General features: G+C 43.7%; 1 protein-coding gene and 1 non-coding gene across 5 annotated transcripts; one reads left to right on the top strand and one right to left on the bottom strand.

Annotated features, from left to right (window-relative positions):
- Nucleotides 1-24,822: 24,822 nt before the first annotated feature.
- Nucleotides 24,823-24,930, bottom strand: LOC114693427. Its single transcript, XR_003734548.1, has one exon. It is a non-coding gene; the product is annotated as a U6 spliceosomal RNA (small nuclear RNA).
- A 13,196-nt stretch (nt 24,931-38,126) lies between these two features.
- Baz1a (bromodomain adjacent to zinc finger domain 1A) lies at nt 38,127-127,487 on the top strand. 4 transcript variants are annotated; one of them, XM_028869709.2, is made up of 27 exons: nt 38,127-38,325; nt 49,660-49,938; nt 66,835-66,978; nt 79,197-79,298; nt 84,851-84,938; nt 88,236-88,370; nt 90,286-90,385; nt 91,014-91,180; nt 91,628-91,723; nt 92,441-92,579; nt 93,752-93,898; nt 99,113-99,208; nt 99,341-99,565; nt 99,943-100,108; nt 100,292-100,399; nt 103,283-103,407; nt 104,726-105,325; nt 106,590-106,753; nt 107,914-108,065; nt 110,178-110,326; nt 114,099-114,188; nt 117,701-117,948; nt 118,028-118,260; nt 120,050-120,528; nt 122,961-123,103; nt 125,964-126,051; nt 126,552-127,487. In XM_028869709.2, the coding sequence occupies exons 1-27, from the start codon at nt 38,213-38,215 to the stop codon at nt 126,743-126,745; spliced, it is 4,770 nt and encodes a 1,589-aa protein (XP_028725542.1). In that variant the 5' UTR covers nt 38,127-38,212; the 3' UTR covers nt 126,746-127,487. The 4 variants fall into 4 exon arrangements, with proteins under 4 accessions (XP_028725542.1, XP_028725545.1, XP_028725544.1 ...); XM_028869711.2 differs by lacking the exon at nt 99,113-99,208 and having other exon boundaries at nt 38,143-38,325; XM_028869710.2 differs by lacking the exon at nt 114,099-114,188 and having other exon boundaries at nt 38,143-38,325.
- Nucleotides 127,488-144,179: the final 16,692 nt, after the last annotated feature.

The raw sequence follows: 144,179 nt of genomic DNA, 5'->3' as shown, positions 1-144,179 counted from the left end.
TCAAGCACTGTGCCATATCTGCAGCCCTCCAGCCGATCTTTTGAGAGCATACTTAACTCCTGGACTCTGATGTTCCCTCCTCCCTTACCTAGACCTTCTCTGCTTCTTGCTCTGATCCCACACTTGGCTTGCCGAGTCCCGCTTCAGGGACGAGTAGAGCTGTTGGAATTCTTGCCCACCAGTTTTCTGGAGCACCCTTCCACCTTACTGTGTTTCCCGACTTCCAGCCTCTTCTCATTTTCACAGTGACCACTCAGACACGCTCTGTTCCACTTCCTCAAATTCAGCTACTTCTGCAAACAGATGGGCAGAAACTTAGGACAGTTCAGCTTCAGAAGTTTCCGTGTATTATGGTGTAAAAGCAACTGGTATTTAGTAAAAATCGTACTTTGGATCTGAATTTCGGTCTTCTGAGGCTAGCCATGTGCAGGGTGAGACCCCCTTGGAATGCTGGGCGGCTGTCACAGCTCCTCGTGAACCATGAAATCACAAGGGAAAACAGCGGAAATGTTGATGGAGTTTTGTTTTTGTTTTTGTTTTTTTTTTTGGATACAAGAATAAGTTACATGAGACATTCAACACTTTATTATAAAATAGGCTTTGTGATAGGTAAGTGTGGCCAACTATAGGTTAATATAGTTATTCTGAATATGTTCAAAGTAGGCTAAGCTAAAAGCAATGATGTCTGGTAGATTAGGTGTATTATGTGTTTAAACCAAGTATTTTCAATTTATGGTGAGTGTATGTGTTGAAACTCCATCATAATTTAAAAAGCATTTGTATATAATTCTACTTTATTAGTGATTTTTCTCCTATCTGATAGTTATCTGTGTTCTAAAGCATATTTTCCTGCTCTTAATTTTTTAAATTGTTTTGTTTTTTCAGGACAGGGTTTCCCTGTGTAGCCCTGGCTGGCCTCAAACTCAGAGACCTGCCTGCTTCTGCTTTCAGAGTGCTGGGATTAAAGACTTGTACTTTCTCTTAATTTTTCTGTTATCAACTTTCTTCCAATATGTTTAATTACTTCTGTTAGTTTCAGAAATATCTTTTTTTTTTTGGTTTTTCGAGACAGAGTTTCTCTGTGTAGCTTTGTGCCTTTCCTGCTTTCCTGGGACTCACTTGGTAGCCCAGGCTGGCCTCGAACTCACAGAGGTCCGCCTGCCTCTGCCTCCCGAGTGCTGGGATTAAAGGCGTGCGCCACCACTGCCCGGCCTTTAATCCCAGCACTCAGGAGGCAGAGGCAGGCGGATCTCTGTGAGTTCGAGGCCAGCCTGGTCTGCAAAGCAAATTCCAAGAAAGGCACAAAGCTACGCAGAGAAACCATGTCTTGAAAAACCAAAAAAAAAAAAAAGAAAAAGAAAGAAAGAAAGTTGAGAACTACTGATTTAGAAGAACAGCCAGTGCTCTTAACCACTTCAGCCCCCAGAATTAGCTTATTTGATAGGCTTAAAAAAAAGGTCTCACTGTATAATCCTGGCTAGCCTAGAACTCTATATAAACAAGGCTGGCCTTGAACTCACAGAAATCTGCCTGCCTCTACCTCCAAAGTCCTGGGACTAAAGGCATGCACCACTATGCCCAGCTTGATAGACTTTTAGCTTGATAGACTTTTGAAGAGATTTACTTTATGTGTATGAATGTTTTGCTGTATGAATGTCTGTGCACTATATATGTACCTGGTACCCTTGGAGGCTAGAAGTCCTTAGATCCTCTGGAACTGGAGTTACAGGCGGCTCTGAGCTGCTCTGTGGGTGCTGGGAACTGAAACCAGAGCTTCTGCAAGAGCAGCAAATGTTTTTAACCACTGAGCCATCTCTTTAGCCCCCTAAGGAATAAATTTTATCTCATTTCAGCCTGTGAAAAGATTTTAAAATCTTAATTGTAAGATAAAATTGTGTACTGTCTTTTTTAGATAATCATCAGAATTAATATGTGGAGATTTTGACCCACTGTTAAATTTTATGTGTGTGCATTTTGACTGCATGTATAACTGAGTACCATGTGAGTGCTTAGTGTCTACAGAGGTCAAAAGAGGGCATTGGATCCTCTGAAACAGGAGCAACAAATGATTGTAAGACACTATGTAGATGCTAATAATTGATTCTGGGTCCTCTGGAAGTGCGGCCAGAGCTCTTAACTATTGAGCCATCTCTTCAACCCAATATTAAATTTTTAGTCAAGCCGGGCAGTAGTGGCGCACGCCTTTGATCCCAGCACTCAGGAGGCAGAGGCAGGCAGATTTCTGTGAGTTCAAGACCAGCCTGGACTACAGAGTGAGTTCCAGGAAAGGCGCAAAGCTACACAGAGAAACCCTGTCTCAAAAAAAAAAAAAATCAATAAATAATAATTTTTAGTCGATACAGACCAGAGTGTATTGTGAGCATTCTCCCTACAGCTCTTAAGTGTGGTCTGTAAATCAACCCTACTAATATGACCTAGGAGATTATTATAATTTGGTCATCTTAGTTCCCAACCTAGACTTACTGAGTAAGTCATAACCTGCACTTTAATAAGCCCCCCCACCGCCCCAGTTCATTGTACATATGTTAAAGTTGGGGAGCAGTATACAGCACGAACTTTCCCCAGAGAAGTAATTTCTGACTTTCACTTCACATTAAATTCACATGGGGGAGCTTTTGAAAACTTCTGGGGGCAGGACTGCTCCCTCCGAGACTGATTTAATTGACTGGAGCCCTTGGCGCTGGGATTTTTAAAGTCCCCTAATTGCATCGGGGTTGGGAGGGGGGACGCTACAATCACAGCTGCCATCGTTAGGGTTCTAGTTACTTCAAACGCAGGAAGAATGCGATTGTCTTCTGATGGGGTCCCTAGAAAACAAGAGATCGGAGAGCATTATGCGTGACAACTGTGTCCCCAGGACTTCATGCTGGTTATAACTGCCTGGTTTGACAAGAAGCCTCACTATTTCTTTGGTTTCCTTGATAAACACATTTCACCTCCTGATAATTCCTTCCTGTGCATCTTTCTGCTCTGACACCCCTCAAAAATGTTCCTGCCTTATGTCCTCGCTCTAAGACTCACAGATGTGCTTGTGTCTGGATGTCTGTCCTCGGCCTTAAATATTCTTGTCATGGGACTCAGTGTTTGAGAACACTTGTTGGTTGTGCAGAGGACCAGAGTTCAGTTTCCAGCACCCACACGGTGGCTCACAACCACTTGTGACTTCGGTTCCAGGTGATCTAACGCCCTCTTCTTGCCTCAGCTGGCTCTTGCCTGCACATGGCTACACACACACACACACACACACACACACACACACACACACATACACATAAAATAATTGTCCTTAAAAATTCTTGCCACCGACCTGATATACTCTGACTTCTCTTGAGCGATTTTCATTCCTTGTAAGGTTAGAACTGAATAGCCGTAAATGGTTCCTACTCTACTCAACAGCTCTGCTCACTGTTCAACCACACTGACAAGTGAAGGCAGTTGTTCCAGATTCTCTTTTCCTGCCCGGCAAATAACCTTAGCAAAAAGGGTGTGGGAGGATGACTGGAACATAGCTTAGTGACAGAGTGCTTGCCTAGCATGCTCAAGGCCCTGAGTTTCATGCCCAGCTTTTATTTTTTCATTTATTTTTGGTTTTTTGAGACAGGGTTTCTCTGTGTAGTTTTGGTGCCTGTCCTAGAGCTCGCTCTGTAGACCAGGCTGGCCTCGAACTCACAGAGATCCGCCAGCCTCTGCCTCCCCAAGTGCTGGGATCAAAGGCCTGCGCCACCACCGCCCAGTTTCATGCCCAACATTTAATAAATAAATAAATTTAAAAAAGGAATTCATTGTGAGTGGTACTCTGAGCAGCTGTGTTATTTTCTAATGGTCACTGAGCCTTTCTGTAAATGCCCACAAGCAAATATTTTTGGTTTTGTATGTGTATGGGAGTTTACCCGTACGTACATACACCACCACACCCAGCTTAGAGATCTCTTATATTAAAATAGATATTTAATATTTGGGTATTACATAAAAGTCAGTTTGGGGGCACATAAACTGTCAAAAACAGGCTTGGATTCAACAAATATTTATAAAACATAATACCTTAAAAGTTGCCTTTTAGCCGGGCGTTGGTGGCGCACGCCTTTAATCCCAGCACTCGGGAGGCAGAGCCAGGCGGATCTCTGTGAGTTCGAGGCCAGCCTGGGCTACCAAGTGAGCTCCAGGAAAGATGCAAAGCTACACAGAGAAACCCTGTCTCGAAAAACCAAAAAAAAAAAAAAAAAAAAAGTTGCCTTTTATTCCAGACATGGTGGTACACACCTTAACTCCAGCACTGAGGAGGTAGAAGCAGGTGGATCTCTGTAAATTCAAAGCTAGCCAGATCATCAAGAGGCAGAAAGAATGAACAATGTAAGTTATTTTTAAAATTTATTTATTGGTGTTTTATTCACATTGGTGTTTTACCTGAATGCATGTCTGTGTGAGGGTGTCTGATCCCCCAGAACAGGAGTTGCAGACAGTTGTGAGCTGCCATGTAGGTGCTGGGAATTGAACGGAGGTGCTTTGGAAGAGCAGCCAATGCTCTTAATCACTAAGCCATCCTCCAGCCCCTCGATGTAAGTTATTATACACTTTGTAGCTCTAAGTTTGAGAGGTAGGATTCAAACTAAAGCCTGACTTCAAGGATCACCCTGCAAATGCTCCTTTTCCCCTTACTGTCCTGTGATACTGTCCTCTGAGGTAAAGCTAGCTTTCCTCCCTTCAAACCAGCAGACTAGATCCTGACTTGAAAGGCTTAGAACCCATTAACTAAAGTCAGATGTGGTGGCCCATGCCTTTAATCCTAAATCCTAACACTCGAGAGGCAGAGGTAGGTAGGTGGATCTTTGAGGCCAACCTGGTCTGCAGAGTGAGTTCCAGAACAGCCAGGGGGCTACACAGAGAAACCCTGTCTGGAAAAACAAAAAACAAAAAACAAAAAACAAAAAAAAAAAAAAAAAAAAAAGGAAATCACTAAGTATCTTTATCTTTATCTCTCTATGTGTGGTGGTGTTTTTCCAAAACCTAGTGCTTACCTAGGTATTCTGGCTTACATCTGCAATCCTAGCATTTGGGAAGCTGAGGCAGGAGGATTGCCATGTGCTTTGAGGCCAGCCTGAGCTACATAGTGAGTTCTAGGTCAACCTAGTATACATATATGCAGACAAATGTGTGAGACATTGATTCAAAAACTCCCAAAGTAAACTGGGCGTGGTGGTGCAAGCCTTAAATCTCAGTACTGGAGAGGCAGAAGCAGGCAGAGCTCTGTGAGTTCTAGGCCAGCCTGGTCTACATACTGAGCTCCAGGACAGCCAGGGCTACAGAGAGAGACTTGGTCTCAAAAAACAAAAGCAAAAAGTAAAAGCAACCAACCAAACAAGACCTGCTGCTTCCCTTCAGTGAGAGGGGACCGTAGTAGCAGCAGCAGCAAACGGCGCTCTCTGCCAGGCTCTGCTCTGCTGAGGCACTGCTGGGCTCTGGAGCACCCACCAGACTGTCTGTGTGACTCCTTGCTCTCCAGTCCCAGCGTCCTGCTTGAAACAAACAGAAACACGGACATGTGATGTCCCAAAGGCCTCAGTCTTATATGACATTTTCCTGTTTGGAACTCAGCACCCATGAGAGTCCATTTATCAGACTGTGTACCAAGAATAACAGGAAAAAGAGCTGCTTTTTCCCCCCCGATAATCTACTTCAGTGTCCGTCAGTCTCTCGTCTGGTAAGAGGCTAAGCTCGGATACCTTTGCTTCACTATACGTGACAGCAAGCGGCCCTTTCCACAGCAATGGGGGCCCGGCTGCTCCTTCTGATTAATCTTAATAGAATGTTGAGCTTGCTCTGCTTTAGGTTACTGGTTTTTAACTGCTGGAAGGAAAAGACCAGTAAATAGAACACATTCCCAGCCATTTGACAGTCAGCCTGTAACTTTCCAACGCCCAAGAAAAGGTAATTACTGACACATTTCTTAGGGGTTTCAAGCTTTTGTTACCTGAAATGGCACGTGGTGTGTAGGATCTACCACATTTGAAGAGTTACCGTTCACAAGGCTCGCTCTGCTCTCTCCCCTGACTGGGAGGCAAGCCAGGGGAGCAGCCGAGCAGCCAGGGATGGAGAAAGAAGGGGAGTGTGATTTCAACAGCAGCTGGGAAGGCAGATGGGCGTCTGCAATGCGAGCAGGTTAGAGGGAAGAGAGGTGACCCCAGACAAGCGACACCTTCTTACTGGTGGCATCTGGTGGCCAAATGCGCACCTGATCCTCATTACCTGGCGCTCAAGAGGTACTTTCCTTTCTCTCCAAGATCAAAGATAATTATTTCCTCAGGCTTAGTGGCTTAGTCAGGATTACCATTGCTGTGATGAAATACTGAGACCAAAGCAACTTGGGGAGGAAAGGGTTCATTTGGCTTACATTTCCACATCAGCCATCATCATTGAAGGAAGTCAGGGCAGGGACTCAAGCAGGGCAGGAACCTCTCAGCCCGCTTTCTTATAGATAACCTAGGACCATCAGCCTAGGGATAGCATCATCCACAATAGGCTAGGCCCGCCCCCATTAGTCGCTGATTAAGAAAATGCTTACAGGCTTGCCTACAGCCTGATCTTCCGGAGACGTTTTTTTCTCAGTTGAGGCTCCCTCCTCTCTGATGACTCTAGTTTGTGTCAGGTTGACATAAAACTAGCCAGGGGGCTGGAGAGATGGCTCCGCGGCCAAGAGCGCTGGCCGCTCTTCCAGAGGACCCGGGTTCAATTCCCAGCAACAATATGACAGTGCACACCTGTCTGTAATTCCAGTTCTAAAGGATCTGACACCCTCCCATAGACACACATGCAAGCAAAACACCAATGCACATAAAATAAGTAAACCTAAAAAAAAAAAAAACAAAAAAAAAAGCTAGCTAGGACACCGTCTTTCGTGCTCCAGGTTAGGCTCAGAGTCACCACGCCGACAGGAATAAACTTCAACCACTGCTGCTCCCGTCTCCATATCATAAATGCTGGCATCACAGTGCAGAGCCACCAAGCCATTGGTGGGGATCAAACCCAGGACTTTGGGTGAGCTAGACAAGCACTCTTCGGACTGAGCCACACCCCCAGTCTTCAGCCTGCTTGTGTCATTGAGAAGCTTGTAGTTTCTGTTACTCAATAGACAGGCTAGCGGGGGTTTCGGGAACAGCTGCCCCAAGGCCCTCCAGCTGATCCCCAAGCTCAGGGTAATTGATTTTGCCTGGTAGTTGTGAAAGAACTTTGGAAGACAGAGTCACCTCATGTCACATAGGGACGTAATATCGTAATATAGTGACTGCGTAATGTATGGCTTCATTACTGCTTGGAATCAGCTGCATCTGTGGAATATACTCCCTGAAATGGTCTGAAATGGGTAAGGTTTTTTCCTCCACGAATCCTTTCTCTTTTCCTGACGTACCTTTCTGCATTCTCCATTTTCAGACACTTGGCTTTCTTGTCCCGCCTCCCAAACTGCCTATTGCCCTGTTCCAACTCAATTAGCCTGCCAATTGTCCTTTCCTCTCTCTCCCTACTGGGCACCAATGTTTTATTTCTTAGGAGACTCATACAAATAGGCGACTGATAAACTAATTTAAACTAACGTATTAATGACTGACACCACCTAGGGAATTAGCGGAAGAGGTTTGGGGAAGGTCTGTTCCCTGTGGCTTCCCAATTCCACCTGAGCAGCAACTTAATTAGTTTACCTCCAAGAATATCGCTGTTCAACTGAATTGACAAGCAGTCTACGTGTGCTTTAAATGTAAAATAGTGCTTTGTTAGCCGGGTGGTGGTGGCGCAGGCCTTTAATCCCAGCACTCGGGAGGCAGAGCCAGGCGGATCTCTGTGAGTTTGAGGCCAGCCTGGGCTACAGAGTGAGTTCCAAGAATATTTGGGGAACTAATCAATAATTCCAATAGTAAAACCTAACAAAAAACTTCCTAAAATGTAGTTAAGGTCAGTTAACAAGAAGTATATTTTACTAGAAATGATTAATGTAATTAGAAAAATCTCAGTGATTCCTGGGGCCGGAGATATGGCTCAGTAGTTAAGATCACTGGCTGTGCTTTCAGAGGACCTGAGTTCAATTCCCAGCACTCACACCGTGGCTCAGAACTGTCTGTGACTCCAGTTCCCCGAGATCCCATACCTTCCTCTGGCCTCTATGGACATCAGGTAGTTGTGCATCGTGTTACATAGACATACATGCAGGAAAACACACACACACATACACACACACACACACACACACACACACACACTAATAATGAAAAGATTTTTGAAACATCTGATTTCTGATTTTGCTGTGAGCTGGCTTCTCAGAACATTTTAAATTCATGCCTACATAGGTCATGGCTTCACTGTTGATGATGACACATTACTCTTCATGTCTTTCATCCCAGCTTGGTAAAAGCCTTCACAGGTACTCAGGTTCACCACCTCTGAGTAATAGTTTGTGGGTAATTAACTGCTGTGATCTGCCCACTTGGCATGTGAATCAGTTTCCTGTTAATACACTCTCTTACATATTTAAGACAAAAATAAGAAAATTTAAATAACAATAATGCCGTAAGCCGCAGAAAAACACAAAAGAATTGAAAATAACCATGACAACTCCTAAATTAAGATAGAATTCCTTAGAAATGTATGGAGCCCTGCTAGAGAGATGCTCAGCCATTAAGAGATCTTGCTCTGCAGAGGGTAAGAGTTTGGTCCCTACCACCCACACTAGGTGACTTACAAGCACCTGCAACTCCAGCACCAGGGCATCCAACACCCTCTCCTGAGGGCACCTGTACACGTGTGCACATACATATGAATACATGCTAAAAAAAGTGTGCAGCTTTACTGGTGGACATGTTTAGAGTAGACCTAGAATATTAAGAATATTCACTCCTCAAACAGTATTTGTGGGGCCAGGGAGATGGTTCAGCAGGTAAAGGTGCTCGCTGCCTAACCCCGAGAGCCTGGGTTTGATCCCTGGGACCGTGGAAGGGAGAACTGACTCTCACAAGTTTTCCTCTGACCTCCACAGGTGCACTGTGGCACTTGCCTCCCTCACAATGAATTAATTAAAGTGCAAATAAAGATTAGCATGCATCTAGGGAGGCTCACTGCTTGTCACACATTTGTCCTAAGGATCTAGCTGTGGAGTAAGAGAAACCAGTCAGGAAACCATCACAACAATGTGATCTGACAGGGGCCGCAAGAGACATTTACAGAGCATCGCCCAATGCGTGTGTGCATGAAGACGATGGTGTGTGCAAAGACGAACAGAGCCTACTAAAATTCATTCTCATCACTCCAAAGACTATGTTAGGGACACGAAACTTCCTAAAGCACAGGGCACATTTCTGAGCTGTGAAACAGCCGTTTCTCTGACAGGCTTCTCATTTAAACCTTGCTTTATAGATGCCTTAACCCAGTACTGAGAAAGCAGGGGTGTAGCCGGAAGTTTCTCCGGTCATGCTCGCCCCTGTGGTCGGGATGACTCTCTCCCACCCACATTCCGCAGCCTCTTGGTCCCAAGTAAACACACAGAGGCTTATATTACTTACAAACTGCATGGCCTATGGGTCAGGCTTCTTGCTAGCTAGCTCTTATAACTCAACTCATTTCTATTAATCTATATGTTGCCACGTGGCCGTGATGTTACCAGTCTGTGAGCATCTTGTTGATCCTTGGGCAGCAGGCTGGTGTCTCCCCGCATCCACCCTTATTCTTCTTGTTTTTCAGTTTGAATGTACCACTTAACCTTATCCTGCCCTGCCATAGGCCAATGCAGCTTTATTAATCAACCAATCAGAGCAACACATATTCACAAAGTACAGAAAGACATCCCACAGCACAGGGGTCCCCCAGAAGTTTAATGAGTAACAGCCATAGCGGACTAAATGCCGGGCTCCTGTTTGTACTCACGTAGCTCCACCAGGAGTGCGTGTTACTCCATGATTCAGGACAGGAGAGGCCCAATTTCATAATCCTCTGAATTCTTACAAAGGAAATGCAAAACAAACAAACAAAAACCAGCATCCACATTTTCCCAAGCATCCCTTCATACCAGGTGTGCTGGTGTAGGCCTGTAATCCCAGCACTCTGGAGGTAAGAACAGGATCACTTCAAGTTCGAGACCAGCCTGGTTGTCTTAGAGTTAGTTACTATCACTGTGATGAAACACCCTGACCAAAAACAATGTGGAGAGGAAAGGGTTTATTTGACTTAATATCCTAGTTATTTTTTTCCTCTTAGGGCCCTCAACCCAGCTCACAAATAAATACACAGAGACTTATTCTTACTTATGAATGCCTGGCTTAGCTTGGCTTGTTTCTATCCAGCTTTTCTAACTTAAATTATCCCGTTTCTCTTTAACTATGTTTTGCCTTCGGGCTTTTTTCCTTTCTTTATTCTATATATCTTTCTTTCCTTCTTACTCCGTGGCTGGCTGGGTGGCTGGGTGGCTGTGTGCCGGGTGGCTGTGTGCTGAGTGGCTGTGTGGCTGTGTGGCTGTGTGCTAGGTGGCTGTGTGATATGTGGCTGTGTGATATGTGGCTGTGTGCTGAGTGGCTGTGTGCTGGGTGGCTGTGTGCTGGGTGGCTGTGTGCTGAGTGGCTGTGTACTGGGTGGCTGTGTGCTGGGTGGCTGTGTGCTGAGTGGCTGTGTGCTGGGTGGCTGTGTGCTGGGTGGCTGTGTGCTGGGTGGCTGTGTGCTGGGTGGCTGTGTGCTGAGTGGCTGTGTGCTGAGTGGCTGTGTGCTGGGTGGCTGTGTGCTAGGTGGCTGTGTGCTGGGTGGCTGTGTGCTGGGTTGATGGCCCCTGGGCCCTGGCATCCTCCTCTCTCTTCTTGCTCCTCCCTCTTTACTTTTCTCTCGAGCCTAGATTTCTCCTTTTCTTTATTCTCTCTGCCCACCAGTCCCACCTGTCCCTCTCCTGCCTAGCTACTGGTCATTCAGCTTTTTAGTAGGTGTTTAAGGCAAGCAAAGTAACACAGCTTTACAGAGTTAAACAAATGCAACATATCTTTGCATCATTAAATAAATATCCCACAGCATAAACAAGCATAACACATCTTTAACATTCCATAACAATATTTTTTCATTTATTTATTTTTATTTTATGAGCACATTTGTCTATGTGAGGGTGTCAGATCACCTGGAACTAGAGAGCTTCCATGTAGGTGCTGGGAACTGAACCAGGGTCCTCTGGAAGAGTAGCCAGTGTTCTTAACTACTGAGACATCTGTCTAGCACCCCTTGGCCTGAACTTTGTAGGGTTATGACCAAGTTAATTTACTGGAACAATAATTTTCCCTTTATTTCTTCCTTCCTTCCTTCCTTCCTTCCTTCCTTCCTTCCTTCCTTCCTTCCTTCCTTCCTTCCTTCCTCTCTTTCCTCTTTTTTTTTCCCCTGGAGCTCACTAAGTAGACTAGGCTACCCTCAAACTCACAGAGATCCATCTGCCTCTGCCTCCTCCTAACTGCTGAGATTAAAGGTATGCACCACCCAGCCTGACACAGAACATAATTTGTCAAATGTGCAGTCTTGCAGTTGTATGTGAAATTGCTAGTGTCATCCATAGAACTATAAAGGAAAAAGCAAGATGATGCCCACTTGTGTTTGTGTGACCTCGAGTAGAGTGGAGGGGACATGACTGCTGGAATGTTACGGGGGACTCTGTGGTGGTTGGAATGAGGATGGCCCCCACAGGTTCATATGTTTGAATGCTTGGTACCCAGTTGGTGGAACTGTTTGGGAAGGATTAAGAGGTGTGACCTTGTTGGAAAAGATGTGTCACTGGGGGGTGGTCTCTAGGGATTCAAAAGCTCAGGCCATTCCCAGTGTCTCTCTCAGCCTCCTACTTCCTGATCAGATGTGAGCTCTCAGCTGCTGCTCCAGCACCATGCCTGCCTGCCTGCTGCCATGCTCCCCACCATGATGGTCAGAGACTCCAACCCTCTGGAACCATGAGCCCCAAATTAATTTAGCAATGATGTTTTGTCATAGCAATAGAAAAAGTAACTAAGGCAGTCACCCAGATGAGGTGTTTTGTTGTTGTTTGGTCGGTTGGTTCGGTTTTTTGAAACAAGGTTTTCTTTGTAAGCTCTGGCTGTCCTTGAACTCATTTTGTAGACCAGGCTGGCCTCGAACTCATCTGCCTCTGCCTGCCTCTGCCTCCTGAGTGCTGGAATTAAAGGTGTGTGCCACAACCACCCAGCTGGATGCAGTTTTTTCCCCTCACTTTGTTTTTGAGACCGACTCTCACTGTGTGTCCCTGACTGGCCTTGAACTCACAGAGATCCACTTGCCTCTGCCTCCCAAGTGCTGAGGTTAAAGCCTGTGGCGCAACATCTGGCAATTACATTGCTTTGTTACTCTTTTTGCTTGAACTGTATACACACACAGACACACACACACACACACATACACACACACACATAAAAAAATACCATTTTTAAAGTGGAGCAGTGGTGGTGTGCACCTTTAGTCCCAGCACTTGGGAGGCAGAGACAGGCAGATTTCTGAGTTCGAGGCCAGAGGCTAGCCTGGTCTACAGAGGGAGTTCCAGGACAGCCAGGACAGACAGAGAGAAACTGTCTCCAAAAAAATTTAAAGAGAAAAAGAAAAGATTATTTTGATTCTTATTTCTGTGTCTATGTATGAGTATACCACATGTGTGCAGGTGCCTACAGGGACCAGGAAAAAGTGCTGAACCCCTTGGAGCAGGTGTTACAGATGGCTGTGAGCCACCTGATGTTGGTTCTAAGAGCCAGACTTGAGTCCTCTGGAAGAGCAGCAAGCAGTCTTCACCACTGAGCCATTTCCCCCCAAAAATGTTTTGATTTTTTTTTTCTTGTTTCTCGAGACAGGGTTTCTCTGTGTAGCTTTGGAGCCTGTCCGGGAACTCACTCTGTAGCCCAGGCTGGCCTCGAACTCACAGAGATCCACCTGCCTCTGCCTCCCGAGTGCTGGGATTAAAGGCGTGCGCCACCACCGCCGGGCTTGATTTTATTTTTATTTTAGATGTGTGAGTGCTTTGGCTGTATGTATGTATATGCATCATGTGCATGCCCGGTGCCTGGAGAGGTCAGCAGCTGGATTCCTGGAGCTGGGTTTATAAAAGGTTGTGAGCCATATGTAGCTGCAGGGAATTGAACCCAGGTCCTCTGCAGGAGCAGCCAGAGCTCTTCACCACGGAGCCATGGCTCCATCCAAAAAAAAAAGTTTTTAAAGCTAAGTAACAAGGAGTAAGTTGAAGGCCTGAGCTTCATGAGATTCCCATTACAAAAAGACACATTTTCCAGACTCTCTACTTATATCTAGCATTCTATTCCTATCCATTATATCACACTTAGGCACCAACAATGCCTAAGACAGTGGTTCTCAACCTTCCTAATGCTGCACCCCTTTAATACAGTGCTTCATGATGTGGTGAACCCCCCCAACCATAAATTATTTTCATTGCTACTTCATAATTGTAGTTTTGCTACTGGTATGAATCATAATGTAAATATCTGTGTTTTCCAGTGTGAAAGGGACGTGACCCACAGGTCGAGAACCACTGCACTAAATGTGTTCTAGAATACACATTTTCTCCTAATAATAATTCTTAAAAATCTTTTTCTATTTGGACTTAAGTGCCCAGGCTGGTCTCAAGCCATGGTTCTCAGCCTGTCTCCTGTGTGCTAGGATCATAGGCACGTGCCATCATGCCTGACCCAGGACTAGACTTTTGAGTCACAGTAATAAACCTTATGCAGTTTTATTTATAATGCAACATAATGCCATGTGAAACTTCTATGGAACTAAGACAGATGCAGAGATGTAAATGATTTTCCGACAATAGTTTTCCCGGTGGCATGGTGAGTGAGTCACGGTCCCTGTCTGCTCCACAACGCTGCCGCTTTGGTTCTTAATCCCAGTGTCATTTCTGGTCCTTCCCTGTCACGCCCGAGTCATCTATTTCCTCTTCTCTCTCCTCCTCCTCCTTAAGGGAAACAGAGTTTATTCACTTGTTGGGTAAAAACATGAGCTAGGCTCTGCCTCAGACTTCAGCTCACTAATTCATTGGCGAGGAGGGCGGGGTGTTCAAGACGGTTTGCTGCTTGAGAATTGACAGCTTTCGGCCCAGTGTGATGACACATGCTTGGAATGCTAGCACTTGGGAAGCTTCAGAGGGAGGAGCGTGAGTCTGAGGCCACACTGGCCTTTATATAGAGTTGTGGGTCATCCTAAGTAGTGGGACCTGTTGCTGGTTGTTTTTTACTCTTTTGGTTCTTTTACTCCTTTGGGGGGGCCTGCTGCCTAGCTCCACGGCTGGCTGTGTGGCTGTGTGGTTGTGTGGCTGGTCCAGGCTTTTCTTGCTCCTTGATCTCCTCCTAGATTTCTCATCCTCTTTATTCTCTCTGCCGGCCAGCCCTGCCCATCCTTTTTCCCACCTTGCTGTTGGCCATTCAGCTCTTTATTAGACCATCAGGTGTTTTAGGCAGGCAAAGCAACACAGCTTCACAGAGTTAGACAAATGTATCATGAAAGAATGCAACACATCTTTGCATCATTAAACAAATGTTCCACAGCATAAACAAATGTAACACATCTTAAAATAACATTATACAATATTTCTAAATAAAAATGAAAGGTTTTAACTTTAACAAGGCAAAACTACATACAACAAAAATAATTATCAAGTAAGAATTACACTTACAATATTCAGTCTATTTGTGTTTAGCAAATTCAGAGAAAATACTCCATTATCTATCTTATCTTAGTGATTCCAAAGTTTTATACCTAATTTACTTTCTATCATAACTAAGGAAAACTATAACTCTAATTATTTACTCTTTAACTCCATCAAAGACCAAAAAGGATGTAATTTTTTTCATTTTTATTTATTTATTTTTCTATTATCAGCTTGATACAGTATAAATTCTTATCCTAATAGTGAAATGTTTCATTGAGGCTTTCCCAGTAATTGAGTAAAACCAAAACAACATAGACTTATTATAAGCCACAGTCATCCTAGGGTCCCCCCTGCTATATAGCCTCCCTCGTTCTGTGGGTTGCAGTCTGATTATCCTTTGCTTTATATCTAGTATCCACTTATGAGTGAGTACATACCATGTTTGTCCTTCTGGATTTGGGTTACCTCACTCAGGATGATATTTTCTAGTTCCATCCATTTGCCTGCAAATTGCATGCTGTCATTGTTTTTCTCTGCTGAGTAGTACTCCATTGTGTATATGTACCACATTTCTTAATCCGTTCCTCAGTTGACGGGCATCTAGGTTGTTTCCAGGTTCTGGCTATTACAAATAGTGCTGCTATGAACACACTTGAGCATGTATCTTTGTGGTATGATTGAGCATTCCTTGGGTATCTGCCCAAGAGTGGTATGGCTGGGTCTTGAGGTAGATTGATTCCCAGTTTTCTGAGAAACTGCCATACTGATTTCCACAGTGGTTGTACAAGCTTGCATTCCCACCAACAGTGGAGGAGTGTTCCCTTTGTTCCACATCCTCTCCGACATAGACTGTCATTAGTGTTTTTGATCTTAGCCATTCTGACAGGTGTAACGTGATATCTCAGAGTCATTTTGATTTGCATTTCCCTGATGATTAAGGATGTTGAGCATTTCTTTAAATGTCTTTCAGCCATTTCAGATTCTTCTTTTGAGAATTCTCTGTTTAGCTCTTTAACCCATTTTTTAATTGGATTGTTCAGTATTTTGATGTCTAGTTTCTTGAGTTCTTTATATACTTTGGAGATCAGTCCTCTGTCAGATGTGGGGTTGGTGAAGGTCTTTTCCCATTCTGCAGGCTGTCTTTTTGTCTTATTGACCATGTCTTTTGCCCTACAAGAGCTTCTCAGTTTCGAGAGGTCCCATTTATTAATTGTTGTGCTCAGGGTCTGTGCTGTTAGTGTTTTATTTAGGAAATGGTCTCCTGTGCCAATTCATTCAAGAGTACTTCCTACTTTCTCTTCTATTAAGTTTAGTGTAACTGCATTTATGTTGAGGTCTTTGATCCACTTGGACTTGAGTTTTGTGCATGGTGACAGATATGGATCTATTTGTAATCTTTTACATATTGACATCCAGTTATGCCAACACCATTTGTTGAAGATACTTTCTTTATTCCACTGTATAGTTTTGGCTTCTTTGTAAAAAATCAGGTGTTCATATGTGTGCGGATTAATGTCAGGGTCTTCAATTTGATTCCATTCGGCTGTATGTCAGTTTTTATGCCAGTACCAAGATGCTTTGTAGCTCTATAGTAAAGCTTGAGGTCAGGAGGTTGCTTTATTATACAGGATTCTTTTAGCTATCCTGGGTCTTTTGTTTTTCCATATGAAGTTGAGTATTGTTCTTTCCAAGTCTGTGAAGAATTGTATTGGGATTTTGATGGGGATTGAATTGAATCTGTAGATTGCTTTTGGTAAGAGGTAAGATTGCCATTTTTACTGTTAATCCTACCTATCCATGAGCATGGGAGATCCTTCCATTTTCTAATATCTTCTTTAATTTCTTTCTTTAGAGATTTAAAGTTCTTTTTGTTGTTGTTGTTTTTTTTTTTTCAAGACAGGGTTTCTCTGTGTAGCTTTGCGCCTTTCCTTGAACTCACTCTGTAGTCCAGGCTGGCCTTGAACTCAGAGATCTGCCTGCCTTTGCCTCCCTAGTGCTGGGATTAAAGGCGTATGCCACCACTGGCTGGCTGAGATTTAAAGTTCTTATCAAACAGGTCAGATGGATGTCATATTACCTATCAATTGAGACATCTCGCTGCCTGCATAGTCACCCAAAGTTCCTCTGCAATGTTGGGGTATCCATATTCAGCCTACAGGCCTAGAGTATCTGGCAAACTTTTCAGTGAAGCAGGAAACTTGGACTGTCTTTTGTATTGACAAAGTTTGTCAGTCACTTTCCTCTGTTTCCTGCAGAATGTCTGGCAGACTCTTCCATGAAGTAGGAACCCTGAAGGATTGTTCTGCCTTGTTTTGGCAAAGTTCAGCAGTCACTTTCCTGTGTGTCCTGTATGTCCAGTTTATATATCACACTGTCAAGGCAAAAGCAGTTTCTTGCCTTAATGGCTAATCTTGCCACAATGAAAGCAAACTCCCTATGAAGTTTCTCTGATGCCTATCATCCTTTTATGAAGTAAATTGGTGCTGTCATGAGCAGATGTGCCTCATCGCCATGAAACATATTAGTTAACAAAACATTTTAAATGCCATATTCTATAGGTCTTTGAAGTGTTTGAAGACCATTTATCTATCTAAAGCAAACCTGTTTAACCTTGAAAACATACCTAATGTGGCTACAAGTTTGATTATTATAGATTTGCTACTAACCTCATTCTTAATTATACATTGCATTTTTAAATAAGCTGCATATACACAATACCCCCAAACAAGAGTAGAAACATACATCCAATATAACAAAAATAACTTTAAATTTGTATCAATAGACCAAAACCCATGCTAATGCAAAATATCTAAGATTAATAGTTGTCTTTTTATCCTATATTCTTATCTTCTCCTAAATGATAACAAACATCCATAACCCACCAAACAACCAAAGACTACTCACACCCTCCAACTCTTGGGAATATGGGCATTGTTTTCTCTAGACTGCTTTCTGTTGTCTGTGTGCAAAGACATCTTTATGGGTCCCTGAGAAAAACTGAGATAATGGCCACATCCTGGGTAGACCAGTTGTAACCTTTGTTGGTAGATATCACCTGTCAAGTTTCATGAGGTCTCCCTTAGTCAAACCTGATCCATATTAACCTGAAAAGAATCCACAGCCTCTTGTTTTCTGTGGAAACAAAAGCAAAACCTCTTCCCCAAAGCATTTTTTACTTCAATTTGACAAATACTTTTTTTTTATTTTTTTACTTCTTTTTGAAAGTTAAGACAGCCCTAAAGTGTAGGCTGGTCTAATTTTGCAGTTCTGTTCTGTTCACAATCCCATGTCTCCTAGCAGTGGTTTTTTGCTTATCAGCATCCAAATACTTCAAAATCAACACAATACTACACAGGATCCGGACTTCCTATGTATTTCCTATCTTATGTGGCCTTTTTTTTTAATATGACTTTTACTGTTTCTTTAAAGACTTTACTATCTCTAAACTATTTGTTTCTCTCTACAACTGTCCATACCCCTTTCCTTTCTTTCTTAAGCCTATGCACATTGTAAAAAACACTGAAACTTGTTTAGAAGTTTTTCCGTCTGGACCTCTTTTACTGCCTATCTTTTAGCCTTTTTTAAAAAAAAAAACCACATGAGCAAACTTTAGACTGCTCAACTACACCTGGATCCTCGATGTGGTGACCCTTTTGGTTGGCTTTGCCTGCTTCTCTGGTCCTGAAAGTCAATCCTAAAGTTCGTGGACAGGTTGGTGGAATGCGACCAAAAACTGCATTCAACCTTCCTAGCTATGGAGACCTGTACCTGAGCTGCCAGCTGAACAGCACTGCCTCTTAAAGGAACCATGTCCATTTCTCTCTCTCTCTCTCTCTCTCTCTCTCTCTCTCTCTCTCTCTCTCTCTCTCTCTCCCCCCCCCCCTCTCTTCAGCTTCCTCAGGCCCTACATGGAAATTCAGGGCCATGTTGGTATGCCAAAATGTTGTTGGTTGTTTTTTACTCTTTTGACTCTTTTACTGTTTTGGGGGGCCTGCCCACCCAGTTCCCAAATAAATCACACATGGAGGCCTATTATTTCTTATAATTGCCCAGCCTTAGCTTGGCTTATTTCTATCCAGCTTTTCTTAACTTAAATTATCCCATCTACCTTTCGCCTCTGGGCCTTTTCCTTTTCTTACTTCTGTAATCTCACTTCCACTCTTACTCTGTGGCTGGCCCTGTCTTTTCTTGCTCCTTGATCTCCTCCTAGATTTCTCATCCTCTTTATTCTCTTTGCCATCCAGCCCCGCCCATCCTTTCTCCTGCCTTGCTATCGGCGGTTGAGCTCTTTATTAGACCAGTCAGGTGTCTTAGACAGGCAAAGTAACACAGCTTCACAGGGTTAAACAAATGCAACATAAAAGAATGCAACACATCTTTGCATCATTAAACAAATGTGCCACAGCATAAACAAGTGTAACACATCTTAAAACAACATTCCACAACAGGGACCTTAAAAGGGGGCGGCGCTGGGGAGGCGGAGGGAGCAGAGAGACGTCTCAGAAGGTAAAGGCTCTTGCTGTCAAGTCTAACAGTTTGAGTTCAAACCTCAGGGCCCCACATGAGGGGAGGAGAGAACTGACTCTTGCAAACTGTCCTCTGACTACCACATGTGTGTGTTGGCATGAGCATACATGCACACAAATACATGTAATAAAAATTACAAAGATAAAAATTCAAAGCTTTCATCCCAGATAGGACAGTGAATCTACTGTCTGCCCGTAATTTGTTTGCTTTCCTTGTTTTCTCTACTGTTCTTTGGAAAGAACACCAAGAGGGTCCAATAAAGACCCACTGCAGTTGGGGCTCTCAAAGGGTCTTGCCTGATTTTTTGAGACTCAAGTAGTCCAGGGTCTCATGTATTCCTCAAACTTTCTATGTAGCCTAGGATGATCCTGAACTCCTGATCCTCCTGCCTTAAGCTCTCAAGGGATGTGAATTCAGGTGTGCACAAACCCTACCCTGTGTCAGCTAAGCTCTTTGTTTTAGCTTCTACAACATATATTTAAACTTGGTTGTGATCACGTTAGGGTCAAACCAGAGCCTCACATGCTCTGGGCAAGAACTCTGAAACTAAGCCACGTCCCTGGCCCTACTGTAATTTTTTTTTTATTTTGAAATGACTGTAGATGTTAACTGTGCAGAGCAGATCTATGTACCCTTCACCCAGGCACCCCCAATGATAACAAGCTGTGTGATTATGATATAATATAAAAGCCAGGACATAGATGTAAATACTCTCCACACAATCTATGCAGCTTTTAAAAGTGTGTGTTGTGTGCATAAAATTCTACACAGCTGGGCTGGAGAGATGGCTCAGAGGTTAAGAGCACTGGTTGCTCTTCCAGAGGACCTGGGTTCAATTCCCAGCACTTTACATGGCAGCTAACAACTGTCTGTAACTCCAGGTCCAGGGGATCTGGCACCCTCACACATACATGTAGGCAAAACACCAATGCACATCAAATAAAAATAATAAATAATTTTAAGAATTGCCCAGCTCTACCACAGACGTGCATACAAGCACCACAGGCTTGCACTCGCCTCTCTGCCTCCCAACAAACTCCTGGCAACCCCCAAACTGCTCTTCATCTCCTTAGTTTTGATATTTTTTTAAGATTTTTATATGAATAAGATCACACAGTATGCAAACTTTTGAAGGGTTTTCTTAACTTATGTTAAGAACACTTGAGCCAGGCGGTTGTGGCGCACACCTTTAATCCCAGCATTCGGGAGGCAGAGCCAGGTGGATCTCTGTGAGTTCGAGGCCAGCCTGGGCTACCAAGTGAGTCCCAGGAAAGGCGCAAAGCTACACAGAGAAACCCTGTCTCGAAAAACCAAAACCAAAACCAAAACCAAACAAAACAAAAAAAGAACACTTGAGGTTCATCCAAGTTGTTGTATAGATAAGTTTGTTCTTTTTTATTGCTACATATTATTTCATGACACACACGCACCAGTCAGTTTGACCTCTGAACATATGAATTATTTCTCTTTTGGGCACTTATTCTAGTTTGCCTTTCTGTTGGGAAGGAAAGGGTTTATTTGCCCTGTGCTTCCAGGTTACAATCCATCCCTGAGAGAAGTTAGGGCTTCTCCCCTCCCCCTTTTTTTCCTCTGTCTCTGCCAGCTTTCTTGTGCAGCCCAGGCCCACCTGCCTGGGTATGGTACCGCCCACAGTGGGCTGAGCCCTTCTGCATCAATTAGCAACCAAGAAGATGCCTGACCAGCAGGCCCACGGGCCAGTCTGATGGAGGCAATTCCCTCAACTGGGGCTCGCCCAGATAACTCTCAGCTGTGTCAAGTTGAAGCCGGCCAGGAGAGGGGGTCATTGAGAACAAAGCTAGGAATACTTATAACGTGCGTGTTTGCACAGAATTAGATTTTTTTTAATCCGTTATAAGCTCCCAGAAGTAAAATTGCTAGAGCACATTTTTAATTTTATAAAAAACCACCCTGAGGATACAGCTCAATTGGTAGAATGCTTTGCCTAGCATACAGGAAGCCATGGGTCGGCTCTCCTGCACCTATAAACTGGGTGGGGTGACACAGGCCAGGAGGATCGGGAGTTCAAGGTCATCCTCCTCTGTACGGGGAGTCTGAAGTCAGCCTGAGCTAGAGAGCCTGCACAAAACAAACAGCTAACGAAAAACGCCCAGTCCAGAACACCTTACAGTCTCATCAGCAAGCAGTGTTTGAGTTCATAGGAAGTGACGTTCATGCTTGCGTCGGGTGTCATCTTTGTTTGCTACTTTATTTTGATAGGTGTGTCATGGTATCCCATGGTGGGGTGTGTTTCTTAGGTCTTTGTAGGTTTCGTAGGAATACTTTTCCAGCCTGCCCTGGAACTCTGTGCTACTGATTGAAAAGTGCCTCCCCTGGCACTTTACTCCTGGAGCTCAGGAGGCAGAGGCAGAGGCAGGTGGATCTCTGTGAGTTTCCGGGACAGCCGGTGCTACACAGTGAGACCCTGTCTCAATAAATAAAAACAAGACAAAGGAAAAGAAATGTGTCACCGCAAACCCCAAAATCCCTTTTCTGAAAGAACTTGCTTCCTGTTCCTGCAACAAGGCAGCTTGGGTATCGGGTGTCTCAACTATGACACCCGGACCTGGGTTCCTCAGTTCCCCCTTCATCTTCTTGTGCCACGGTGCTCTAGGTTTGGGGGGATCTTTTTAGTTATTTGGTGGGAAAGGGAGAGGGGAGTGGAGACGTGTTTGGGGATTTTCTCTAGCAGAGGCACCACCACCGTCTCCCACAGTCCACCGGGCTGCAATCACCCACAAGTATCTGCCAGGGAAGTCAGGAAATGCGGCCTGTGTCCCCGGGGGAGGAAAAGGAGCACTCACAAAGGCGGGGAATGCCGCGCAGCTCTGCGTCATCATCGTCATCATCGCGGGGCGAGACTAGGTGGCAATCCTCAGAAAAGAGGAAATGAGACGGAAGGGTCCAGGCAGCAGATGCCCACGGGGTTCAGGGGCAGGTGTACCCAGCAGACGAAAGAGACGCGCAAACCCCGGATCTGGGCTCATTTTGAAGCCCTCATTTTTTCCTCTTGGCTTTCCAAATGGTGGTGACTGCTCCTATACATGTAATGCAACCTTTTTGAACCTCCATTAATAACCGTAATACATTTCTTAGTTGACTGTTGGTGTTCCAGCTAGATGATTAGATCACGTACACCTAAGGAAAAACGCCCCCTCCTGGGACTGGGGAGGTGGCTCAGTGGGTAAGGAGTTTGCCATGCAAATGTGAGGCTGTGAGTCCTCAGTGTTCACCTAAAGGCAGGCAGGTAGCACTCACCAGTAATTCCACTGTTTCTATGGTGAGATGAGAGGTGGAGACCGGAGAATCGCCAGAAGCTTGAAGGCTCGCTAGCCTGGCTTATGCAGCAGTGAACAAGAGACCTCTCAAAAAAGGTGGAAGGTGAAGACCAGTGAGGTTGTCTTCTGATCTCCCCATGTGACCTCTGTCCTAACTCACACATACATTTTATGCACACGCAGGAAAGTTTCTCCTCCTCCTCCTCCTCCTCCTCCTCCTCCTCCTCCTTCCTGTGTGCATGAGTGAACAGAGGCAGAGGTTGGGCTTTGGCCATTTTGCTCAGGCTAGCCTTGAACTTGGAGACTTGTTGCTTCGGACATCCAAGCAGGTGGATTACAGGTGTGTGTCACTGTACCTTACCCAACTTCTTGGTCTATTTGTAGTGTCTATACCTCTTATCTTTGAGTTGCTTGCTAGCTACATCTTGAGCAGTCGTGGATAATAGCAGCAATAGTGGAGACCAGATGGAGTAAAATGTAGCTGAAGTTTTATGCTTTATTATGTCTTTATCGTTTCCTTTTTTCTTACAAACCAGAAATGACCCTGGACTTTTACCCCCCCCACTCCCCCTCTTTTGAGGTAGGGTTTCAACGTAGGCTAGGTAGCCTAGGCTAGCCTTGAATTTTGTGATCCTCTTGTCTCAGTCCCCAAAAACTGGAGTTACAGGCACAGACTACTATGGATTGGCTCAGGTTTTCACTTTTTTTTTTCTTTCCCCGATATGGCTCTCTCTATGTAACCTGGCTCAGGCGCTTGTGTTATAGACTTATTCCAGGCTTTCCTCAAACTCAGAGATCCACCTGCCTCAGCCTCAGCCTCCAGAGTGCTGGGATTAAATGCCTGCGCCACCTGCCTGGCTCGGGTTTTCACTTTTGATCTGCTAGTGTGATGAATTTTATTTTTTGCTCTTCTTCTTCTTCTTCTTCTTCTTCTTCTTCTTCCTTCTTCTTCTTCTTCTTCTTCTTCCTCCTCCTCCTCCTCCTCCTCCTTCTTCTTCTTCTTCTTCTTCAAATAAGCCCTCTCCTGTTACACCACACAACTCAATTAATATGCCACTGGATCATAATGCCAAAGTTTATTGAGGGCTTTTCACACATGTTTGAATACATTTAATTTATTTCACTTTAACCATGTTTTTTTTTACAATAAAGTTTTATTAGAATTAATGTGTAAACACTTATGAAATCTAGGTGTAGGAGGCTGAGGCGGGAGGATAGCTGAAAGTTTGAAGTCAGCCTCATTTACACAGCCAATTCTTGTAGCAGGAATCTTAAAAGTTCTTATCAATAAAATCAAACCCGAGACGAGTTATTGGGGTCCATGCTGGTAGATCAGAGAGACAGAACAAGCCACAACTATCTCACCTCGCCGGATCCTCAGCTGGTCTTGTCTCCTCAGACTGGAGGCCTCTGAGTCCTCATCCGGAATGGGTCTCAGCTGAATTACTGCTCAAAAGCCTGAATGCTTAACCAGCCAAATGCTTCTAGCCAAATGCCTAAACAGCCAAATGCTTCTAGTTTCTGGTCCTCACGCCTTATATATCTTTCAGTTTTCTACCACCACTCCCTGGGATTAAAGGCTGGCTTTCTGGGATTAAAGGCGTGTCACCATGCTTGGCTGTTTCCAATGTGGCCTTGAACTCACAGAGATCCAGAGGGATTTCTATCTCTGGAATGCTAGGATTAAAGGTGTGAGTGCCACCATTTTCTAGCCTTTGTATCTAGTGGCTGTCTGTTCTCTGACCCCAGATAAATTTATTAGAATACACAATATTTTGGGGGACACAATACCCCCACAAATTCTAGTCCAGCCACTGTCTCAAAAAAACAAAACATGGCCGGGCGGTGGTGGCGCACGCCTTTAATCCCAGCACTCTGGAGGCAGAGGCAGACGGATCTCTGTGAGTTCGAGGCCAGCCTGGGCTACCAAGTGAGTTCCAGGAAAGGCGCAAAGCTACGCAGAGAAACCCTGTCTCGAAAAAACAAAAAACAAACAAACAAACATGAGTCTGGAATCCGTCTCCGCTCCATGGGTGACGGACTTTAGTCCCCTACGCTAACGGAAACCTAGACCCAACCCTAGAGTCCAGGTGTCTGAGTTTTTGCAGTAGCCTGTGGCTCCTCCAGCATGGTAAACCATCCTTAACTACTACAGAGATCTCTGGGAAGTGCAGGAGGCTCCTCTTATTTGATAAAACGGAACTTACCCAGAGCGCAGAGGGGAAATGAAACTCTTCTCTATTTTTGAATTTCTCAGATATGACCACCTGATGGTTAGCAGTCTCCGCCTTCCAGCTCCCACTACACTCCTTTAAATTTTTTTTTTAAATGGGATGCTTCTTGAATTTTCGTGTCCCCCTTGCACAAGGGGCCACACTGGTCTTCTCTCTGTTGTTTCAGTTTCAGGAAATGTGCTGCCCAAGCGAGCACTTCCACTACACTCTTTACGGCCCCCCCTGCCCCCCACAGTGATAGGGAGTGAACCCAGAGCCTCCCACATGCTAAGCGAGTGTTCTGTTGCAGAGGTATGTATACCTCAGCTCCACAACGCTCGCTGGTGGCCTCCGGGGAGGAATCCGTTAGCCTACAACTTTTCTAGACAGTGTTCTTTCCGGCTATGGCGCACCCTGCTGCTACCAGAACTCCAAAAGGCAGCTCTTCGCGGTTGTAACCCCCTTTTCCTTGGAGCCAAAGAGGATGGTTCTTCTGGCTGGAGCTCTCCTGGGGAAGAAAATCTTGTGATTTCTTGATGGACCCCAGGTTCCTACAATTGTGTGTGCCGTACCAAAGCCTTCAGAAACAGTGATTGAGTGAACAGACTTTGCCATGATCTAATTTGAAACTCAGCTTTTCTTCATACATGCTGTGGGACCTTGGACAGTTTTTCTTTCCATTTGTTTATTTATTATATTATTTGTTGAAATGGTCTCTTGGAGGCCCAGGCTGGCCTCAAATTCACTATATAGCTGAAGCTGGATTTGAACTAAAAAAGTTTGTTTGGTTTGGTTTTTCAAGACAGGGTTTCTCTGTATCAGCCCTGTCTCTCTGTCCTGGAACTAACTCTGTAGACCAGGCTGGCCTCAAATTTACAGAGATCTGCCTGCCTCTGTCTCCCGAGTGCTGAGATCATAGGGATGTGTCAACAGGCCTGGTGCATACAGTGCTGAGACCCAAACCCCAAGGCTTTGGGTATGCGAGGTAAACATTCTACCAATAGAACCACATTCCACAGCCCAATTTACTTTACTCCTATTTTCTACAAAATGAGAATATAGTACAAGATGTTCAAATACCTTTCATTTGAGTCATTATGACTTCATTGATCTTAAGTTAATGTTGGCCAAGTGCTGAGTGATTTTTACATTTAATTTTTGTACTTTTTTTTTTTTTTTTTTTTGTAGTGCCAGGGGTTAAACTTGGGGCCCTCAGTATGTTAGGCATGTTCTCTGTACTGAATCTCATTCCAAAAGCTTTTTATTTTGATTAAGAAATTATTGTATGCCAGTCAGTGGTGACACTTGCCTTTAATCCCAGCACTCAGGAGGCAGAGGCAGGTGGATCTGTAGGATCCTGTAGGAGCTTTCCTGTCCCACACCTGCTCTCAAATAAACACAGAGGCTTATATTAATTATAACTGCTTGGCCAATAACTCAATCTTATTACTAACTAGCGTTTATATTTTAAGTTAGCCCATATTCCTTATTTATGCTCTGCCACATGGCGGTACCTTTATTAGCATGGCATGTTCATTGCCTGCTCCCGCTGCATCTGGCTGGCAACTCTAGACTCCTCCCTTCTTCCTCCCGGCATTCTCCTTAACCTTATTCCGTTCGGCTATTGGCCAGTCAGCTTCTTTATTAAGCCAATCACAGCAACATATATTCACACAGTGTAAAGGAATATTCTGCAGCACAGATCCCTGAGTTTGAGGCCAGGCTGGTGGACAGAGCAAGTTCCAGGACAGCCAGGGCTATACAGAGAAATCCTGTCTCAAAAATAAATAATAAATAAATAAATAAATAAAATAAAAATAAATTATTGTGCTATTAATAATATTATTGTGTGTGGGTACCACAGTATAATGTGCAGGTCCAAGGACAACTTTAGGGAGTCCATTCTCTTCTTCCAACCTTATGTGGGCTCCAGGCATTGAATCAGGTCACCAGGCTTGCATAGCAAACACCTTTACCTACTGAGCCACCTCATGGGCCCGGCCCTTGGTTGAGGCAGAGTCTTATTTTGTAGGCTAGGTTAGCCTCAAATTCATGATCCCCCTGCCCAGCTTCCCCAAGTGGCAAAAATGCACTGCTATGCTTGGTCGTATTTTGTGGGGTTTGTTGTCGGTGGTGGTGGGTTTTGTTTTTTTGTTTTGTGACAGGGTCTTACAATGTAGCTCTAGGTGGCCTGGAAATCACTATGTAGAGCAGGCTGAGCCAAATTTTGTTTTTATGAAATCATTTTTTTTAAACTTTTCTTAGAAATTTTTAGTTTGTCTTAAATATTTGATTAATTAGTTCTTCAAGCCAAATGCTAAAAGTCATTTACTATGCAGGTTCTCTAACTTCAATGATTAGGCTTGATGGCTCACACCTTTGATCCCAGCACTTGGGATCACTAGGAGGCATCCTAGGGAGGTCTCTGTGAATTCAAGGCTAGCCTGGTCTACATAGTGAGTGCCAATCTAACCAAGGCTATCTATAATGAGACCATGTCTCAAAACAAACAAAAAACAATAGGGAGGCAGTTAGTTATTGTGGGGTGGGAGTAAAGGGTTACTTTTTTATAATACAAGGAGAGAGGTAAGTGTATGTACTGAGCAGAAGCCAACACTTCCTCTCTACCAGAAAGTTCTAGAACACAAAGTAGATATATTTATGGAGGAAAACTGAATTTAAATAATGAGGAAAGAAGTGTTTTCAGGACACAGTCCACATTTCCACCCTGACTGCCAATTTCTCAAACTAACATCTATGCCTGTTGCTGTAAGGATTGCCCTTGATTACAGCCTTAAGTGACTATAATTACTGTTGCAGACATCAGGAACATCCCAACTTTTATCTGGGCATGGTGGCACAAGCCTATGGATCCCAGCACTGGGAAATAGAAACAGGAGGATCAGGAGTTCAAGGCCAGCCCAGGCCACAGGAGACTATGTCTCAAAAACAACAACAAACAAACAAACAAACAAACAAAAAAACCCAAACAAACAAAAAAACTTAAAAAATGTAAGAAAAATCCTGGCTTGTAACTAAGAGATAATCACCACGTAACAACTCTAAGTGCATTTACATTTACAATTTTAACCCCTTAATCACCACCTGACAACTCCAAGTGCATTCACATTTACAATTTTAACTCCTTGGAAACAGATGACGGCAAAGCAGCATTATATTATTATTTGTTCGTTTGTAAATGTTTTTATTTACATTTATCAAATGACTTATGACCTATAGAAATAATCATTTTGGAGACTGACATAAATATATAGAACAAACTGTTATGGTGGTACACCCCTGTAACTCATCTCCTTTGGAGACTGGGGCAGGAGGATCACAGGTTGGGAGGCCAATCTGGGCAACTAAATATGATCCTGTGCAAAATAAGATATAACAAAATAAAAGGAACTTGGAATATTGTTCAGGGATAATGCTTGGCATTTTTGAAGCCTTGGTTCAACCATTAGCACCAAAATAAATACATAAATTAATTACTTAATTAAAAACTCACAGCACACACACACACACCTTCTCCCTTTACATAAATTAAATGTGTATGTGCCTGATACTAACACAAAACATAGCAAGAATTCAAACCAAGACTTGAGGAACTTACCAAGTTTAGAATACTTAGTAACAAGAAAGGAGTAAAGACGCAGGCTGCCAAGCTGACATCCTAAACCCAGTTCCCAGGACCCATCTAGTGGAAGGAGAGAAGAGACACCTACAAGCTGTCCTCTGGCCGCGTACATGCTGGAATAAGACACCAAAAAGGATTATGATTAGATTCCTCTGAAGGAATCCCAGTGAAGGGCAAAAAGTGTGTAAGGAGAAGGGAGGCTTAGATATGTTCATAGAGCAAAGGAAAACAGTAAGAAGGGGAGAGGAATCAGAGGAAAAGACATCCAGGCATAACAGGTCTGGGGTAGACAACACAGTCTAACACATGTGCCGGCGAGCCGGCTGTTGCTGTGAGAAATGCCATGGCCAAAAGCTACTTAGCAGCTCGCTTCCCTTGAGTTGCTCGGTTGCTTTCCTTACGAAGCCGAGGCCCACCTGCCGGGGTTGGTACTGCCCACGGTGGGATGGACCCTCTTCCATCAATTTGCAATCAAGGAAATGCTCTACAGACACGCCCATAGGTCAGTCCAATGGAGGGGTCCCTCAACTGAGCTCCCCTCTTCCCAGACGTGTCGGGTTGACAGCTGAAGCTAACTGTGAAAGCACTATAAAATTCTCGGGAAGGAGAGAAACGGGGAATTTGCGTGGAAAACAGAGGTCATACAGCAAGGCCCAGGCTCTGTAAATAAAGCAGGAAGCAGGTGATTGTTGAGAGCAAAGGTTAGAGCTAAAAGTGGAAGAACTCTGGTCAGAGCCTTTAGAAAAGGGCAAGAGTTTGTCTAGAAAGCCTGTTGTAGGGCATTAACAGAGTGAGTGTGGGGCGCTTTCAGAGACAAGCACAGGCTCAGGGAAGACCCCTGACTAGACAGTCGCTTTTTGGTAATATATAGAAGAGATCACGAAGTTGAGGCTTTCCATCGCTCTGCTGAACGCCATGAGTTGATGGGCACTTGATGGGGGCGGGGGTTACTTGGAGAAAGGGAAAAGCAGAAACAGATTTGATTAGTGGGCAGATATCACGTGAATCTATCAACTTCGGGGCATTCTGATTTCCCATTTCTGGAAACAATTTCCTAATCTATAGTCTCGATTTTAATTTCTACTTGTAACATCAGAGTCCAGTTTTCCAACAGTCTATAAAGCATCTCTGCTTTAATGCATCATATGTTTTTAATTATTAAAAATCAATTCATTTTATTACATTGATCTAGTGTATACACACACACACACACACACACACACACACACACACACACACACACACACACGGTACACATGGACACGGTACTCATGTGGAGATCAAGGCGCACTCCGTGGTTTACAAATCCTTCTGCCATGTGAGCCCCAGGGGTTGAACTCGAGTGCCTCGACTCACAGAGCCGTCTCACTGGTGTGCTTCCTGTCTTTAAAAACAAATGATCTTATTACTATCTTCTAAGTGTTTTAGAGGAAGTCTTACTCGGTAGCCTAGCCTGGCCTTGAAATTCCCAAGACCCACCCGCCTCGCCTCGGAGGGCTAGGGCTGTAGGCGGGAGCCGCGCAGTCACAGAGGGAGCAGTCTTTCCTTTCCTTTCCCTCCCTGTTCTCTTCCTGACTGCCCCATTTCTGCTCATGCCGTTAGGGAGTCCAGACTCCCAGGCCTGAAACCTTGGCATCCTCTCTAACTTTTCCTCTTCCTTCCTTAGCGAACCATCACCTCCACAGACGTACTAGGATAAAGTTTAATTTACAAATAAGGCGCAATAACAGATAAACAATAATACTTACGGTAATCCGCCAGAATAAAGGCCACGCAGTCTCGCAGTCTCTCTCCGGGTCAGACTATTGCTAGTGTTTCAGCTGACAGCAGGTAACCGAAGCCTTCGGGGTGAGAGCACACACGGGGGGCTGCAGTGGGGTCATTTTGTGACTATACGTCCCGTCCGCTGCCACTTTCCCGGCTAGTTCCCCTGCCTAAAGGCTCTGCCCGATCCTGCACCGACTCGCAGGCTCGTCTCGATAATGTCCTAAGTCTTCAGGAAGCTGTACCAGGGTCCCAGAGAAAACAAGAATGGGGACAACTATTGCCCTCAGGACAGGGCAGGGTGGGGGCGGTGTGGATTTGGTGATGGCTGACAAGGGAAGCGACAGCAAACACCAGGCTGATAACAGGCAGGCTCAGAACCTTTCAGGGGAAGGACTGGACCACTGAGATCAAGGCAGACATCTTCCCTAGGCAGAGTGTACTGGATTTGCAGGTTATGGGTCAGGATCAAGAGCAGTTTCAGGAGCAAATAGGAAATACAGAGACTAGGTAAGGAAGTCACAAACAAAGAGAAGCAGGGAAGGATCATAGATCTCCTTCTGAAGATATTGGTTGAGAAGGGGAGGAGGAGGGTAAAAAGGCCACACGTCTAGTCCTCCGCTCCCTTGTGACATAGACCCACACTAGTTAGAGCCTTGGGGCATAGATCCCTGGGGTGCAGAAGCTGCTATTTAGAGAAAGATGATTGATGGGAGCAGGGTCCCCAAGGGGGGCTGAGGAGATGGAATCTAATCAGGAAAATGTCTTTGTCTGTTTATAATCACCCTATTACTGTATACATGCCAATTTGCATATGTGTATGATTGTACAGGCTGAATATCCATAAACTGAGAAGCTTCCAAGTCTAAAACGAGTATGGATGTGACCGTGCAAGTGAAAAAACAGATCCCACACCTGATTTTGTGAGATGGGTGACAGCCAAAGGCGTATATAAAAAAAACAAAACACCAAATACGTGAAAGGGCATTGTGACTCTGTGTGCAAACAGAAATGGCAATGGGAATCAGCTGGATATTAAGAATCCTTTCAGGCTGTAAACTGGCTGCTTTAACATTGTATAGCTGCTCTAACAGACTTCCATAAGCTTCGTTGTCAGGAGTCCAAATGGGCCTCAGCAGGTTAAAACAAAGGTGTAGCAGGGCCGTGACCTTTGGACCCTTCTAGGGGATACCCTCGCCCCTTCCAGCTTCTAGAGACAAGGGCTGGGGATGCAGCCTGGTTGTGGAAACCTTGACTGGAGATAACCACATTCCTTGGCTTGTGACCCAGTTTCTTCATCCAAAGCCAGCAATGCCTCATGCCCCCTGACTTTTGCGCAAACATCCTCGACTCTTTCTAACCAGAGTCAGGGACGGAGTGCTGACCTAGCATGTGCGGCTCTGGGTTCCCCCTAGTAGTGAGGAGAGAGAGAGAGAGAGAGAGAGAGAGAGAGAGAGAGAGAGAGAGAGAGAGAAAAGAAAAAAGATTAAGCATACTTGGGAAATGTCAATTATTATTATTTTTTTCCTGAGACAGGGTTTCTCTGTGTAACAATCCTGGAACTCACTTTGTAGACCAGGCTGGCCTCGAACTCACAGAGATTCATCTGTCTCTGCCTCCTGGGTGCTGGGATTAAAGGTGTGTGCCATCATGGCCCGGCCTAATGTTGTCTACCTTTTTGTTTTTGTTTTTCGAGACAGGGTTTCTCTGTGTAGCTTTGGCGCCTTTCCTGGAATTCGATCTGTAGCCCAGGCTGACCTCAAACTCACAGAGATACGCTTGGCTCTGCCTCCCGAGTGCTGGGATTAAAGGCGTGCGCCACCCCCCACCCCACTCCCACTCCCACCCTCCCTCACCCCCATCCCCCACCTCCACCCTCCCTCACCCCCCGCCAGGCATGATGTCTACTTTTAAGAACTCTTGTAATTAGGTTACCTTTCCATTTTAAGATCCTTAACCTTAGACAGGTGTAGTGGCGAATGCCTTTAATCCCAGCATTTGGGAGGCAGAGGCAGGTAGATGTCTGAGTTTGAGGCCAGTTTGGTCTACAAAGTAAGTTCCAGGACAGCTATGGCTGTTACACAGAGAAACCCTGCCTCGAAAAACCAAAAAAAAAAAAAAAAAAAAAGAAAGAAAGAAAGAAAAAGGAAAGCAGAGTAGTGTCCCAACTTCCAGGTTCTAGAAGGATACTGGTAACCAACACAAAAGGGAGAAAAGCCTAAAGGAGTACATTTCACAAGGGCTTGTGGGATTGGCGAACTTCATAGGGAATTCTTAGGGTAGAATTTACAAAAATACACTCAGGACTAGTGTCCTGATTTGTGTGTCCCCTTTGTTACCATGGAGTCTCTGGATATGTGCATTACCATGAGTGCACTCTCTGTAAAGCTTGGTGGCCAGATCTTGGTGTCAAAATAGAGAAGAAAATTGGTAAGAAATACTATTTGAGGGGCTGGCAAGATGGCTCAGTGGTTAAGAGCAGTGGCTGCTCTTCCAGAGGACCTGGGTTCAATTCCCAGCAACCACATGGCAGTTCATAACTGTCTGTAACTCCAGTTCCAGGGAATCTGACACCTTCATACATACATACATGCAAGCAAAACACCAATGCACATAAAATAAGAATGAATAAATCTTTTAAAAAAGGGGAATACTATTCTAACTCTACTTTCAGAAATGTGCCAGACCACAGTATTCTTCCAGTGTGTACCTACTATGTTCCAGGCACTGTGTTGAATATTTTCTATTGAAAATTTTTAAAAATTAAAAAAAATAGTAAGAGTTTAAATGGTCCCTGCCAGTAGCCTGAACACAAAGGGGAAAACAAAAGAGGAACAGATACATCCTAATATTTTCTACTCCAGTAACAAATTAGTCAGCAAATGACATGTCAGGTATTAGTGTCACTTTAAAAAGCTAGTTTTGCTGCTGATAGATGGGAACCTGTAATTCATATTTTAAAGCCACCTAGTTATTCTGTGCATGTCTGGTTCTTTAAAAGAACAATAGATCTATTTGGCTGAATGTAACAAGCTAGAATCAGCACAAGCAGTCTGGGTGGGTTGTGGCTCTAAATTCTATTTCCACATTGAGATGAAGGCAGTTGTTCCTCGGACTCTATCTGTACCACTGTAGTGAAATTAAAGTTCTGTTTTGTCCATCTCTCTATCTAACCACTGACCCAACCAACAAACGATTCTCAAACTCTTGGCACAGAGAGGTACTATGCAAGGGCTCTGGGCAATGCACATAACACAGAAATTTTTACTTTTTATTGTTCCAAATTTTTTTTTTTTTTGTTATTTCGAGACAGGGTTTCTCCGTGTAGTTTTGGTGCCTGTCCTGGATCTCACTCTGTAGACCAGGCTGGCCTGGAGATCAGCCAGGCTCTGCCTCCTGAGTGCTGGGATTAAAGGCGTGTATTTAATTATTTCCTATTGTATAGTGAAATACTGTCTTGTCTTCCACTTATCCACATATTCATCTTTCTCCATCTCCATCTTTCTACGTGTACTCATGTGTCTACAGTGAAGAGGCTACCTTTCGTCTCTATCTGCTAGTCACCTTTTGCCTTCCCAGAGGCAACCAGTGTGCTTTCTTAAATATCCTTCCAGATGTTTTACTTTTTTTTTTCAGATTTATTTTGTGTGTATGAGTGTTTTGCCTGAATGTGTGTGTGTATATATCCCGCGAGTGCCCATGAAGGCCAGAAGGCATCAGATCCCCTGGAGCTATCTCAGTACAACATGGGTACTGAGACTTGAACCCGAGTCCTCTACAAGGGCATCTCTCTAGCCCTTAGATGTATTTTACTACCAAGCAAACACGTAAGGATACTAAGCCACTCCACATACATTTTTATGTACCTTTTGTTTTTTGACTTCCTCATTTTTCTAACGTCTGAATACTAGCCACTGTCCAGCTGTGGCACAATGCATGCAGCCGCTGACATTTCCACTGGTTTTAATATGCTCTTCCTAGCATTACCCAAGGAAATATTCATATTGAGATGCCTGTGGGGTATCTTCCTACACACAGGATTTCTGGCGCGTTTGTAATCTTCTGTAGATGTTTTTGTCTATCCTCCCTCTGTAGAAGTTGCCCCCCAGACTCATCAACATGATGGTGAGCTTTGCTCACAGGGAACATGAAGACCGCTTTCTCGGTGCAGTCGGGACCTGCATTTCTCTTACTGTGAACAGATTGGGAGTGTTTAAAAAGTCAGTTGGACCTATCTCTGTTCTCTTGGGCAATTGTGATTATAAAAATTCTTCGTCTATTAGAGAAATTAGCTCTTTGTTCACAAACATTTTTTTTTCCCCGAATTTGACTTTAGTGTTTCAATTTTGTGGTAGCTGTTATCATGCAGAACTTTTAATTTTTACTTTATTGAATCATTTATTGTGAATTCTGTGCTTTTGTTTTTGTTTTGGTTGGTTGGTTTTTGGTTTCTGAAGACAGGGTTTCTCTTTGTATCCCTGGCTGTCCTGGATCTCGCTCTGAAGACTAGGCTGGCCTTGAACTCACAGAGATCCACCTGCCTCTGCCTCCTGAGTGCTGGGATTAAAGGCGTGAGTCACCACCCCTGGGCTGAATAGTAAATCTTAAGCATACAATAGGAGTAGGGAGCATGGTTTGGGAATTAAGAACAGGATCATGGCTTTATCCTTCCAGATTCAGATGCTGCTGTCCTTCTTATACGATCTCTCTGTGCCTCATGGCTTCATCTGTAAAATCAAAAAGACAAACTGTACTTAGTCTAACATGAAAATAATATAATTCATTTAAAGCCTACAGCGCAGCCATTCACTAAATGAAAACTATTACTATGTTAATGAGGATGGCCATAGACAAGTCTACTTTTACTAACATCCCACACTTCCCAGTTCTAATCAGAAGGAACAGGATAACAACATGTATCAGTATTTCTCAAACACCTCCCAGGTGATCCTGGCAGGCAGCGGAGGTCGAGAACCACTGTTCTCACATCAGACCAAGGGCTTCAGATGTGAAGAAAAGAACCATGTGGAGCATAGGAATGTTCTATGGGTCACATGCTATCAATTTGTCGGAAAGGCTTTAAAGTGAGGATGGGGAGCGTTGAGAGATGCCAGAGATGAAGAGGAAATCAGTTACAAAGGTGAATGTGTTTCTTTTATTTATTTATTTTATTTTATTTTTTGGTTTTTTCGAGACAGGGTTTCTCTGTGTAGCTTTGTGCCTTTCCTGGAACTCACTTGGGAGCCCAGGCTGGCCGCGAACTCACAGAGATCTGCCTGCCTCTGCCTCCCGAGTGCTGGGATTAAAGGCGTGCGCCACCACTGCCCAGCGAATGTGTTTCTTTTATATGTTTATGAGGAGGCATCCTTCTCTGAAGAGCTTAGGGAGCCCACACCCATACACACCCATACAGCCTTGCTAAGATAAAGGACATGCGTACTTGGATTTGTCAGGTATGTTGATGGAATGTGGAGACAGGACCTAGGTTAGCTGTTCAAGATTATTATCCCACATTGCCTTCCTTGATCATTCATCCTCATACCCCCATCTCGGTCTGTCTTTTTCTGTGTGTGTACTGGGGAAATTGAAATCCTCAATAACTCTCAAAATAAATTATTATTTCTGATACTCAGCAAGACAGGTCTATACATTATTGTAGTTTAGGAATTTTTGAAGTTAGGAAGATTTATAACAGTAGTTTAAAAGCAGAGCTGGGTGGTGGTGATCCATATCTTTAATTCCAGTACTCAGGAGGTAGAGGCAGGCAGAGCTCTATGAGTTCAAGGCCAGCCTAGACTACAGAGTGAGTTCCAGGAAAGGCACAAAGCTACACAGAGAAACCCTGTCTCGAAAAACCAAAAAAAAAAAAAAAAAAAAAAGTAGTCAATATTTGTATTTATAATAAAAATAAAATAAGTACTTGCTCTTCAAAGTTGGTTTTTGTTTGTTTGTTTGTTTTTCTCCTGAGACAGGGTTTCTCCGTGTAGTTTGGGTGCCTGTCCTGGCTCTCACTCTGTAGACCAGGCTGGCCTTGAACTCAGAGAGATCCCCCTGGTTCTACCTCCCAAGTGCTGAGATTAAAGGATCACCCTGCCTTATTAATGGTTTTCAAGTGCCCAAAGAATACTGTCTTTCACCAACTTTTGTTTTGCTAGCTTTATAATCAGCTAAAAGTAGTTTAAGAGAAGTTTAAAACTGGTAAAGAGCCCGGCAGCGGCACAGGCCTTTGATCCCAGCACTTGGGAGGCAGAGGCAGGTGGATCTCTGTGAGTTCGAGGCCAGCCTGGTCTACAGAGTGAGATCCAGGACAGCCAGGGATACACAGAGAAACCCTGTCTCGAAAAACAAAACAAAACAAAAAAACCCTGGTAAGTAGACTTAAACAGATTATTTTTTCCTAGAGTACAAATAGTTATAGAAGATCCCAGTGCTTTAAATCATTTAATAGTAATTAAGAAAAAAAAGTCACATTTTATTGGATAACTATTCTTCAGGATTATTTTTGGACTCATTACCACATGTTAATTTGCAAATAAGCAAATAGAGAGGCAGCAAAAAGACTATGAAAACAAAGCTGGTGAACATTTTGAATGGTTTCTAATTTAGAATACACTTTTCAGTTCAAAAGCCCTAAGTCTCATAAACATTAATATTTTTGCATAAGTGAAAATTACTGATATGGGAAAATTGTTTTAATGAAACATTATCAGTAGTAAATTCAACATCGTTAAGATTCGAATTGAACTAAACATTGATCTTAAATTACTTAGAGAGGTGTATATATTACTTTTTAAAGTGTGTGTTTAGTTTTAAATATGTGGGGGGATCCCGTAAGCGTGATGGCTTTTCAAACTTCTGTCTTTTCCTGAGCTATCTAAATCTTTGAATTGTTTTAACTATTAAGACGGACTGGTGTCAAGAAAGGTATTTTCTTCAAGATGGATGCTTACGCATGCAAAATACTTTTAAGAGTTTTAGCGATTTCGTTTCTTAATTCTTCCCCTCTTTCAAAATGCAATCTAAATCGGAATCGGAGTCCCCCTTAAAACAGCCGAGCGCGGGTGGCACCCTGGCAAAGGCGAAGGCTTTACTTTGTCAGCCATGTGTTCCAGGGACGCCGGCGCTTCTCCCTAGATCCTCTGGCTGATAATCTCAAACATGGAGGATGCTTCTGATTCTTCACGAGGGGTTGCTCCATTAATTAATAATGTAGCTCTCCCAGGCTCTCCGCCGTCTCTTCCTGTATCAGTGACAGGCTGTAAAAGTCATCCAGTAGCCAATAAAAAGGTAGAAGCGAGAAGCGAAAAAGCTCCTCCCCACTGCTCTTCCTCCTTCAGAGCCGAAAGTAGCTCAGAAACTTCCCAGGAGCGCGGAGAGGCGGGGAAGTGCCGGCGGGACGCCGATCCCCGCGCGGAGCCGGGCCAGTGGCAGTGCGAGCGGCGGCGGCGGCGGCGGGGCGAGAGTCCGGAGCGGGCCGGGCCGGGGGCCCTCGCGGGCGGCGTTCCTCGTGGGAAGGTGCGGCGGCGGCGGCTGCGGCGGCGGCGGCGGGGCCAGCGCTTCGCTCGCAGGTGAGGGGCTCGCCGAAAGCCCGGGGTGTCCCGGGGAACCGACCGGGAACAAAGCGCGGCGGGCGCCCCGGAGGATCCGCCGGCCGCCCGAGCTCCGAGATGCCGCCGGCTCGGCTCGGCTCGGCTCGGCGCGGCGCGGCGTCGAGCACATTGCGAGTCCCGGTGCGGCGGCGGCGGCGGCCGGGAGCGGCGCTGGGCGGGGGGGAGGGAGGGAGGGAGGGGCGGCCGCCCCATTGTGAGGCCCCCCGCGCGGGGTTGCGCCCGGGGCCCGCGGCCGCCCCGACCGGACTCCGGGGGGTGCGGGCAGCAGCACCGGCCGACGTCGGCGGGGAGAGGAGGAGGAGGAGGACCGGGCGCGTCGGTCACACACACAAAAGGCAGCTCGGTCGTCGGCCCGGCGCTTCCCCCCCCTCCCCACCTTACCTAGGCTTTTCCTTTCCCTCCAATTTGCTAGGGACGCGGCGGGGGCGGACGCGCGCGGCCCGGGGAGAGAGAGAGAGAGACCGAGGGAGAGAGAGAGAGAGATGCCGCTGCTCCACCGAAAGCCGTTCGTGAGGCAGAAGCCGCCGGGGGACCTGCGGCCGGACGAGGAAGTTTTCTACTGTAAAGTCACCAACGAGATCTTCCGCCACTACGAGTAAGGCCGGGCGCGGGCGCGGACGGGCGCGGGCGGGCGGGGGCGCCGGGGTTAGTTAGCGGTGTGTGGGGGGGGACGGCCGCCCCCGCGCCCTTTTGTCTGTCTGTCTGTCTGTCTGCTCTTTTTTATCTTCCCCCCCGGTCCCCCGTCCCCGCCTCTCCCGGGCTGGTTGGTGGCCGGGGTGGCCGGGCCGCCCCTCCCCCGCGCGCCGGGACCGCGTGCGTGCGTGGGGCGGCGGGGCCGGCGGAGGCAGGCCGGGAGGGGGGGACCCGCTCCGAGTCGCTCGCCGCGCCGCGTTCGCCCTGCCGGGCCGGGCCGGGCTGGGTTGAGCTGGGCTGGGCTGGGCTGAGCTGGGCGGGCGAGCGAGCGAGCGGAAACTCCCCTGCCTCGCCCGCCCCTCCCCGCCGCCGCGGCCGCACGCGCTCGGCCGCCGGTTCCGGGATCCCCCGCCGGGGCAGCCGCCGCCGCCGCCGCGGTCCCGCAGCCCGGGGAGAGAAGGGAGTCCCTGACCTCCCCGCCACCCCCGGAGGCCAGGAAACGGCCGGCCCGGGACTGGCCAGTCGCGGTCGCGCGTGGCTTCTGATGTTTTTGTTTTTTTGGTTTCTTTTTTGGGTTGGGTGTGTGTGTGTGCCGGTGCCAGGGCTGAGCTAAGGTGGGGACCACCGGGGCGGGAGTGGAGGCGGCTCGCCCCGCAGAGGGGCCGGGGACACACGGGTGTCCCGAGCGGCGGCGGCCTCGGCGTCCCCGCGCCGCCTAGGCCTGGGAGTGTGCGCCGCGCGCCGCGCTCTGTCACCGCCTCTTCTTGGTGACTAACTCCCGTCCCCGGGGGAACTCGGCGTCTCTGCACCGCCTCCCTCTCCCCCCCACCCCCTCCTCCTCCGGGAGACCGGCGAGGGAAGAAGTCGGGTCCGCCGAGCGTGGGGAGACGAGGAGTGGGAGACAGCGGGGTCCCGGACGCCCCTCGTGTTGCTCGGGTTGTAGGCGAGAGCGCGGGCGGCGTTGGCGGCGGCGGCGGGAGTTGGACAAGTTCAACTCCGGCTTCAGTCTGTCGCCTCTTTATTCCCCCCCCCCACCCGGCATGTGGGCCGCCTGACATGTGCCACTGCTTTTATTTTGATAAGAACCCGAAGCTGCTGCCGCTGCTGCTGCTGCTGCTGCTGCTGCTGCTGTTGCTCCCGCTGCAGCTGCTGCAGAGGTGGCTCCAGCTCCCAAATCTTCAGTTCATTGCTTGGTTGAGCCAAGAGCTCCCGGCTGGCTGGCTTGCGCAGTGACACGAAGCGGTGCAGAAGTGTTTCAGCGATCCGTGTTGAAACAGGGACTCTTCGGTAACAGTCACAGGAACAGCCTGGTGTCCGTCCCCCCCCTTCTCCTTTCTCCTCCACGCAGACTCTCTTTGTGGCTTAGAAACCGTGTGTTAATAGCAACCAAATACGTTGTGTGTAGGAGGATTTCAAAAGTGTGGGGGGCTGGGGGGAAAGGCTTGATCCAGGGAGTCTTTAGGCAAGCAGCGGCTGTCTGAGAAAGGGGTAGTGCGATTAGAAAGGTCAGTTCCAAGTAACACCCCCCACCTCCAGCTCCCTAGGAGGGGTTACAGGTAAACGTACTGTATCTAGAGAAATAGATAGTACTTTCCATCCAACAGTAGTACCTTGAAGCAGGAGTGCACATCTCGCAGGGCTCCTGTACAGACTTGTTTTATTACTTTGAGTGCACTCTTGTAACTTCTTAAGTGGATTTGAGTTGGGTAACTGTACAAGGATGATGTCTTCATATTTTCTTCCAAAGTTTAAGCAGCAGTCCTTAGTGACATTTCTGATTCTTTTTGAACTAAAGAGAGTACCAGAAAAATAGTTAACGGGTTTCTTTCCTCTGATGTAAACAATATTTTGTGAAAAGGCTCTTTACACAGCACTCAGGAGACTGAGTTTGCAAGTCCGAGGCTAGCTTGGGCCGCAGAGTGAGTTCTGGGCCAGTCTGGGTTTCAAAGTAAGACCCTGACTTAAAAACCAAATAATGCCTCCAACCCAAACAACAAAAGAGGCTGCCCTCACTGTAGAGGGCGAGGTAGATTTGACTTTTATTTACCCCCTGTAAATTAAACACTCTTGGTGTACTTTGGTTCCTTCGATGAATTATTCTAATCATGGAGAAATCTGAAATGTTGAAATTGTAAGCTTTGTAGTCTGAGGATATTAAAACATTTAAAGATAGCTTAAAACAAAATGTGTTTTCTCTCCAGTGCTGACATGTTTGAGGCTTTGGGAGTTGCAGTTATTAATTTGGAAGCAGAGATATTTGATCATTTGCCCTAAAACAAAATTGCATTATCTCCTTGGATATTTAATTCTTATAATTTTTGAATTGGCTGTGAAATAGAAGAAAGACTTGCCAGAAGAAAGACTTGCCATTTAGTTGTTAAATTTTCTGGCCAGTGTGGTGAGGCACACCTTTAATTCTAGCAGTGGCAGGTGGACCTCTGTGAATTTGAGGCCAGCCTGGTCTACAGATCGAGTTCAAGGACCACCAGGGTTGTTATACAGAGAAACCTAGTCTCAAAAAACAAAAACAACAAAAAAAAAAATTTTAAGTTCTCTTCCCATACCTTTAAATGGTAAAGAAAAAAAAATCATCTTTCCAAAAATGCTTTTAGGGAGGATGGTATATGGTCTGGGTAGATTGAAGGAAACCTGTTTTAGCTCTTAAATTAGTTTGTGTGAATTTGAAGATTATCTTTTATATTTTGAAAAAAAAAAAAAACTTGTATTTGCCTGAATATTTATTATCTATGCTCACCCAGTTCATGTCTTGATGTAAATTTCTGCCGTACTTAGAGGTTTTTTACAGCTTCCAGCCTTGCTCACTTTCCAACAAACGTCTAGCTTACTGGTTAGTAGTTGGTCCGAAATCTTTTCATTGCTAAATAGTGTTCCGGCTTTGGGTCGTTACTGTCCACTTCCTCTTTCCTTCCCAAGCAGCCATGGTCCTCACCTCCTTCTGTGTGCTGTGTGTCCCTGTTGTTTTCTCTAAGACAGACCCTGACCAGGATGGATTGTCAGTGATAAGACAGTATCAATTCCTCTGTTGAAATGGTTTGAACTACCTGTTTCTGAACTAATTGCTAACTCTTGTTTGACCTGCTTTCTGAAAACCTGTTACAAATAGCACATTAACTGTAGGCAAATAGACATGTTAAAGTGCATAATTTAGTTCCAAGTCAGGTAAAGATTTATACTGTAATTTTGATTGGCCCATAAGTTTTATTTTTGGTTGTGAATTGTTAAAAATAGACAGTTGGCTGTGAATACTAGAAATTATACATCTTTAATATAATTTCCTAATGACTTGTTTTATTAGCTTAATGATTTTGATTTTTTTTTTTTGATGTTTAGAATTGAAATTTTACCTCTTTGAATCTTTGTAAAGTTTAAGAATCTTTTCCACCTCAGACTAGTAGGCAGTCCAGCTTGGGTCCACCTGGCTTTCCATGAAAAAGGTTTGACTAGCTTATAATACATGGTCGCTTCTGTTCATCAGTTCTTCCTTGTTAATTCAGCCCTTGGGTAGATGAGGAAGGTGTCATTAGCTCCAGGATTTCGATTGTAATCACACTTTCAGCAACTGATGGCACTAGAGTTTTAGTTCCTATTTCTAAGGCCCTCGACATTGTGCTTTTTGGTGTTGACTGTCACGTGGTGGTGATAGGAAGAATTCTTCCTGTTGTCAAAGGTTGTGGAAATAAGCACCAAGGAACTAGAATTACAAGCTATTCGAGTTACCTCGCTAGGTTTTTGTAGATGGCACTACTCTGTTGTCAGCTCAGCAATGACCTTACTACGCCCCTCCGTGATTAAGTAGACAAATCAGAATGCTGTCTGTCTGTTTATGAATGACAAGGTTTTGCTGTGTAGCCCAAGCTGGCCAGGAACTTGAGATCCTCTTGAGTGCTGAGGTTACAGGCATGTGCCACCACACCTGGTGCCATCAGTTTACCATGGGGTGAAATGCTTTTCATACCAGCCCGTTCCCACACTGATGACTGCATGTCGGAAGTCTAGTCACAGTCAAAGGCTGTTTGGTGAGCATGTACTTTCAAGAGAATGTGGATAATCTTTCAAGCTAGTGTCTTTGAATTAGGTGTATTTAGCTTTTTCTTTTAGGAATAAGTTGGCCACATGTCCCTGATTGTTGAGCCCTCAAATGCTTTTTTCGTAGGTAGAGCAGATTCGTAAATGCTTTATCTTTTTTATTCCTCCCTAGGGTAGGGCAGAGATTCCTAAATGTTTTATCTTTTTTTTTTTTTTTCTTCCTCCTGTTTTTGTTTTTTTGAGACAGGGTTTCTCTGTGTAGCAGACTTGGCTGTCCCGGAGCTCTTTAGACCTGTCTTGCCTCCTCAGACTCACTGAGATCTTCCTGCCTCTGCCTCTGGAGTGCTGGCATTAAAGGTGTGCCCCACTACTCCTGGCCTTCAGCTTGCTTTCTTATGCTTAGTAAGCAATGTCTTTGTTATGTTAATACGTAGCTTTCTTTATTCAAAATGTGTGTCAGTGGTTGTAGTGTCGTGGTCTACCCCAGAGCTTCATGGATAGAGATAATAGTCCATCTTGTGGTTTCTCTGCTGTGTAGATTCTCAGCATGCTACTGCTGGTCTCGTGGGCTCATCCACTTAACTGTGTCCAGTTGGAGGCAAAGCTGATCTTGACTAGAGATGAGCTCTGACACATGTGAGCTCTGAAGGGATGACTTTTCTCACCTTGAAGGGCTATTCCAAGGTGCTCCAGAACAGGGGAGGCGGAAAGGGAGGGGAGAAGAAGAGCACTGAGGTCTCAGTTTCATCTCTGTCATATTGATGAAAACAATGGCCACCCTAGATTCAAGGGACGATAAACTTCGACTCCATGTCTAAGAAAATCAGCAGTCAGTGTTGGCTGGAGAGCTATATTAGCAGTTAAAGAATGTTTGTTGTCTGGCCCGGGGGTGGCGGCGCACGCCTTTAATCCCAGCACTCGGGAGGCAGAGCCAGGTGGATTACTGTGAGTTCGAGGCCAGCCTGGGCTACCAAGTGAGTTCCAGGAAAAGGTGCAAAGCTACACAGAAAAACCCTGTCTCAAAAAAACAAAAACAAACAAACAAAATGTTGTCTGTTCTTCCAGAAGACCTGGGTTTAATTCCCAGCATTCAGGGCAGCTTATAACGGTCTATAACTTTAGATCCAGGGCATCCAGTGTCCTCTTCTGACCTCCCTGGGCACCAGGCACACACACACAGTGCATAAGACATACATGTAAGCAAAATATCCACACACATCCTAATAAATAAATAAGTGAATGAATAAATAAATAAATAAATAGAGTCATATTCAAAGACATCTGAACACCTTTAGCTTTCTTTGTCCACAAATTGGGTTTTAGGGTATTTATTATAATCTGATGCTAATAATCAAAATACAGTGAAAATTGGGCCATCGCGTTAGCTCAGCACTTGAATGCCAACCAGAGGGCCTGAGTTTAATTTGATCCCAGAACCCACAGTAGGAGGAGAGAACTGACCTCGACTCACACTGGCTGTGGCTCTCACTGTGTGCTTATACTCTCACACACGAGACACACACACACACACACACACACACACACTCTCTCTCTCTCTCTCTCTCTCTCTCTAAATACAGAACATACTTTATTGCTTGCCCTTGTCCTATCTAGAGTGATTTAAGCTCTGTTTCTTTTAAAAATTTCTGTTGTCCCCTTGCTTGCCCTCAAGGAGTTGCCAGGAAGAAATTCCTCAGATTTTTAGGCTAGTTAAGTCCTCCTCTTCCCAGTGCTGAACTTTCGCTGTATGTGGTCCTGACATTGTCTCTTTGCTGTCCTGGCGATCCTCTTAGGACAGTGGTTCAGAACCTGGGGGTGGTGACGTGACCCAGTTGGGGGTCGAACAACCCTTTCCCGGGGATTGCCTAAGACCATGGGAAAACACAGATTTACATAACGGTTCATAACGGTAGCAAAATTATAGTTAAGAAGTAGCAAGGAAAATGATTTCATGGTTGGGGGTCACCACACCATGAACTGTATTAAAGGGTCACCGCGTCAGGAAGGTTGAGAACCTCTGATTTAGGATCTTCTTTGCACGTAAGATCTTTGAACAATAAAAAAATTGGTACATGTTTTGAGTGCACACATCCTATGGGCATTTGTTAAATTTTCTCATTTAATTTCTACATAAACTGTTTATGAAATATACCCCCATTTTATAGAAGAGGAAGCAGGTTCAGAGAGATTGTGTAACTTTACCCAAAGAAAAGTGGTAATGCTAGGTTCAGACATTTCCTCTCTGCCTCTCACTTAGGCCCTTTTTCTGCCTAAATGCACATAAAAATGAATGTGGACCATCCATGGAGAGAGTGTCTACTCTGCATTTTTCTTTGGAAAGACTTTGAAGATGCTGAGATAATGGGTCTTCCTAGGGAGAAGTGTCTAAGTCACATACAGCAGAGTGGAAGATCCAAGAGGAAGCTGGTAGCTGTGTGGTGGAGCTGGGGAAGCCCTCATCAAGTAGGAGACTATCTAATTCATCCTGAGGGATGAAGCTCACAGGACATGAAGTGGAGCAGAAAGACATTCTAGGTAGATGTTGTAGGGGAACTATATTAAAAACCAACACTTTGAGTTTCACTTAAAATTGGTCTTTTTGGACTGGGCAGTGGTGTCGCACATCTTCGATCCCAGCACTTGGGAGGCAGAGCCAGGCGGATCTCTGAGTTTGAGGCCAGCCTGGGCTACAGAGCAAGATCCAGGACAGGCACCAAAACTACACAGATAAACCCTGTCTTTAAAAAAAAAAAAAAATTTGGTCTTTTTTGGTTTTTGAGATAGGATTGATAGGATTTCTCTGTGTAGTTCTGGCTATCCTGGAACTCGATTTGTAGACCACGCTGTCCTTGAACTTAGATCTGCCTGCCTCTGCCTCCAGAGTGCTGGGATTAAAGGTGTGTGCCTCCCTTCCACTGGTCTTCTTCACATCCGTTATTGTTAAGAAGGACTTTCCCATCCAGCACCAGTGCATGTGATCTCTGATTTCTCAGCTTTATACTACCTGCAGATTGCAGGAACCTGTCCTTTATGTCATCTCTATCAAAGGCAGCTTTAAGTAAGATGCAAAATAAAATTTCAGTAGAGTGGTTTTGAAAAATTAGACCCTGGGTTTTTATTAGTTAAAAAATTTCCTGGCTGTTTATAAATGAATATGAAAATACAATTTTCATATTGCTGGAATCTTTATAAGACGTTAATTCTGCCATGCCCACAGTCCAGTCTGCTCTTATGACCTTCTCAGGGAAGAAAATTATAGAGAACTTTATGCTGTCTTAAGTAATGGCCACCTTTTAAAAGTTAATAAGCCATACTTTTCATCCTTTGCATATCAGGGACTATTTTGGGTTAGGAATTCTATTTTTTAGCATATGGATAATTATTTTTGTGTGTGCAGGGCAGTGGTTTAGATCTTTGAACTGTCCTAGAGCACACAACATTTTGTATCTGACTAGTAGAGTCTCAGCCCTTAAGTAAAGTTGCACTTTGTTCATCTGAATTGCATGTGATGTTCCTTAATTCTTTTTTTTTTTTTTGAGACAAGGTTTCTCTGTGTAATTTTGGTGCCTGTCCTGGATCTCACTCTGTAGACCAGGCTAGCCTCGAACTCACAGAGGATCTGCCTGGCTCTGCCTCCTGGGTGCTGGGATCAAAGGCATGCGCCACCGCCTCCCTCCCTGTGATGTTCCTTAATTCTTAAATCCACTAGGCTTTCAGTTTGCCTAATCCCTAACAAATTAACAGCCTGTTGCACTTTGTTTCTTAGCTAATTCACTGGAATTGGTAGACTTTAGAATATGTCTTTCGAAACGATTTTTACCTTGTAGCTCAGAATTTTTCCTTATGAAACAATGATAAAGAGGAAAGGCCATCATATGTTTTTGTGTGAAGGACCTGATAATGAATATTTTAGACCTTGTTGGTCACAGTGTCTCCCACACTCTATACCAATGAAGTAAGAAAGCAAGAGAGTAGGTGGAAGTGAGGATGTGATTGTGTGCCAGTGAAATTAAACCCAGAGAAGGCTGCATTGGGCTGCCAGGCAGTAATACCCCTATCCTAAAGAGGATTATTGAAGAGTACAGTCCCAAACCAGATGTAATTTATGTTAGCTTTAGTTATTCATATTAAATAAGTGTTGGCATTTTCTTTTCGCTCACAGTAGTAAAATGGACTTGTGATGTAGATGTTGAAGAGACAGTGTAACCCACCTCCTTGAATTTGGCTTTAATAAACTTCATAGTTGAGCGTCAAGCCAGTTCAGCATGACAAAGTGGGCGAGGGTGAAGGTGTACCATAGATGGCTCTGTGCTGTTGGGGTGGTGGACTCCCCTCCTTTGTGACAGCTTAGTCACGTGGTGGAGTATACCCAGCCTCCTCCCTCCTGAGGGCTGGATCTTGGTGTACAAGGCTATAATGTAAGAACATGAAGGTTTGCAGGAGACCTCGGGAGGAGCAGGGCAGCTTGCATTCCTGGGTTCCCATCCTGTTTTGTCTCTTTATTGTTGTGTGTGCACACGAGCTTAGGTACCAGTGAGTTGACTCCCTCTGTACCATGTGGGTTCTAGGGATCAGGTTGTCAGGCTTGGTGACAACTTGCCGAGCTGTCCCACTGGCACTCTGTACCCTATTTTTCTACCTGGCAGCACGCTTAATGAATGGCTGCTTATAGAAAGAACTTGTATCAGTGCTCACTTTGGAGATTTTAGACAGTGTTAAGTCTAGTGTCTGTGGAAACCTGATTTATACTTACCTGTCACCCTGCAGTGATTTCACATGCCCTGTGGCCCCCAAATACCCTAGGCACTTGGCTGAAACAGCTAAAGCTATGATGCTCTCTGATACAGAAGCTGTTGCCTGGCCTTGTGGACCATTAAGCTGTTGAAATGGTTTGATGTGGATAGTAAGATTTTACAAAAGAAGATTTAATACAAAAATGTAAATGATTTTAATGTAATTTATATTGTTATTTGTATCCATTTTATTCTGTATGCTTGAAAGAATAACTATATCTTTGCCTGTTAGTTAATAAATTATTATGACACAAACTTTCTTATTAGAAAGAGGTCCTACCACCCCCACTATCCCTACGGGTATTCTTTAACTTTATGCTTTCTTTAAGAACTAACCCTTAATACCACTTAAAAAATGTCCTAATATTTCCTGACCTGTTTTGCCTTCCTTTAAAGTCTCTTGTTAGTGTATCTGTTTGTCTTTTTTAAAAAATAACCACTTATTATTGTGCCAAAACATACTTCAAAAAAGGCTCTTCATGTAGAATCAGGGTCATTGTGACTTGCCATATGTATCTTCTTTCTTTCTTTTTAAAAGATTTTTATTTTTGATTTTTTGAAATAGGTTTTCTCTGTATAGCCTGGGCTGTCCTGGAACTTGCTATGTAGATCAGGGTGGCCTCAAACTTAGATATCCACCGCCTCTGCCTGCTGAGTGCTGGGTGTAAAGGAATGCACCACCATGCCTGGCTTTAAGACTTTTATTTTTAGTTGTGTGTGTGTACACATGCGTGTGTGCATGCGTGCAGGTGAGTGCAGGTACCTGAGGAGGCCAGAGGCCTCTGATTGCTGGGAGCTGGAGTTACAGACAGTTGTGAGCTGCTGACACGGTCCTGTCATCATCATATTGTTATTGTTGTCTCATTTCATTGTACTGTGATGGGTTTCTCTTGATTTTCATAGATTTCCTTTTTCTTTTTTAAATTTTTTGTTGCTGTCTTGATCCATGTGCAAATGAAACAATCCTAATAGACATGCCCCAAATGATCTTTGAAGATCTGATTGTTTATAGGGATAATCTGTAGTAAGATAGATACACTAGCCAAGAAGTGTACACAGAATATTTTAAGTGCTTTGAGAATGATGGGAGAAGAAGAGTTCAGGAAGATGGAAGTTAAAAGAATGACTTGCTCATACTATTCACAAAATTATTGAAAAGTAGACCAGAGTATATGTTTTTACTCTACGTAGATAGGACAGAAGTTTACTGTAGCCTCCAGTTGGGTATCTGTTATTAACTTTTTGCACATTTCTAACGTTTTATACTTAGCAAAGCCTTCTTGTAAAATGATGCATGAGTACATGACTGAATAAAAATTCAAACAATGGAAATGTTTTAGAATCATCCACTCAAGTTTTCCTTTTCTTCCCAGTCTTGCTTTCTCCATAGGAACATCTGTTTATAGTATGTCTATAAAGACACATTTTTGTGGTTATGATGTATGTGTGTGGGCTTTTGTGTATGTAGTCAGTGAGTTTTTTCTACCCAATCTCTCTGAAGTTTTTCTATTTTATAGGTTTCTTGCACTGAAACCAGGTAGACTTTGGAAAATATATTAAGAAATTACTGTAGTTCCTGAAGGCACTGCACATAGAATGAATGGTGTTTTACCCCTGTCCCCGGCTGTTACCCTGGGCTGTTTGTGTTTTCTGGAGAGGACCTCAGGTAGTGTAGGCTAGCCTTGATCCTCCCAGTGTCACATTCCCAGGCCCACGCTGGCACTCCTGGCACACAGCTCTATTTTTTGAGAAGGTTTTAAACTGTGGCTTAGGCTGAACTGGGACTCACTGGAGGCCCTGAAATTGCTGGGAATCTCCTTAGCCTCCTCAGTGCTGGCATTACTCATGACCGGGCCACCAGGCCCAGATACTAGCCTGATTTTGTTTAACATTCCAACAATGTCTGCTTTGCAAGTTCCCCTCCTCGCCCTCTCGCCACCTCCCCTTCCTCTTTCTGTGTTGTCGCTTCTTTCCTTTTTCTGGTCTGTCTGTCTGCAAGGTCAAGTCGTTACATACTGTAAAAAAAATAAAGGAAGGCTGGAACTTGAAATAAGGTTGTTTGCCCTTGTTATATTAGGAATTCTTACACTGCTTACTGACTGACTTTCCATCAGTAATTCTCCTATTATTAGATGCCTAGATTTATTATTTATTATTTCTACTATTAAGGGCTATTAAAACGTCATGGTCAATTGATGTTAGTGTTGTAAGTTCTTTTCAACAGAAAAGCTTACAAATTCAAAGGAAAATGAAAAGCTTGATTTGCTTTCACTTTGGTTCCAAATTTCAGAGCTGGTACAGCTTTGTTCAACTTACCTGATAGCACATTTAAGTTGCACATTAAAGACCTTTCTCAAGTTGTGTATTAAGTTGATGAGGTGGCATGGGGGGAAAGGTCATAATGTAAAGTTTATGAAATGATAGGTAATGGGATTTTGCTTTTGTTTCTTCATCAGTGACTTTTTTGAACGAACCATTCTGTGCAACAGCCTTGTGTGGAGCTGTGCTGTGACGGGTAGACCTGGACTGACGTATCAGGAAGCACTTGAATCCGAAGAAAAAGCAAGACAGAATCTGCAGAGTTTCCCAGAACCACTAATTATTCCAGTTTTATACTTGACCAACCTTACCCATCGTTCACGCTTACATGAAATTTGTGATGATATCTATGCATATGTCAAGGACCGATATTTTGTTGATGAAACTGTGGAAGTCATTAGGAACAATGGTACAAGGTAAAGTACTTTTAATTTTTTCTTTTGATAAGCATAAATTGCTCAAAAGTCAAAATATTGCCAGGTGTAGTGCTCCATGCCTAGAATATTCTATCAGGATTTGGAAAGCTAAGGCAGGAATATTGTGAATTCTGGGTTAGCCTGGGCAATATAACGAGACTGTCTGAAAACAACCCAACCCCAAAGGTGAAATACGGAAAGCATGGTCTGAGATTTTTCCTTTTGTGTTTTTCTAGCTACCCTGTTATTCCATAGATGTCCTGTGGTAGCTGTAGCTACTTTTTATATATCTTTTCATGTATGTGCCACCAAAGATTTGTACATGCATGTGTCTATGTATCTGTGCAAACATACTTGACATAGTCTTTTTTTTTTTAGTATGCTAGGTAATATGCTGTATAACTCTTTTCACTTAAAATATCTTTGAGATCCTATTGCTGTATAAACCAACTTCTTTTTAATTTACTATAATGTAAACCCCATTACATGGACACTCCATATTTAAAAAGCCTAAAATAATATCTACCATATCCTCATAGTAAATAATAGTTTAAATATACTTGCTTTGATGGCTTTCAATATTTTTGTTTGTTTTGTTGTTTGAGACAGAGTTTCTCTGTTGCTTTGGAGCCTGTCCTGAATCTCGCTCTGTAGACCAGGCTGGCCTCGAACTCACAGAGATCCGCCTGCCTCTGCCTCCCCAGTGCTGGGATTAAAGGTGTGTGCCACTACTGCCAGTCGGCTTTCAGTATTTTATTTAACAAAACTAGTATGTTATACATACTCTGCCTATTTAAATATGCTTACTTGTGTGTTGATGGCTTTCAGTATTTAAGAAAAATAGAACTATTGTATTGTACTCCACCTCTTTGTATGTTTTCAATGCCTTTATTGAGAACCTAGCATGCACAAAGCCCTTGGTCTGATCCCCAGCACTCAATAAACTATGTGTGGTGATGCGAGCCTGTGATCTCAGCACTTCTGTGTCCTGTAAAGTAAAGGCAGGAGGATTAGAAGTTTGAGATTGGGACCGGAGAGATGGATGCCTCAGAGGTTCAGAGCACTGACTGCACTTCCAGAAGTCCTGAGTTCAATTCCCAGCAACCACATGATGGCTCACAACCGTCTATAATGAGATCTGTGCCCTCTTCTGGCCCGAAGTGCGAACATGCAGACAGAACACTGTACATAATTTGAAGGAGAAAAAAAAGTTGTTGAAGGCCAGCTATCTCAATATCTCAATAGAGTAGAGGCAGAGGCAGGTGCATCTCTGAGTTTGAGGCTAGCCAGGTCTACAAAGAATTCCAGGATATCCAGGGCTGTTACACATGGCTGTTATACCACCACCACCACCCCCAAAATGACCCACCAGAGTGATAGATAGCTCGTTGGTAATGTGCTTGCCTTAGGAGCATGAGGACCTGAGAATCCACGGTTGCACGGCTTTAAAATCCCAGCAAGAAAGGAGTGGGTACCAAGCAGATTCCTGACTTGTTGGCCAACTAGTGTAGCCTACTGGACAAGTACCAGGCCAGTGAGAGACCCTGTCTCACAGAAACCAGGTGTAACGTGGGTATGTCAGAGGTGCAGCAGCTGTCCTTGCCTCCTCTCTCTCTCTCTCTCTCTCTCTCTCTCTCTCTCTCTCTCTCTCTCTCACACACACACACACACACACACACACACACACACACACACACACACACACACGAGGTAGATAAGGAAGGGCTCGTGCCTGTCGCCGCAGTGCATGGAAAATTAAGGTGAGAATTGCTGTGAACTTGAGGCCAGCCTGGGCTACGTTGTGGGTTCCAGGTCAGCTTAAACTACAGACTAAAACTGCTTCAAAAAAATTAAAAAATATGGAGTTTATTTAATGGTTCATACTTAAGGTGATACCCCAAGAAAGTAGATTGTGTTTTGATCTGTATCACCATAAGAATAAAGGAACCTCACGGCTACTTATTTGTAGTAGGACAAATATGCCCTACAGTTTATAAATTATTGTACAACATGAACTTTTTAAAATATACCTTACATACAAATATGTAATAAATTTTATATATCTTTTGTTATTTTATGGGATATACATGTATACATATATACACACATGTATATATGTATACTCATATTTGCTTGCAACAGTAGTGAGTTGGGATCCTTTGTAGAAGGGGGAAATTTGGGAATAAACATTTCATTGAAACTCATTAGGAAGCATGCCTGTTCTTGTTGAACAGTCTTTGTGAAATACAAGAAATTGTTTTTTTAGGGGGTTGGAGAGATGGCTTAGTGTTAAGAGCTTATTATAGATGTAACCAACCGTCTTATTAAATAAGAAACACAGAAACAATGCAAAAGAGAAAGCCGAGAGGTCAGAGCTCAGAGCTAAAAATCTCACCCTTCCGCCTGCGGTGTCCCAGCTTCCCGAAAGAGAGCTCTATTTCCTGTCTGTTCGTCTATTTAAAGTATTTTGTTCTGCCTTCTCATTGGTTGTAAACCCAAACACGTGACTGCCTCGTCACTGTCTGAATGTACAGCCCCCTAGGTCTTAAAGGCATATGTCTCCAATGCTGACTATATTCCTGAACACACAGATATCTATGGGATTAAAGGCATGTACCACCACCGCCACACTCTTGCTATGGCTCTAATAGCTCTGACCCCCGGGCAACTTTATTTATTAACATACAATCAAAATCACATTTCAGTACAATTAGATTACCACCACAGCTTATACTGTTCTTCCAGAGAACCTAAATTCAGTTCCCAGCATCCATATCTGGAGGCTCACAATCTGCTGTAACAGCAGCTCCAGGGTGCCTAGCTTCCCTGGGCACCTGCACACTTGTGGCATACACTTACACAGAAACATAAATAAAAAGACATCTGTACAAAATGAAATTGTCTTTCTGAACAATAACAAATCTTAAGCATCCTTATATATTGGCCATACTATAGCCTAGTCTGGCCTTGAACTCAATACAGTCCTGCCTCAGTTTCTCACACTTACTGGCCCTTCCTTCCTGGAAATAGGTCTCACTGTGTACCTCTCTGGCTGTGATAGAACTCACTGTATAGAATAGTCTGGTCTCAAATTCAGAGAGATTGCCTGCCTCCCAAGTGCTGGGATTAAAGGTGGCAGTTTTATTTTTATTTTTATTTTATTTTACAATACTATTCAGTTCTACATAATAGCCACAGATTCCCTTGTTCTCTCCCTTCCTGCCCCCCTCCCCTTCCCCCCAGTCCATCCCCCATTCCCACCTCCTCCAGATCAAGGTCTCCCCCGAGGACTGGGATCGACCTTTTAGACTCAGTCCAGGCAGGTCCAGTCCCTTCCTCCCAGACTGAGCCAAGTGTCCCTGTATAAGTCCCAGGTTTCAAACAGCTAACTCATGCAACGAGCCCAGGAACTGGTACCACTGCCTAGATGCCTCCCAAACAGATCAAGCCAATCAACTGTCTCACCTATTCAGAGGGCCTGATCCAGTTGGGGGCCCCTCAGCCTTTGGTTCATAGTTCATGTGTTTCCATTTATTTGGTTATTTGTCCCTGTGCTTTATCCAACCTTGGTTTCAACAATTCTCACTCATATAAACCCTCCTCTTTCTCACTAATTAGACTCCCAGCGCTCCACCAGGGGCCTAGCCGTGGATGTCTGCATCCAGATTCCAGTTTTTTTTTTTTTTTAATCAAAGTATTTCTAAGCTTTTTTTTGAAGTCAGTTTACTATGCAGTGTTGGCTGGACTTGGAATTGAGTATGTAGCCCAGGCTGACCTTGAACTCACACAGATCCATGTGCTATTGCTTCCCATGGACCACCATGCCCAGCTTTTTAAAACATTAAGTTTTTTTATCCCATTTATTGACTTACTCCGTTTTGTGTGGGGGTGTATGCCATGGCACACATGTGTTGGTGAGAAGGGTCGGTCATTTTCTCCACCATGTGGGTCCTGGGTGTCAAACTGGTTGTCGGGCTTGGCAGACTAGCTCTTCACTCATTGAGCCAGCTCACTAGCCCCTATACTGGCCTTTTACGGTTTATTTATATTATATACATGAGTGCCTTGCCTGCACACATGTACCTGCACTGTATGCATGCCTAGTGATCACAGCCGTCAAAAGAGGCTCCGGTTCCCTTGCCATCACAGATGGTTGTTAGCGACCATGTGGTGCTAACACCCAGACCTGCGTCCTCTTAAGGGCTCTTTTTTTTGGGGGGGGGGGGGCGGTTTCGAGACAGGGTTTCTCTGTGTAGCTTTGCCCTTTCCTAGAGCTCACTTGGTAGCCTTGAACTCACAGAGATCCGCCTGGCTCTGCCTCCCGAGTGTTGGGATTAAAGGTGTGCGCCACCACCACCCAGCTCTCTTATGGGCTCTTAACCAACCACTTAGTTATCTCTCCAGCCTCCTTTTTTAGTTTATCTGAGGTGGTGTCTTGTATATTTCAGGCTGGCCTTGAACTTGTTATGTAGGCAAATATGACCTTCACTCCTGGTCTTGTCTCTGCTTCCCAGTGCTGGGTTTGGCCATTCTTGAGAGGACACCTAAAGTTTGCTCTGCTGAGGTCCAGACTGTTGCTGTCCACTGTACTTCACCACATCCTCAGGGTTTGCTTCTTAGCAGATTCTGGTTGCAATAAGAGAAAAGTGACTAATTCACAAATAGCAAAGGAGGCTAGTTGGCGAATTGATGGAAGTCTTCTTTTAAAGAGGCATGGGTGAGGGTTAAGCAGAGAAAGGGAGTCTTAAGAAGCCAGCGGTAGGTTGTTTATATATTGTGTGTGTATACACGTACGTACCAGGTCGAAAGGCGGTCTTTGGTGTTGGTTCTCTCCTTTCACTAGAATACATGCCTCGAGGATTCAACTCCGGTCCTCAGGCTTGGCAGCAGGTGCCGTTAGCCGCTGAACCGTCTCCCTGGCTCTCTGCTTTTCCTTTTCTAAAAATCAAGCATAGCTCTCTATGAGGTGCGAAGTAACTAGTCTACTTTATATGCGTGTCCTGCTTCCATGTAAGACGTCAGAAATAGCGGGCTCTTTCTCTGTGCCACATGTTGACTTGGGCTATTGATGTAGCGTGTGCAGTCCCCCGTTCACCACGCAAACGTGTATGCTGCCTCTCAAAGTGCCAGACGTGGTCCCTGCCTCGGGGCCTTTGTGCTCTTCCAACCTGAAAATTTCCCTGTGTGTCCAAATGGAGAACTCCATGCTTTCCCTCACAGTCACTCGCCTACTGGAGCCTTTTCTCTTCCCATCTGAGATCCAGCATTTCTCTGTCCCAACACTTTAAGCTGTTTTTAATTTATAGATGATGATGATGTGAGAAAATAAAAATGGTGACTTTCTACCTGTATAGTGGACGGTAGGATTTAGAAGCCTTGGGAAGTGGTATATACCATCAGAGCCTGTCATCTGTGCTGTACGGCAGGCCCAGCTCCTGCTGCCCTGTTTAAACCATGGACATGTTGCTTCTGTTGTTCATGATATGAGGGAGATTAAGATGCTCTGTGGGAATCCAGGAGAGAGAGAGAGAGAGAGAGAGAGAGAGAGAGAGAGAGAAAGAGAGAGAGAAATTAGAGGCTTGCCAGTTTTAGCTTATGAAGGGAGGAGTAAGTTCAGTGGCAGAGAGGCAGATCTGCCTCTCCACACTCCACTGAACGCTGACAGCTTTGGTCTTTCGAATGCTTGCCAAGCTTGGTAGCTCAGCATTTAACCATTGTTTAGATGCTCTGTCCTCCTCTCTTTCTCCTCCTCCTCCTCCTCCTCCTCCTCCTCCTTGTTAATACTAGTACAGATGTGCTTGTTCCAGGTTTTTGTTCATTATTAAATGATCAGTAAACATCGAATGAACTTTTAGAACAGTGGACAGAGGGGTGGAGAGAGTTCAGCTGTTAAGAGCATTGGCTGTCCCTTTAGAACCCCCCCTCCGGTTCAGTCCCCAGCACCCACATATCAGCTCACAACCACCTGTAACTCCAGTTCCACACCCTGTACATTAACATAGATATGGGCAAAACACCCAGACATAAAAACTTAAAATAGTATAAAATATAAAATAGTATAAAGAGTAATAATTTAATTAAGGAATAGATGCTGAGGATATAGCTCCATGATAGTCTGCTTGCTCAGCATGTACAAGGTCCTATGTGTGAAAATGTAAACATCCATGTGTTTGTTTGTTTTTTGTTTGTTTTTCAAGACAGGACTTCTCTGTGTAGCTTTAGAGCCTGTCCTGGATCTTGCTCTGTAGACCAGGTTGGCCTCGAACTCACTGAGATCTGCCTGGCTCTGCCTCCCAAGTGCTGGGATTAAAGGTGTGCGCCACCAGGCCCGGAGGATTTAACTTTAAAAAAAAAATATTTAGTAAAAAAAAAAAAAGTAGAAGTTGTTTACTTCAATATTGTTTTTCTAACTACCTTGGAAATTAAATATTGTAGAAGCCCTTTAAGCTGATGAGTATATCAATTTTAGCATCAAATGGTGACCTACAGGCTGGAAATGGTGGTCTTGACTATAATCTCAGACCTTGAGAGCCAGAGGTGGGAGGGTCACTGCAAAGTAAGACCAGCATGGTCTACGTTGTGAGTTCAGGCCTGCTTGGGCTATATATACACAATATGGCTTTGTGTCAGAGAAGGAGGCCAAGGGTCAACCTTGGGAGTCCTTCCTGAGGTGCCATCCATCATGTTGTTTGAGATGGTCTCTAACTGGTCTGGAGCTCACCTTGTATGTAGGCCAGGCTGGCTGGACAGTGGACCCTGTGGGTTCCCGTTTCTGCCTCACCAAGCTGGGCTTATGAGCACATACCTCCTTGCCCAGTTTTTCCCCTTCTGGGTGCAGTGAACTTTATTGATATATTTGAGAAACCAGGGCTCCTTGATCCCCTCCTTTTCTTGTGTGGGCCTAGTGTGGAAGCTGTAGGGGGAGATACTCAGTGTTGGGGGCTGAGTTTGAACAGGGAGGCAGTCGAGGGTGGTCCAGTGCTTCTTACCTTGGTTGGAGGCCATGTGGACCATGAGGTCTACCACCCTGTTGCTATGGCCAGATTTGTTGTCATACCAGGAGTGAGTTTGATAAAGTGGTCATTGGGGGCAATGCCAGCACCAGCATCAAAGATGGAAGCATGGGCGTTACGGTTAAAGTCACAGGAGACAGTCTGGTTCTCAGAATAGTCCAGGATGCCCTTTAGTGGGCCCTCTGATGCCTGCTTCACCACTGTCTTGATGCCACTGTGCCTGGCAGCCTTCCCCATGGCTGCAGGTCAGATCCCTGACGATATATTGGGGATAGGGACACACGGCCATAGCAGTGAGCGTCTCATTCAGTTCTGAGATGACCTTCCCCCACAGCCTTGGCGGTTCCTGTAGATGCATCGCTGATGTTCAGGGCTGCCTGTGACCATCATGCCGCAGTTTTTCATAGGGGCCACCCACAGTCTTCAGGGCAGTGTTGATGCCGTGGATGACCTTGGTCAGGGTCACTGAGCAGCTGGTAGTGCAGGGGGCATTGCTGACAACTTTGAGTGCGTTGTCTGTCACACACACGGAGGGACAGCAGAAAGAAGGTAGAGAGGGGATGGATGACACTTTGGGCCCTGATCTCCATGGTGGTGAAGACTCCAGTAGACTTCAGCATATTTGGTACCAGCATCACCCCATTTGATGGTGGTAGAGTCTTCTCTCTGGAAGATGGAGATGCTTTCCCATTGATAAGTTTCCCTTTCTCGGCTTTGACTGTGCCGTGGAATTGATGTGGGTGAAATCCTACTGGAACATGCAATGTAGACCATGTAGTGAGGTCAGTGAAGGGGGTCATTGATGATGGCAGCAGCAGTATCCACTTGGCCAGAATTGAAGAGCAGGCACACAGTACTGCCAACTAGTTCACCTTGACTTTCTTTCATCTTTGTGTGTCAGGGACAAGGCTGGCTCCGGAACTGGAAGGGACAGAGAACCAAGTCTCTGTCTCTCTTTCTCTAATACTGGTTCTGGGGATCAAGCTAGGATTCTTGAGTTTGTTCAGTAAGTACTTTGCCAGCCTGAGCTGCTGCTTATATTTCTATCTTCAGTGCAGCTTATGAGTTGTCGTTAAAATGTATTCACATTGAGAACAAATGGGCAAATAGAGTTATTTTGATTTAAACACTTACATGTTTAATGCCTGTGACTGTAACTAGAAAGAAAGGAGTGTTTGTCTCAAGTAACCCAGGCTGGCTTCACATTTGTTACATAGCTAAGGATGTTCTTGAACTTTTTATCGTCCTGCCTAGGATTACAGATGTGTTACTATTCTTGGTGTTTGGCTAGAAATTCAAAGGTGAAAATTTTATTCACCATGTGGGTGCTCGTAACTGAACCCAGAAGCAACAGTACTCTTACCCTTAATCTCTGCAGCACTCACCCCCCAGACAGGGTCTCTCTGCGTAGCTTTGCACCTTTCCTGGAACTCACGCTGTAGCCAGGCTGGCCTTGAACTCATAGAGATCCGCCTGGCTCTGCTCCCCTGCTCCCCGAGTGCTGGGATTAAAGGCGTGTGCCACCACGGCCTTTTTAAAAAAACTTCTTTTTTAAGGCTTTCATTTAGTTAACATATACTACTGGTCTTTTGAGGTCTGTGTGTTTTTTGTAAGGTGTGTATGTGTGTGGGTGTGTGTTTTAGACAAAGTTCTTCTATGTAGGTCTTGATGTCCTGGAACTCCCTATGTAGAGTTGGGCTGGCCCCCAACTCAAAAGCTTCCTCTGCTCTGCCTCTGAGTGCTGGGATTAAAGGCATGCCTAGCTTGAGAAGGAAGTCTTACTTGTGGGATTACCCAGATCATACTGGTTTGCAGGCAGGTCTGTTGTGGATTGTCTTGATTGTTAGTTGATATAGGAAGACCCAGGCCACTGTGGGCTGCACCATTCTGTAGGCTGGATTCCTGAACAAAAAGAGCAAGGAAGGATGGTTTTCTTTTCTTTAGCTGGTGACTGTGGGTCTAATGTGACTAGCTGCCTGAGTTCCTGTTGGCTTCTCTGAAACAGTGAACATAACTTTAGAATTGTAGTTAAATAAGCCCCTTTCTCTCCCATCAGTTGTTTCTTGATCAGAGTATAATAAATGAAACTATAATAAAACCAAATTTACTAGCTCCTGGTCAAGTATCATTCCACAGGGCCCAAGGTGGCTTTGCCATGTCCGGCGTGGGATATCAGGGAAAAAAAAAATCTACGTACACTATGTTCTTATGTCTGTTAACTTTATTCCTCTAAGACAAAATTACATCAATTCAGCTATAGTTCCACCAGGCATTCAAAACAGGAATAACTTTAGACATACCAAGCTCTAGATCCCTCTACTTTACTTCTCTGGGATGAAATCCTTTCTCCATAACCGCAGTTCCGTCCAGTTCCCCAGCTCATAGTCCAGCTAATGACTTGATTCCTATGCTTTCAGCCTCATCTTCGTCCTCTGTATCCTCTTTCTCCATCTCTGCTACTCTCTACTCCTGGCACTCAGAAAGCTCTACTCGAGATCTGCTTACCCTCTATGGAACCTCTGTCATCCTCTCTTCTCTCTCACCACGCTGTCACTGTCTGCAGAAAATGCCTGCCCTTCCTTTCCTTGAGCAGTAGGTTCCCTGCCTCCACAGGAATGTTGTTTTATCTCTCACCTTGATATGTAAAAGCCTCTTTTGTTTTCAGTCAAAATACTATGGAGAATCATTAGGCCTCCTTAAGGCAAGGGGATGGTCTGAGCTTCATTAGCACAGGAAACAAAGCTTATCTCCTAAACTCAGCAGGGCAGTTAGTAACTTAGTAGGTTCAGCAGGTCTGGGAAGCTGAACTGTTTACCATTTGGTCTGGGCATACAAGGATTTCATAGAGGAAGACAGCTGGAATATTAAAGGCTGGATAACACCAAATATTCATAATGGCCAGTCAAAGTTTAGCTTTACTACACAGCTGAATCTCTATGATATATTTTTGTGGCCCACAAGAGCCAAGAAATGTCCTAAACAACATCCTAAGACTTTCCATTCCTTGTATCTAAGATGATAGATTTTGTTGGTCTGCTTGATTTGTTTGCTGGGTTAGACTTGAACTCACGGTCTTACTACTCCTTCAGCTGAGATTAGAGGCATGTAACAGTGCCTGATAAAATATATTTTTAATTAAAACAGTTACTCAGGACAGTTTTTATTTTTTACATCTATGTACTTGGTGGGGGAGGGGCTGCCACATGGAAATCAAAGGAGTTGGTTCTGGGCATCCACCTCATGTCGTCAGACTTGGTGGCAGGTGCCTTTACTGCCTGAGCCATCCTACTATATATATTAGCTTTTTTTTTTTTTTTTTTGAGATGGATTCTTGTTGTAGTACTGAGGCTGCCCTCAGCTCACTCACTGTGATGCAGGCTGGCCTTGACTTTGGGGTTATCCTGAAAGTAACACAATATCCATTATTTTTATTCCTTTCTCCTATATGGAGTAAATACTTCTAATCAGAGTTAATATTTCTTAGGTTTATCATTAGCATCTCTAAAGTTGCTGTTTTGAGAGAATTACTGCTTCATATACAGTTGTAAAACAATAAAGTTTTTCCCACTGATAATATCTCAGCAACACAATCAGGGTATTGACATTGATATAGTTTGGCTGCAGAACATTTCTGTCGTGGCAAGCACCCCCACACTATTCTTGTACAATTACATCAGACTCTCTTGTCCCTAGAGTGAGCGAGCGGTATCTCTCCCTGAGGTGCTGGGGATTGCCACTTTTTAGGTCATGATTGTTAAGCTAGTTTTCCATTTTCTGAAACATACATATGACTTGAAGTCTATACTGCCAATGATAATTATTTCATGATTCTCTTTTTTGTTTGTTTGTTTTCAAGATAAGGTTTCAATATATATAGCCCTGGCTGTCCTGGAACTTGCTCTATAGACCAGGCTGACCTCAAACTCACAGAGATCCAAGTGCTGGGATTAAAGGCGTGCGCCACCACCTCCTGCCCCTCTTAACTTTTTTTGTACCTCAATAGTCTTTGGACTCTCTGGAACCAAGAAATAGTAGCAAGCGGATTTGAAGGACAGAAGCTAACATCTGTGGAATCTATTAGATACTGACGTGGCATTTTGAGTAATGGGTGTTGAGGCCTAGCCATGATTAGCTTGGGAAAGAGTGGGACCAGTGGCTTGGGTGTGACACATAGCTAATAGCAGTATTGACAATAGCTAATGCAACTGGTATATTAATGTATTGCATTCTAGACAGTGTCGATTCTGTACAGGTTTCCTTCCCCCATTTCCTCTGTTAGGGAATTACTATTCTTTCTGTTGGTTTTAAGTAGATCAGCCCCTCAAATTCTTGCAGCTCCACAGGTCCTGTTGTGGACTGTAAGATTGTTTTTAGACCCTGCACCGAGTGGACCTTGGTGCTAAGTGGACTTGGCTTCTCCTCTCCTCTCCGTGACCATCAGTGTCAGTAATACCTGGGCTCTGCCGGGGAAGACTGGTACTGTCACAGTCCCCGGAAAGCTTCCTGCATTGCTTTAAAACTGGGTAATGTGATCCTGGAGGTGAGTTCTAAGTCTTCCAAAGTGAGTGCAATAGCCAGATCCTGTCAAGAAGAGAAAGAAAAGAAAAGGAAGAAAAAGCAAACCTCTTTGGTTACTTTGATGTCTCCAAATTCCAGAGTCTCATCACTACCTAGAAAGTTTTGATAGGACTCCTGCAGGTTTTCCTCTTTAGAAACTTAAATTTATTTGTCAGCCAGTGTGAAAATAGACCTGCAGATATTTAGATAGCATTTCGACTTGCTAACATATAGGTGTGTCCATTGAATTTCTCCCCAGACTTTTCTGTTAGGACAGTAACACAAGTTTCTTTTTTAATTGTTTGCGTAAAACAAATTTTCCATTTTAATCATTTTTGATTGTGAAATTCAGTGGCATTCACAGTGTTATATAATTATCACCATTTCCAGAACATTTTCCTCATTCCAAACAGAAACTCTGTACTCATTAGGCAATATAACTTCTTATTCTACCCTCCCCCAGCCCCTGGTAACCTTTATTCGACTTTCTTTCGTTATAAACTTGCTTACTTAGTCTGTGTGCTTCATATAGGCAGGTTCAAGTCTTTGTCCTTCTGTGTCTTATCATCACACTGAATGTTTTCAGGACCCATTCATATTGTAGAGGTTCATAGAATTCCATTCTTTTTATGTTGCAATGTTCTGTTGTTTATATAACCACGTTTTGTTTATCCATTATTGTGAGTGGACATGTTGGTTGATTCCATGTTTTGTCTATTGGAAACATTGGTGTTCAAGTATCTAAATACTTGTTTTTATTTTTACTTGTTGGTTTTTTGAGACAGGGTTTCTCTGTGTAAAAGCTCTGACTGTCCTGGAACTTGCTGTGTAGACCAGGCTGGCCTCAAATTCACTGAGATCCGCCTGCCTCCGCCTCTCAAGTACTGAATGGGATTAAAGGCATGCGCCACCACTGCCTGGCTTGTTTTTAATTTTTTTGTTAAAATTTTTAGAAGTACAGTTGATGGGTTTAATGATAATCTTGTGTTTGTCTTGGTGGGGAAATGGAAATACTGTCTTTCATAGCAGCTGGATCGGTCTTATTTCTCTACAGCCTTACCAATACTTGTTACCCTTTATGATAAATTTTGCTTTTAAGATAAATAAGTACCACCTTACTGGATATGTCTGTTACTTCCTGCAGTTTTGATCCTGTGTTTTACAGATGATACATGCATCTTTTTATGTATGCTCTTCACCATTTATATCTCCTTTGGATCCAAGTCTCTACTCAGACCTACTAGTTTTTTTTAAATATTATTTTTTTTCAATTGTAAGAATTCTTCATGTAGTGACTATATCTCAGGTTTATAGAATGAGTTAGGAAGTATTCTCTTCATTTTTAAAAAGGATTTATTAATTATTTTTATGTGTGATTGCCAGCATGCCTGCATAGGCACTACATTAGCATGCATTAGGTCCCCTGGAACTGGTGTCTAAGCTGCAGTGTGGGTGCTGGGAGCCGAACCCCAGTCCTGTAGGAGCAGCAACTGCTCTTAGTCATTGTCGTGACTCAGTGATGAAGATTTGGGATCTTTTTAAAGAACTGTGTGTGTGTATCGGTGTGTGGGTATGTGCAGATGCCTGAGGAGGCCAGAGGCGTTGGTTCTCTTTGGAGCTAGAGTTACTGGCACTGTAACTGTCTGTCTGCAAGAGCAGTAATGCTCTTAATTGTTGAGCCATCTCTCCAGCCCTTTAAAAAGATTATTTATTTATTTATTTATTTATTTATTTTTATTACTTTAAGTCATGCGTGTGCATGTGGGTTTGTGTACATGGATGTGGGTGTCTGCAGAGGCCAGAGGTATTGGATTCCACAGGCCCCTGTGAGCCATCTGATGTCAGTGCTGGGAAATGCAGTGTTCAATTTAACAGATGAGTCATTTCTCCCAATGCCTTTATTATATCTATCTATCTATCTATCTATCTATCTATCTATCTATCTATCTATCATTAGTGGGAGAGAGAGTGTGTGTGTGTTTGTGTATTACACCCATGGAGGTCCAAGGACAACGAAGTGGAGTCTTCTCCGACTACCTTTACATAGGTTAGGTTCCAGAGATCAGACCTGGGTCACCAAGAGTGCATGGCGAGCACCTGTATCCCTCTGCCATCTTGCCAGTCCCGTGTATTTATTTTAAAATTACATGTTGGGCGTGGGGCCTGAGCCCGTGGTGGGGAGGAGGTGAACAGCACTTGAGGTCAGAGGGGAACGGGAAGGGGGTTGAACGTCATGCTGTGGTCATCCTGCAGGTGCCTTTACCCCCTGAGCCATCTCACTGCTCTGTATTTAGTTCTGGAAGGGTCTCCTGTGTTTCCTAGACTGCTCAGGACCTTCTGAGCTGGCTACAGACATCATGCCACCAGGCCTGGTAGGCTTCCCCCATGGTATCTAATGTTTTTGGTTGTAAGTGAAAAAACAAAGAACAAAAACAAAAACCTCATTTTAAAAAGCCTAGGCCAGGGCTGGAGTGGTGGCTCCAGAAGACCTTTTCAGTTCCCAGCACCCACTGGGTGGCTCACAGCTGTCTGTAGGGGAGGGGAGATTGACGCCCTCTCCTGGCCTCCCCAGGTACTGCATGCAGATGGTGCACAGTTATATATGGAGGCAAGAACACCATACCTATAAAGTGAAAAGCTTAAGAGATCTTTCTCAGTTAACAAAAGCATGGGCAAAATGGGGAATTGCCAGTTTTTTGGATTGAAGGAAAGATTAAACAGCTAAGCTTAAGATGGGCAAGGAACAGTTAAGTCTGAAGAAGAACATAAATAAAAGGATTGATTGCTTCCAACCTTTGGTCACTCCTCCTTCCCTGCTATAGATGCTTCCGTCTCCCACTGCACACCGACTTCCTCCCTTTGGCAGGGACATGGCTGTCAACAGTACGAGACTTTCATGTCATTCTGTGATGAGCAAGGGAATGATTTCTGTGTTCTAGATTCCAAGATTAAAAATTTCTCAGAAGACCTGTCACCTCACAAAAAGGGGGCTTGCCCTGGCTCACCTGACTCTGGCTAGTGTTCTGAGAGAAATTGGCAAGTAGTCATGGCCAGGAGGCTACAGTATGGGGAAGTGACGTTCCTGGGAGTGGAGAGTCAAATGACAGTGTATGCTGACACACACCCACACGCACGTGCACACCATGCACACTGTGACTCAGTAAATGCCATACTCAAATGAGTAGCACAGTATCTCACATGGACCCAACATTTTCTCAGAGAACAAGGCAGTGTCCCTCAGAATCCTCTGTACGATGCATGCTGTTCTCAATCCAGAAGCCTCAACGTGCTTCCTCTCCATAACTGTTTCATTGCTAGGAATCCCTATGTTGGGGCGTTCTTAACAAGACCTTCCTGGATTGCCTGAGTCGTAGAAGGACAGCAGATGTAATCCCACCCCTGCTTGCTCCTGCTTCTTAAATTACTGTGTTCTGCAGGTCTGGTTTACCTGTTATTTTTTTCATTTATTTCTTTTACGTGTATGGGTGTTTTGTCTGCATTTCTGTCTGTGCACCATGTTATAGACGGTTGTGAGACGACCTGTGAGTGCTGGGAACTGAACCCACATCCTTGGGAAGAACAGTGAGTGCTCTAAACCACTACGCTTCTCCCCACTCCTTTCTTCTGTCTCTCCAGTGTGATTGTCCCGCCTAACCTTATTCTGCCTCACCATTGGCCAAACATTATTTATCAACCAATCAGAGCAACACATTCACAGCATACAGAAAGAGATCCCACAGCACTTACAGTAAATAGTCTTTTTGTTTTGTTTGTTTGTTTTTTTGATTAAGAGATAGCCAGAATTCAGGAATAGAAAAAATTTCCAGAGATCAGAAAACATTATTAGACTTATAGTAAGAATAAAATAAAAAAAAATACAATCAAAGAGACTCAGAATTTAAAATATTGGATCTTTGAAGAACTTAAGGCTCAAACTGTATGACATTATACCGATATTTGATTTTTCTGATCAGTTATTTTAGTTATGAGTATAATTACTGGCTGGGTTTGGTGGCACATTGCATGTGTTTTAGCACTCCAGAAGCTGAGACAGGAGAATCAAAAATTTGGGGCTAGCCTCATCTACATATCCAAATTGTCTCTAAAAATAAACCTACAAATACAATCCCTAAGAAAGACAATCTAGACTCACTAAGTTTAAAAAGATAGGCAACTGTATTAGTCACAGATCTCTAGATATAATAAATAGAATATATATTTGGGGGATGATGTGTGGAGAGGGTGGAAGAGATTTAGGAGAACTGGTTCTCTAGGTTCCGCAAGCAAAGTTCTCACAGTTGGCTGGCAAATGGATTACCAGAGATTGGCATCATAGGGTTGCCTGAGAACAGGGGACAGGTGCTGTAGGTAGAGAGGCTGGAAGATCTTGGAGTTCTCTTGCAAGGGAGAGTAGGTATCCCAGGAAGAAAGTGGATTTACCTTTCCTGCCTTTCTGTTGGGTATGATATGTGGAGAAACCACCGGGCTCTGCCTGCAACTTGGAGGACAAATCTCCCCACCAGTCCCACCGATTCACGCCTCAGCTCCTCTGGAAACACTCCCCAAAACACACCCAGAAATCATGCTTTTTTGTTGTTTTTATTTGTGGTTCTGGGGGGTTGAGTCCATGGGTTCATATATGCTGACAAGCACCATACCAGCTAGCCACATTACTAGCCCAGGAATCTAATCAATTGAATTTTAAAATTAATTAATGGCAAGTTCTCTTGTTAATTAAATTATTTAGTCAGCCATAGCCTTCAAAAAACAGGCCCTATTGTAGTTTATGAATGAAATTTGGGTTATATTACTAGTAAGATGTGTCTCTTGGGGGCTGGAGAGATGGCTCAGTGGTTGAGAGCACTGGCTGTTTTTCCAGAGGACCCAGATTCAATTCCCAGCACCCACATGACAGCTCACAACGGTCTGTAACTCCAGTTCCAGGGGATCTATCTGATAACCTCACACAGACAGATGTGCACATAAAATAAATTAAAATAAAAAACAAAAAACAGTGGTGCATGCGTTTATCCCAGCACTCGGGAGGCAGAGCCAGGCAGATCTCTGAGTTTGAGGCCAGCCTGGGCTACAGAGTGAGATCCAGGACAGGCACCAAAACTACACAGAAAAACCCTCTCTCAAAAAACAAAACGAAACGAAAACCTATGAAGAAAAAGATGTTTCTTTTAAACCTTATTACAGCATAGGCACATTACCCATCTGACATGAAATTAAATAAATAATGAGTTATTGAGAATAACAGACTTCTGAAATATTGAGTTATAAAATGTCAAATGACTTGCATCTTGTGATTGTTTTGTTTCAGGCTGCAATGTAGAATCTTGGAAGTCCTCCCTCCGTTACATCAAAATGGTTTTGCTAACGGACACATGGGCAGTGTTGATGGAGAGACTATTGTCATCAGTGACAGTGATGATTCAGAAACACAAAGCAGCTCTTTTCAACATGGGTGAGTAGTTTGTGACTTAGAGGTCAGGTTGGCAGCGATAGTCTATTGCAATGTTTTTCTTCTTTTATAGTCATACTGTGGTATACCATCCATTAATAACCCATTTCAACAACAGATGTTAGAATTTTCAAAATAAACCTGGTTAACTCTCTAATTACCTGCTTAAGCACAGTCCTCTTTGCTGGGTGTGACAGTGCACGCCTTTAATCCCAGCACTGGGAGGCAGAGGTAGGCCTTGAGTTTGAGGCCAGCCTGGACTACATGGTGAGTAGTCAGCCAAGATGGTGAGACCCCATCTTGAGAAACAAAAACAAAGCAGTTTGTTTCTTGTGCTGGGGATCGAACCTAGAGCCTCACAGGTGTAGGCAAGCACTTTATTGCCACCGTTCATGGCATATTACAGCAGATGGCAATTAACAATTCAGATATCAACCCACTAGGTGAATAACTCTGGAGGAACCTTGTCAAGCAAGGCTTACGGGGCCACAAACTCCGAAAACTGGTTGCTTCTGTCTGTAGTTTCACATGTGCAAAAACAGCTGCGGAATCTCCCCTTTTCCGTGTATTTTCATGTAATGTGTACATTTAATCTCATAATTACACCTCAATCTATGGGCATTTATTCGGTGGACTGTCTAAAGATGCTTTCTTCTTAAGCTGTATAATTTTGATGAATAGAAATAATACACTGGATATATTTCATAGCTCAGGTGGACATAGGAAAATAACAGTATTCTGAACTACAAAGACAGCTTTTTACACAATTAGCTGACTTAAGACCTCAGAGCAAATTCCGAGTAGACTAATTGCCCCTGAAAATGAATCGCACAGGGACAGATTCCCAGGTGTCTGGTTGTTGAACCAAGGTCAGGCATGAAGCAAATGTGGTATTAATTCCCCTGCTTGCTAAACTCTGGCTGATATCATTAAAGACCCAACTCCCTGCACAAATTCTCACTCTGTATGAACTCCTAATCTCAGCTTCATGATACAAGAAGGTTCAGTCAACTATATATTTAGGTCCTGGGACACTTTTAAGGTCACTGTCCCTGGAGAAAGTGTGGGGCACTTGTGAGTGCTGTGTGACCCACAAATGTAAGCTTTCTGTGGGGAATATATATAGCTGCATAAAGACAGGGAGGAAGATTTTGAGAGATTTCTCAAGATGAAGTAAAAAACTAAGTTACCATCAGAACGAGTGTGTCCCTTTCCTAATACCCCTCAGATAGAAAAGTTTAGATCTCGCTGACATGTGGATTTTTTTTTTTTTTTTTGCATACCCTGGGTGTGGTCTTGGAGCTGGATCTCTGAAGACTGCGGATACTTTACCTACACTATGGGTCTTCAGCAGCGGTGTTAATTAGGGTTCATTCTTCTGTGTTGCGTCTCACTGCTGTGTTCCTGCAACTCCTTATTGTTCCATACTTTCCAGAGTGCGGCCTTTCCAGACTGACTTCTTTCACACTGGAGCATATGCATTTAAGTTCTCACTAAATCTCTTTGATAAGAGTTTGATAGCTTGTTTCCTTTTTGCGTGGACTAACACTGCATTATCTTAAATTACTACATCTATTTTGTGTGTGTGTGTGTGTCTCAGATGCATGTGTGCCACAGCTTGCCCGTGATGGTCACAGGATACATGGGAGCCAGGTTTTTCTTCCACCATGTGGTTCTGGGCACGGAACTCGGGTTACTGGGTCCTTGGGCGTCAGGTGCCTTTACTGGAGTCAAGCACCGGCCTAAAATGTTCCAGTCTCTATACGCTACTTGTCACTTAACTACTGAAGGGCATTTTTGCTGCCTCTGTGTGTTGGCAATTTCGAATAAAGAATAATGTGAACATATATGGCAGGCTTTTTGCACATTTGGGTAAATATTAAGATGTATGAATGCTAGATCACTTAAGAATGTATTTAGGTTTTTGTTACTAATTTTTTAAAATTGTATTTTGTTAGGTACATATGGTACACATGTATGTGTGTGCAAATGTATGTTCACATAATGTTTATAGAGGCCAGAGGACAGCCTTAGGTCACATTCCTCCTCCTCCTCCTCCTCACAGGCCACCGGCCTTATTTTTGGAGACAGGTTCTCTCATCGGGACCTGGAGCTCACTCGGCTGGCCAGTCAGAGAGCCCTGCAGATTCGCCTTTCCAGCACTGATTACAAGTGCAGGCCACTGTATCCAGCTTTGTTACATGGAGGTCAGGGATCAATGCAGGTTGGTGCTTGTAAGCACTGTGCCCGCTGGGCAGGCTCCCGTCCTCTCTTTAGTTCAGCCATACTGCAGGGCAGCTACACCTTTTCATTTCCACCGCAGTGAAGGGGCCTGCTCCTCCTTGCTTGTCAGACCCCTCACTGAGCTCTGAGGTGGTGCCTGATGCTGCTTCTGTTTCCTCTCCTAGCCACAGTTGGTGTAGAACATCTTTTCACATCTTCCATCTATGTTTTCTTTGAGAGAGAGAGGTGTCTGGTCGAATCTTTTTTGCCCATATTTTAATTGAGTTGTCCATTTTCTTACTGTTGAATTTTGAAGTCTGTGTGGATTTCCGCTAACATACATGTCTTTTACAAATTTTTTCTTGTGATACAATATCTTTGCATATTGAGAAACATCGTCTCCGACGTAGCTCTGGCTGTTTGTCACTGCTCTGTGTTCTCACTTAGCAGTTGGCAGGTCTGATGTTGACACATCTTTGTCAGCCCTTAATATTTTCTCTTCTGGTTTTGATTTGAATTTCTAATGATTGAGAATGTGAATGTCCTCTCATGTGTTTACTGGTCACTTGGGCATCGTCTGTCTTTGGAGAAATGTCCATTTATAAATATAAAGGCCTTTGCCCTTTTTTCCACCTTTGCCGACTCTAAGGATTGGACCTAGGGCCTTACACATGCTGAGCATATCTGTGTCCCTGAGCTATACCTCCAGCCCTCTATTTTTAAACTGAATTGTTTTTCTTTTTATAGTTAAGTCTTAGGATTTTTAAAAGAGATTCTGATCATTGGGGTTTCAAAGTAGAATGTTAAATGTTTTGGGGGAGCATATTGATTGCCTTTTGCAAAACCCAGTACCACATCATTTTAAATTTGCATTCTAGGGCTGGAGAGATGGCTCAGCGCCTAAGAGCACTGTCTGCTCTTCCAGAGGTTCTGGGTTCAATTCCCAGCACCCTCATGGCAGCTCACACCTGTCTGTAGTGAGATTTGATATCCTCTTCTGGTGTGCAGATGTACGTGCAGACAAAGAAAACACCCATATTCATAAAATAAACAGATAAATCTTTATGAAATTGCATTCCTTCAGAACATATTGGGCATTGACAGGACTGATTCTCCAAATAGTATCTCCTTGTAGATCAGTTTTTTTTGGTTAACAGTGGTCAAAATTTTAAAGAATAGATCACTTAGTACTTCTAAGGATCTCTTTCTCTCTCTTTTACACACACACACACACACACACACACACACACACACACACACACACACACCCCTATGGAACTGACAGGTGTGACTGCCATGTGGATGCTGGTATTTGAACCCGGGTCCCCTGGAAACACAGCAAGTGTTCTTAACTCCTGACCTACCTTCCCAGCCCTGCACACACGCTTCTTAAACTACCTTTCTCAGAGATCATGTTAGTCCTTCCTGTCACAAGCACAGTTTGTGTATACTTCAGTTTTGACAGCTTCATATCCTTTTATTTCTGTTTGTTTGATTTTTAAGACAGGATCTCACTATGTAGCCCTGGCTGGCCAGGAACTCAGAGATCATCCTGTGTCTGATTCCCAAGTGCTGGAATTAAAAGAGTGTGCCTCTATATGCATGGTTTATTCCATGGTTCTTGAAGAACCTAATGCTCTTACAGAATGGCCAATATTTTTTGCCAGAATTGGACCTTTACACAGGACAAGTCATATTCTTGCTCAGCCTTTGACCTTTGACAGCATTTTTTTAAGACAGAATCTCATGAAATCCAGGGTGGTCTGAAATTCTTTATGTAGTCAAGGATGACCTTGAATTCTGGATCCTCCTGCCTCTATATCCCAAGTGCTGTAATTACAAGTATGCCCTCATGCCTCGCTCACAGCCTTTAATAGTCTTACCTAAGACTTTAGAATAAGACGGAGATAACACTAGCCATACACAAAAAGAAACACCGTGAGTTTACAATTATTTAACTCATCTTAAGATATCTGCAAAGCCTTTTTTTTTTTTTTTTATAAAAGCCGACTTCCTGGCTGGTATTTATAGTACTAGATAAACATTGAACTGTGTTTTAGAAGTACTGAGACCAGCGCATGTAATTCCTTGTTACGCAGTGGACCTCATGGTTCTGTCAGTAGGCAAATGCTGAAATTTATCTATATCTCTGAAAACTGAACTAAATTGATAGACAGTCTTGCCTAAAATATTCACAGCTAACAATCTGAGTAAGGTGTGGCAAGCATAGGTGAATTTATTCTGATGATTTCAAGATAGTTTAGTTAGGTTAGGTTTAGGTCATTTCTAATGTATTCTCCTATATGATAAAGCTGTCTAACTTTCTTTTTAAATTTTTATTTTATGTGTATGTGTTTTTGTTTACATGTCTGTCTGTGTGTGCAGTGTGTGTACCTGGTGCTCTTGAAAGCTGGAAGAAGGTGGTGGGTTCCCTGGAACTGGGGTTTACAGATGGTTGTGGGCGCGCGTGCGCGCGCGCCCGATCTGGGTCTGCTCCAGGAGCAGAAGTGCTCAGCTGCAGAAGTATCGCTCCAGCCCCTCAACTGTTGCCCGAATCAGTGGGGCCACCTCTAAACAGATAGCGTTTAAAGTTGAAATATGTTGAAAAAAATTGTTATCAGCCGGGCAGTGGTGGCGCACGCCTTTAATCCCAGCACTCGGGAGGCAGAGCCAGGCGGATCTCTGTGAGTTCGAGGCCAGCCTGGGCTACCAAGTGAGTCCCAGGAAAGGCGCAAAGCTACACAGAGAAACCCTGTCTCAAAAAACAAAACAAAACAAAAAATTATTATCCTGGTCAGACACGCTGTATAGAGTATATTTTGAGTAATATTTCCTGTGCTGGTAGCAATTGCAGGACTACAAGGAAAGATAATTATTTCAGAACCTCTGGATGAAAATATAATTCACACTTGTTAATATATAAATGTGTAAAAATATAATAATATTCTATACCAATAATATGTAATGTATGTGTATAATTTTCTTTTTTTGAGAGAGGATCTTGCTATGTTAGCCCAAGCTCCAAGCCATCCTCCTGCCTCTGCCTCCTGAATACTGGAGTTAAACACATGCTTCACCATGCCTAACTTCAAAATTTTACATTCATTGAATTCCTTTTATGTAATATAATCTGGCTGTCATGGTAACTGGACTGTTACAGTGATGAGGGTTTTATTGAGAGAGGGAGAAAGAGTGAGGTATGTGTGCGTGCGTGCGTGCGTACGTGCGTTGCTGGAAAACAGGACTGCTTTCATGAGTAGGTTCTTTCCTTCCCTGTGGGTCTTGGGGGCTGAAGCCAGGCTTGACAGCAAACCCCTTTATCTGTTAACCTATCTTAGAGAGGAAGAATGGATCCTAATTGTTTATTTGTAGTTTGATGTATGAAAGTTTAATATCTAAGTTGAGGTAAACACTAATATAATCCATACATGTGAGTCACCGTAAATAACTGTCTATACCGAAAGAGTATTCTATAGGTTCTCATTGCAGAAGAGTTGTAGTGAACGTAACTTGATCATTTCTTGTTTTGTGCCCCGGCCAGCGGGGTCTTTAATGGGGACCTAAAGGGAGGGCTGGCGAATGAGAGGGACAAGAGACACAAAGAATGAGAGCAAGACAGGACATCTGATCAAGCTCCAACATTTTATTTTACTTTTAAGGCATATATAGGTAGGCAAAGGGGGTTGAGAGCAGGAAGGGACTTAGTAATGGGGGTTGCAAGCAGGAAGGGACTTAATTATGGGCTGTTGGGCCAGCAGGAAATGTTGCTCTGAAGGTTATCTATCTACTCTTGTCTAACTGCCTAATTGCTTAACTGCAGCTCGTTCACCTGATATCTGAGAAGAGGTTCTGGTATCTGTGGGAAGAGGTTCTGGTGCTATGGAGACTTAAGCAAGGCCTAGATCAAAGAAAAGAGGAGAGAAACCTAAATATGGCAGCATGTGTGTCAAGGGTTGCTTAGGCTTATGGCTCCCGTCAGTTTTGGTCTTTGGAGACTGGGTTTCTTTGCGTAGCCCTGATTGTCTTGGAACTTGCTCTGTAGACCAGGCTGTTGAACTCACTTTCCTTTGTCTCCTGAGTGCTGGGATTAAAGGTGTGGGCCACCTTTATATTGAAAATACAGTAGATTTTTGGGAGGTTATTTCTAGTCTATTGGAATTTCATCCTTTATCAAATATAAATAAAATGCTCTGTGTTAGAATGTATGTGACAGAGAAGCATTTATACAACATATTTTGTTGTGAATTAATACAATAAGCTGTCCCCAGTATCCATGGAAGATTTCTTCTTCCAGGAACTCACTACCACCCTTCTCAAAGAAGTCTGCAGATGCTCACTCAAGCTCCCGATACAAAGTGCACAGTGTTTGCATATACATGGAATCATCTGTAGATTACTTACAGTTTCAGATGCAGTGCAAATGCTGTGTAAGTAGGCTTTACACTGTCCTGTTTAGAGAACAGTGGTAGAGAAAAACTTTCTTTCTGTATGCTTAGTACAGATGCCCCCCAAATACTTGGTTTTTTGAGACAGGGTCTCACTCTGCAGCCTAGATCTCCTTATGTTAGATCAAGCTGGCCTCAAACTCAGAGCTCCATCTGCCTCAGCCTCCCAAGTGCTGAGATTACAGGAGTGTGCCACCTCTCCTGGGCCCAAATACTTTTGAGTGGTTGATTGAATCCCCCGAAAGAGCAGGCTGAATCAGTGATTTAACACCACAACATATATAATGCCCAGATTTCGGGGACCCCCAAAAGACCACCACGGAGACCGAATCTTGCATGTAAAAGTAAAGAACCTTTATTTCAAGCTCCGGAGCTTGGTCCCTCTGTCTGTCTAACACAGCGGTGATAGCCGAGAGCCCTGAGCTCAGGTGGGGTCGGGTTTTCATCATAGCAGAGGTTGGGGTGAGGGGATTTCCAGAGATCAGGACCCTGATTGGCTGACACTTGTCTAGTGGTATCTGTAAAACAAAAATAGGTATGTGCTAGACTCAAGGACATCTGGCCACCTTATCTAATGGTTGGAATGTTTGGGATGTCAGGTACTTCCTCACCCCTGGGTGGATCCCTGGGTGGTACCAGCATAAGGCTTTTCCTGGATCTGGGTGTTGCCTGCCAGTAAGCAGAAGCTGTGTCTAGGCCCCTAAGCCTATCATGGCTGCTGTGTGGTCACGCTGCTTGGGGGCCCTCCACAAAGATCATTTTCCTTGCTGGTAGTGACGTGGTGGGCCGACAGCTACTATTGAGATATACTAATAAGCTTCTCCTCTGTGTAGACGCAGGCATGGAGTAGCACAAAGAGGAAGTATTTCAAATGGAAGTTGTGTATTCTTTTGGTAGGTTAGTCCATATAATAGGAAGCATTTCTGTTGCTCTCTGGTGATGATACTTCCTTAGAAAGAATGAAGTTCTCATTTTTGTCCCAAAGGAAGTTTTATGAAAGGGCTACGGCAGAGCTCCATTAACAATATTTATTATTCACCTCCTCTGACTAAATCTTCTTTCTCCTCATGATCCTGCATCTTGTGCTAAATATGCCCACTTTGACCTCAGGTTCTTCAGTATTCTTTCTTCCTCTAAACTCCTTCTTAGATTTACTCCAGGGTTGTCCCTCATTCCCTCGTCGTCATCACCACAAACACAGCTCTTTAACAAACACAGAACTTACTGGGGGGCCTACCTGGTCAGTTGACCAAGTATCACTGCCCATATAAGGCAGTGGCTTTTTTTTTTCTTCTTCTTCTTTTTCTTGCTTGTTTATATCTTGTATTTTATTTTATATCATTTTTGGTTTTTCAAGACAGAGTTTCCCTGGAACTTGCTCTATAGACCAAGCTGACCTTGAACTCCCAAGTGCTTGGATTAAAGTGCTTGGGTTAACTGACTTGTTATTATAATAGTATCTGGCATACTGTAGGCTTTCAGTTATTGAGTGAGTGGTAAATAATGAGTAGATACACCTTTAAAGCTTCGTGAGAAGTTAGTTGGAGTGAGGATTAACTGTACCATTTGCCATTTGTGTGCTTGAACTAGACAAGCATTCTACCACCGACCTATACTTCCATCCCCTTTTTATTTTTATTTTGAGACAGGATTTCACTAAATTGCCCAAGATGGCCTTGACTCAATTGTAGCCTTGATCTTATGCCTTAGCCTCCTGAGTAAATAGGTTTACAGGCCTAAACCACCATGCCCAGGCGTGCTCCTGTGAACAAAGTTAAAAGCAATTCTAAGAAACCTACGTTTTCTTTCTTTTTGAGATACCCAAGCTAGCTTGCAACTTTCAGTGTAGCTAAGGATGCTGCTGAATTTCTGATCCTCAGACCTTCTAATTCCCAAGTGCTGGGATTACATACAGCACAGCCTGCCACTCTGCTCACCTTCTCTTTATTTTTCTTCACTTTTTTCCCTCCAAATTTTTCTTTTTTTTTTTTTTTTTTTTTTTTGTGATATATATTTTTTATTTTACAATACCATTCAATTCTACATATCAGCCATGGGTTCCCCTATTCTCCCCCCTCCCACGCCCTCCCCTTACCCCCAGCCCACCCTCCATTCCCACCTCCTCCAGGACAAGTCCTCCCCCGAGGACTGTGATCAACTTGGTAGACTCAGTCCAGGGAGGTCCAGTCCCTTCCTCCCAGACTAAGCCAAGTGTCCCTGCATAAGTTCCTGGTTTCAAACAGCCAATTCATGCATTGAGCACAGGACTTGGTCCCACTGCCTAGATGCCTCCCAAACTGATCAAGCCAATCAACTGTCTCACCTATTCAGAGGGCCTGATCCAGCTGGGAGCCCCTCAGCCTTTGGTTCATAGTTCATGTGTTTCTATTCATTTGGCTATTTTTTTCAATAATTGAGTAAAGCTGAAATTTATTATAAGCCACAGTCGTCCTAGGGACCTCCATGCTATATATATATATAGCCTTTATGGTTCTATGGGTTGTGGTCTGATTGTTCATTTTATATCTAGAATCCACCAATGAGTGAGTACATACCATAACTGTCTTTCTGGGTTTGGGTTACCTCACTCAGGATGATTTTTTCTAGTTCCATCCATTTGCCTGCAAATTTCATGCTTTCATTGTTTTTCTCTGCTGAGTAGTACTCCATTGTGTATATGTACCACATTTTTTTCATCCATTCTTCCGTTGATGGGCATCTAGGCTGTTTCCAGGTTCTGGCTATTACAAATAGTGCTGCTATGAACATAGCTGAGCATGTATCTTTATGGTATGTATCAGCATTTGGGTATATGCCCAAGAGTGGTATGGCTGGGTCTTGAGGTAGTTCGATTCCTAATTTTCTGAGAAACCGCCATACTGATTTCCACAGTGGTTGTACAAGTTTACATTCCCACCAACAGTGGAGGAGTGTTCCCTTTGCTCCACATCCTCTCCAACATTGGTTGTCATTGGTGTTTTTGATCTTAGCCATTCTAACAGGTGTAAGGTGGTATCTCAGAGTCGTTTTGATTTGCATTTCTCTGATGATTAAGGATGTTGAGCATTTCTTTAAATGTCTTTCAGCCATTTGTAGTTCTTGTTTTGTGAATTCTCTGTTTAGCTCTTTAGCCCATTTTTTAATTGGACTGTTCAGTGCTTTGATGTCTAGTTTCTTGAGTTCTTTATATATTGTGGAGATCAATCCTCTGTCAGATGTGGGGTTGGTGAAGATCTTTTCCCAATCTGTTGGCTGTCTTTTTGTCTTTTTGACTGTGTCTTTTGCCCTGCAAAAGCTTCTCAGTTTTGAGAGGTCCCATTTATTAATGGTTGTGCTCAGGGTCTGTGCTGTCGGTGTTTTATTTAGGAAATGGTCTCCAGTGCCAATGCGTTCAAGAGTGCTTCCTATTTTCTTTTCTATTAAGTTTAGTGTAACTGGATTTATGTTTAGGTCTTTGATCCACTTGGACTTGAGTTTTGTGCATGGTGACAGATATGGATCTATTTGTAATCTTTTACATATTGACATCCAGTTATGCCAGCACCATTTGTTGAAGATACTTTCTTTGTTCCATTGTATAGTTTTGGCTCCTTTGTCAAAAACCAGGTGTTCATATGTGCATGGATTAATGTCAGGGTCTTCAATTCGATTCCATTGGTCCGTATGTCTGTTTTTATACCAGTACCAGGCTGTTTTTATTACTATGGCTCTATAGTAGAGTTTGAGGTCCGGGATGGTGATGCCTCCAAGGGTTGCTTTATCATATAGGATTCTTTTAGCTATCCTGGGTCTTTTGTTTTTCCATATAAAGTTGAGTATTTTTCTTTCCAAGTCTGTGAAGAATTGTGTTGGGATTTTGATGGGGATTGCATTGAATCTGTAGATTGCTTTTGGTAAGATTGCCATTTTTACTATGTTAATCCTACCTACCCATGAGCATGGGAGATCCTTCCATTTTCTGATATCTTCTTCAATTTCTTTCTTTAGAGATTTAAAGTTCTTATCAAAAAGGTCCTTCACGTGTTTAGTTAGTGTTATCCCAAGGTATTTTATATTATTTGTGGCTATTGTAAAGGGTGATGTTTCTCTGACTTCTTTCTCAGCCCTTTTATCATTTGTGTATAGGAGGGCTACTGATTTTTTTGAGTTGATCTTGTATCCTGCCACTTTACTGAAGGAGTTTATCAGCTGTAGAAGTTCCCTGGTAGAGTTTTTGGGGTCACTTATGTATACTATCATATCATCTGCAAATAGTGAAAGTTTGACTTCTTCCTTGCCAATTTGTATCCCTTTGATCTCCTTTTCTTGTCTTATTGCTCTAGCTAGAACTTCTAGTACTATATTGAATAAATATGGGGAGAGTGGACAGCCTTGTCTTGTTCCTGAATTTAGTGGTATCGCTTTGAGTTTCTCTCCATTTAATTTGATGTTTGCTGTTGGCTTGCTATAAACCCTCCAAATTTTTCTAACATAGGGGCTGGATATAGCTCAGTTGGTAGAATACTTTCACCTAGCGTGCGTGAAGACCTGTGTTCAGTCCCTAACCAGAATAAACTGAGTGTGGTGGCAGTGCCTGTAATCTAGCCCTGGAAAGTAAAGGCAAGAAGAAGGCCAGGAGTTCAAAGTTACCCTCAGTCACACTCAATGTCGTGAGTTCTGGGTCATCCTCAATTATGGAATGAGCTCAAAACTAGCCCAAATTATCTGAGACCCTGTCTTGGGAAAAAAAAGTGTGTGTGTGTGTGTGTGTGTGTGTGTGTGTGTGTGAATGTTTACATTTATATATAAAACCTAAACAGGTAAACAGTACTAAGTACTTATTATTCATTTCCAACTACTTTATTCACTCAAGGAAATTTTATTGAATGAATAAATAAAATGCCTACCTAAGATTAAATTATGCCTTGTAGTTTTTTGACTAATACAGTGTGAAAGGCTATCTAAGTTATAAAAATCTTAAAATAAAACCATGCTGGGCCATGGTAGCACGAGCCTTTAATCCCAGCTCCCACTTTAATCCCAGCTCCTTATGCTGGGAGGCAGAGGAGGTGGATCTCTGAGTTTGAGGCCAGCCTGGTCTACAGAACGAGATCCAGGATAGGCTCCAAAAGCTACACAGAGAAACCCCGTGTCAAAAACAAACAAACAAACAAACAAAATAAAACCATATAAGATTGTATCATAGCTGGTATAGTAGAGCTTATCTTCAATTCCAGTACTTAGAGGACTGTCCTGTGAGGCCAGCTAGAGCTATATATATTGAAACCCTGCTTCAAAAGAAAAAGAGAAAGAGTCTATTACTATAATGTGCAAAGAAATAGTTTCAAGAATCTCATATTCTTTTGGGTTTTTTTTTGAGACAGGGTTTCTCTGTGTAGCTTTGCGCCTTTCCTGGAACTCGCTTTGGAGACCAGGCTGGCCTCAAACTCACCGAGATCCGCCTGCCTCTGCCTCCAGAGTGCTGGGATTAAAGGCATGCGCCACCACCGCCCGGCTAAGAATCTCATATTCTTAAATGATTAACTGATTTGGGTCTGTTCCTCTTCTTTTTAGGAAGAAGAAAGATGCAATTGATCCCTTATTATTCAGGTACAAGGTGCAGCCCACTAAAAAGGAAATGTATGAGTCTGCTGTCGTGAAAGCAACACAAATCAGGTAAAAGTCAATACTTTCTTTATAGGCATCTAAGTTGAGAGTCTATATTTAGAACAAGTGGATAATGTTGCAAATGATTGATTCTGTTTTTCAAATAAGTGTATGTTTTTGTATTAAGTAGTGATAAAATGAACTTGAGCGCCTGGTTTGAATTACTAATTCTAGATCATTTCCAAGCTAATGAGTTAAGGACTTTATTAGTAGATATCCATTATACAAAATGTAAGTCACTTTACCATTTTGTGTATGTACATCATGTTCTTTGTATCACCTCATTTTCCTCTCTTGCCTCCCACACTGGTCCCCTTCCACTTACGTGGTTACAGTCATTTACATTCCCATTGACAGTGTATATGGACCCCTCCCCCATGTTCACTGGTGTTTGTTTCCTTTGTAAAGTATGGTTTGGGGTTTTGGGGGGGTTGCTGTTGTTTTTTTTTTGGGGGGGGCAGGGTATCACTAGTTCTGGCAGGACTGGAACTCTGTAAACCAGGCTGGTCTTAAACGCAAATTCAGATCTGCTTGCCTGTGTTTAAAGAGTACAGCACCATGACTGCCCGTGCATTCCATGTTTAATACTTATATTAATTATGTGTGTCTGTGTGGGGTATGTGTACATTCCTGCAGCTGCTCATGGATGCCAGTGTTAGATCACCCTCAAACTGGAGTTACAGCTGTGAGTGAATTGACCTGAGTACTGGCAACCAAACCTGAGTCCTCTGCAAGAACAATAATTCCCCTAACCACTGAGCCCTCTCTCCAGCCCGTTTTGTTTTTTGTTTTCTTTTCTTTTTTGGCTAAATGGAACCTCAATGTAGTTTTAATATGCATTTTCATGATGGGCAAGGATGTTGATCATTGTATATGGGCCATTTGTATTTCTTCAAGGACTGTTCAGTTCAGTTACTTGTTGATTGTATATTGTATTATTTAGCTTGTGTAATAGTGTAGTTGTGGGAGTGTGTACTTGTGTGTATGTGGAGGCCGTTAGTCAACCTGGGGCATCGTTCCTCAGGAGCCTTCTCTGCTCTTGCTTTTACTATTATTGTCTTTTTAGATTATAATCACAGCATTTCTTCTTTCCCCCCCTTCTGCCTCCAAACTTACCTCCCACACACCCCTCCCCACTCTCCTTCAAATTAATGGCCTCTTTTTCCCATTAATTTTTATTCTATACTTATATGTATATACACATATATTCCTAAATAGAACTGTGCTGAGTCCATATATGCTACTTGTATGGATGGGTTCAGGACTGTCACTTGGTGTGCTCTTCCCTGGGGAGGACCGCTTCTCTCACTCCAGCTGTCTGCAGTTCTTTATTGTCTCTGTGTTTGTAACCTAAAACCCTCGGGTGCAAAGACAGACCCCGGCGGCAGTGGCAGCGGGGTCTCAGGTCCCATAGAGGATGTGTCGGAGGGGAAGGAGACGCGATCCGAGAGCGAATGGGGATGCCTGCCGGCAGCTTTAATTGAGAAGAGATTACACTGTATTCTACTGCATAGTTGCACATAGGATTAAAAGGGAGACAAGGGGCGTGTGAGGGGGTGTGGCTAGAATCAGGGTTGAGGAAGCTGGCCTTGACCTCGACAATAGGTGCCAGTCAGACCTTAATGAAGGGCCAGAAATCTTCTTGCCAGAGATAAGAATAACTACTTTATCAAGCAGGAACTTTCCTCAACCCCCAAGGGAATAGAGACCCTTATCTAAATGTCTGACCTTGCGAAAAGGACATCTTCTGGAGCCAGACACTACTACAAATTTTTAGTCTTGCTATATGGGCTTGTGTTCCTCATAACACTACTCCCAAAAGGGAAGGTCCTGATGTCTTACTCTTTCCCCATTACACTGTACCATTCTGACTTCTATTAACTGAACTCTTGCCCTTACTGGCCTCAGCATCTGGATCTGAATTGTATGCATTTCATCCTCGAGATCAGGTGTGTCTAGTAAATCTCTAACTTCCCTGTTCCTGGTGTAATTAGGAGGGAATAGTGGAATTCCTGGTTTCATGGTGAGGGGATTTTTTTTCCCCCCAAAGAATTACTTGTTTATAGAGGCTACCATTGTACACATTATTATCTTTCATCAAAGCCCACACAAAATTTCCCAAAGGGAAAGGCATTAATAGTGAGAATCATTAAAAATGAAAGTGAAAATGTGCTGGAGAAGTGTGGTCTGTTGAAATGCTGGAACTTTGTCAAGCAGCAATGGTCGCTGTGTGGTCCAGGCCACTTGGGTGTGTGGGGGTCAGGGAGTGGGTTCTTTTCCTTCTACCGTGTTGGTTCTGGGAATCAGACTTGGGTTGTTATGGTTGGTTTTGAGTGCCCTTACCTGATCTCACCTACCCCATTTGCCTTTTATTTTTTAAAGACTTGAGATTTTATTGGCCACATCTACTTGAGGATTAACTGGGCAGAGGTGGGGGGAGAGAGAGGAGAGGAGAGGGAGAGAGAGAAAAAACGGGAAATGGTCGAGGCTCCTTTAAGAGGCAGTGCTGTTCAGCTGTGTCTCATGGGCCTGTAGGGATGGAGAACTCACCAGGTTGTGGCCCATCATCTTTGGTTTGGTTTCCACCTGGTTGAAGGTCTTCCGGTTGTTCACGCCCACCATGCTTCCTACCACCTCAGGCACCATGATCAAGTCCCTCAAGTGGGTCTTCACCACCTCAGGCTTCTCCATAAGCCCAGCCTCCTCCTTGGCCTTTCTCAGGGGCTTCCGCCACTGGCCACGGTCAGGCGTCCGTCCCTGGGACGCTGTACAGCTGCATCAGCCCCTCACAGGACATTTTCTGTGGGCTTTGATAAAAAGATAAATGAAAGGAAAAAGGTGCTGGAGAAGCTGGTCCAGGTCCACGCCGCGGTAGATGAACTCGAGAAGGTCTGCTGCTGCTTCGGCTCCACTTCAGCCATCTTGGCGGCTGCGCAGAAAAGGGAGCATTGGCTTACATTTGCTCCATTTTGCTTTTTGAGATGGGCTTTCGCTTGGGCACCAGGGCCTTACCGATTATCTAGATTGGCTAGCTGTCAAGCTCCCGGAGATCCTCCTGACTGCCTTCCTGCACCGAGATTACAAGTGTGGTGAGCACTTTAGCAGCTGAATTACATCCTCAGTGATGTTTTTCGTCATCTGACAGTAAATTGATATTTGCTGTAAAATAACTTTTAATTGTTCTCTCATTTCCTTTTGCCCCATATGTACCTCAGGTAATCTAAGAAAAGTGATGTCTTAGGTAAATCCTGTGTCAGAGATACCACTTTCTTCTTCTTCTTCTTCTTCTCCTCCTTCTTCTACTTCTTCTTCTTCTTCTTCTCCTCCTCCTCCTCCTCCTCCTCCTCCTCCTCTTCCTCTTCTTTTGGTGGTGGGGGTGTGAGACAGGGTTGTTTTTCTGTGGAACATCCCTGGTTGTTCTGGAAGTCCCTTTGTAGCCCAGGCTGGCCTCAAACTCAGAAAGACCCGCCTGCCTCTGCCTCCGAGTGTTGGAATTAAATACATGTGCCACCACATCCAGCTTGAGATAGCATTTTCTTGTAGGGAGGAGACAGTTCTTCTGTCATATTGAATTCCAGGGTTGGCAGGCCCAGTCCTTAGTTTAAGATCTATAGCAGATGTGTTCAGCCTGTAGCCAATGGGCTACTGGGATGCAGCCAGTGCATGCCAGCAGTTAACCCAACACAAAATCATGAACTTGCTTAAATGTTTTTTTTTTTTTTTTTTTTTAATTACTTATTCAGTCTCCTCCCCATCCCCAGGGTTTCTCTGTGTAGCTTTAAGCCTTTCCTGGAACTCACTTTGTAGGCCAGGCTGGCCTAGAACTCACAGAGATCCACCTGCCTCTGTCTCCCAAGTGCTGGGATTAAAGGCGTGCGCCACCACCGCCCGACTTATTTAGTTTTAGAACTCACTTGTGTGGTTCTCTGGAATGAACTTTGTAGCTATCGGTGTTTGTATAGCAATATCAACAGGTAGAACATGCCTGCTAGATGATTCTAAGACTGTCATCTTCCTGTTTATTGAATTTAATGTTTTGAGGTACTGAGCTCTAGTCAGGCATGTATGGGTTAGTGACTGGGAAGTGGAGGTCATGGCCATTTCCTTACTCAATGGAGTTCTCTCTCCTCTTGTCTTTCTTTCTAAATACAGCTGTAACAATCTTGTTTCCTGTTTAATCTTCATTTTCTTTTCTCTTTACTTTCTGGCTTCTAGTTTATAATTCCAGTAGAGTTTGCTTACATCCTCATTGACTCATTTTTTTCTTTTTCATATTCTTCATGATGAGAGATCTATGCTTGACAATAAAGCAGTATCTTTTTTGTTTGTTTTTGTTTTTTTAGTTTTTAGGATTTTTTTTTTATGTGTATGAATGTTTTGCCAGCACATGTATGTGTGTGCTCCATGCGTATGTGGTGCCCATGAGGTCAGAGAGGACTTGGGATCTCCTGGAACTGGAGTTACAGTATGTGGGTGCTGGGAGCCCAGGTTCTCTGCAAGGCTACAAGTGTTCCAGACCCCAGAGCCGGCCCTCCAGCCTCTAGCTTACAGCCCTTGTTAGTTTCAGACACACTGTCCCGTTGACTGAGGACGGTAGCATTCCTGCAGGAGACAGGCTACACTGGAGGGTAGTAAGAAGCCCAACTTCTGTTTCCCCTGTTAAGGAAAATGTCCTGTGTTCTGACCAGTGGTAGGTAATAGCCATTTATGGCTATTGAGCTCTTGAAATGTAACTAGTAAAAATGAGGAACTGACATTTTAATGTGTTTATAAAAAGAACCCGTACGTGGCTACTGGCTACCTATCAGTGCAAACTTCAAGAATCAGTTTGCGCATTATCGCAAGTGACTGCCTTCCGTTTGCTAGCTGCTCCAGTCCTGGGGCAGACAGGAAAGGCATACAGGTCTGAGGAAGGACCTGCCGTATGCCTCCAGTAAGGTTTACTGATGGAAACTGTACTTTTGCTGAAAGACTGCACTGGATTTGATTAACACTTCACATTTCCCAGGGTTGTTGTGCTGGGTATGTTTCCTTTGAGTTTCTGACTGTTTGGGTTTTGTTTGCTGTGGCCATTGCTGCTAGTGTTGCTTTTGAGGAAAATTAAAATTGTAATTGGTCCACTCAGGTTTTCTAGGTTCTGGCAGAAGATTCCCTTTGTGTGTAGAGTCTCTAGTAAGATCTACTAAACACCTTTGGAGGATGACTTCCCCTGTGTGAGACCTTTCCGGCTTAAATGTCATGCTTTAACTAGGAAGTAAAGACAAGTGGACTAAAGGGTGAACTCTTGAGACTCAACCGGCCACTGTAGCTTCCAGGACAAGATTCTTTCTTCTCTTTTTTTCTTTGTTTAGTTTTTGTTTTTGGTTTCTCTTTTAATGGCATTGTTTTGGAGGGGAGGTTGCAAGGACTGGGGTCAGATGCGAGGGGACAGGAAGATGTGGATAATGTGAAACCCACAAAGAATCAATAAAGGTCAAAGATAATAGTCGTGTTTTAAATGTATAGTGATTACTGAGGTCTAAATCATTAGTACTAATTCTACCCTCTTTCCCCAACATCAGCCGTAGAAAACACCTATTTTCTCGTGATAAACTAAAGCTTTTTCTGAAACAACACTGTGAACCACAAGATGGAGTCATTAAAATTAAGGTAAGGAGAATAGTGAATTAAAAATAAAAATTGTATAGTGCTATATAAATTTGTAACATTGCCAAAATGATATTTCAAAGATGACTGAAATCGCTCTCATTTTATCTGCGGAGCTAATTGTTAGTACCTTTTAAATAAAGTGTTTTTGTTGAATTGGGTATTATTTTTAGAATTATTAGGTGGCTCAGTTCCTGCCACTTTTTAATTAGATTAATGATCAACCGATACAGAACTTGGAAAGTTGTGTCGTGAGTTAACTGAGAGCAGATGGATTCAGAGTGCTACTCAGTAAGTGCTGAAGCGAGACAACTCATCAAAGGCACCCTAGACTAAGTGCTAAGCCGATAGATTAGATTTTCCTAACGGCCATTAAGAGGGAGAAGAAAGTTTTGTGTGTCTGAGGCTGGACTTGCTCCTAAGTGCTGTATTATCGCATGTACCATATGCAGAGCCGGGGATTGAATTGAATTGAGTTGCTCATGCATTTTAGCAACTGAACTGCATTCTTAGCCCTGAAAGTCAAGATTTTAGAGACTTTCCATTGTGCATTAAATAAAAAGTCAAAAATGGTAAAATTCATTTTTAATATGAACTATTTAAATCACATTAGATAAAGAAGCATTAAAAAAAAAGAGAGAGAGAATAAAACATGGTATTATATGCCAGTAATTCCAGCACTTGAGACAGAGGAAGAAAGATCATCATTTTAAAGCCAGTCTGAGACATATTGAGACTTTAGTTTTTAAAAAGCCTGGGGGCCGGGAAACTGGGTGATGTGAGTGAAATGCTGCTGTGCGGGCTGAGACCTGGGAGCCCGAGTGCCATGGGCAGAGGTGGCGCACGCCTTTTACCCCAGCGTGCGGATCTCAGTGAGTTCCAGGACAGCCGGGGCTACACAGAGAAACCCTGTCTCAAAAGACCGAAGAAGAAAAAGATCCTGAGTTCAGAACTTTAGCACCCAGGAATAACCAAATGTGGCAGTATGTATCCATGACCCCAGTCTGGGGGTGGAGGCAGAGAGAGGAGGATTCTAGAGGTTTCTCTGTGTGCCTGTTTTGGTGCCTGTCTTGGATCTCTGTAGATTAAGCTGGCCTCAAACTCACAGAGACCCACCTGGGTCTGCCTCCCAAGTGCTGGGATTAAAGGCGTGCGCCACCCCTGCCCGGCTTGATACCCTTTCTTAAAACAAAAAATAGCCTGTGTAAATGAATTTCACTTTGAGACTTAGGTTTCACACCCCCTCCCCAAGATACCTTATTGTATTTTTGCAGACATTAAAAATATCTTTAAGAATCTGAAATACTTAGGCTCTAGGCATTTCCATTAAAGCATTATCATCCTGTATGTGAGAAGAAATCCACCAATGATCCTCTCAGAAGAGTCTAATGTAAAATTGTAATGGGTCCTGATCTACTAGCATGGTCAGAATCAACAGGGTTTTAGATGCTAGAACTTGTGTTCTACCAATAAAACAGAAATGGTTTAGTAGAACTCTTCCTGTTTTATTAATATTGACATTTTTGTAGATTTGCTTTTCTGAAACATTTCTGTGAATGGCCTTTTTCTTTGAGGTAAAAAATTATAATCTGTCCATTAATCCAAATTAGCAAAAAGTCTGGGGTTGAAAATGCTCTAGACATTTTTCTAAACAAATTTTAAGATATAAGGTAAAAGGTAATTCTGAAATTTGGCAAATACCTTAGAACCAAACAACTATGTAAGATTTTAATTTTTTTATTTGAAATTTGATAGAAATTTGTATTTCTTCTTTTATTGAGACCAACTTGCTATATAAATTATAAATTATAATTATATAAGTTATAGCCGGGCATTGGTGGCGCACGCCTTTAATCCCAGCACTCGGGAGGCAGAGCCAGGTGGATCTCTGTGAGTTCGAGGCCAGCCTGGGCTACCAAGTGAGCTCCAGGAAAGGCGCAAAGCTACACAGAGAAACCCTGTCTCGAAAAACCAAAAAAAAAAAAAAAAAAAAAACAAATAAGTTATATAATTATTTAAGTCACTATCCAGCCCCCAAAAAAGAATCCAGATGTTCAGTAGTTGGAAAATGGTTGAGAAAGTTTGACTGGTGATCCAGGGGGCAGTGATCCAACTGAGGAGACTGAGGCAGAATTGCACATGAGAGACTAACCTGGACTTCCCAGAGAGACTGGCCTAAAAAATAAAAGAGAAAGACGTTTATTAGAGTAGTGAAACATCATACTGTGTTTCATAAATAATGTGCAATTATTACATGCCAAGTAAAAACAAAATACAGGGGTTTTTAAATGTCTAGTGTATGACTTGAGTATTTTAAAGCCAGGTATGATGGTGCATACCTGTAATTCCAACACTCAGGAGACAGGCAGGCTAATGCCTGAATTCGAGACCCAACCTAGTCTAAATAGCAAGCCAAGGCTACTTAGAGCTACATAATAGTGAGTCCCTGTCTCGGATGAATGGATGGATGGATGGATGGATGGATGGATGGATGGATGGATGGATAGGAAAAAATAAAGAAAGAAAAACGTGGCCGGGCGGTGGTGGCACACGCCTTTAATCCCAGCACTCCGGAGGCAGAGGCAGGTGGATCTCTGTGAGTTCGAGGCCAGTCTGGGCTACCAAGTGAGCTCCAGGAAAGGCGCAAAGCTACACAGAGAAACCCTGTCTCGAAAAAACAAAAAAAAAAAAACAAAAAAAAAAAAACTGATCAAAACATAAGTAGTGTCTATAGAGACTGTTAAGAGCTAATTACCAATTACTGCTCTTGTAGAGGACCTGAATTTGGTTCCTAGCACCACATTGGGTATTTATAACTGCTTATACATAACTCCAGCTCAGGGATCCAGTGAGGGCACCTGCCCTCATAGGTGCACACACACCCCAATATTAAAAATAAAATAAATCTAAAAAACAGATTATATTGAAATAGCTTTTGGTATTCAAAAATCTGTAGAAACATTGTTGATATTTTGTGGCAAGGTTGTTTGGTTTTGTTAGGCTGAGTCTAATCTTAAAACCTCTGCTCAGCCAAGAATGACCTTGAGCTCCTGATCCTCTTGTCCTACCTTGCAATGTGGGGATTACAGCCATGCGTCATGATGCTCGTTCATGGTAGACTTTAATAAGTTTCCTTTCTGCCATCTTGCTGGTGAATTATTTAAAGTAGAAAAGGATCACATAAACAACTACCTAATGGCTTAGTCTTCAACAGCATGAATAGTGGTCGTAGGCCATTTGAGCAGCACTGTGTTGAGTCCACTAATGTGCTGTCCTGTACCTTGTGTGTTTTTAATGAAGGCGGCATCTCTTTCAACATACAACATAGCAGAGCAAGACTTTTCTTACTTCTTCCCTGATGATCCACCGACATTTATCTTCAGTCCTGCTAACCGACGGAGAGGAAGACCTCCCAAACGATTATCTCTTGGTCAGGTAGGTACGAAAAGGCTAAACTACCCTTTACAATCAAGGACATGTTTGATTCCTGTTACAGCTATACCCGTAAGAATAGCCGTTTAGTTCATATAAGGAAATTTGAATGCATGCTCCCTTGACAGCTGCTCAGCATTAAAATTCATGAAGTTTTCAGCACGGATTAAACGTTCTCAGGAGACAGATGTCATAGCAAGGTAGGAACAAGAGTACAGGCCGTTACTAGGGAAAAGCAAATAGGATGAAGTATCCAGAGCCCTTCTGGCTAGAGGACTTGAAGGGAGTTCTCAGTTTGGGGTTTGGAGAGGAATGACCCCTCTAGGCTCATCTATGTGAATGCTTTCTCATCAGGGAGTGGTGACTAAGGTTCCAAAGCCCAGGCCAGGCCCATGTCTGTGTCTGTGCCTATGGATCTGGACAAGGCTCTCGGCTACTCTTCCAGAGCACCTGCATGCTCCATGTTTCCTGCCTGGAACAGTGACTAAGACACTCAGCATAGGGCACAGGGTGGGCAGGGTTCTCCAGGCGCGCACACGGTTACAAGAGGCTCAGAGCATTCATCGCAGAGTGTTGGTAGTTCTTGGAGCATAGCAGATGTAAATATGCAGAGCGAAATAGCGAGCAGCGAGGCGGAATAAGCGTCCTTGAGGCTGCACTTTGTCATTCAAATGGCTCTAATATTCTTTCTATAATAATACCATTTTGTTTATGTAGTTACTGAAAATAGACTTTAAACCAAAAGTGGTGGCCTAGACACCACAGCAGTTTACTGTGTATATGCAACCTCGTATATGCAACCGTGGGGGCGTGTTGTGAACCCTTCAACTTTGTCCAGTCGTTGTGGGTGAAAGCTGTCCCTTCTTCCAGATAACTAACCTTCAGCATAGTGACCAGTTAATTACCTTTCTTTCCCCGCTCTGCTTCAGTTGTAGTTATCTTTCTCGGCTATTCGGAATTTTCACTAGAACTTAGCCGCATTTTGAGATTTGGAAGGCATTCACTTAGAATATTGCACTTTAGCTGTTAAACCCTTTCTCATAGTTTACTCCTTAAGATCTGACTTCCTGCCGGGCGGTGGTGGTGCACACCTTTAATCCCAGCACTCAGGAGGCAGAGCCAGGCGGATCTCAGTGAGTTCGAGGCCAGCCTGGGCTACAGAGTGAGTTCCAGGAAAGGCGCAAAGCTACACAGAGAAACCCTGTCTCGAAAAACAAAAAAAAAAAAAAAAAGATCTGACTTCCCTGATAAACTATCCATGAGGGAAGGGACCAAGTCTGTGTTTAAAGTTGTAGGAAGAGTTGTGTGCACATCACCAAGGTCCCCTGAAACTGAACATTTCTGTGTGGTTTATTTTTCATTTTTATTTATTTAATTTTTTTTTTGGTTTTTTGAGACAGGGTTTCTCTGTGTAGCTTTGCGCCTTTCCTGGAACTCACTTGGTAGCCCAGGCTGGCCTCGAACTCACAGAGATCCGCCTGCCTCTGCCTCCCGAGTGCTGGGATTAAAGGCGTGCACCACCACCGCCCGGCTCATTCTAGTATTTTAAGAAGATATAATTGGTCAGGTGCTGGCAGTGCACACATTTAGTCCCAGCACTCAGGAGGCAGAAGCAGATGGATCTCAGTTTGAGGTCTACAGAGTGAGTTCCAGGACAGTCAGGGCTGTTACAGAGAAACCCTGTCTGTGGGGGTGGGGGAAGGTATAATTGGTGTGAGTTTTGTTGTTTTTTTTGCCATGCTGGGCATTTGAACCCCCAGGACTTTGGGAGGTACTAGGCAGGTACTCTACCACTGAGCACACCCGCAAGTCATGGTAGGGGCTTTTTTTTATTTTCTTTTTCTTACTAGACGAACTTGGCAGACCATGAATTTATATAGTTTGTGATTCACCACTTGTTTCTTGGCTTATTCTTTAGGAAGACAACATTGCTAGTAAACAGACGAGTGTAGGGTGTCGGAGCAAAGCCACTAAAGAAAGAGACAAGCTTTTGAAACAAGAAGAAATGAAGGCACTAGGTGAGTTTTAACATTCTCTCCAAACACTGTTCAAGGTGAAGAAAGAATATATTTATTTTTCTGGGCCCAGTGAGGAATATTTCTGAATGAGATATCTATTTTTTGAATTTAAAGTGTAAGTCCCCTGCCCCCCAGATGACTGCCTTTTTCTTTCTTTTTTGTTTTTTTTCTAAATGGGACTTACTCATCTCTTCCAAGTATATCCTATTCCCTAGTAGACTGCTTAATGCTAGATTGAGCTGAAGTGGTTTCAGGATTTAAAAGCTGTTGGAGGCCATTGTATCTTGAGTTATATTTATAACACGGCCTCCCAGCTCTGTGGTGCACCTGAAGCTTGTTCACATGAGAATTCTAGATGAATACACATCTTAACAAGTGGATTACTTGATTGTCGTTCTTTGTATATGTTCTGGTGTCTTTGCTTTCAAAGGCAGGGTGTGTTTTTTCTGGTGTGGGTAGCTTACTGTTTAATCCATTATCTGCCAGCTCCCCAAGAATTGGTGAGTCTCTGCCAATCTCATTTAACCTAAATTATTTTAGGGCCTCTTTTACTAGATTTGGGGAAACAAACAAACAACCTGAACGTCTGTTTGCCTTTTTGTGGTTTTAAATTTGACCCTCCCCACAGCTTTTGAAAAGGCTAAACTAAAGCGAGAAAAAGCAGACGCTTTGGAAGCAAGAAAAAAAGAAAAGGAAGATAAAGAGAAAAAGAGGGAAGAACTGAAGAAAATTGTAGAAGAAGAGCGACTGAAGAAAAAGGAAGAGAAAGAGAGACTTAAAATAGAAAGAGAGAAGGTATTCACTTGAGTATGCCTTAGCTGTGATTCTTACATAGAGTACAAATTCTCATTCACTTTTCTGAATCTGTGCATAGACCCCTGATAAAAAAAATCAGTTTTTCTCCCTTTTGCTTCAGAAATTTTAATGGCTATTTTAAGGTTCAACATATTCCTGTGTGCTTTTACACTTCACAGTCATCCCTTTGTAACTCCAGTTCCAGAGTTTTGTTTGTTTGTTTTTGAGACAGCGTCTCATATAGCCAAGGATGACCCTCCAGGTACTGGAATTTCAAGTGTAAGCCACCAAGACTGTGGTGGTGAGGATCCAGCCCAGGATCCATAATTGGGGCAAGCACTACACTGGCTGAGCTTCCCGGCTTCAGTGTCTATCAACAGATCCCAGGTGATGTTGACATTGACCAATACATTTCTTGTAATAATTTTTATTAACCTTTCTTGTTAGGAAAGAGAGAAATTACGTGAAGAAAAGCGAAAATATATGGAATACTTAAAGCAGTGGAGTAAACCCAGAGAAGATATGGAATGTGATGACCTCAAGGTATGAACGTGCAGTGTTTGACACAGATGTGTTTAATTTGTTCTATGTGGCTTTGCTGCTTGAAGGTTGATTGGGCTGGGCATGGTGACACATGTATTTAATCCAGCACTTGGGAGTCAGAGACGGGAGGATGTATCTCTGCGAGTTTGAGGCCAGCCTGGTCTACATACTGAGACCCTATCTCAAGAAAAAAATTTTGGTGGATTGGTTTTTTTCTTTCTTCAGTGAGATGGATCCAGGCAGCCTGCAGCTCCCTCCGTCTGTATCACTCTCATGCTGAGATTGTAGCCTGTCATAGACACTCAGCTGAAATGTTTGTCTTGATAGAAGCCTGTTTTCCTAGCTTTTAACCAAAATGAAATAGCCAGTTGTACAGATGTCCCTTCTTGGCTTCCCTGGGTCCCACTGTTAGTTTGTCTTCAGAATCTGAGCATGATGGAAGATGGTTTTACTAGAAGAGTGTCAGAAATACACTTCAGCCTAAAGTCCTTTTTTTTTTTTTTTTCGGTAAAGGAAATGTCCTTTCCTCATAGTTTGTTACTATGAACTCTGGTACAGTAAAATTAAGTTCCTAAAGTAAATGTGGTAACCGTCCAGGGCTGAGGGCCACTAATGCACATGGGACAGTTTTACTAGGTAAAGAATATGTTAGGATATGTATTCCTTTAACTTTCCTGTACCTGGTTCACATATTCCATGGATTGTTTCACCTTGCAGGAACTTCCAGAACCAACTCCAGTGAAAACCAGACTACCTCCTGAGATCTTTGGTGACGCGCTGATGGTCTTGGAGTTCCTTAATGCATTTGGGGAACTCTTTGATCTTCAAGATGAGTTTCCGGAGGGAGTAACCTTAGGCAAGTACTCAAGTTACCTGTTGCTTGCTACGTGACAGAGCTTTAAAAGCAAGCATCTTTCACAGTTCCTAGGGTCGTTGGACAGAGCTTCTCATGGAGAATCTCCCATATGATCGCAGTCACAATGCAGAACTGGGATCATATGAGGCTTGACTGGCTAGTTGTAAGATGGCTTCTTGATGTATGTGCCTCAGTCCTCTTCATGCCCCCCCCCCACTAGGAAACATACACTACTAGGCTTGGAACTGGCACATCCTTACCTCTGCCACCATGCACCAATGAGAACAGTTAGAGACTGCCTAGAACTCAAGGGGTGCAGAGGGGACCCCACTTCTGAGTGAGCAATGTCTGCCTCTAATTTATGACTAATTTACCTGTGTGTTTAAAAGCTTTGTATAAACAATGATAAAAGAATCTAATGTAAGGAGGGATTTGAATCAAATTTAAAATTTTTATCCAATAAATTTTTTAAGGTGCATGTAGAAAGCCTCCAAGACAGAATTGCATTGACATTCTTATTTTAATAAGAATACATCGACCAACAGGGCTTTCAGAATTTTCAGTTTCTCCTTATAGGCTAGATTTAAGGCATGAAGCCTTAGGAATCAAGAGCATTTTAGGTAAACAAATTAGGAAGGAAACATTTGATACCTATACAATATTAGGAGTCAAACTTGATAATTACCTCTCCTGTGCACTCCTGGGTAAACAACATCCTGTACAGCTCTCAGGAACAGTAGGGCAGTAATAATCAATTATGTGTTTTATTTATGTTTGCTCTCGCTGACCCAGAGCTTGCTGTGTAGACTGGTAGAACAGTCTGCCTTCATCTGTGGCAGTCCTGCCTCTGCCCCTGAATATTTAGGAAGAGGCATGCATCTCCACATCTGTCTAAAAGTGTATGTTTTTAGATGTAGCTAGAGTTGTGCCTCGACTTTAGATTTAGATGTTATCTTGGTCCAGGAAGGCTATTTGACATTCTTTAGCGCATTGACTGTGTTGAAATCACATTTATTTTGGTTCAGACAGTAAGTAGTGGATCCACTTTCATAAACGGACCCTAGGAGAACAGTTGCACACACTGGTGTTGGGTGAATGTTTCTTATTTTCCAGTGGAGTTGTGTGTTCAGTCATGACAGAACTTTAAACTCTTCTAAACGTTTTATTCGCAGAAGTGTTAGAGGAAGCTCTTGTAGGAAATGACAGTGAAGGCCCACTGTGTGAATTGCTTTTTTTCTTCCTGACTGCAATCTTCCAGGCCATGGCTGAAGAAGAGGAGGAAGTAGCCAAAGAGCAGATAACTGATGCTGACACCAAAGGTCAGAGTTCAACATCATTGCTGAGTGAACTAGTAGCGCTGTAGTAAAACTGGATTTGATGATGATTTCAAAACTAGTTTTTCTTTTGCAGTTAGGAAATAGAGTCCTTCAGTTTTTCTGATGCTAAGTCATATTATTCTAACAGCATGTTATTAGTTGTCTATAAAAATTTAATATTGGTGTGACCTCTCTGTGACAGTCTCCCTGAGTGGTCTTCCTTTTTGATTCTTTACATTTCCCCTTGTCGTTTAGATGGCTGGTGTCTGTGATGCCCTGTGTCGGGAAAACGTCAACTCTTATTCCTACTTCCTTTCAACGACATTTATTGCTGATTTTATTGTAGATCTGACACTAGCATTTGAGGGACATTATCTTGATAGTTTGAATTAGGAATTTTGTTCTTTAAATTATATGCTTTTAAATATCCAGGGTCTGTATATGGTATGTTAACCCAGCAAAACTTTCTTGTAGAAAACATCTAAAAATATGCCAGGAGTCTTTTGAGCACTGGACTGGGTCCAGCTGTCTAGCCCACGTCCATTCTCAGACACACATTTCCTTTGACTTTCTTAGTAGACAGCATGGGTGGGTATGATCACCTAGCATCACAACACCCTGGCTGGGTTCACCAACACCCCTCAAAACTGGACATGGGGAAGCACGCCCATAATACCAGCACTTGGGAGTCAGAGGCAGGAGGATCAGAAGTGCAGGGTCATCCTCAGCAACACACTTGAGTTCAAGACCAGCCTGGGATGCGTGAGATTTTTTTCAAACAAAACAACACGCTCCTTGTTTTGTTTACTTCCCAGAGTCAGAGGAAATGTTGACATTTATATATGTAAGATATTGATTTGGCTTCCTGAATGATATTCTGTGGACTCTGCCACACACGAGACTATGGACTAGGAGCTTTGTGTGTAAAAATCTTAGGAAGGAAGTCATCCTGGGAGGTGTCTCAGCGGCAGTGTTAGTGGACAAAGATGGGACTTCCTTCCTCCAGTCTGATTTGTTTGTTTTTTTGGCCCTAGATAGTTTGGGTTCTCTACTTAGTCCCTGGATTAATAAGATATTGATAGGTATGTATAGTGCTGTCTGCTGCCTTCTGACTCTGTGGTCTGAGTTGAAGTGGAACATGTTCTCCAGTTCAAGGGCTCCATGTCACCAGAGGCTCCATGTCAAGGTGGTTTAGCAGCGTGACAACTCCCTTGTTCATCTTAGGTGATTAGGTCAGATGAACATAGTCGTATAGCCGTTGTGTTATTATTAGCCAGTAATGTCTTAGAGTCATTGGTGAAGTTATGACCTTGACACAAGACGAGGCTGGGTTTAGTTCCGCTTTTAAGATGGGTGAGGTTTTGCCAATTTGGAAGTGCAGGCCTGATGACCAGCGTTGGATCCCTAGAACCCGTGTGTAGACAGAACCAACATCCAAAGACGTTGTCCTCTGACCTCTGCATGCATGCCTGCACTCTTACACATGTAAACACGCACACGCATGCACACACGAGTGTAATAATAAGGAAAATGATTTTTTTCAGGAAGAAAGTAGAATGAAAAGGAAATGGTGTGAAAAATCAGTTAATGCCAAGGGAAAAGTAGAAGAAGCTTCTGGTCTTTGAGTTGCTGGTTTTCTATTCAGGATTTGCTTGGTCTATACTTACTTTCTTTTTCTTCTTTTTTTTTAATAATATGAAGGATGGACAAGAGGGAGGAATTAGGTTAATTTGTTTTATGTGTTTTTATTTTATGTGCATTGGTGTTTTGCCATGGGTGTCAGGTCCCCTGGAACTGGAGTCACAGATAGTTGTAGCTGCCATGTGGGTGCTGGGAATTGAACCGGGGTCCTCTGGAAGAGCAGCTGGTACTTTGAACTGCTGAGTCACCTCTGCAGCCCATGATCTATACTTTCTACAGCTCTGTTCTATACAGATCAGTCTCAGATACAGAAATACAAATACAGAGTCCGTCTCCGGGTAAATGCTCGATATAGAATCGAGGTTCCATTTGAAATTCTAAATGTTAGAAACTGGAAAACAAAGCATAGCATCCCCCCCTCCCCTTTTCTGTTATTACTAGTTAAATTATATATGGTTCAGTGATGATAACTACCCAGGAAATACTTTTTCCTCTCCCATCTCAATAACAGAAAAGGTTTCTACAATCTTCCTGAAAGCAGTGAGGTAGAATTGATTTTTTTTTTTTAAACCCACTTAACTGGCCTTACTGAGAAGGTATTCCCTGTAGTTTCTAATGAACATGAAATTGCGCAGGAAAAAATAGGATTTTGTATTAGTGGTGAGAAAACTCAAATTCAATAAGGTTATTTACTGCCTATCACAGTGTGTAATGTAAGGACATCACCCAGATGAGGAAGATAATACTTTTCATTTCCCATGCAAAGAAACAGAAATATAAGTAAAAGAAACATGGCTAATAAGGATGTGATGGATCACAAGTTTAGACAATCGGATCTGTAACCCCATAATGACTATATTATATTATCTTAAGAGGTAACAAAGTTAGAAAGCTATTTGTTTTCTTAGTGTTTCCCATATCTGATTTCATTAGTCCTTGGGATCTCTGTTTTTATATCAAATCTTAGAATTTTTGTCAGTTTTTAAAATCTTGTACTAACCTTATCAGGTCCTATATTCCTGCCTTTAGTTTTTTGTACTTCTGTTGCTGTTTTGAGCTAGAATCTCTTATAACTCACATTGGCCTTGAACTTGCTTTGTAGCTGAGGTTGACCTTGAACTCCTGCTTCCTACCTCTACTTTCTAAGTGCTGGGATCACAATCATGTTCTACCATAACCAGTTTCCTGTCTTTAGTTTTATACCACAAGCTTAAAATTCTTTGAAGGGCAAGAGCATCCTCATTAAATAGAAAAGTTGTGAGGTCCGTTCCCCCCCCCTCCCCCCATATCTTACTGAGTGTTGGAATTGTGTATACCTCTTTGTACACACAATTAAATGATCTAGTAAGGGGCTAGAGAGATGGCTCAGAGGTTAAGAGCACTGGCTGTTCTTCCAGAGGTCCTGAGTTCAATTCCCAGCAACCACATGGTGGCTCACAACCATCTGTAATGAGATCTGGCGCCCTCTTCTGACCTGCAAGCAGGCAGGCAGGCAGAACACTGTACACAAAATAAACATTTAAAAAAAAAAAAAAGATCTAGTAAAGCTAGGTATGGTGGGAGGCAGAGACAGGAGGATCTCTGCGTTTGAGGCCAGCCTGGTCTACAGAGCTCAATACCAGGACTATAGATAGACCCTGTCATAACCCCACTCCCCCAAATCTAATAAATGTAACTGCTTCATATAGTTATGCTGGATACAGTTCAGCCAGGTGATGCCGAACATTCTAAAGAGGTACCTGGAGTTCTCTAGCGTCCAGTGTGGTAAATAATGCAGTTTAAGAATACGCATTTTGAGCCGGGCGGTGGTGGCGCACACCTTTAATCCCAGCACTCGGGAGGCAGAGGCAGGAGGATCTCTGTGAGTTCGAGGCCAGCCTGGCCTACCAAGTGAGCTCCAGGAAAGGCGCAAAACTACGCAGAGAAACCATGTCTCCAAAAAAAAAAAAAAAAAAAAAAAAAACCCACGCATTTTGAGCTGGAGAGATGTCTCAGCAGCTAAGAGCACTGGCTGCTCCTGCAGAGGACCCTGGTCTGAATTGCAGCACCCACAGAGGCTAACAGCTGTCTGTAACTCCAGTTCCAGGGCATCTTACACCCTCTTTTGGCCTCCTTCAGCACTTGTACGTACATGATACACAGATGTGCACTAAGGTGCACACACCCACGTACTTTTTTAATGTAAATACATATTTTAACATGTCATATTTTATGTAATACATAAAACAATCATTCTGTTAATGGTTCAATACTTCTTTATTTCATATTTATTTATTTATTTATTTATTTATTTATTTTGGTTTTTCGAGACAGGGTTTCTCTGTGTAGTTTTGGTGCCTGTCCTGGCTCTCATTCTGTAGACCAGGCTGGCCTTGAACTCACAGAGATCTGTGTGGCTCTGCCTCCCGAGTGCTGGGATTCAAGGTGTGCGCCACCACTGCACAGCAATGGTTCATTTCTTAAGGCTTCTGTAGCCTTTGTTCTAAAATGCTACAAGATAATGTCTACTGAGAAAGAGATCTAGCACACTTGTGTGTCTCTGTCAGGAAGTATGGGTAATCATAGTGCCTATTAGTGTTAAATTTGTTGTAGCTTTATATATAAATTGAAAAATGTAAAGTTTTAGGTCTTGTATTTCTCTAGTAGGAAAAATATATTTGGGTTAGGTCTGGTAGGTGTGACTTGAGCATTTTCACTAAATTTAATCAGGAACCTCTGTGTGGTCCTATTTATGCTTTGTATCTCAACATCAGTAATTGTGATCAGACTTGACCCCAGGGCTGCCTTTTCCTAGGAAATGTTGGCTACTTTTCATTCTCTAAGGTTCATTTAGTCAACTGGAAATGTTGCTCTGTGAATCACATGTTAGAGTGTTGAGGAAGCCCAGAAGCAGACTAGCTTGCGTCCTGGTGGGCGTGCAGGAGTAGAGGGACCAGATGGAGGCAGAATTCTCACCTCCTGGCATCACTGTAACAGAGGATTCTCTTGTGTTGAGCTTCTCACTTAAGAATTTCTTCTCTAGACTCAACCTTAAGAAAAATAAAATTCAGAAGAACGGAGTTGTCTAAAGGATGTATTTTAGCAGTGCTAGAGCCAAAATATGGCCTGCTGCTTAGAATACCTTCAAACACCGCTCTGTAAGCGCAGGCGAGCTGGTTTACTTGGTCTTGTTTCTGGCGAGCATGGAGGGTACAGTTGGCACTTCACATTTTTGTATCTGTACATTATAATTGGGAAGAGTTGTTTATATGACGCTTATGTATTTGCACCAGTAGATTTACATTGAAAGAGTGAGTTCTTTTCATTCTAAAATACATTTTGCTATTTTTGGAATATGTAAGTTGTTGGTAACTTGGAAATTTTCTTCTGTGTGCTCTATAAGGAAATGTTAGTGTACAGTCTGTTCCAGGATCTGTTGCTGTAGGTGGAGACCAAGAGAATGTGAATGATGCTGTGCTGGGAGTTGGTTCTTCTGAGGTCCCTGAATGTTAAGCTGTGTGTGTTTCTTTCATCGTTTTAAAAGGGCATTCTTCCCAAATATTCTTGCACTAGAATAAAGTATTTATCTCCTTAAAGATTTATCAGAGGCTTTGGATGAAGATGCAGACCCCACAAAATCTGCACTGTCTGCAGTTGCGTCTTTGGCCGCTGCATGGCCACAGTTACACCAGGGTATGTGTGGGCTTTTTTTTTTTTTTTTTTTTTTTTGGTTTGGCATTTTATTTTAATTTATTAAGGTACATTTACATTGCTGAGTATTCATTGTTTATGTTCTAAATGACTGTTTTATTTTTAACAATATAGGCTGCAGTTTGAAAAGCTTGGATCTTGATAGCTGCACTCTTTCTGAAATCCTCAGACTGCACATCTTAGCTTCAGGCGCTGATGTGACATCAGCAAATGCAAAGTACCGATATCAGAAACGAGGAGGATTCGATGCTACAGACGATGCCTGCATGGAGCTTCGATTGAGCAATCCCAGTCTGGTGAAAAAACTCTCCAGCACGTCTGTGTATGATTTGACACCAGGTAAACTCAAGATGGAATTTTTCTAATCTGCTTCCTTCTTGCCCATCTCTTTTATCCAGAAAACTTGGCCAACAAGAAACCCCAGAGGATAAATCTGTCATTAAAGAAAAGTCCATTTTATTGTTAGGATAATTTGGTTGATTTGGTTTGTTTCATTTTGAGGCAGGATCTCACTATGTAGTCCTGGATGTCGTGGAACTCACTATGGTAGACCAAGCTGGCTTTGAACTCACAAAGATGGGCCTGTCTCTGCCTCTCAAATGCTGCTACTCCTTGTTCTTGACTAGGCATCTTGTCATTGAGTTACAAATTAAAAACTGTTAAGTGCTGTTCCCCTTTGTTCTCATTGATAACACAGAAATTATCCATTTTGGCAGGAGAAAAAATGAAGATTCTTCATGCTCTCTGTGGGAAGCTCCTGACCCTAGTTTCTACTAGGGATTTCATTGAGGATTACGTGGATGTATTACGGCAGGCCAAGCAGGAGTTCCGAGAGCTCAAGGCCGAACAACACCGCAAAGAACGAGAAGCCGCGGCCGCTCGGTAAGCGGTGCTCGCTGGCTGGCGCTCTTGTGTTGGGGCACAGGACCGGCTTGTGCTGATGTGGGGTGTTTCTCCAGAGCATGGGGGTGGATTTCCTCAGCGTGGGAGCACTGTCTGTAAAGACACGATGCTTTGGGAAAAGTGTCTTTGTCAGGTGGACTGTACCTTTTGTCTGACTTTCAGAATCCGTAGACGGAAGGAAGAAAAACTTAAGGAACAAGAACAGAAAATGAAAGAGAAACAAGAGAAGCTGAAGGAGGGGGAGCAGCGGAGGTCAGCGCCAGACCTCGGGTATGGCTGGAGTTTCACTCCTGCGGCTGTGTTTACTTAGATACATAAAGAGTAAATAAACCAGACACCTGACACACTGAGGTGCTTTCAGAGTTTAGAAAATTAATTTTCTATAATTATATTAAAAAGCTTATGAAATTTATGTTTAGACTCTTATCAAGTATACATGGGTTAATTTTTAGCCTAATTTTTGAGAATATAAGAACTCACTTTTTTTCTCCTTTTTTTATTTTATTTTATTTTATTTTACAATACCATTCAGTTCTACATATCAGCCACGGGTTCCCCTATTCTCCCCCTTCCCACCCCCTCCTCTTACCCCCAGCTTACCCCCTATTCCCACCTCCTCCAGGGCAAATCTTCCCCCAGGACTGCGATCAACCTTTTAGACTCAGTCCAGGCAGGTCCAGTCCCTTCCTCCCAGACTCAGCCAAGTGTCCCTGCGTAAGCCCCAGGTTTCAAACAGCCAACTCATGCAATGAGCACAGGACTTGGTCCCACTGCCTAGTTGCCTCCCAAACTGATCAAACCAATCAACTGTCTCACCTATTCAGAGGGCCTGATCCAGCTGGGGGCCCCTTAGCCTTTGGTTCATAGTTCATGTGTTTCCATTCATTTGGCTATTTTTTTTTTCAATAATTGAGTAAAACCAAAATTTATTATAAGCCACAGTCGTCCTAGGGACCTCCATGCTATATATATATATATATATATGTAGCCTCTATGGTTCTATGGGTTGTGGTCTGATTGTTCTTTATTTTATATCTAGAATCCACTTATGAGTGAGTACATACCATGACTGTCCTTCTGGGTTTGGGTTACCTCACTCAGGATGATTTTTTTTTTCTAGTTCCATCCATTTGCCTGCAAATTTCATGCTTTCATTGTTTTTCTCTGCTGAGTAGTACTCCATTGTGTATATGTACCACATTTTTTCCATCCATTCTTCCGTTGACGGGCATCTAGGTTGTTTCCAGGTTCTGGCTGTTACAAATAGTGCTGCTATGAACATAGCTGAGCATGTATCTTTATGGTATGAATCAGCATTCCTTGGGTATATGCCCAAGAGTGGGATGGCTGGGTCTTGAGGTAGTTGGATTCCTAATTTTCTGAGAAACCGCCATACTGATTTCCACAGTGGTTGTACAAGTTTACATTCCCACCAACAGTGGAGGAGTGTTCCCTTTGCTCTACATCCTCTCCAACTTTTTTTTTAATTTTATTTATATTTCAAGACAGGGTTTCTCTGTGTAGCCCTGGCTGTCTTAGAACTCACTCTGCAGACCAGGCTGGCATAAAACTCAGATCCGCCTGCCTCTCCCTCTTGAGTGCTGGGAAAGACATGCACCACCACTACCCGGCACCTTTCTCTTTAATTAATGTTGTAAATGATAATTTTCTAGAAATTATATCTCCTGCCTAAGTGATTCATTTTTTTCTCCCCTCCACAGCCACCAGCAACATAGGTACACACTGTTTCACAGTCCTGAGCCTTACAGAGGAATGGGATTATATTCAAAGGTTGATTTCTGCCATCCTTGGTAAATACCAAGATAGCCTCAAACATTAATCCCCTGCCTCTGCTTCCCAAGTATTAAGATTATAGGCATATGCCACCACACCTATTCCTAACAGTATTGGTAAATTGTAAAAAGTAACAATGTAGCGTTTATCATGTGCTAAAAGTGTAAACAAAGTGGTCCACATCTTCTGCATCTCTACAGAATATTACTTAGCCATAATCGGAAAGGCAGTTCTGTTGTGTACTACAATACAGATGAACTTTGAAAACATTTGTGCTAAATTAAATAATGTAGAAAGTGAGTATGTAGTGCTGGGGGAAGGATGGGAAATGACTGTTAATGAATATGAGGTTTTCTGTCAGAATAATTAAAATATTATAGAATTAGTGTTAGTGATTGCGCGGTGTCTTAGTCACTGTTCTGTTGCTGTGAGGAGACGCCATGACCAAGGTAACTTAGAAAAGCAAGTGTTGAAGCTTCCAGTTTCGAGGGTTAACTCTCATCATCATGGTGGGAAGCAGGCAGGCATGGTGCTCGAAGGGTAGCTGAGAGAAAGACTGACTAGGCTGCTCTTTTGAAACCTAGAAGCCTACCCACAATGCCACACCACCTAATCTTTCCCTCAACAGTCTCGGACTAGGGACCAGACATTGAAATACATGAGCCTATGGGGGCCATTCTCGTTCCCACCACCACAGGCAATCTTGTAAGTGTGCTAAAAACACCACTAAGTTGTACCTTTCAGATGATGGTTTTTCTTTTTTATAAAAAGAGATTATTTTGGCTCTTTAAAACTGGTCTGTCTTCATAGCCCTAGCTCGCACCACTGTGCCCAGTTTAAATGGTGGAATTCACTCTTAACGGAGTCATAACAGGTTCTGCTCATTCCACCCACTCACTGGAGCTGAAGTGTGGTGCTGCTTCCCCTGGTGTTTGTCTCTGTCATTTCCCTGCTTGGAGCCATGGTCACCACCTAGCCATCCCCTGAGCATAGATCCACACCATCCACTTTGTCAGCCAGATTGCCGTCAACATGCTCCCTAATCTCCTTTCCTGTCTCTAAACTCACTGTGGAGAGTACCCCAGCAGCACCTGGTACTCAGTACCATCTGTAACTCCAGTGCCTGGCATCCAAGCCCTCTTCCGGCCTCCACAGGCACCAGGAGCATACATGGGGTACATGTACACACGCAGGCAAAACACATCCACATGCACATGTATACATGCAGGCAAAACGCACAGACGTGAAATAGATCACTCTGCCCACTGCTCTAGGGCCAAGCATATCCATACCCTTCCACATCTTGAGTCACTCCTCCGTACTTTCTCAAGAGTTGAAGCTCATTCCTTTTCCTTTCAGGGAGGAAGGACGGGAAGATTTTGACACTAGTACTGAGAGCAAAGAAACAGAGCGGAAAGACCTGGACCCTGATGTGGTTACTGAGGATGAGGAGGACCCCGGGTCCCAGAAGAGGAGCAGAAGAGGTATCGGTCAGATCATTTATGGCAGGATTGTCTGTTTCTCGGCTAGGTCTTAATTCAGCTATATTCAGGCCAGCCCTAAACTATACAGAATTGACCTTGAACTCCCGATTTTCAGGCTTCTCTGAGTTTTAGGTATATGCTACTTGAATATCTGTGTGGTGTCTTAAACATCTGCCTTACAACAGCTCATGATGAGTTGTAAAAATGACCAATTTGTTATAAAATGATGTTGCGGAAAACATTGCTGTATCTTCATCAAGAGAGGGTCTCACTATATAGTATAACCCAGACTTGCCTGGAACTTTCTTTTTTTCTTCCCCAAGTCAAGGTTTCTCTGTGTAGTCCTGGTCATCCTGGAATTTGCCTCAGGCTGGCCTCACTCAGAGATTCACCTGCCTCTACCTGCCAAGTGCTGGGATTGAACCACTATGCCTATCATAGATCAGTGTTTCCTAACTTCAAATGTTAAATATTTGAGAGGTTGGTGGCAATTTGAGACAGGGTCTCACTTTGTAGCCCTGGCTGGCTTGGAACTCACTGTGTAGACCAGGTTAGCCTCACCTATCTCTGCCTTCTGAGTAGTTAGCAAGTTTTATTGAACCTGGTTTTACTAGTTTTTACTTTATAATGTATTAAAGCAGTGTGCAGGCCTACACACAAAGACCTCTCATTCTGTCTTTACACAACTTACTCTACATGCCCAAGAGGAGGAGATCTAGTGTGTCCTATTCTTAGCACCCAGATTCTGGTCAGTTAAGGCCCCAGCTTCAAATACAGCCACTGTAAGAGCCTGGGCCTCAGTCTGTGGATCTGAGAAACACGGTTCAGTCCATAACACAGTAAATTGTGGTTAGCTCTGTGTCTCGTATTTCCTTCCTTCCTTCCTTCCTTCCTTCCTTCCTTCCTTCCTTCCTTCCTTCCTTCCTTCCTTCCTTCCTTCCTTCCCCCCTCCCTCCCTCTCTCCCTCCCTCCTCCCCTCCTGTTGTTTCAAGACAGGGTATCCCTGTGTGTATCCCTGGCTGTCCTGGAACTTATTCTGTAGACCAGACTGGCCTCAAATACAAAGATTCATCTGCCTCTGTCTCCTAAGTTGCTGTTACCACAGCCCAGCATGTCTCATATTTGTTTAGTGAAAATGTAAAATATAATGAAACTGAGTATGATGGCAGAGTCCTTTAAGAGCTCAAGGCAGGTGGATCTCTGTGAGCTCCAGGCCAGCCAGGTCTATATAATGGGACCCTGTCTCAAACAATAACAGCAACAAAATCCAAAGAAACAAAATAAATAAGATCTAATGATCCATTTTATTTCAACATAGGGAGAGCGGGACAAAATGGAGTTAAGCAGTGTGTGAAGCAGGAAGAGATGAGCTGCTGTATAAAGCAGGAGCCTCTTCCTGCTGACGCAGAGGAAGCCGTGAGACAGGAGCAGCAGCAGAAAGAGAAAGAACTCCTCGACAAGATCCAGAGTGCCATCGCCTGTACCAATATCTTCCCTTTGGGGCGAGACCGCATGTACAGGCGATACTGGATTTTCCCTTCTATTCCTGGTTTGTTTATAGAAGAGGATTTTTCAGGTCTCACCGAAGACATGCTGTTGCCTAGACCTTCAGCATTTCATAATAGTGCACAGTCTCGTGATCCTCAGGTGTCTGTTAAAACTGAAGAGCCCTTCATGTCTGAATCTACCTCCAGCCTTGACCAAGGTCCATTGGACGATTCTGTACTGCTGCCAAAACCAGTGCGTAAGCCAAATCGGTGGTGCTTTTACAGCTCTCCGGAGCAGCTGGAGCAGCTGATTGACGCTCTCAACTCCAGGGGGCACAGAGAAAGTGCCCTAAAGGACACCCTGCTGCAGGAGAAGAGCAGGATATGTGCGCAGCTGGCCCACTTTTCTGAAGAGAAATTCCACTTTTCAGGTAAATCTTGTTTGTTTATTTTGTTTTGGAGTCAGATTCTCCTTGCATATCCCAGGCTGTCCTGGAACTCACTGTAGACCAGGCTGGCCTTGAAACCACGGGGATCTGTCTGCCTCTGCCTCCCAAGTGCTGGGAATGAACCATCGTGGGATTTTTTTTCCTTTTTCTCTTCCTATATTCCTAATCATTGAGGATTAAATCTATATCAAGCTGTTACATATAGGTTAAAATATGTTAGGTTTCATTTTGACCTGCTTTTAATTTGCAAATTATAGTGTGGGCATAGAGTTCTTTATACAGACAAGGTTCACAAAATGTCTTTATGTCGCTTGGATCATGAGGAGCCATCTACAGTATAAGCAGGTCTTTCTCATTCCTTGTCCGTGGACGGACTGCTTGTGTTATTCAGCTTTGCATTATTGTAACAAAACAGCTTGAGGGAAAGCAACCCAGGTGTAAAATTACTTGGTCATGTAATAACTTTAATATTCCAGGAACTGCTAATTTGTTTCCCAAAGCAGCTACACATTTATTTTCCCACTCACGGTGTATGAAGATTGTAGTTTCTCTACTTGCTTGTAAACTAACGTTCTATTTCAGCCATCCTAAGGGGTTTGAAGCCTCACTGGGGAGGATCCATTTGTATATTTTCCTTTAAAGAAATGTCTGCAAATATTTGCCCATTTTGCTCAGTAAATGGATTATTTATCTTTTTGTGTGTATTATATGTCTATTTCTATTTATGTGTGTTGGATGTCTTTATTGTAAGAGTTCTTTGTATGTTCTGGATACAATGTGATGACTAGTTTCATGTCCATCTGATACAAGTTAGAGTCATTGTGGAAGAAAAAGTCTTGCCTCCATGGGATTGGCCTGTGGGGAAGTCTCTAGGGCTTCTTGGTTGACGATTGACGTGGGAGGGCCCATCTCACTGCAGGAAGTGCCATGCCTAGGCAGCTGGTCCTGGAGGGCATAAAAAAAACAGGTTAAGCAAATCACGAGGAGCAAGCCAACAAGCAGCAGTCTTCCGTGGCTTCTGCCCAGTTCCTACCTCCAGGTTCCTGACCTGATAGTTATTAGCTGAAATAACCCCTTCCCGCCCAAGCTGCTGTTGGCCCTGGTGTTTATCACAGCAACAGAAACCCTTTCCCAGATTTATGGTTGTTGCTATTGAGGATTCGTGGTGCTTTCTTGTCAAAATCATGTCACATCTTCTTTTTTTACGGAGAAAGTCTTAATATAAGAGATTTGATGGTTATTTCAGACAAACCTCAAGCTGATAGCAAGCCTATTTCTTCTCGGGGACGATCTTCCAATGCATGGGACACATCACAGATGTCTGCAGAGAGACAGCTGGAGCTGCGCCTCAGAGACTTTCTCTTGGATATTGAAGACAGAATCTATCAAGGGACATTAGGAGCAATCAAGGTTTGCGCCTCCTGATGTTTATAGCTTAGCTAGTATATGTAAATATTTCTAAATGTTTTATATTTTCATCAGATGTTGAAATATATAAGGATATTTTCTTCCTTAACCAACTCCTGCCTTCTCTGCTTAGTCAGGTCAGTTGGTTGTCTCCCAACTAATGGGGCCTCATACATACCGGGTGGTGACTCCAGGGAAGTGCATCTCCAGCTGCTGGTCTAACACTGTAGCCTGGATTGCCTGGAACTCTCCATCCGCTTGCTGGAATTACAGGCTCTCACCATCATGCCTGTTACATACGCTCTGTTCATGTCTTCACCATTGTTTACTGTGGGGCTGGGAAGACGGCTCAGCTGCTCAGAGCACTGGCAGTTTGGTCTTCTAGAGGATCTGGGTTCAATTAGTGGTGGCTCCCAGCCTTCTGTGACTCCACTCCCAGAGGACCTAACTCTCTCCTGGTCACCATGGCCATTGGACATTTAAGTGGTGCATACACTTATACACAGATGAAACACTTAAATTTAAATTTTTAAAAAATTGTTTATAGTTAAGCATGGTGACACATGCCTTTAATCCCAGCACTTGGGAGGCTGAGGCAGGTGAATCTCTATGAGTTTGAGGCCAGCCTGGTCTACAAAGTGAGCTTCAGGACAGCCAGAGCAACATGGAGAGCGCCTGTTTGAAAAAAAAAACAAAACAACAACAACAACAAAAAATTCATTATAAAGTTGTGTATGGTGGCTCACAGCTATAATCCCAGCACTTTAGAGGTTGAAGCAGGAGGATCACCATGAATTCAAAGCCAGATTGGGCCTCCCTCTCTCTCTCTCTGTCTCTCTCTCTCTCTCTCACATACACACACATTATGATTTTTTAAAATAGACTAAAGTATTAAAGCTTTCATCTATGAATTATATAAATTTCATTTCGTAATTTGTAACCTTTTTTATTATTATTTTGGTTTTGAGTTCATTGTTATAACCATAGCTCCCCTGCTGGTCCTCCTGCCTCAGCCTCCTGAGTACAGTAACCGTGTTTTCTAAGACACCTTTTGATTCATCTGTTCTAGAATGTATGTACATTAATCTTACCATATAAGGAATACCTCTTAGGAGTAATGTGTTCCCATACTTCAGAGTTAATAAATGTGGGTTTCGTTACAGGTTACAGATCGACACATCTGGAGATCAGCCTTAGAAAGTGGACGATATGAGCTGTTAAGTGAGGAAAACAAAGAAAATGGAGTAATTAAAACTGTGGATGAAGATGTAGAGGAGATGGAAATTGAACAAGCAAGGGTCATAGTGAGAGACAGGTACAAAGGCTTCTCTGAAGTAATTGTCAGTTCCTGCCTGCCTTGTAGTCTGGGTTTTTAGGAAATGTTTACTTTCATTCTGTTACTACTGTTTGGGGCAGGCGTGAGTCCACATGTGTGGAGAGCAGGAGTCAGTGTCCCCGATCCTTCACTAAGGCTGGGCCTCTCCTTGAGTCTAGAGTTCACTAATCCAGCCAGGCAGTGAGCTGCAGGCCACCTGTCCACTGCCGCCATGTCTGCCTTTCCATGTGGGCCCTGCAGATCTGAACTCCTGCTTGCGTGGCAGGTGAAAGTGCGTGTCTGCAGTGCCAGCCTGATAACCTGCGTTTGTACCCCGGAACCATTCCAGACAACAGTGCCATGTACCTGCAATCCCAGTCCCCTGTGTGGAGACAGAAATGGGTACAGAAGAACTGGCCAGAAACCTAGAGACAGTACACAGTACACCCAGGGCAGAAAACAACCAGAGAAGTGCCTATCACAAGTTAGCCTCTGACTTCTTCTGTATGTGTACTGTTGTTTGGTTTTGCTCTTTTGTGGGGCCCACCAACCACCTCCCAAATAAATCATGCACGGAGGCTTATTCTTAATTATAAATGTCCGACCTTAGCTTGGCTTGTTTCTTGCCACCTTTTCTTATCTTTAACTGTCTTTTGCCTCTGGGCTTTTACCTTTCTCTATTTCTTTATACCTTTCTTTCTTACTCTGTGGCTGGCTGTGTAGCTTTGTGGCTGGCCTCTGGAGTCCTCCTCCTTCTCTGGCTCCTTCTCTTCTCTTCCCAGATTTCTCCTTCTATATGTTCTCTCTGCCTGCCAGCCCCTCCTATCCTTTCTCCTGCCTTGCTATTGGCTGTCCAGCTCTTGATTAGACCGTCAGGTGTTTTAGACAGGCACAGGAACACTGCGTCACCGAGTTAAACAAATGCAACATCAACAAAAGGAACACACCTTAAAATACTATTCCACTACAGTGTGCCACCACTGCCTGGCACTTGTAGCTACATCAAGAGATGGCCTCCTTCCTAAGGACTTGGATGAAGATTGCCATGTTTAGTGTTGTCCCACACCTAAATGACAGTTGATTAGTCTAATGTGACCTCTCTCCATTGTGGCCAGTGGGAGCCTTTCCCTAGGGACTGACAAACATCTCTTATTGTTTGTCTTTGGGTATTTTTTAGTTTAGTTTAGTTTTGTTTTTTGTTTTTTTGATTTTTGTTTTTTTGTTTTTTTCTTCAGACGGGGTTTCTCTGTGTAGCTTTGCACCTTTCCTGGAACTCACTCTGTAGCCCAGGCTGTCCTTGAACTCACAAAGATCCACCTGCCTCTGCCTCCTGAGTGCTGGGATTAAAGATGTGCGCCACCACCACCCGGCTATTGTTTGTTATTTAATAAAATTCTACAACAGAGAACACTCACACACACAAACTCAATAAGTGAGTAAGTTCCGAGGTGGGCTAGGATGTAGCTCAGTTGTGGAATACTTGCCTAGCATACCTGAGATGCTCAACTTCCTCTCCAGAAATAAATACACACACACACACACTTTAAAAATAAGTGCAGCCAGGCAGTGGTGACACACACCTTTAATCCCAGCACTCCGGGAGGCAGAGCCAGGCGGATCTGTGAGTTTGAGGCCAGCCTTGGCTACAAAGTGAGTTTCAGGACAGCCTGGGCTGTTACACAGAGAAGCCCTGTGTCAGAAAACCAAAACCAAACAAACAAAGTGCTGTAGAAGTTTTCTGTGGGGAAACTGATGTGCAGAGGCTTTGTGAGTGATGGTTCTACACCGAGGAGATGGAAGTCTGGAGGTTGACATCTCCTGAGGAAGGGAAGTTACAAGGGTCTTGCCCGGTAACTGAAGCAGGGCAATAATGACAGACTGACCAAGATCCACAGGCTAGATAGAGGTCTGCCGCCCTCAGCTCTGGACATTTTCCCCAGAAGCCTTCCCTCCTTGACTGGGTGCCCTTCTGTCCTCAATGAACCTCGGCCATTCGTTCACCCAAGTGCTGTGGTGTGAGCATAAACACACACACACACACACACACACACACAACTTTGCAAGAGTAAGTAGGTCCAAGTTTCACCATAACTATTTTTATTTTCATTGTAGACTTTTGGGGGTTAAAACAGAAACTCCAAGTACCGTCTCAACCAGCAGCAGTACACCACAGTCGGTGAGCAGTGTGGTTCATTATCTGGCCATGGCCCTCTTCCAGATAGAGCAGGGCATCGAACGGCGTTTCCTCAAAGCCCCGCTTGGTGAGTATCTTCTTATTCCAGAATACTAGTTACATTTCAGTTATCAGAGATTGCCTCACTGGAACTTTATGGGCTGACATAATGAAAGTGATAGGCTTCACAGAATGAGCTTGAAATTGTTTCTGATTTTTAAAAGATGAGCCTTTCAGGTAAGATGTATTTTCAGTAATGCATAGGTCCTGCTTCCTGGCTTATTCTAAGCATTGTTCTAGTGAATGTTTTTCTTTTTGTGTGATGTTTCAAAATACTGTCAAACTCTATTATCCAGACTTGAAATAATATAAATTATATAAAAACAGCATTTTTAAGTGACTTAAATTTTTTTGTTACTGATTTAAATCTTCATCACTTATCACTTGAAGATTTGTTTTAAAAATATTTATTACCCAAGAAATGTTAAGTTAGAAATATAAAGTGTTAGAACTATAGATGATTTCTTCTACCATTTGTTCTCGTGTGTGTGTGTGTGTGTGTGTGTGTGTGTGTGTGTGTGTGTGTGTGTGTGGTGGGGATTGTACCCAGGACTTTATGCCTGCTAGGCAAACTATCACTGAGCTACAGTTTGTAGTTAGAATGAAAGAAATAATACTAGCTACTGTTTTGGGCTATTTATGCAATTAATCGGCTTTTTAGGGTCAGCCTAAGAACCTAATTATTATGTCCTCAGAAAATACGAATTTCAAATTTGTCTTCTTCAGACTTTAAGTTAATTCATCATGTTAGTCAGATATGATAATGCACGCCTTTAATCCCAGCACTCAGGAGACAGAGGCAGGTAGATCTCTTGAGTTTAAGGACAGCCTGGGCTACACAACCAGTTCTAGGCCAGTCAGAGCTGCATAGTGAGACCTTGTCTTTAATTTAAATATATATATATATATATATATATATATATATTTCATTGGTGTCCATAACACCAATAAAATAAAAACCATACCTTCCTGATCTCATTGGAAAGAGCAACATAAATAAACTAAATTTCTTAAATAATTGATATTAATGTGAGGAGTAATAAAAACAAAATGTTAGAGCAAAAAGATGGCTTGTTGGTTAAGAGCATTATGTTCATAGAGAGGACCAGGTTTGGTTCCCAGCACCCTCTTCTAGCCTCTGGGCACCAGGAGTGCATGTGGTACACATACATACATGTAGACAAACACTCATACACATAAAAACAAATAAAATTGTAAATTCCTATAGACCAGTGGTTCTCCTAATCCATAACTAAATATCTGTGCTTTCCAGTGGTCTTAGTAACCCCTGTGAAAGGATCATTGGACCCCCAAAGAGGAGGCTGCAACCCACCAGTTGAGAACCACTGCATAGACAGTTTCAGAGTGATCAATTCATTCATAAACTGTCTGTGGACTGAAGAAGTTATAGCTGACATCACATTGTTAGAAACCTCTGGGTAGTTCTACTAGAAGTCAAATACAGCGCATCACGTTGACAGTGTGGTTGTTAAGGCCTCTCTCTCACCTTGAGCCCCATCGTCCTGGCACGTTTGGGTTTGCTGGCTTTGGTCCTGAGGGTTGAGTGTAGGGCTGTACACGTTAGCCAAACACTGCTGTAGATGTAACCAATCATCTTATTAAAATAAGAAACACAGAACCAATGTAAAAGAGAAAGCCGAGAGGTCAGAGCTCAGAGATAAAATCTTACCTCCTGCAGTGCTCCTAGCTCTCCAAAAGAGAGCTACTTCCTGTGTGTCTGTCTTTAAATAGTCTTTCTGTTCTGCCTTCTCATTGGTTGTAAACCCAACCACATGACTGCCTCATCACTGCCTGTAAGTACCGCCCTCCAGGTCTTAAAGGCATATGTCTCCAATACTGGCTGTATCCCTGAACACACAGAAATATACCTAGCTCTTCTAACCACCACGCTCTTATTATGGCTCTAATAGCTCTGACCCCAGGGCAACTTTATTTATTAACATAAAATTAAAATCACATTTCAGTACAAATAAAATATCACCATACACTGCCATTGAGCTGTGTCTCCAGCTCTCCTCTTAATCCGTTCTAAGACGGGTCTCACTAAGTTGCCTGGCATGATCCTGAACTCTTCTGTAGCCCAGGCAGGCCTTGAACTTGTTGTTCCTCCTGCCTTAGGTGCCCTGCCAGCTGGTGTTACATCAGACCAAAAGTTCCTCCCATTCCTTTGAATTGGCTTATCAAAAAGAAAGCTCAGGCGCTGCCCCAGTGTATCCAGATCACTTGCAAGATAATGGACTCTCACTGAACTGTTGGTTATTGGTAGATTCAGGAGAGCTAGAATAATGGTCTTCAGCTGTGTGCCCGCCAGGCTCCAGTGGGTTGTGGGATCCAGTGGTCACACAAATGTCCCGAGTTAGAAGAAATGGATCACAAAGCCAAACCAAAAGTCATGAGCCTGGGAAAGAAACTGGTGGAGGGGAGAGGTGTTGATGGGGACAGGAGGAAATTAAGGGGGGCTTGGCGGGGAGCAGGAACACAGCCTGGTGGTACAGTATTTGCTTAGCCTGTGCTCAGAACGTACTGGCTTTTCTAGTGGGGGCTTAGAAGATAAGAATGCTGAGAGAAAAGACAGTGGAGGCGTGGCTGAGGTTTCAGAGGGAGGCCAAGATTCTCTTGACACTTGGCATAGTGGTTGTTTGTGGTATTGTGGACTAAACGTGTGTGTGCTGATGAACTGACACTGAAGAGTCACGTGATCTGTAAGAGACCAGCGCCACTGAGGTAAAAATAATGTCTCCGTATCAGGCGGCCAGTAGGGAAGTATTTCCTCAGGTCAGCACACAGAAGCTGTGTCCAGATAAGCTGTATCTCAAGCTGGCAGCAGAACGTGGCAGTGTGTAGAAGGTGCTGATTTTGAAGACTTGAGCGAGTCTTGGAGAGCCGCTGAGGCCTAGCAGTTCAGAGTCCCTGGGGAGGCCTAGCCTCAGCTGCAGGGGAGACCCTAGATATTGGAGATGCCAGGCCAGGGCATGTCCGTCAAGGACAACAGCAGGCATGGAGTTGAACTTGTCCTGTGAAAGTGGAGAACAGGAGAATAATCTCCCTGCTTACCCTGGAGATCCCCACCCATTGTCTGTAAGTCCTTGTATCCCATAAAGGTTTGGTCACTCCCTGAACTAAGATAGAGATGAAAGAGAAGCTCCCAATCTTCTTGAGGCTAGCCTTGAAAACCTCCAAGAAAAAAAGCTGCTTGTAATTTCAAAAATGAAAAAAAGAAGAAAAAAAAAAAAAAAAGCCGGGCGGTAGTGGTGCACGCCTTTAATCCCAGCACTTGGTGGCCGGCATTGCTGTGCCAGCCCATCCACCTGCGTTTGGTCCTCAGAGCCCTCAAGGTAGAAGGAGAGAGGGAGGCTGGGCATTAAGCAGGCAGAGGTAAGAGGGTCTCTGAGTCCAGGCAGCCTGGCGTACATAGTGAGCTCCGGGCCAGCCAGGGCTGGGATGTAGCTCAGTGATGGAGTGCGAGTGCTTGCCTGGTACGTGTGAGTGAGGCTCTGGGCTCGAATCTCCAGCACCAGAAAGGAGAGAGAGAGAGAGAGAGAGTGAGCGTGAGCGCGCACACCCGTTCGATTGTGGTGAATTGCACTGATAAAAATAGGCTTATGGGCTTTTTTTTAATTTGGGGGAGAGAGAATCATGTTCAATCAATTGTCGTAGATGAGATAGATGATGTGAGAATTATTTGTTTAGGTTGGTAATTCCATCAAAATGTCATGCTTATGGTTAAATCCTTAAGCTATAACAGAAATTGTTAACTAACTTTGTCAATTTGAAATTAGGTAACACAGAGATTAATAAAGATCAAAAGGGAGCTAGAAAAAGAAAGAGCACGAAAAAGAGAGAGGACGGTCAATCTAGTGTGAGAGATGGTAAATTTTCAACTTTTTACCGAAATCGTTGTCTTATAAGAACCCTTTCTCTGTGTTGCTGAGCACTAACGTACATCCTTAGTTCTGAAGGAGAACCGTGAAGTTAATATTGGAAGGGAATGGGCTTGGAGACTTACAAAGCCACTGCCATCTTGCAGTTGCCTCTGCATCCTACACTTGGGCTGATCAAGCTTGTTTTGTGGGTGTGCCTGTGCGTGCACATGCATGCTGTGGTACGGGGAGATGTTCCTGGGGTCCCCGGGATGGAGGTTGGGTATCAAGCTTGGCGGCAAGTGCCTCTCTCTGCCCACTGAGCCATCTTGCCAGCCCCTCATAGCTCTTTTAAGTTGACGTGTGCAAAGTACATCTTCGTATACTCAGCTCTGGGTCCAAAGAACCAACAATGGAACTTCTGGTTACTTGTTTCACATAAAACATTCACAGCATGTTTTTCTCCTACTAACATCAAGAGAACTATAGGGAATCTTGGTATAAAAGCACTTTTGCTAGCAATTTTTGAGCTTATCCAGACCAGCAAAATGGAAGAAACAAGTCACACTGCCCTTGACAGGTGTGCAGCCTGGAGAACAAACGAGGTGGAATTGGCTTGTTGAAGCTGGTGAAGGAAGCAAGTTTGTGTGCAACTCTGACCCGGCACTTGAAGTGGGGGCCCCCTACGATATGTAGGGGATTGGAGACCCCATCTTCACAAAGGGGTGGGGATGGGGTGGAGGAGATAGCTTGGATCTCTGGCACTCATGTAAAAATAGGAGAGTGGTGTGGGCCAGTAGTAACCCCAGTGCTAACCTGGCATAACTGATCTCAGTCTTGCTGTGTAGGCAAAAATGACAGAACTTCTGACCTACTTCTGCTGCCTAGAACTGGGATTGGGCCACACTAAGCCAGGAGTGGTGGTTCATGCCTGAATCCCAGCATTTAGGAGGCTGGGTTGAGAAGATCCTAAATTTGAGGCCAGCCTAAGCTACCTTATCTTTAAAAAAAAAAGTAGCCAGGTGGTGGTGGTGGTGCACGCCTTTAATCCCAGTACTCAGGAGGCAGAGACAGGCAGATCTCTGTGAGTTCGAGGCCAGCCTGGGCTACAGAGTGAGTTCTAGGACAGGCTCCAAAGCTACACAGAGAAACCCTGTCTCGAAAAACAAGCAAAGTTTCACCAGCCCATGAACTAAAATCACTGCTACTGCTTCCAAGACCATAAGGACTCCTCATAAGTGACCTGTCTTCCACTCTAACATGTTGGCCATTCTTCAGCCTTATTTCTTGCCATTGCCAAATAAGGATTGTGTCCAGATTTGTCCGGAAAGATTTCTTCCCGATCTCTTCAGCAGCGGTGCTTGCTGGTCCTTCCTTGGAGGTGTTACCGTTCATGCCAGAGCTTCCCCTGAAGCCTTTTAACAGGGTCAAGACAGAAACACAGAGTGAGGGGCGGAGGAAAAGCCAGTGTGTTAGTAGATTAAACACCCCAAAGGTAGAGATGAGCTCACATAAGAATGCAGAATTCAGCTATTTTATATACTGTCTACAAAAGGTTCCTTGGGGTGTGAACTACTTTGGGCTTAGAGTAGTTTGGTAGTGTGCATGAAGTCCATGGTCTGGTCTCCAGCAACACTAGATAAGGGGAAAGAGGAAGATGGGAAAATACCGCCCTTAGTACCCACTTGATTTTCTCTAGTTTTAAAGAGTCGTTAAGAGTCATTTGATTCCCCTGGCGGTGGTGATGACAAGCCTTTAAGCCCAGCACTTGAAAGGCAGAAGCAAGTGAATCTCTGTGAGTTCGGTCTTGAAAACCCAAAAAAAAGAGTCATCTATTCATTTTTTCCCTCTTCTCCCACTGAGTTACTAATTTCGGTTAACACTTAGAAGTGCTCACTAGCTCTTGTTTCTCTGTTGTTTTATACTGGGAATCAAACCCAGGACTTGATGCCTGGTGGACACGTGGTCTACCACAGAACCACACACTCACTTCCTGATCTGCTGTTTTTAAGTGAACAGAGTAAATGTCAGTCTATGAAGGAAAAATAAGAAAGAACTTAAAAAAAAAGTGGGAAGGGTTCTGAGAAAGGAATACCTGATTTAAACTCTTACCTAAAATATATTAAGTAATTTTTCATCTTTTATGTAGTTCTGATATTTGAGTTCTTTATTAGTTTCATTCTGCTAGTTTTCACAGTACTTTATTTCCACAATAAAGCCGTGCAGGTTTTTGGTTGGGTGGTGCATGGATGTGTATTGTGGAGTGGAAAACCCAGGGCTGCAATGCAAAGCAGGCATTCTACTTTGAGCTCCTCACTCAGACACTTGGGGTTTGGTTTTTCTTGATGTTCGTTTTGTTTGTTGTAATTCGTGTTCCTGTGGGGGAGGGTGCACTCACGCATGTGCACCACGGCATGGTAGGAAAGTCAAAGGACACTGCATTGTTCTTCCTTCCACTTTGCGGCCCAGGATCCTGCTTAACTCATCAGGCTGGCGGCGCAAGCACATTTACCATTGTGCTATCTTGCTGGCCTGGATTTTCTTTTTTGTTTTGTCTTTCCAGACAGGGTTTCTCTGTGTGCCTGTCCTGGATCTCGCTCTGTAGCCCAGGCTGGCCTTGAACTCACAGAGATCCACCTGGCTCTGCCTCCCGAGCGCTGGGATTAAAATAAAGGTGTGTGCCACCACTGCCTGGCTACTGGCCTGGATTTTCATTGTTTTGTTTCTTTGGTTGGTAGCCTGGTTGGTTTACATTGGGAGCATGTTTTTTTGTTGTTGTTGTTGTTGTTGTTTTTGGTTTTGTTTTGTTTTTGTTTTTTGTTTTGAGGTAGGGCAAAGTATGTTGCCCAGGCCGGCCTATGAGTGAACCTCTTGCCTCTTACTGTGGTAAACTTTCCAAGGTATACTACACAGTGGTGTTTAGTTATATTAATTCTCAGGGACACACTGAGCCAGCACCCTTGACCTAATTTCAGAACATGTACCATCAGCTCCAAAGAAACCTCATGTTCTTGATATTGAAATTTGAAAACAGTCAATCATTCTGGCAATGAGAAAATAACATACTTGATGCAAAGAAAGAGTAACTATTTTATTTAACCAGTTTTAAATTAGATCAAAATTCGATACAAATTGGGAACAGATTGCCTAAATTCTTTTCTCTTTTAACTATTAAAATCCTCAAGCCTTCAGTTTGTGGATTTAAGTTACCCCTTATGATCTTTAATGTAACATTAGGTGTGGGCAGTTTGGGGGTGAACAGCCTCGCTCTCTTGTGATCCACACTGACCCGGAAGTCATTGCATAGTCCAGGCTGGCTTCAGAATCACAGCAGTTCTCTGGCCTTGGTCTCCCAAGTGCTGGGATTACATGGAATTCTATCTAGTTTTCAACATTAAGCATAGTCTTTTTGACAAACAAGAAAGAACGTGAAATTTAAACTGTTTAAACTGCCAAGCAATGTAGTTCTAGGAGATATTTATGGTCACCCAGGAACTTAATCACTTTCCCTGTCATTTAAGATGGCAGTGACAGCGGACGCTCTTATAAGACTGTCCTGGACCGCTGGAGAGAGTCTCTCCTTTCCTCTGCTAGCCTGTCCCAAGTCTTCCTTCATCTGTCAACCTTGGATCGAAGTGTGATGTGGTCGAAATCTATTCTGAACGCACGTTGCAAGATCTGCCGGAAAAAGGGAGACGCTGAAAACATGGTACTCTGTGATGGCTGTGATCGAGGGCACCACACCTACTGCGTCCGACCAAAGCTTAAGGTAGTTGATCTTCTTCTGTTACCACCTTGGAGTGGAGGTCTTGACCAGGTAATAATGGCTGTTTCTGTGGTTTGTTCAGACGGTTCCTGAAGGAGATTGGTTTTGTCCAGAATGTCGGCCAAAGCAGCGTTCCAGGAGACTTTCCTCTAGGCAGAGACCGTCCTTGGAAAGTGACGAAGAGATGGAAGAGAGTATGGAAGAGGAGGACGACATCGATGATGATGATGATGACGAAGAGGAGGGCCAAAGTGAGGAGGAAGAATATGAGGTAGAACAAGACGAAGAGTACTCTGAAGAAGAGGAGGAACTCAGGTGAGTCCAGTTTACAGGGTGATGGTGGTCTAGCCTGTGACTCTCAGACCCACACAGAATAGGTGGGGCCATACCTGTTCTAGAGCTAACCTGTCTGAAACTTCCCGTGCTTTTCCTGCATTATAACTGTTTCGGAACATTTCCCAGGTGGTGATCTAAGCAGTCACATTGTTGTGTCTGCGTGCTCTTGTCCTGTTTGTTACCATTAACAACTCCTTAGCAAGCTACCACTCAAGGCACTGCATGGGGTTGAAAACCTGACATTTCCTGCTGTGGTAACACTGGGGTAGTCTCCCCTTAAACAGTCTTACACTGTAGCTCAGGCTAGCCTCAAACTTGAAGTAATAATAATCCTGCCTTCGCCTCCTAAGTGCTCAGATTACCGAAGGGTACCATCCCACCCAGTTAGACCTTTTCTTTCAGGACTGAACTGAAGGCTGTCATTCCTGCTACATAGATTGATCTAGTAGGCAGATATTAAAACTGGATACTTGTATCCACTGGTTCTCTGTCGGTAGGCCTAGACAGAGTCACAAAGAGAGGAAGTCATTGGATTCTTTGTTCTCTTTCTCAGCTCCCCCTCCATTTTAAATATCTGCCAACCTCATGGGATCAAGAGGCCGAGTGTGGCAGGGTGCCCAGGAACTGTCCGGTACAAGCGGACCACTGTCGGGGGACTAGTAATAGAGCAACCACCCCCTTTTTTGTTGGGATTAAGATCTTTTCTCCTTTGTTCTTGGAGAACTCCATGCATGCGTATGTGTTCCCTTCCCTGAAGCCCCTCCCCTGCCTCTGCCACTTCTCCTCCCCATTGTGTATTGGTTTGGGTTTTTGAGAGGGCCAGCTAGCAGACGCCATCTACCATGGAAGGCCTTTGAAGGCAATATCGTATTAAGTGTAACAATAAGGAATCTGGGGAGCCTGGCAAGATGGGTGGCTTCATCAGTAAACTGGGGGCTCGGCAAGTGTGAGGACCCAAGTTTGGATCCCCAACACCCACATAAAGCAGGCTGTGGCAGCATACACCTGTAACCCCAGCCCTGGGATTGGGGTGTGGAGAAAGGAAGATCCCAGAGGCTTGCTGGCTAGCCAGCCTAGTCTAATTAGCCGGCTCCAGCTTTAGTGAGAGACCCTGACTCAAAACGTAAAGAGGACCAGAAGGCCCAGTGTTGACCTCTGGCCTCCATGTCTGTGTAAGTCTAGCACACCTGAACTACATATGCACACACGCACTACATATATACACACGCACTACATATATACACACACACACAAATCCATTGGTCAGTAATTCTGGAAAATTCTTGTAAATGTCCCGGGTTAAATAGAAGTCTGTAGAGAGAGGAGTAAAATCTAGCTTTCCGAACCAGAAGGTAATAAAGAGGTTCTGACTTGGTCTCCATGAACCACAGGGGGAGGCTCCTCGGCACAGCCATTGGCAGAGGCGTCCGTTGCCTGTGTGGATGGTGACGGCATGGGGGGACACTGCAAGTTTAGTCCTCTCTCCTGCGGTCACGGTGATTGGCCTGGGCCATGCCTGAGGGTCTTGTCAGTTTATCACAATTCAGAATTGATTTTCATGATGCTGTCCTAGTTACCTAGAAAATAAATGTCCTCCATTGTTTCAGAGAAACACGGCAAAGTACGGTTTAGATTTCCATGAGAGTTTGTCTCTAAACGTAAGAACTGACTATAGGATAAGGTTCAGTTATTCGAGAGTAATTTAGTACAAGTACTATCTGTTATCGTTGTTCTGTACAATAACTGTGTGTTCTAACAATATTTATAGCCCACCCAAACGAGGAAGACCACAAGTTAGATTGCCGATTAAAACAAGAGGGAGACTTAGCTCTTCTTTCTCAAGCCGCAGCCAGCGACAGGACTCAGGAAGGTACCCTTCAAGGAGTCAGCAGAGCACACCCAAAACCACCGCGTCTTCTAAGACGGCCGCCACCGCCGGCAGAAGCCTGAGGAAGATCAGATCTGCTCCTCCTACAGAAGCGCGCTCTTTAAGGATTGCTAGTCGGTCCACCCGCCACAGTCCTGGTGCGCTGCAAGCAGACGTGTTTGTGGAACTGCTGAGTCCTCGTGGAAAACGCAGGGTACGCAAGAGTGCTGACAGCACCCCGGAACACAGCCCCAGCTTCTCCAACTTCAGAGTCAGCACGGCCAGGTCAAGCGGACAGTTGATACCTTTACATGCGGCCACAGGCCATTCTCTGCAGGACAGCGACTCCAAGAGAAGAGGCAGGAAGAGACAGTCTACAGGTATGACGTCCAGCCATACGCTTCCTTACCCAAGACAGCTGAGTCTGGTCACCTTTTCAAAGCTGTTCCTATGACACACACGGCATCCTGATCATTCCCCAGTGGTCTCTGCCGGCCCGGGGCATTTTATGTGAGTGCCTGCGGTCAGACTGAGGCCCTCAGGTTTGCAGGGCATGCGCTTGACCAGAGAGCTGTCCCATTAGCCCTTAGGAGTTCATAAAAACAAAACATATATAGTGCCTGCTGAGGGCAGAGCCTTGGATCCCCTGGGACTGAAATTACAGGCAGTTGTGAGCCACCTGATATGGGTGTCCTAGGATTCCTCGAGGGGAGTGGTAAAGTTTTTTTGGTTGGTTGGTTTTGGTTTTTTTTTTGATTCCTTGAGGGGAGTGGTGAAGTATTGTTTGGTTGGTTTTGGTTTCTTGAGACAGGGTTTCTTTATTTAGCTCTGGCTGTCCTAGTACTCACTTTGTAGACCAGGCTGTCCTAGAACTCACAGAGATCGCCTGCCTCTGCCTCCCGAGTGCTGGGATTAGAGGTGTGCGTCACCATGCTGTCCCTATCCCTCTTTATCTTCAGTGTAGTCCAAGACCTAAAACAGTTTATAGCCCAGGTTGGCCTTGGATTGCATGAGGCATGCCCACCACATCCAGATTACTAATTCCTTATGTTTTTATCCCATTTCCTCTTTGTAGTAACACAATTTTTAAAGTCTTTATAATTTTAGTTTATGTGTGAGGGGTGTTTTGGCTACATGTATGTCTGTGTACCCCATGTATGCATGGTGACAGAGGAAGCCAGAAGAGAAAGCACCAGATCCCCTGGACTCAGTGTGGCTGCTTGGTCTCCCGGAAGAACGGCTAGTGTTTTTACCCTTGAATGTCTCCCCAGGAAGGTCTGGGGTGGTTGTTTTTAAAGTAGTTACGTAGTTGCATTGTGGAATTGAATAAGCATGCCTGAATCAGGGAGTTCATTGGTGGGAGGCTGGTGTATGGGGCAGGCGTGTAGAATCTGTTTTCAGAGCCATCCGATTATGTTTTGGGGAGAGAAGTTGGAAATGACTTTGCACCAAGGAGACACAGTATAACTTTAATCCTTTTGTCACGTTGAACTAGAAAATATTTGGGGAACTCACTTCTTTTAATAGGAAAGAGCCTGGTATGGCAATGTACACATTTTATCCCAGCACACACGAGACAGAGGCAGGTGGATCTCTCTCTCCTTTAGGGCCAGCAGCCTCTTCTACAGGTGGAGTTCAAGCCAGCCAGAGATGCATAGTGACACTGTCTCCAAAGTAAACAACTAAAAACCTCTATAGAATGCTCCACAAAATGTTGTCATCCCTGTGCAGTATTTATGCTGCCGAAGTGACTACTGATGTTTTTATTCTACAAATTTTCAGAAAAGGGGCTGGTGGGAGGGCTCAGGGAGAAAGGTGCTTGTTGACTAGCTGGCAACCTAATTCAATCCCGAGAACCACGTGTGAGCGAACAGCCAACATTGTTCTCTGGCCTCCACATGCCCACTGCACGGCAGGGGAGGGGCACATGCGCGCGCGCGCACACGTAATAAATAAATGTGACAGATGTAACAAAAGTAAATAAAAATTCTGTAAAACTTTTTTTTTTTCTGGTTCCTGTCGCAAGCAAACCTGCGATGACGAGGAGTGTGTAAATTGACACTGCAGGGGATTTAAACACCTGAGTCCATCTGTGTACCACATTGGACCCTAGATTTCCAGTGGACCGGTTCAGTGTTTTATTGTTGATGTTTGTTTTTGAGACAGTAGCCCTGTCTGGCCTGGAGCACCCAGAGATTCACTTGAATGTATCTCCTGAGTGCTGAGATTGCATGTGTCATGCGTACACCACCACTACCCTGTCACAACATGCTGTCTTCAGGATACGTTTCAGGAGCTGTTAGAGAATGCTTGGTTTGATGTTTTTGTACAATTTGAAGATATTTTTAGTAAAATTGAGTGAAAACCTGAAAATCTTGAAGATCAAAAGGAAATTATGATCATTTGGCCTGCATTTCCATGTCTTTCAGAATTAGTTAATTGAGCTGAGGAGGTAGCTCGGCCTGCAGTGCTTGAAACCTAAGCCTTAGCGTCAGGAGTTCAGAACTCATCAGTGGGGTGGCGGGCTCACCTGTAACTGAGCCCCAGAGGGACAACACAGGGAGCTAGGGTGAGCTGACTCCGAGAGTGAGTAGCCACGTCAGTGAGCTCAAGGGAGTAAGATGGAAGAGCCATAGGATAGGATTACCATAGGCAACTCACCCGTGCACCTGTACACATACATGCAGGCACGCGCACATACATGCACACCACAGAGATGTGAAAAGCAAAAATCTCAGTCTAAAGTGCATTTGCTCTTGAAAAATCGCTATTTTGCTTTGATACTACCTAAAATGTCTGTCTGTCTGTCCAGAGTCATCTCCTGTACCACTGAATCGAAGAAGTTCCGGCCGACAAGGAGGTGTCCATGAACTGTCTGCCTTTGAACAGCTTGTTGTGGAATTGGTCCGCCATGATGATAGCTGGCCCTTTTTGAAACTTGTTTCTAAAATCCAGGTAATACTCTACTAGACTTTATAAAATATGCTCACATATTACCTGATTTGCATTTATATCATATGTTGTAATCTTTGTGGAAACTGAAATTATCAAAACACCTGTTCTGCTGAATCCTTTCCAGAAGCCCATGGTTGGAAGGTTGCTCTCTGTTCTGAGCAAAACTGAGGCTACACAGCACTGCCTATTTAGTGCAGGCCATTTTTGTGTTCTTAGGCAAGGTCTAGTGGCCAGGCTGGTCTTGACACTTAGGATTTATTTTAATGTTTATGTGTATAAGTATTTGTGTGTGTGTGTGTACCATGTGTGTGCAGTGCCTGCAAAGGCCAGAAGAGGGCATCAGATACCCGTGTGTGTGTGTGTGTGTGTGTGTGTGCGCGCACGCGCGCGCTCTGAGAACTTGAATCCAGATCCTGTGTGAGAGCAGTAAATACTCTAAACCACTGAGCCATCTCTTCAGTCCCATGGCTGATTCTTTATAAGGATGACATTTTCTTAAAATAATTTTTCATTTTATATAAGTATTCATTGAATAAATCCAACTAAATACCATTAATAAATATCTTATATGTTAAATTAGTTATCAAACTACAGCATGCCTCAGAATTGTTGTAGAGGGCATATTAAAACATACCTGAGAGCCATATGTGCGTGCCTTGGATCCCAACGCTGGTGTTGTACGTCGGGTGTAGGTGTTCACGGAATCTAGAGACATAGGCGCCTCAGAAGATTCTAGCCTTTTCCAGCTATAGTGGGGGACTTCGTCTCTACAGACTGGTCCACTGTAGCTTAGTGAAGGGCCTTTTATTGTTCCCCGATTTTACACCTTTTAGCAACACCAACACCTCTCATCTAAACTTCCCAACAAGACAATGCCAAATGTAAATTCTCAGGTGAAGAGTGCGGTTCCTCTTCAAATTTTCAGAGGCTTTGTGCCTGTTCTCAGACAAGATTCTCATAGAGGGTACTGGGAGACAAAAGGTAGCAATCATGAAAGGCAGGTTAAGGCGAACACTGGAGTCAACCAGGTATGGCTCTGCAGGAGTCCCAACAACTGGGGAGGCCTAGGCAGGCAGATCTCTAAGTTTGAGGCCAGCCTGATCTACATAGTGAGTTCCAGAACAGCCAGCGCTCTATAGGGAGACGCTGTCTCACAAAACAAGCAAACACACTTGGGTCCCACCTCAGGTTTGTTTCTTTTTATTAAATGGTTGATTTCTAGCCATTGGTTTGCATCCTGACAAAGTCCCCAAGGTGAAGCTGTGCTCCTAAAGACCACACTGATGTGAAAGGAGATGCCCGTCTAACTAGGGATGAGATGGTGCTGTGTCTCCGTCTGGACAGATGTGACTTGCTCTATAATAACAGTGGTAGGGTAATGTGAATTACAATAGCAGACAGGGATAGCTCAGCAGTTAGAGCACTTCCAGAGGACCCAGGTTTGGTTCCCAGCACCCATATGGCAGGTTAGAACCATCTGTAACTGCAGTTCCAAGGATCCAACTCCCAGGCATGCACATGGAACACGCGCGCGCGCACGCTCACCTGTGCGTGCGAGGAAACACTCATACACAACACATAATATAAAAATAATAGCCAGCTATTGGGGGCACAGACCTTTCTTTAATCCCAGCACTGAGGAGGCAGAGGCAGGTGGAGCTACACAGAGAAACCCTGTCTTAACCAAATCCAAATAAGTCAATAAGCCGTTTCTCCAAAGTCAGGGCTGAGAGCTGGCTGGGCACTTAAGTAAGGGCCTTGCTGCTCTTGAGGGTGAGAACAGCTCCAGCTCACATCTGGTGGCTCACAACTGCCTGCAACTCCAGCTCCAGGAAATCAGTGACCTCTCACGCATGAGCATACTCGGGCACACAAAGTAATGTAATAAATATTTTTTAAAGTTATCATAACATTTTAGAACTAGAAAGAAAAAAAAGGATGTTGGTTGAGAATTTTCAGGGAAGAGAGTAGCCAGTATTAGAAATGTTACATGGGACTGAAAATGTCTTGATTTCAGTGCTAAGAAATGAGACATGCTCAGTACAAGAACATACACGATGAAACTTAAATAATAAGAGCCAGAGTGGTGCATGCTTAGGATACTAAGAGTTGTGAGTTAGAGGCCACCCTCAGAAAGGGAAATTAAGGGCTTGAGGGAGTGCTAAGTTTCAGGGTGAAGGGACTGTAGTTAAATGCCTAGTGATGATGATGATGATGATGATGATTGTGATGATGATAGTTGATGATGATGATGATGATGGAAATGGATAGAAGTAGAGGCTTCGGCACAGTTATATAACAAGACTTCACTTGCCCTGTGTATGTCGTAAAGATTTCTGAATGAATGACTGACAAGGGCTACAGAGGTCGTTCAGTGGTTAAGAGCATCTGTGCAAACCTGAGGTTCGAGGTTCAGAGTCAGTGACAGTCTGAAGTTGGGCCTCCACTCATGCCTGTGTCTCCAGCTCCAAGAGGAGCAGGGATGAGCTGGGCAGTGGTGGTGCACGCCGTTAATCACAGCACTCTGGGAGGCAGAGGCAGGCAGATCTTGGTGAGTTCGAGGCCAGCTTGGGCTACAGAGTGAGTTCCAGGACAGCCAGGGCTATTACACAGAGAAATCCTGTCTCAAACCAAAGGAAAAAAATATATATGGTCATATATTACCAGCTTATAGAGAAAACCATGAGCAAAACTTTTTACTTTTCATAATAAATTAATTTATGATATCTATCAAACAAGTTTCTACATCATAATTACTCAAAATATGACATTTTAATGGAATAATAGAATTCATAAATTGAGATTAAGTTGCTTTTCAGCTATAAAATTCATTTAACTATTATGTCCAATAATCTTACAGGTCCCAGACTACTATGACATCATTAAGAAGCCCATTGCCTTAAATATAATTCGAGAAAAAGTAAATAAATGTGAATATAAATTAGCATGTGAGTAACATGTTTTCCTTTTATTGTTTTTGTTGAAGAGATGATGCTATTTTTATTTTGTTTTAAATGTTGAACGTTAGTGTAGTTGGGTGGATGGCAGCCCGTGGGGTCCCTCACATGCTTCTCAGTCCCGCTGAGATGGAAGGTGGCTGGGTTAACTAGGCAGAGACATTTACCGTCTTGGAAGAACTGCCCTTTGGTTTTTTGATGCTGGAGATTGAACATAGGGCCGGTCTCATGACAAGTCAGTTAAGTGCCCTAGCTTCCCAGCCAAGATCTTTGTAAAAACATAATGTACGTCAGCCAGAGTTTCCCCTAAACAGCTTTACAGTATTTATATAACGGAACAGTTTTGAGCCTAAATTCTGCTCCTTGTCAGGGTCTCTTTTCTGGCTTCTGTTTTTTGGGTTTTGTTTTTTTTTACTTAGTTTTCTAGTGTACAGAGTGTGCTTCTGATGTGTGAACTTTTATTCCTAATCTTGTTTGTTTTTCTCTTCTAGCCGAGTTCATCGATGACATTGAGTTGATGTTTTCAAACTGCTTTGAGTACAACCCTCGGAACACAAGTGAAGCGAAAGCTGGGACTCGGCTTCAAGCGTTTTTTCATAGTCAAGCTCAAAAGCTTGGACTCCATGTCTCCTCCAGTAATGTGGACCATGTTAGCATGTTAGCTGCGAAAAAGTCCCGGGTCTAGTTGTGTCCTTCTCCAGGCTGTATGAGAAGAAAAACATGAATCGTTCATAAAAATGGAACATTAAATCATGCTCTAAAGCAGATATGTGTATAAAGCAATAACAGCTGGTCGACCACACCCGAGTGTGGCCTGCACTATATTCTCAACTTTAATATTAAGCACTCAGGAGAATGTAGGAAAGATTTCCTTTGCTACAGTTTTTGTTCTACTAAGTTTAATAGATGTATTGGATAAAGTACTGGTTTACAGAGGTTTTGTACATTTTGAGATCATTCATGTGTTCAGGTATATCCTGGAAGATATTTTTTGATCTATGATTTATTTTGCCATTGACCTTTTAGGATTTATCCACACAGACGAGGCTCCTAGAGCAGTGTAGAGAATGTGTGTGTCTTGAGACTTGTTTAATGAGCACATTGTTGCAACACTACACATGAGTGAACCCAGTTTTCTATCCCTGACTGCTGTAGCCAGTGCCGACAGAATTTATGAACTAGATATTTATTTTAGCATTCAGAGTCATTTGTGAATTTGTTTTGTATTTATAAAATTTATACTTGGAAAATGTTCTTTAATTTTTTTAACATTTTACTATGTTTTGTTTTATTTCTCAAACATTCTTAATGATTTAAAAAATAAAAATAAATGTCCCCTCTCTCCTCAACAGTTCCCCAGTTTTACAAATGATAAGTTTCTGTGTACAACTTTTCTAAGTGTACAAATAAAATGATACATTTTTTCATGTTTTCTGAATTCTGAAGTTCTTTCCAGTTGAAATCAGAACTTTATATGTTAATACATACAGCTCCTAGAAGCCATGCAGACAGTGTTTGGCTGTCTGGGAGGAAGACACCTCCAGCTGGCGGCAGCAATACTCTTGCGCATACTCTCATTAGGAGGTGAGATTGCAGGCAGGTCCCACTGCGCTTGACTCCAATAAATCCTTAGTTCAGTGGTCTTGGTGGTGCAGGCCTATAATAGTAGCGCTCAGCATGCTGAAGCAAGAGGATCACAAGTTCAGGGCCAACCTGGGCTACACAGTGAGAACCTGTCTATGGTAGTTTGAATGCAGATGTCCCCCATAGGCTCTGTATTTGAACACTTGGTCCCCACAAGGTGGCTCTGTATGGGGAGGCTTAAGAAAGGTGGTCTTAACCAGGTAGGGGGTGGTGGAGGATGATTTTAATCCCAGCATTTAGGAAACAGGCAGGTGAATCTGAGTTTAAAAGGACAGCCTGGTGTACAGAGCAAGTTCCAGGATGATCAGGGCTACATAGAGAAACCCTGTCTCAAAAAAACAAAAAAAGCAGTGTGGCCTTGATGGAAGAAATATATCACTGGCGGGTGTGTGTGAGAGAGAGCTTAAGACTTCACCTTATTCTGTCCTCTCTTCATGACTGCTTGAGATGTGAGCTCTCAGCTCCCAGTGCCTCTGCCTGCTGCCGAAATTCCCTGCCACAAAGGGTCCCTCTGGAACCATAAGTCCAAATAAACTCTTACGTAAGCTGCTTTGGTATGGTGTTTAATCACATCAATAGAAAAGTAACTACTGATATATTGTCTTTTTTTTTTCCCCCTTAATTGCTTGATTACAATTGCAGAGTGCTGGATGGGAAAGAAGCCAATGCATCCTGCTGTGTGTGCCTGGTCCCTTAACGTCAAAATTTAGTCTTTGTACCTAACAACTGTGAAGTGCTTTATTTTGTGTGTGGATGTTTATGCTTGCGCACCATGTCTGTGCATAGTGCCTGTGGAGACCAGAGAGGACATCAAATCCCTTGGAATTTGAGTTACAGACAGTGTGAGCCACCATGTGGGTGCTGGGAATTGAACCTTGCTCCTCTGGAAGAGCAGCCGGTGCTCTTAAACACTAAGCTCTCAAGCCCCACAGAGTTTTATTTTTGTGGACAGCATAGAAGGTCAAAATGTGTGTCTATTCTCATCTAATAATGAGCTGCCACGCTTTCTAGAAAGTCACCAAGGAAGTGGCTGGCACATAGTCATCCTGGTTTTTTCATTTTTGTACCGCCCCCACTTCAAGCTCTAGAGACCAAACTTGGGCCTTCCACGTGCTGGGTGAGCCGGACGATCGGCCCTGAGTTATGTGATAGGCCCGTCTCTGGCTCCTCGTTAATTGGTCGTTTGTAGGGGCAGCTGCGTTCTCACGTTGATGCCTGGGTGGCGTCAGACTGTGCTGGATGTGGGAGTCTGGAAAGGGCCGCTTCTGTGCTGTGATTTGCTTCCCCTGGGTTCCAGGGTCCTCATTAATATCTAAGCATATGTAAAAATGTGGACACAAAGTTGGGGTGCTTGTTTGTCACTGTTGGTTTCACTGAACCTGGGGGCACAGGTGCCACAGCACAGGCGGAGGTCAGAGTCCAGCTTTGGGGACTGCGTTCCAGACACTGAATTCAGGACTGTTTGCAAGTGCCTTACCAATGAGCCACCTTCAGACCCCATGCCTGGCTTGTTGGTTTGCTTGTTTGTTTTTGAGACAAGGTTTACTCTTCATCAGGCTGTCCTGTGTGTAGGATGTACTCTGTGTAGCCCAACCAGCCCAACCATGGCAAGCCTCCTGCCTCAGCCTTCTGAGTGCCAGGATTGTAGAAGGAAGTCATCAGACCTAGCAGGAAACAAATTTAATACCCACATAGGCTTTGAAAGGAGCAATTCTACCAATATAAATTTGTTCTCTTATTCACTGTCAGAATATTCAGATTATTCTGCCTTTTTTAGAGAAAGAAGTGTGGGGGGGGATATAAGGTCTCTTGCACACTCAGGGAAAAATGGCTGAATGCTTCAGTTAGTTTTTTAGCAACAGCTAAGGAAGGTACAGTCTAGATCCTACACGAGCCTTTGTTAATGCCCTGTCATTCAAGAAAGCACGTGATAGTAAAGGAAGCAGAAAAGATGCAGGAACATAAGCGTACCAGTCGTGTACTAGACTGGTAGGTGACTGAGTAATTATTATTTTTCTTGGTAACAAATTTTGTCTTAGCACATGTTGCCACAAAAAAAAAAAAAAAGTTTGAGAAAACATGCAGATTATGAGTGAATGAATCTCTGGGAATTAAAAAGTATAGGCCAGTGGGGAATGTGCTTGCCCTTCCTGATGAGTTCAATCCATGCCCAGGTCAAAGCAGAGAACCTATTCCAGGACATTGTCCTCTGACTCCACAAATGCACAGTGATGGCCGAGTGAGTGGTTCTCTCCAGCCCGTGGCTCCGGCAAAACGGGCAAGTGTGGTCTCCATAGTAACAGGAAGCTCCGCAGTCACCGGCTGGACCAGAAGTGGCATGATAAACAATTCAAGAAAGCCCACTTGGGCACAGCTCTGAGCAGCCGATCCGTTTGGAGGTGCCTCATGCGAAGGGAATTGTGCTGGACCAAATAAAAACCAAAATAAAAATAAATTATAAAAAGAGATCAGCCTAGTCTACACAGTGAGTTCCAAGCCAGCCAGCCTACATGGACTTTGTCTCACAATAAAGATTAATTACGTATACCATATTGTACGATGTTTTCAAGCCGTATGCTTCTTCCCTAACACTCTTGTACCATTTCTGTGTTTGTTTTACTGGCCGGAGTAACAATACCATTGCTTAGGGGAAAAAAAGGAAACAGAGCTCACCATCTAGACAAAGCAAACATCAGAAGCTCTGGAAATCTGTTTTGTACAGCAGGAAGCAGGCTGCAGTTCTGAGTTAAGGGACTCACTACAACCATGTGGCCACGTAGGCTGAAGTGGAAAAAGAGAGTCCACATGTGCCAGGAATCCTGACAGATCAAAGACTCGAGCTTACTCTTCCAAATAGAGCTAGAAGCACCTGCCACACCAAAAATTAAAAGCAGCTCTCGACTCAAGTATGCATGTTACTTTGAAGGAAGAAGGTATTTTGACTTTTTAAATGCACACATATAGGCATGATGCTTCAAATATTAACGCGCATTACTTCTTTTTATGACAAGAATGTTTAAAGTCTTGGTGCCTTTTTGTTTTTCTGGGTTTGTTTTGTTGGGACAGGGTCTCAACATGTAGCCTTCGCTGGGCAGGAACTCACCATGTAGACCAGGCTGGCCTCAATCTCACAGCAATCCTCCTGCCTCTGCCTCTCTAGTGCCAGGGTTATAGGTGTAAACTATTAGTAATTTTTGAGAACATATCAACAATATATTGTACAATAGCTCTCAAAGCTTACTCTAGATGAAATGGTGTTTCCTTCGATGAAAATCTTACCCCAAAACCTCCTTCATGCCTGACCCCCAAACATTAACAAATCATCGTTCTGCTTGTCTGGTTCTATACATCAATTTTTTTACATTCTACATATGAATGAAATCATATGGGTATCTACCATCTTACTGGACCCTGCCTAACTTACCTGACAATGCATTCCATGTTCATCATTTATTACAAATGGAATTTTCTTTGTCTCTAAGAAATATTTTTTATTATATGTATTGATTTGGGGGGATTGTGTGGAGGTCAGAACACAACTTTCAGGAGTCTTCTACCACATGGGTTGCAGGTATCAAACTCAGGTCACCAAGTTCAGTGGAAAGTGCCTTTACACACTGAGTCATCTTGCTGGCCCTTCTTTTTCTGTAAGACTGTGTGTGTGTGCATGTGTGTGTGTGTGTGTGTGTGTGTGTGTGTGTGTGTGTGTGTGTGTACATATGAGGGGCATGTGCACACGTCCTTAGGCACGTGGAGGCCAGAGGTGATATCAGTGGCTTCTTCAATCCTTCACCTTATTTTCTTTTGAGACAAGTTCCCTCACTGAACCTTGAGAGCACCCATTTGGCCTGAGTGGCCAGTGAGCTCCAGGAATCTGCCTGGCTCCTCTTCCCTGACACTGAGATTACAGGGGTAAACATGGGAATCCAAACCCAGGTAGTGCAGGAAAAGGAAATCCATGAATTACCAATAATGAATCTATTTACTGAGGATTATAAGGGGTATCAACTCTCTGATACAGGATAGGCAATTTCAGTCCCAGAGTCCCTGGAAAGCTAACTGGTCCTGCACCGTTTCACACCACCTGGCCTGGTCTTCACCATCCAGGAGTGCGAGAGAGAACAGATCTGCTCATGTGCTCCTCAGGTCTTAAGTTAGCCAAGTGGCCACGCCCTAGGAGCTGGTACCCGAGGTCATAGGTGAAACAAATACCCACTACACCCAGATCTTCATGCTAGCACAGCAAATGCTTTACCAGCTGAGCTATCTCTCCAGCCCTATAAATCTTTTAATAAACAATAAATGCTTCCTTCACTATTTCATAAAAGAGAATGGGCTTTGTTGTTCAATTTGGGTTAGAAAGTACGATTCCTTGGGATTACAGAGATGGCTCAGTGCTTAGGAGCACTTGCTGGGAAAACACATATACATTCAATTAAAAAAAACTCTGTGTAGCTCTGGCTGGCCTGGGACTCGAAAGATGCACATGTGCCAGGCAGTGGTGGCGCATGCCTTTAATCCTAGTACTCAAGAGGCAGAGACAGGCGGATCTCTGAGTTTGAGGCCAGCCTGGTTCTATAGCGTAAGTTGTCTCTGGAGAGAGAGACAGAGACAGAGAGAGAAAGAGAGAGAGAGAGACAGAGAGAGAGAGAGACTAGGCCTGCATGGGCTTTTGAGACATCAAAGCCCACCACCATTGATACACCTCTTCCTCCAACAAGGCCACACCTCCTAATCCTTCTCAAGCAGTTCCACCAGCTGGGACCCAAACATTCTAACATATGAACCACCTATGGGGACATTGTCATCCAAACCACAGCAAACAGCTGCATTCTCATCAGGAAGGTATTTACCCCCCTCTTCCCCCCACCCCCACCCCCATCCCACCACCCCAATCCCTGCCGAAACCTTTAGGTCTCTCTACTTTCATTTCACATATGTTTTGCTATCCTTTTCCACACTCCAGGCCGGTGCCCCTTCTTTCTCTCATAAGCCCTTTTTAGCTTCCTGGCTGCCACACACAGCCCAATTTAAAACCTAAAAGTTCAACGCTGTGGCCCATGTATGAGAGAGAACACACGGTGTTTGCCATTCTGTGTCTGGGTCACCTCACTGTTCCCCGGTTCCACCCATTCTCCTGCAAAGTTCATAATTCCACTTGTCTTTGTAGCTGGACAGAATCCCACTCTGTGTGTGCCATGTTCTCACTGTCCAGCCCTCAGTTGGAAGATGACACCCAGGCCGACTGGATTTCCTCACTACTATGAACAGTGTCGCAGTGAACGTGAATGTGCAAGTTCAATCTCGTCCAGTTTTCTTTGTCTAGCCAACATTAGTTTCAGTAAGATCCATTTTTGACTTGTAAATTCAATTTTATTTAATAATTTTATTTTTATGTGTATGAGTGTTTTGCCTGTGTGTCTGTGTACCGCATATGTGTCTAGGTCAAAAGAGGGTACTGATCCCCCGGTACTGGAGTTATTGATGATTGTGAGCCACCATGTGGGTGCTGGAAACTGAACCCTGGTCCTCTGCAAGAGCATCAAGTGCTCTTATCCACTGAGCCATCTCTCCAGCCTAAGTTGTTTTTTGTTTCTTTGGTTTTTGTTTTTGTTTTTGTTTTTTGAAGTAGGAGTTCCAGGTCAGCAAGCATCAAATTTTGATACCGTCTCAAAACAAACTTATAAATGTTGTGTTAGCCGAGGCTGTACAATGCCTAAGGTCCTAGGTTCATCCCACACCACCTCAATAATAAATGTCCATGTCTTGTTGGGCAGGGTGGCTCACCCCTATAACTCTACTACTCTGGAGGCTGAGGCAGGAGACTACTGAGAATTTGAGGCAACCTGGACTCCTTACTGAGTCACAGGCTGGTCTGGGCTACACTATGAGATCCTTTCCTTGAATTAATTATTTTAATGAGTGTTTGTTGTCTTACCAACCTGTTGACTGCTGGGCACTGGGTGAGTTCTCAAACCCGGGAAGCAGAGTGGGAAGAACCGTCCTCTAAATGCTGGTTTCCCCACATGACTTTCCTTTCCTCACAGAAAATCAAGTGTAAAACAGATCAAGTTCCTGTGATGGCCAACAGATGTCGCTGTGTGTGCTTCCCATAAAATTCAAAAGCAGGGCTGGAGAGAAGGCTCAGGGTTAAGAGCAAGTACTGCCCTTCCAGAAGACCAGAGTTCAGTTCTCATCACCCACCTAGAACAGCTCACAACCACAGGGTCACTCCAGCTCCACGGGATCTGACACCCTCTCCCGACCTTTGTGGCTACCTGTGTGCATACACATACACATGAATAAAAATAAAATCCCTCTTTAGAAAAGATTTAAACACTCAAGTCACAGGGAACAGTTTAATAAAGGGCCCAAAGCAGCTTGACATTGCTATATATAGCCCAGCCTGCCTGGACGGGGGGATGCTCTTGCCTTGGCCTGCACATTGCTGGGACTGCAGGCATGAACCCCCACATCTGACACTCAATACATTTTTTTTTTTTTAAAGTTTGCATTAACAAGAAGTTAACCTTCAATGCCAGGCATGGTGGCACATGCACTTAGGAGGCAGGGGCAGGAGGATCACGATTAGCATGAGGCCAGTCTGGTCTACAGAGTGAGTTCCAGGACAGCTTGTGCCTGGGAAGTGGAGATAGAAGGATTGTGAGGCCAGCCTAAGGTTATACAGTGATATTCTCTCAGAAAACAACAAAATCGGGCAGTGGTAGCATAGGCCTTTAATCCCAGCACTTAGGGGGCAGAGGCAGGCAGAGCTCTGTGAGTCTGAGACCAGCCTGGGTTACAGAGCGAGATCCAGGACAGTCAGGGCTACCAAAGAAACCCTGTCTCAAAAAATAAAAAACAAACAAACAAAAATTAAAAAGAAAGAAAGAAAACAACAAAAGCTATAATCTTTGTGTTGCAGAGAACACTATAAAGAAAACTAAAAGCCCACAGAAGGAAGGTATGTTTTTTCAAACTGTCTATCTGGGTAAGAGACTTGCATCTGTAGTATATAAACAACTCTTAGAAATCAGATGAAAGATAACCCAGGGGGCTGGAGAGATGGCTCAACAGTTAAGAGTTCCTGCTGCTCATGCAGAGGACCACAGTTCTGTTCCCAGCACCCACATCAGGCAGCTCACAATGGTATCAGCTCCGGTTCCAGGGGATCCGATGTCCACTTCTAAACTCCACAGGTACCCACACACATACATGTGCAGACATGTGTGTGCATACTCATGCACACATACATATAAATTAAGATCTTTAAAATGTGCTTAATTTAAAAAGAGGATAATTCATTTCTAAGACGTTGAATATTTCTCCAAAGCAAATGGAAAAAGCCTACAAGAAGAGGCTGAGTGGTGGCTTTTATTTATTTATTTATTTATTTATTTATTTTTGATTTTCAGAGACAGGGTTTCTCTGTGTAGCCCTGGCTGTCCTGGAACTCACTCTGGAGACCAGGCTGGCCTTGTACTCACAGAGATCCACCTGCCTCTGCCTCCTGAGTGCTGGGATTAAAGGCTTGTGCCACCACGCCCAGCTCGTAGTTCATATTTATAATTCCTGCACTCAGGAGGCAGAGAAAGAAGGATCACAAGTTGGCAGCTAGCCTGGGCTACATCAAGTTTCAGACAGCCTGGACTATACAGTGAGACCTTATCTCTAGAGAGGGACTAGAGATAGAGCGCAGGCAGGACACACGAGCTATGAAGAGGAACTGGAAAAGGGGGGCTTACCTTCAGAAGTGGGGAAGGAGGACAAGACAGAAGGAGAGGAAGTGGGGAAGTAACACTAAGGATGTTTGAAGAGCCATTGGGAATCATATTTTATATTTATTTAGAATTATATATAAATTTCAATCAAGGTCAATTAGACATATATAGTCTAAGTGAAGTTATACCACTTAGAGTGACAATGTTCCACCAAGACCCACAGACTAAGACAACCCCAACTGAGCACATTGTCCTACACCTTTAGTCCCAGCACTCAAGAGGCAGAGGCAGGAGGATCTCTGTGAGTTCAAGGCCAGCCTGGTCTACAACAGAGCGAGTTCCAGGATATCCAGCACTATGTAGAAACTGTCTCAAACAACACACACACACACACACACACACACACACACACACACACACACACATTATTGGTTGTTTTTTTACTCTTTTTTTGTGGGGGTGCCACCCAGCTCCCAAATAAATCACACATGGAAGCTTATTCTTAATTATCAATGCCTGGCCTTAGCTTGTCTTAGTTTCTTGCCAGCTTTCCTTAACTTATCCCATCTACCTTTTGCCTCTGGCTTTTCCCATTCTCTTACTTCTGTAAATCTTACTCTTACTCCATGGCTTGCTGTGTAGCTGGGTGGCTGGACCCTGGGGTCCTCCTCCTTTTCTGGCTCCTAGATCTTAGATCTCTCCTCCCTGTTTTCTCCTTCTGCCGGCCAGCCCCGCCTGTCCTTTCTCCTGCCTTGCTATTGGCCGTTCAGTTCTTTATTAGACCGTCAGGTGTTTTAGACAGGCACAGTAACACAGCTTCACAGAGTTAAACAAATGCAACATAAACAAAAGTAACACACCTTAAAATAATATTCTACGACATTTCCCCATTTTGTCTAAATAAAAATAAAGGTTTTAACTTAAACATAGTAAGATTATATACAACAATGACAATTATCAAGTAAAAATTACATTCACAATATTCTGTCCATTTGTAGTTAGCACATTCAGAGAAAATAATGCACTATCTATCCTATCTTAGTAAATCCAAAATTTTACACCTAATTTACTTTCTATCATAACTAAGGAAATCTGCAACTATAACTATCTAGTTTTCAACTCCATCAAAGACCCAGAAGGATGTAATATTATTTAACAGAGACATTGGCTGCCCAAACAGTTGCCCAAAGTTCCTCTGCAACATTGGGACATCTTCAGCCTAGAGTATCTGGGAGACTTTTCTATGAAGCAGGAATTTTAGACACTTTTACCTTGTTTTGGCAAAGTTCACCAGTCACTTTCCTCTGTGTCCTGCAGAATATCTGGCAGATTCTTCTGGGAAGCAGGAAATTTGAAGGACTGTTCTGCCTTGTTTTGGCAAAGTTCAACAGTCACTTTCCTCTGTGTCCTGCACATCCAGTCTGCACAGCACATTGTCAGCAGTCGAAGGCAAGAGCAGTTCCTTTGCCTAGTGGCTAACCTTGCCACAGTGAAGGCAAACATCATAAGGAGTTTCTTCAATGCCCATCATCTTCTCTGAAGTAAATTGGTGCTGCCAGGAGCAGATGTGTCTCATTGTCATGAAAAACTTTAAGTTAACAAAGCATTTTAAATGCCATATTCTGTAGGTCTTTGAAGGGTTTGAAAAGCATTGGTCTATTTAAAATATATCTCTATATGATCTGAAGAGCATACCTAACATATCTACAAATTTGATCGTTATAAATGACTAACCAGTAACCTATGTTTCCTGACTATCCTATGTAGTTTATAATATCAGCTTTCAAAAACTAGAATTTTACTTTACATTTTTAAATAAACTACATAGATACACTACCTTAAACAAGAATAGAAACATACATATACTATGTTGTAGCAAAAATAACCTTAAATTTTTAATCAACATACAAAAATCCTTTAAACAAGAGTAGAACCATGGGCTGGAGGGATGGCTCAGAGGTTAAGAGCACTGGCTGTTCTTCCAGAGGACCCAGGTTCAATTCCCAGCAACCACATAGTGGCTCACAACCATCTGTAAATGAGATATGATGCCCTCTTCTGGCCTGCAGGCACACATGCAGGCAGAACACTGCATATATAATAAACAAATAAATTGTTTTTTAAAAAAAAAAGAGTAGAGGGCTGGAGAGATGGTTCATCCGTTAAAGGCTAGGCTCACAACCAAAAATATAAGAGTTCGGTTCCCAGCACCCACGGCTGTCTCTCCAGCCACCTTAAAAAAAAAAAAAAAAAAAAAAGAGTAGAAACATATATACAGTGTAACAAAAATAACTTTAAATTTGTATCAATATTCTACATTCCCCTAAATGATAACAAACATCCATAACCCACCAAATAACCAAAAACCCACCTACATCCCCCAACTCTTGGGAATGTGGGCATAGTTTTCTCCCACAGACTACTTCCTACTTATGGTCCCAGAGAAAAATTTTGAAATAACGACCAAGTTCTGAGAAGACAAGCAATAACCTTTGCTAATAGATATCTCCTGTCAAGTTTCAGGAGCTCTCGCCTGATCAAATCTTATCCATATTAACCCTGAAGGAATCCACAGCCTCTCATCTCCTGTGGGAACAAAACTCCAAAGCACTTTTGATTTCCATTTCACAAATACATTTTTTGACTTCTTTTTAAAGTTAAGGCATTCCTAAGATATCTAGATTGGTTCAGTTTAGCAGTCCAGTTCCCAATCCCATGTGTCCTAGCAGCTGTCTTTTGCTTCTCAACAATCAAAAAATTTAAAATCAATACCTACAGGATCCAGACTACCTGTGTATTTTCCATCTCTACATGGCTTATTCTTTTTTATTCTCTTAAAAGACTTTATTTTATAAACTATTCATTTTTTTCTATGACTATATCCTTTTCCTTTTTTTAAGCCTATGCACATTGTTCAACACACTGTAACCTGTTTAGAGGTTTTTCTGTTTGGACCTCTTTTACTGCATATCTTTTAGCCTTTTTGTTTGTTTTTGTTTTTCGAGACAGGGTTTCTCTGTGCAGCTTTGCGCCTTTCCTGGAATTCACTTGGTAGCCCAGGCTGGCCTCGAACTCACAGAGATCCGCCTGGCTCTGCCTTCCAAGTGCTGGGATTAAAGGCGTGCGCCACCACCGCCCGGCTCTTTTAGCCTTTTTGACCGTGTGAGCTGACTTACACCTGGATCCTCCACACGTGGCTCTCAGCTGGCTCCGCCCACTTCTCAGGTCATGAAAACAATCGTGAAACTTGTGGCCGGATTGGAGGTTTGTCTGACCAGGAACTGCATTCGACCTTCCTAGAGCTCTGGAATGCTGAAGCTTGTGCTGCCGCAGGCGTTTTTACTTAGTTTTTGTTCCTATTTAATGTACTAGCTGTTCAAAGGCTCAGAGACTGGCAGAGACTGCCCAGCCAAAACTCTTAAAGGAGCCATATACTTTTTTTCCCCAAATCTTTCTCAGGCACTATGAAAGTTCAAGTACACCACATTGGGTGCCAATTTGTTGTTGGTTGTTTTTTACTCTTTTTTTTTTTTTTGGGGGGGGGACACCACCCAGCTCCCAAATAAATCACATCTGGAGGCTTATTCTTACTTATGAATGGTCAGCCTTAGCTTGGCTTTCTTTTTTTTTAAAGATTTATTTATTTATTATGTACACAGAAGAAGGCACCAGATCTCATTATAGATGGTTGTGAGCCACCATGTGGATGCTGGGAATTGAACTCAGGACCTATGGAAGAATAGCCAGTGCTCTTAACCTCTGAGCCATCTCTCCAGCCCCTTGGCTTACTTTCTTGCCAGCTTTCCTTATCTTAACTTATCCCATTTACCTTTTGCCTCTGGCTTTTCCTGTTCTCTTCTCTAAATCTTACTCTTACTCTATGTCTTGCTGTGTAGCTGGGTGGCTGTCCCCTGAGTCCTCCTCCTTCTCTGGCTCCTAGCTCTCTAATCCCTCTTCCCAGATTTCTCCTTCTATTTATATTCTCTGCCTGCCAGCCCTGCCTATCCTTTCTCCTGCCTTGCTATTAACCAATTCTTTATTAGACCATCAGATGTTTTACACAGGCACAGTAACACAGCTTCACAGAGTTAAACAAATGCAACATACACAAAAGTAACACACCTTAAAGTAATATTCGACAACACACACACAAAGGCACACAGTGCCAGACACAAAAAACTTCATTTTGTGTTGTTGGTCAGAGAAGTCCAAAAGACTCCCAAAACTGTAGGCTCTTGCTGTTGCCTTTGGCTGCCTCCCAGAAACTGAAGGTGTGATCCTATTGCTGAAGACACCACATACTTCAGACAGAGGATTTGCAGGAATGAAGCTGGACCTGACCTGAAGTCTCCTCCCTGGGGACTAGCTCTCATAATATCAGAAGGACCAGCCAAGGAAGGAAAACACCCAATAGTCCTACCCAGATGTGATGTAATCACAACCCAGATGTGATGCAATCACAAGCCAGATGTGCCACAATCACAAGCCAGATGTGATGCCTACCAACAACAATAACCAAGATGGTAAGAAAGCCCAAAAGGTACAATAGTGACACTTCTATCCTGGGACTTAAGGCTCCCTCAATAGGAGGGAAATTCATGTCTAGTTATATAAACTATGCATGGCTGGTGAGGCATGGAACCAGGGGAACCTGCTGCTGCTGCTTTCCAGAACCAGTATAATTCCAACCGCATTTTAAATACTTATCTGTATACCCACAGGGAAGGCAGCTCTCACCTCTCATCAGAGAAGCCTCTTACATTACAAAAACAAACAAACAAAAAGCTACAGCTGGTTACAATGCAGAGAACAACTGACTGAGGGGTGCCCAGCCCCAGTGGACACATCTAAACACAAGACCTCTTCACTTAAGACTCGGGAATATCAAGGGAGAGTGGGGGAGAGCGCAGGAGCCAGAGAACCCGGACGGGACGTCTGCTGTGAGACAGTGTCGTCTGTTTGACAGGGAACCTGCGCCCAGGAAATCCCAATGTAGTTTGCTAAGCAAGACCCCAAAAGTGACAACACCAATTGCCATAGCCACACAGATGTGGGAGCTATCACAGGCTTCGGCCCTAGAGGAAGAACAGGTGGCTGAGAGACAGACTTAGTCTCCTCCTGGAACAATCCCCAAGGTAGTTTAGCAAATCCCAAGAGGTCAGCCATAAACACATATGAGCTGCACTAATGATCCCAGCAGACTGTGTCTGTGTCTGTGTGTGTGTATGTGTGTATACATATAGATATGTAACAATTATACTTTAAGAAAAAGAGGTCATGAATTTGAGAAGGAGTTGGAACACAGGAGGGCAGAGAAGGAGGACGAGATGTTGTAAATACAGTACTCATATATGAAATTCTAAAAAAAAATACAAAAACAAAAATGGACAACGACAAAAAAAACCACGATGAAATACTACATCACAAGCACTAAAAAGATGCATAGACCATCACGTCGGTAAGGACTGGAGAAACTGGACCCTGTAATCCTACCTTGTGGAGAGGATTATAAAATGGTACAAACTCTTACTTTGTTTTTAAGAGTTATATATACATTTTTAAATTGTGTGTACATGAGTGTCTGCATGGAGGTGCCCACACTTGAGGTCAGGTGGCTGCAGCAGCTAGAAGAGGTTCAGGTCCTCAGCGTTTAACTGCTGGGCCACCTCCCCCGGCGCTGGCACAAGCTTCTTAACCCCTACACTGCCAGCACACCGCTGAGGCGGTGCTTTTCTACACTCCAGGTTGAACCTACAACTAGAGAATAAAGGGCAGGCGTCCGTCGTGTGCGCCAGTCTGAGGTCTGTGACTCACTCTCTGATCCACCAAATCCACTGTGGGGCTTACACACATTGCGGTTCTTTCTACTTTAGGAGCGTGACCTCACAGCACAGGAACTTAGCAGTCTGAGTCACACGAAGTCTGGACAGAAGTAGCAGTAGTGAAATGCTGTTCCTTTTACGCAGACTGTTCCCACTATATTCACAGGTGTGTGACATCACCAATGTCCAATTTTAGAACAAGTTCACCTCCCCAAAGGAGGTAACCCCCACTTTTTCAGCCCCTCCACATTCTCTCTTCCCCACCCCAGACAAGCAGTAGGCTCCAATCTCTGCAGGTTTTCTGACTCTGGATTCACCATGTCCTCTTTGGGAACTGGCTTCTTTCACTTTGAATGGCATTTTTAGACTCATCCAGGTTGCAACACTTTTGCTAATCATGTTCTGTGGCACGGGTACACTTCCTTTAGCCATCCACCAGTCGGGGGACAGTTCAGTTGCTTGCAGTCTGGGGTTGTTATGAATAATGTTTCCATGAATTTTCACATACAGGTTTTTGTGCGAACATATGCTTTAATGTCTTTGGGATATGTACCTAGGAATGGACTTATTGGGTTTTACGGAAGCTTGATGTTTTTGCAGGATTTGCCGATACATGGCTTTAATTCCTGCATTCAGGAGGCAGAGACAGGAGGATCTCTGGGAGTTCAAGGCCAGCCTGACAAACACAGCAAGTCCAGGCCAGTCACAGCTACACCGCCAGACTCTGCTTCAAAAGCGTTCCTTGCTAGGCAGTGGTGGCGCACGCCTTTAATCCCAGCACTCGGGAGGCAGAGGCAGGCGGATCTCTGTGAGTTCCAGGCCAGCCTGGTCTACAGAGTGAGTTCCAGGACAGCTAGGGCTACAGAGAAACCCTGTCTTGAAAAAACCAAACAAAACAAAAATGCTGGGCTCACAGGCATAAGTCATCAGGACCAGCTGTCATCTATAAAAACAAAACAACGGTTTAGATTTTATGTGTGTTTTACCCGCACATATGTATGTGTGCCACGTTTGTGCCTGGTGCCTAAGGTCACAAGAGGGGGTCAGATCCTCTGTAACTGGAGTTACAGATAGTTGTGAATCACCATAAATGGGTGCTGGGAATTGAACCTGGGTCTGCAGGAGCAGCAAACGCTCTTAACCACTGAGGATGACCGTGAACATCATCAGATGTTCCCGCCTCCTGCCTCTGCCTCCCTAGTGCTGGGGTTGTAGTTATATGCCACTGTACCTGGTTCGTGGGATACTGGGGACCAAACCATGGCTGTGTATATACTAGGAGGCATTCTACCAAAGAAGCTACATCTCCAGCCCCAGATTCCCTCCTGATAGCACCAAAATAGCTTAAATTTATTATTCCAGCATCTCCTGAGCACTTACTATGTGCCAGGCTCCAGAACTTCAGAGAAAAGAAGGATCCAAATCCTTAAATAGCTTACAATCAACAGGGCAGCAGAATCTGTAACCAGTTAGTGTAATGCAAAATACGTGTGGAGACAAAGATGAATTCAGGGAAATCAGAGAATGAGAGCAGGAACTGCATCTGAGGAGAAGGAGACAGGCGGGTCATTAACATCTTTGGAACCCCAGCTTCTGCAGCTGCAGCCCTGGTCTTTCCAGGCTAGGACAGAAGGGGGACCCTGAAAGGAAGTGCTCAAAAACAGAGACCTACCCAGGAGTGTTGGTACTCATTTTAAAGCCCAGCACTTGGGAGGCAGAGATGGATGGATTTCTGTGAGTTCAAGGCCAGCCTGGTCTACAGAGTGAGTTCCAGAACAACAAAAATTGAAATAGCTGGGCAGTGGCGGCGCATGCCTTTAATCCCAGCACTAGGGAGGCAGAGGCAGGCGAATCTCTGTGAGTTAGAGGCCAGCCTGGGCTACAGAGTGAGTTCCAGGAAAGGCAGAAAGCTACACAGAGAAACCCTGTTTCTAAAAAAAAAACAAAATAAATAAATAAATAAATAAACAAATAAATAAATATCAAAACCTCACAAATTAATCAATAAATGGTTAACAAGTTGGGTAGTTCTGAAGGGAAATAGGAGGCTGGGGATACAACCTTGGGCTAGGGAAGAAACACAGAGACTCAGTTGGAGGAACGCTTGCTTGCCTAGCATGCAGGAGTCCCCCAGCATCACACAAAGCAGATGTGGCAGCATTCAGGTCCTCATGAAGAGGCAAGAGGATCAGAAGTCTCAGGGCATCCTTTCTAACACAGTAAGTTTGAAGCCAACCTGGGGTACCCAAGACCTTACCTCAAAACCAAACAAAAACAAAACAAAAAAATGAGATCATGAGTTTGCAAGAAAGTTGATGGGACTGGAGATCATCATGTTAAGAAAAACAAGTGAGACCGAGAAAGACAAATCCTGCCATGTTATCGCTTCTGTGTGAGCTCTGGGTTTCAGTGCGTGTCATGAACGTAGAAAGAGGCTATCAGAGGGAAGGATATGATCTTGAGAGGGAGGGGAAAGAGAGGAGATGGAATTCGTGTGACATAAAAGCAGAGGGAGGGACTTGGGGGGAGAGAATACGACAGAGGGGGTGCTAACAATGTGTGAGACATATAAAGTATCATAATGAAACCCGTGAGATGCTAACAATTAATAAAAAATAGGCCAGATCTGGTAACACACACCTTTAATCCTGGCACTCAGGAAGCCGAGGCAGGCAGATCTTTGTAGGACAGCCTGATCCACAGGGCAAATTCAAAGTTAGTCAGTACATACATAGTGAGACCCTGTCTCAAAAACATTAATACTTTTAAAAGACGCTGCATTGGGCTGGCAATGCGGCTTTGCCGGAACAGGTTGAGTGTCTAGATGAGAAAAGAATTTCCGCTCTTAGTTTGCTTATTTGATGCCAGCGGTCATACCTGGGACTTCATTACACAATCCCTGAAAGCGAGCACTATTAAGAAGAACAAACTA

Source organism: Peromyscus leucopus, chromosome 14 (genome assembly GCF_004664715.2).
Source record: "Peromyscus leucopus breed LL Stock chromosome 14, UCI_PerLeu_2.1, whole genome shotgun sequence".
Lineage (NCBI taxonomy): Eukaryota > Metazoa > Chordata > Mammalia > Rodentia > Cricetidae > Peromyscus > Peromyscus leucopus.
Note: the sequence above shows the minus strand (reverse complement) of the source record. Positions and strands in the feature narration are given on the sequence as shown.

Excerpts from the sequence above, each read along its gene's own strand:
- Baz1a (XM_028869709.2), top strand. The coding sequence starts at position 38,213 with ATGCCGCTGCTCCACCGAAAGCCGTTCGTGAGGCAGAAGCCGCCGGGG. Across the intron at positions 110,327-114,098 it reads TTTCCTCAAAGCCCCGCTTG|GTAACACAGAGATTAATAAA; the intron begins GTGAGTATCTTC and ends ATTTGAAATTAG. Across the intron at positions 114,189-117,700 it reads TCAATCTAGTGTGAGAGATG|ATGGCAGTGACAGCGGACGC; the intron begins GTAAATTTTCAA and ends CTGTCATTTAAG.